General features: G+C 40.9%; 1 protein-coding gene and 1 pseudogene across 1 annotated transcript; both read left to right on the top strand.

Annotated features, from left to right (window-relative positions):
• The first annotated feature begins 43,282 nt into the window (after positions 1–43,282).
• Positions 43,283–142,069, top strand: GAP43 (growth associated protein 43). Its single transcript, XM_057306649.1, has 3 exons — positions 43,283–43,357; positions 96,773–97,379; positions 141,432–142,069. The coding sequence occupies exons 1-3, from the start codon at positions 43,328–43,330 to the stop codon at positions 141,518–141,520; spliced, it is 726 nt and encodes a 241-aa protein (XP_057162632.1). The 5' UTR covers positions 43,283–43,327; the 3' UTR covers positions 141,521–142,069.
• Positions 142,070–143,325: 1,256 nt separating this feature from the next.
• The window catches only part of LOC113241962 (60S ribosomal protein L35a-like), a 1,367-nt pseudogene continuing 513 nt past the window's right edge, over positions 143,326–144,179 (top strand).

Genomic DNA, 144,179 nt, shown 5'->3' with positions numbered 1-144,179 from the left:
TCTTTCCCCTTTAATCAGGATTATCGCAAAAGCACAGCATAAGAGAACTAACATGAAAATCAAAATATTTTGGTCTAAGTCCAAGTTATGCCACTCACCAGCTGTGGAATATAGAGTGTTTCACTTCTTTGAGCCTTATTTTTTTTTTAATCTGCAAAATGAAAAAATAATACTTGCCTCACAGGGTGGTGATAACAACTAATAAAAATGTAGAGAAATTGGGTTGTGAAGCAGCAGATGCGAGAGCTGGCTTGAACAAATGCAGTGCCAGTCTGAGGAGCCATTTAGGCTTAGGGTTTGAAAATGCAAGATCCAGGGTTAGAAGGACAGGTCCAACACTCTGTAATAACCGCATGTCTCTAACTTTGATGCAACCTGGGAAGATACCCACTCAATAATCGTAAGTGGCTTCATGAGCTCCGTGTTACATTCTCATACTTCGTGCACCCATGGTGTGCCCCAGGTGGAAGAGATCTCAAGCATCACATGCTTTTGTTTTTCAGATGAAGAGTCTGAGGCCAGAAAGGTTATAATATGTGCCTGAGGTCACAGAGACCAATAGGAACATGGGTGAAAGCCCATGGTTCTCAACTCCCAGCTCAGGACTTGTCCACTCTGTTATGGGGCCTTTCCATTGCTATTGAAAAAAATACATCTCACTCTGACCAAAGAATCAGCTTTGAGAGTCTATTTCTTTTGTCTTTCTTTTTTTTATAGGATTAAGTTTATTGGTGGGAGAATGATTTACGGCCTAAAATTAATCTTTGTTTACCCAGCCCCCCAAAATAAATTTAAAAAGGTAAACCAATAGACAGAAAACTTCTATAAGTACTTCAACACACACTACATCAAAAACTAATGACGTACTGTATGGTGACTAACATAACATTAAAAAAAAAAAAAAAACTTCAGCACTTCTAAGTCCCGAGGGAAAAAACTCACGGAAGTAGATTTACATCAGCAAGGGGGTGTTGCTAGCCAGCACTTTCCACCATCCTGCAGTAATGGAGAACGTGTATTGTGCATTTCAAATCCAAAGTCACAGGAAATTTACTTTCCCTGCTTCTCATGCCACTCCTCCAACCTGTCATAGCAGATGTAGAAATTGCGTTAAAAATAAAGAAAGAAAGAAATTGCATTTTGATTATCTGATCTTTGGGGCACCTGGCTGGCTTAGTTAGTAGAGCATACAACTCTTGAGCTCGGGGTTGTAACTTCGACCCCCACGTTGGTATAGGGATTCCTGATAAATGAAATGAAATGAAATGAAATAGAAAATTCTGTGATCTTTATCATCCGCATTCATATAATTACCACTTCCCAGCCCCTTATTAAGGAGACTCTTGACAGAGGCCACCCTGACATTGGGCTGGGCAAGGAAAGAATGTGGAATGGGAAAGGATTTGTCCTTTGGCAGCTGGATGGCTATCAGGTGATTCAGAGAGCAGAACCTTGGGTACCATTCCTGACACTGATTCATTCGTGCATGTGCTCCTTTGAGAGCTGAAGTCCGCTCTAGGGATGTGTTAGGCGGTGAGTCAGGACACTGTCAGCTCTGATTGCTCCCATTCACAGTCTAGGGACATTAGTATCCCCTACCTCCCACCCTGCATAGTCAAGAGTGCACAATACAGGTGGTGTGTGTGTGTGTTTAATTTATTGAGATATAATTCACAGAGCATATGCACAATACAGTTTTATTGAATGGATAAATTTATTCAGAAGTCAGTGGTATTCTTTCAGGCAAGAACATTTATTAGCGCCCCCAAAATCCTCATTCATTTGCTTACTGATAAAAGGAGTTTTCTTTCTTTTTCTAAAAGTTCTAATACCTGTGAAAACTCAGATGTTCCCAAGACTAGTAATAATAACAATAAAATGTAACAATAACAATAAAATGTAACCTTTAATGAATGCTTATTGTGGGCCCACGCTGTGCTAAGCATTTTGTGTGCCTTTTCTCACTTACTCATTACAACATCCCACTGAGGGAGGCACTGTTATCAACTCTGTTTTATAGCTGAGGAAGCTGAGGCTCAGAGGTCATACAACTTGTCCAAGTTCAAAGAGCTAATAAGGGGGAAAGCAGGGTTTGAATGAAGGTCTGTAGACCCCAAAACCTCACTTTCTACCGCATCAACAACTTCCCAGTTTTCCTCAAAATGGCTGTTTACACCTTAGGAAAAAACCATGAAAAAAAAAGTAGGTAGGTATTTAAGAAAAAAATACTTACTGCAGAGTTGAGGATACTGGTGTTCAAGTTAGACCACTGTGGGCACAATTAACAAGAAAACATTTGCAGAACTGAAAGAAAGACGAGGAATTGAAGGCCAGTCAAACACTGGTTTTCTTCATGCTTGACTGTGAACCAGTCTTGCCCATTCAGGTTATGTTGACCAGATACTTACAGATTTCCTCTCACTGCCTGTGCCCCAAGTGTTAGGATGCCTGACATGATTTTGACGTGGCTTTCTTCAAGCATTTCTCTGACTGAGAGCCAGCAAGTAAAATCCTTGCAGTTTCCATTAGAAATAGTGTTGTTATAAGCATCATATAATATTGGAAGTTGACGGTGATAGCTGGAGTTGACAACTGATGGCAGGGTACTTTGAAGATTTTTGAAATGTGCATCTACTTTCTGTATCTATTATGTAAATATCTAATATTTTTTATAATTTATATATAATTATATGTAATACCTATTTAATATGTATATATTTATCTTACCTGTAATTTCCTGTACTCCAAGTCGGCCCCTTGACACCAGCATCCTTTGGATACACCAGAGAATCCCCAGGCTTCACTCTGGAGGTAAATGGATTTAGACAAGCGCATATGGAAAGAGAGCAGTTGTTGCCCCAAGCAGGCAGATGGAATTGTGCCCCGAGTATTTTTCCGAAGGGAAATAAGAGCAAGAAAAGAAAAGATAGTGGATTAGCCCCAGCAGAAGTAGTATAGGCAGGAGCACCAAGTTCAATGGACTCAAGTTGAACAGGGGAGTCGGTGGACAGGTGAGGAGATCCACCCCACACTCGTCTGACGTTCTACACATGGTGCCCTCACACCAGTGGTTTCCAGCAGCATCATTATCTGGAGATTTTCTAAAATGTTCAGATTCCTGGGCCCCAGCCATGGTTTGGTGACCCTGAGAAAGTCAGGTCATTTCTCATTTGTGCATTATTAGGTAATCCGAGCACATGGGAGCTTGGGGAAGCTATTGTGTTTGCAGACTGTCTTGTTACGTCCTGGAGGCCGTGAGTTGACTTGCACCTGCTGCCAACTTGCTGTGTGATGTGTGGCAGACTGCGTGATAGTTTTCACTTGCTCCATCTTTAGAATCGAGACACAGAATGCTCCCTCCTATGACAAAGGAAAGGGAGGTAAAAGCATAAAAAGCAGTTTGAGCATCTTGATAGGAATAAAAATTCAGATATAACATGAGTTCCACATTTTATTTAGGTAAACCAAACGTATCAGCATGTTTCGCCTCCTTTCAGTGGCTTCCAGAACTGTGTATCTGGCAGGGGGTCACCTAGACCTGGGGCGTCTCTGTCCTAGAGTAGTGTTCTTAAAATATCCACAGGGGCCTTGCATCGGTTCTCGGGGGGGGGGGGGGCGATGCTTATTAAAAATGCAGATTCTCAAGCCCTACTCTACAGCAGTGGAATTATCATCTCTGACTTATGGCACCTGGGTGTCTGTGTTTTAACAAACTCCCCAGGAGATTCTTATGCACAATGAAGTTTAGGGACTGTTGCTCTGGACCGTAAGCCTTCTGAGACAGGAATGGAAATATATTCCTCATTGTAGCCTTTGCATTGTATTCAGGATAATAGATGGCCAAATAACATCTGTGTAGTAAAAAGGCACGAAGAAAGAAATTATTTCATCCTTGATCCTTCCAGTAGCATGTTTTCATAATCAGAGGCATCAGTAGGCCGTGTATAGGACGGCTAAGGCCAGCTTTCAGCTATACGTCCTGAGGAGGAGGGAGCTTTATATTAAGGAAATGCCCCTTTCACAATGATCCAGAATGACTTTTAAGAAAAGCCTCTGGGGAGCTAATTAAAGAGCCAGAGGCAGACAGGCTGCTGAATTAGGTCTTTGGTAAGCCACTGAACTCAAGAACAAAAATCATAGAGCGGGAATAGCCGTGAAAAGCCTGAGGTGGGGGAAGTGCACGCTCGCAGGGAAAGGCCAGACAGCAGATCCTGGTCAGTAACGTGGTAGCTAGAAGAGACAAGGCAGCCATACATCTGGATTCCAGAAAGCGTTAAGTCTCTCTCCAGAGCAAGACAGAACACTGGGACTACAGACACTTCTGAGTCTACCATTAGTGACCCTTGTGGGTGAGGGGAAGTGTGGTTTGGGTGGAGGTTGTTCACGGGGCAGAAGAGCCGCCCGGGGAGTAAAGTGCAAAACTCAACGTTGTCGGCTCCCTCGTTTTTAACAGGACTTTCACTTTGTCAGTTTGGTCCCTTTGAACAAACACCTGAGGCTTCTTCAGGGCCAGTGGAAATAGACTTCCCTGACGAGGTAATTGTTCCGAATTGCTATTTATGATGATCATATAATTACATTTTGTGTTCTAATGTTATTTGTTTAAGCCACTCTGTAGTGTAACCCCTCGTGGACTCTGTTCTGCTGTTGTCCCACATGTCGCCATATGTTTTGACATTTCCCAAATTAAGAATTCCTTTCTTCCAGCTTTTAGTTAGGAAGGACCTTTAAAGACATATTTATTAGAGAGAGAGCGTGTGTGCACAAGAGAGGGGGGAGCGGAAGAGGGAGAGAGAGTCCCAAGCAGACTTCATGTGAGTGAGCGTGGAGCCTGACACGAGACTCCATCTCATGACCCTGAGATCGTGACCTGAGCCGAAACCAAGAGTCAGACAGACCCTTAACCACTTGTGACACCCAGGCGCCCGGAGATGGAACCTTTAGACAAACCATGTGTAGGAAGAACTTAGGAAGAACTAATTCTCCCAAGAATTAGTAGTGCAGATGCTAAAACTTCACAGTACCAGAGCTGTGCAAATAGCAGAGGACCTGGTGACAGTCTGCAAACACGTATTGCTTCACGCACAGCTAGCTTCACACGACATTGCAGGAGCCGAGCCAGCATGAGTGATGTAATCACTCAGAAATAGGCGGCGGAGTCCCAGCTTCCTTCCTCTGCACGCTAATGGATCATCCTTGACCTCAGTTCTCTAAAACCCTTGAATAGCATTAAAGAAAGCCTAGAAAGGAGTAGGGCTTCCCTAGACTTCCTTTAAGATGCAAACAATCTGGCCCAGGCCTGCAGAAACCACAGAGATCACAGCCAATGACTGCTAAATAAAGCAGCAAATCCCTCTAATTAGAAAGGCCAATTAAAGAATTCAAAGGGAAATGGTGAATCCCTTGTCGTGGAAGAAAGGTGCCTTTTCTTCTTTCTTGAAAATGGTAATCATGTGTGTGGTATTGTCCCAGGGTAAGTACCTTCAGGACCACTTGTGACCAGCATTGTGGCAAGAGCGTGAGTCATCCGGGACTAACAACCTGAGCCGAGGCCGCCAAATCTGCTAAGTGTGTGCTCTTCTCCCTTTTCCCTGCTAATCTCCACTCAAACAGTTTTGCGCAGTTTTCTGAATCTAGCTTGCAGGCACCGTGGTTTTCCTATGAATGGGAGGATAGTAGATGAGAGAAAAGAGGCTGGGTTAGGCAAAGGATTAGCTGCTGGCAGCGGGTCACGTGCAGAGCTAGGTAACTAAACAGCGCTGGGTAAGTGCCCGTGCCCACCTGCGGTGCGGCGTCCTCACTCACATCCCTGACCTAGAGCTTAAGAAGATCCTTCCTGTTAAATCCAGTTAGGCTCTTCAGTAGGGAAAACATAGGAAATTGTCTTCTGAGGGGTGTACAAAGGAACTGTGTCCACTCGAGATTCTAGAAAAACGCTGACCTGTCTTTGATCTACTTTTTTATTCGCTAACATTTATTGAGCGGCTTACTCAGTGCCAAGGAGTGGTCTGTGCACTCTCCCTGAATTCTCTCATTTCGTCCTCACAGTGACTTCTTGAAGCAGGTGCTACTGTTCTCTTGCTTTGACAGATGAGAAAACTGAAGCCTAGACAGGTTCAGTAATTTGCCTAAGGACACAAATCCAGTAAGTAGCAGAGACAGGACTTGTACCCCAGGCAGTCAGATCCCCAGTAGGTTCTCCTAATTAGTTACTACACTCCGCTACCTTTGCTAAGATTGCCTTTGTAAAGTGCTTGTCAACTACAAAGTCATATCCACACATAAAATATTCTTGTTATTATTATTAAAATCCATTTAGTTCTCTGATTCATTAAGATGATATAATAGGCCTATTAAAATTTAGATATATGAGAAAATGTGGAACAAACCAACCTATTTCTAGTGATGATCTATCTTCTTTAAGTTCAGTCATTGAGGAATAGAAGCTCTGGCTGTGATTTCTTTTCATTTTTCATGTATCTGTAAAAAATGAAATAGACTCATTTGACCTAGCCTCTATACTTTTATTAAAGCCTAGTGAAAATAAAAGAAAGTATAGTTAAGGATAACAAGAGAGAGAAGAAATATAAACAAAGAAGTCTGTAACATTATTTAATGCTTTCCCTAAGTCATTTGAATGATTCTGTATGAAGTCATAATGATATGCTCTTCTTTGAGACAAACTGCTTATTTTCTTGATTCTAAGATGCAAATTTTTTCACATCTTGATGTTTTTGAAATTAGTAGATGTCTCATAATCAATGTGAACATTTAATATAGGATTCTTTACCCTCCTTGCACCCGCCAAGAAGCCATTATTAAAACTACTCCTTCACATTCTTGTTAAGATAGATAGCACTGGGTCAGCCAGTACAGATTGCCCACTGTTCTGCTCTATGGACACAGTTAGCTTTAGCCCAAACTGGGACTTCAGACATAACAGAGGAAACACTGAATATCTCTTAAAGCCTATGTTTTAACATTGAATTGTATGCCTGCATTTGCAATTCTAAGTATCATTTCTCCACGAAAAGGGACTACAGTTGATTCCAGGACTGGGGCAGAGAAAATCCAAGATGAGCTCAGAACATATTACTGTGCTGTAAAGTAAAGAAAGAATCGAAAAATGATGAGGACATGTCAAATGGATACAAGAGCCAACTTGAAAGAGCTCCTTCTGATCAAATCTGTCACAATTTGTGCTTTGAAATGGATAATTACAGTCATTTATTATAGCCCACTGAATAAAATAAGAACCCATGGGCCCATATTGATAATAAATAAATATATAAATAAATAATGGGAGAAAGGGAAGCTCTTCTTAGAGTAGAATGTTACATCATAAATGTAGAAGGAACAATACATTGAAAAACCACCATTTTGCAGTTATCCATAGTAATTAAGAATTATCAAGGGATGCTATAATTTTTGGTGAAAAGTTCAGTAAGGAACGGTATATTTCTATAGTCTCCAAATATCTCTCCACAGATTTCTTGTTAATACAAAGGGGAAAATGATAATCTTTCTAATGGAGAAAACTGACACAGAGCACCTCGACCAAGTGATCAAAATGAATGTCACCAACCATGGGACAACCTGACATCATGGGCCTCCTGACTGATACAGCATTTCTTTACATACTGTTCCTACTAGAAAATGCATGACCTGCATGGAAATGTAAGGGACTACCACACAAACTCCCAACGGTTGGGCTGTACTCTTTTAAAAATGTCAGCGTCATAAAAGACAATGAAAGTCTAAGAAATTGTTCCAGATTAAAAGAAACTAAAGAAACATGACAACCAAATGAAATGTGTTATCTTGGATTGGATTCTGAATTGGGCACGGGGGTGGGGAGGATCGCCGTAATGGACATTATTGGGACTGTTGGTTAAATTTTTATTTATTTATTTATTTTTCATCTCAATAAGTATACTCTTTAATCCCCATCACCTATTTTACCCATCCCCCCCCCCCGCCCCACCGCCCGACCCCCCTTACTTCTGGTGACCATCAGTTTGTTCTCGGTAGTTCAGGGTCTGTTTCTTGCTGTGTCTCTCTCTCTCTCTCCTTTTTTTTCCCCTTTGTTCTTTTGTCTCTTAAGTTCCACGTGTGAGTGAAATCATATGGTATTTGGCTTATTTCACTTAGCATTTTACTCATGGTTGTAAATCGCAAGCTTTCATTCTTTTTATGACTGAATAATGTCCCACTGCATATGTACACCACGTCTTCTTGATCATCTACCAGTGGACACTTGGCTGCTTCCATAGTTTGATATTGTACGTAACACTGCAGTAAACGTGAGGGTGCATGTGTCCCTTTGAATCAGTGTTTTGTATTTTTCGGGTAAATCCCCAGTCATGCTATTCCTGGATCGTATGGTGGTTCTATTTTTATTTTTTTGAGGAACCTCCATACTGTTTTCCAGAGTGGCCGCATCAGTTTGTATTCTCACCAACAGGCCAGGGGAGCTCCCTTTTCTCCACATCTTCACCAACATTTGTTATTGCTTGGACAGTTGGTAAAATTTGATAATGAACCTTCTGTTAGGGAATAATACCGTGTGAATATTAAACACCCTCAATTAAGTAATTGTACTATGTTTATGTAAGAGCATGCCCTTCTTAAAAAAAATTGAAGTATTTAGGGGTAAAGAGGCATGATTTCTACAACATACTTTCAAGTGGTTCAGAATAAAACCATTTTGAAGATTTGTGTCAGTGGGTCTTTCATAGAGGCCAAACTGGAAATTTATAGTCAAAAAGTACTAAGTAAGACAAATTAGTATGTAAGGTGATGTTCAGCCCTAAGTTTCAAAAGAGGTTCTTATGTAAAGAAAAGTTGTTAGATGAAAAAAAAAAAAAACCTATTTGGAAAAAGGATTTTACTTAGGACCTTGAAATCTTGTTGTGTGACTATTCTTATTACTGCTGTTAGAATCTGAAAAATAATAATAGCCATTTAGAAATTTAAAGAATTTTTTAAGTAAGAACAACTAAATATTAGATGGGTAATTGCTAAGCAACCTGGAGTAAAGTTGTTTGTGAGGGTATTTGATGATGAGCCAATACACTGAAAAGCAGAATGTGAATCTTAGAATGTATTTGTCTCTAAGAAAATGTTTTGGATGACTTGTTCTACAGTCTTCCCAAGCTAGAACTAGAATTAAATTATGCATGCGTTGATTCAGTTAAGGTTTACATTGGTATCTTATATCATGTATTTATATTTCTTACATGTGCTGATATTCCTCCAAGTAGCCTATCTTTTTTTTTTTTTTACCGTCTTCTGGTTAGTTTTTTTGGTATTCTGTCATTTGTTTTTTTGTTTTGTTTATTATCTTCTGGTTAGTTCACTGTTCAATTCTGATCGCATGATAAAGTTCAATTTTAAAGGAAAAGGAATGTTGGCTGTAGCATGCACTGTGGTCTAGGCCTCAATTATTCATGATCATGGTCCACGGAGCCATATATAAATACCACTGTTAACTAAGAGAACATTACCTGATTTGTATGAAAGCTGCAAAATTGTTTGCTTTGGAATCCAAATGTACAAAACAGGGGACATGCCATGTCTCGTACATGTTTTGCTCTCAGAGTCACACTCATTTTTAACTAAGATCTTGAAAGACCAATGCTGGTATATGTAGGAAGACTTTCTTTTTGGTTCTTCTCCATAACTGATGATTATGATGGATGTTCTTGGGAAATTTGAAGCAGCTAACTTTTTTTTTAGCCATATCAATATGTAGGTTTACAGAAATGTGTCCCCCTCCTACTCTCTTGGTAAAACCTTTGAAAGCTGCAGTTTTTTGTGTTTTTTTTTTTTATTTTGAATGTCTAGACTCATAAAATCAAAATACTTGATAGAAATGAGGCTGATCTTGACACAACCATTAATTAGGCCTGAATTAGGAGCCCCTGGGTGGCTCAGTCAGTTAAGCGTCCGACTCTTGATTTCAGCTCAGGTCATGATTTTAGGATTATGCGATTGAGCCCGACATGGGGCTCTGAGTTCAGCATGGAGTCTGCTGAAGATTTTCTCTCTCTCCCTCTGCCCCTCCCCTTGCTCACTCTCTCTCTCTCTCAAATAAATAAAATCGTTAAAAAAGTTAGGACTTAATTAGAGAACCCAAAAGTACAAAATCATTAGTTCACAAGTAGTTATTGAATACGAAGTGGGAAGCATTATGCTAGCTGTTCTGGGGGAGACACAATTAAAATGGTTCCTCTATGCTCTTGGAGCTTGACTTTCCTTGGAAGAGAGCATATTCACAAAAGTAGCTACAATGCAGGCGATATACTCGTGGGAGTGGTAGAGAGTGGGGACCAGTAAGCAGTGGGCCATTTCTCCTCCCTTCATATCTCTGGCACCAGCCGCATTATTAAAGGAGAACCAAAGACCGCAGATTATCAGTCCTGGAAGGAGCCCTCTAATACCACAAACGCAAAAAACAAACTCAGAGAGGTTGTTATTTGATGAGAAGCACATGTTGCAATTCAAGTCTCCTGTTTTTTCTGATGTGACAGAAGATTTTTCTTAGCCTGGGTTCTTAAAGCAGCTGAGGGCTGGTGGAAAAGGGGGCAAGACACTAGAATCGATTCTCATTAATTACAATTTAGGACACTTCATCATTTACAAACTCAATTTTATAATTGTAAAAATGAGCATAATACTACATGCTTTGCATTTTATACCTGGTGGGTTGGTTAGGAGAATCACGTGAAACTGTGTGAAAATACCTTGAAAGTAATTAAGTGCTGTAAAAATGTAGAGGATTATTAATAGCATCTGACATTTATTAAGTACTTAGTATGTGCCAGGCATTGTGCTGCCACTTTATATTCATTACCTCAGTTAACCCTTCCACAGCCCTCTGAAGTAGATACTATTATTAACATTTCACTGAGAAAGAAACTGAGGTTTAGAGTGATTAATTGCATAAGAGTAAGTGCCCCAGAGAGATTTCAGGCTCAGGCAACCTGATTCAAGAGCCTCCACACACTCACTTCTTACCAGCCCTCAGTTATTACAGGAGAAGCCAAAAAGGACGCAAGACCGTTGCCTACAGCTGGGCAGGAACAAATCCTGCTCACTGTCCTGTTGAAGCCCAGGTTTGGGGTTGGGGGGTCTGCATGGGGGTAAAATCATGCACCTTGCTGGGACAGCCAGGAGCGCGTGCAGCAGTAAGTCTTCGGGAAAAGAGCATTTCTCAAGGGACTCACTAAATCCCTTTGCCTCATGTATGCATCGGCATGCACACTCCAGCGCTGGGTATTTAACCAAGCTAATTTCAAACTAATATTCAAAGCTTGCAAGGAAGGCCCTGATTAATCTATTAGCTGCACTTGGTAACGACCTGAGGCATTACTGCTTCAACTGCTCCGTTCCTGCTCGTCAGCCTCACAGGGCTGCCCCATGTTCTCTACACAGCCACGGGTTTAATGGAAGCCCCCACGCCAGTAAACAAGACCACCCAGGGGCACAGTGTGAGGCCGAAGCAAGAAGCAGCTAGGAAGACGGCTGGTGATTCTGGAGATCGGGGCTTCTGTTTATGAAGGTGAATCCGAATGCCGCATTAGCTCTCCACTACTCCTTGGCAAAAGCCTGAAGCTGAGAGCAAAAGGTGAGATGAGATTTGCAAATAGACCGCCAGAGAAAATGTGCGTGCGCCTGTGTATTGTGCAGAAGCCGGAAGGAGACAAGAGACTGAAGGTCACCTGTGCGGGAGGGGCTTTATATGTGCCGCTAGACTGGTAGCGTTCCCAGCTCTGAGGGAGTTTGGCTGGCACCAAGGAAGCTTCTTCACTCCATCCTCACCTGTAACATCTCCTGTTCCAGGCCCCAACAGGAACTAGCAATCAGGTGGAATTGTGTACCGGCAGGAGCAGCAGCAGCGAGAGAGGACAGTCACTGCATAGCGAGGTCAATGCCTCCGTGCCATGCAGCTTGGAAGAGAAATCTCTGGGCAGATTGTGGCCAGGCTAGCACGAACAGCAGAGCGCATCCCCTGTGCTACCCTGCCCATACCCCTCCTTCCTAACCCCTTCCAGATGAATAAGGCAGCGGCCGTGATAGAAGTGACCTGGGGTCTTCTGACCTACCTCCTACAAGCCCGGAATCCTCCCGAACACAGCCTGAAGCTCACTGCCCTTGGCCACTGCCAGTCAGCCCGTGGATATCATCTTATGTGAGCCTCACAGCACTCCTAAGAAATAGGTGTCATTATCTGCACCCCCTTCATTTTTTTTCAAAGATTTATTTATTTGAGAGATCGTGTGTATGTGTGTGTGAGTGGGGAGGCGGGGTGGGGCAGAGGCAGAGGGAGAGGGAGAGAAATCCTCAAGCAGACTCCCTGCTGAACGCAGAACCCAACACAGGGTTCCAGTCCCAGGACCCTGAGATCAGGACCTGAGCAGAAATCATGAGTCAGACGTTTCACCGACTGAGCCACCCAAGCATCCCTCCACCCCCCTTCATTTTTACGGCTAAAGAAATTAAGGCTCAGAGAGATTCGGTAACACAGATACGCAGACAGGAAGTCAGAGTTAGAACCCATTTTGTCCAGAGCTCGAGGGCTTAGCTCTACAACTTACCGCTGAACTACCACACTTTGGGGTGTCCCAAGCGAGAATACTGAAGGAAGAGTCTGGCTTTGGGAATTTTAGGCAATGCGCGTGTGTCCCCCACCTCTCTACACCCCACATATACTTTTTCTCTGCTTGGCAGCTTTCTTATTCTCAGTTCTCCCGTCAACTGCCTGAGGAATTAATTCATGTGTATGTGTTAGGAACTTACTAATCTAACTCTCCCTTGATTGTTTGCATTTAAGAGGAAATAAAGAGTAAGATATTAATAAAAATGTATTAGTCCTTCAAGAAGGAGTGGATCTAGGGGCTTCTAGCTGGCTCAGTCAGTAGAGCATGAGACTCTTGATCTTGGGGTTGTGAGTTCTAGCTCCACGTTGGGTGTAGAGATTACTTAAAAATAAAATTAAAAAATTTTAAAAAGAAGTGGATCCAGATGTTTTCTGGGAGAAGGGAAAATGATTCTAGGGATTATGCATCCCATCCTTGGCACCGAATGAACAAACACAAAAACTCACACTCAGACTCGCATCAGAGGCACAGGTCCTGGAGGAGGGGGAAGAGAGCAGCCAGATCCTGTTTGAGATTGCCCAAATGAGCACATTTGGGGTCTCCAAAAGGAGAAGCCTCCTAAGCCGTAAGGAACGAGGATCTCCCCGCATCACTGCAGCCCAGGCCAGGCGGGGCTGTGCCGGGAGAGTGAGAGAGGTGAAGTATGTGGTCTTCCCTGGCAATGCTACTTCCTGCTGCCCACCCCCCAGCCTCATTCTCTCTCTTGTCACGTGTTACCTGTTCCTCGTCGGCCGGGATGCGCAAGCTCACGCTGTCTGTGGCACCAGAGCAGCAGAAGCTGTACTACGAGCTTCACTGTGAACAAGAAACAGCCTTTCTACTTTCATAGCCGGTGTAGAAATGCAGGCTCCCAAGGAAGAGGAGGATGGTGGGGTGGATCCTTCCTAGCATCATTGTTTTTCCCAGGCTAAGTCTGTCCCGAATATAGCCACTTTGAGAGTGACAGCCCTGGGCAGAGAAGGCCACGCACAGTGCAGCTTTCTCGGGTGTAATGTTCAGTTGGACTCTCCTACCTCTTCCAATGCATATGCCTTTGATGTTGGTCTGAGTGTTTGCCTGTTCTCTTTAGCAGACCTAGTCATGGTCTCTGTTTCCTTTTTCCCCAACCCCTCCCCCCGCCAAATAAAATATAACAAATTCTATAACAATTGCTTCTCAGTAAAACTGGGGAAAAAATTCAGCTTGTTCATTCATTTATTCGACCAACATTTTAGTGAGTACTGGAGCGCCAACCACTCTTCTAGGGACTGGAGCTCAAACAGTGACCAAAACATGGACATGGAGCGTATACTCCAATGCAGTCATTTATGGAGAAAGGACTCTGCAGTAGGACATCTTTTACTCATCCCCCCCCCCAAGGAGATATTTAGTGAGGTGTGCACGGATCAAAGAGGCTGCATTTTGCCTAACAACAAACATTCCAGAGATGGCTGGATGGCTGAGGTGGAGAGGACACCAGCCATCAGTCTTTCGTTCTTTGGTTCAAAATATTAGAAGAAATATCCACAAAAAGGAAATTGGAGTTGATTAAAAAGGAAAGAGAAAAGTGTTTCTGAGGGGTGCTGGCATTGAAGTTTCTGTAAATAAGCACAGAGATGAACTGTACAGTAGGGGGAATATAGCTAATATTATAATAATGTTGTTTAGTGGTAGATGGTAACTACAATTCCATGGTGAGTGCTGAGTAATGTAGATTGTTGAATCAGTACGTTGTCCACATGAAACTAACATAATATCGTATGTTAATTATACTTCAATTAAAAAAAAATGGAGATGGCCACCAGGCAAATGCAGGGACAGTCCCGCATGTGAAACCTAACACCCGTAACACTGTGATGTGAATGAGTTTCTCAGGCAGGTGACAGAGAATGGATGCGGGCTCAAATCCTAGCTCTACCTTAGCTCCTGGTCTGGACAAATTCCATAACTTCAACGAACCTTAATAGCCTCAGTTGCAACATGGGGAGATGGTACTATTCCTTATTCCAGAGGAGTTTGTGAGGCTCAAGGCCCAGGGCCCAGCTCATGGTGTTAGCTGAACAGATGACAAGGACCGTTGAATTATTGAAGAATGAGAGGGAGCAAAGATGGAAGGGAGATGAAAAGGTCTCCAAGGACACACCTCCGTTCTGAATGTTGCCGGAATCAGATCTTGCCCCTCCTCTCACAAGCTAAACATGAATATTATTTAACTCAGGTTGGGAACCATACCCTATGTTTGTCTTTCCCTTTAGAGCAGTGTTTCTTGAACTTTAGCTTACATGAAGTAAACAAGGAAACTTGTCAAAAAGGATCCAAATTCCTGAATTCAAACCTAAAAACCTCTGATGTTGTAGGTCTGAGGCAAGGCCCAGGGATCTATATTTTAAAATGACACTTCAAGTAATTTTCATGAGTGTTCTAAGTGGATCCTACTTTGAAACCTGCAAGAGAACTGCAAACAGAGGGTGTCTAAATGAACCCATGACACAGAAGCAGCAATATATCAAGAATAGAAGGTGTAAGCAGAGATTAATGTACAGAGCGTAATAGTAATTATATTGGGGAGAGGCCTGACTCAGGATGACATTTGGAATGAGTAATTTGAGGGACTGAGGCCCTGCTATTTTTTAACCTCTCAATAAGACAGCTGTCAGTTTGGCTCTCTTTACGTGACTCAAAAGCCCAAAGATATTCCCAAACATATAAATATTTGGTAGTCAGATGGTAGCCTGGATATCCCCTTTTTATCTCACTGACTCAGACTCCTGTAGATGACCTTAATTGTCTAAGTCTTTACAACAGTTCTAGGCTTCAGTAAGTTATTTCTGCAATCAAGTAACTATTCACAAATAACCCATTTCACAAAATTAGCAAGACAGGAAATAAGCAAGAGCAGACTGCCATAAGTAGCACATGTTTCCATGTGGATAATTGCTGAAGACTAGCTCTTCTCAGAATGTCAATGTAACCAAAGGAATCTATGTAGGAAAAAGGAACAGCAACAATGACAGCAATGAAAACAAAAATTTTAAGTAGAAAGAAAACCTCATAGTCCCAAATAGAGTTAGCCACAGTAGGCCTCTTTAATAGTGATGGAGATATCCATGAAATAAAAGCTTACTGTCAGTATAATGCCATTTAATCCCCGATTAAGATGTGTTCTAGGAAAATGAAAATTTGTGACTTTAGAATGCCAGCATGGCTAATTGAGTTGTGAAAAATCAAATCCTTTTGGATTGTCTTGTCTACATCCATGTCTTGCAGACCTTCTGTCTTTACCACATCATAGCATGCCTGCATTTTCTGCTGTACTCCATCGGCTCTTCCTCAAAGCAAAAAGAAACTTGGAATGGCATTATCATACTAGTATGGTAGACTATTACCTTGATGGCCCCAGAGGACCCATACCTCTTAGTACTTTCAGCCCTTGGGTAGTCCCCTCCCACAGAGTATGAACTAGCTGATGCTTTGGCCGTTGAGATAGTAGCAAGCAGGACTCAAACAGAGGCTTGATAAATATTTGCATACTCGGGATTATCTTTTGGAATGTTCGCTTTTAGAAGCCAGCTGCCATATTATAAAGAAATCCGGTCTTAATTACTGAATGATGAGAGGGTCAGGTAGAGTGAAGCCCTTGAGGATCATCTTGGACATTCTATTCCCAGGTGAGCTTCCAGCTGAGCTCCCAGCTGAATGCAACCACTTGAGTGACCTCATCTCTACCACGTGGAGCAGAAGAATGCTCAGCTGAGCCAGTCAACCCACCCCATTGTGAGAAATAAAAAAATAATGGACATTTTAATTCATTGGGTTTGGGGGTGACTGTTACGTAGCAACAAATAATTAACATAGAAATTGGTACCTAAAAGTAGGGGGCTATTATAACAAAAACCTCAAGTATATGACATTGGATTTCTTTATACCTAGGAATTTGTTTTTCCTGAGGTACAGTGAGGCCAACAGATCAGGAGATGATTGCCATTGAAAAGGCAGTTTGTTCTCTTTCAGTTCTCAAGGTGAAGAGGCATGCTACACTATGTGGGGCCACATGGGGAGGCACCAGGGGCTGTCAGGAAACAGGAGTAAAGGAATAGCATGGATAAGAGCCTTTATCGTGGATTTCATGGGAAAGAACGGGCAAGGCAGGTAATCAGGGTAAGCAGGTTTAGCATTGGTTAGTTTGAATAATTTCAGCAGGCTCTGGGGAGTAGAGATTGGGTTGTGTGATACGTCCGTGGCTCTGCGGTGATTAGGGCAGGGGCTGATGTGTGAGAGCTTGGCAAAGGGGGTAGTTGGTGGTATGGGCTCTGGATTAGTTACTTTGCATATTCGAAGGGTAGTCATCTGGTATCTCTAGGAATTAGTTGACCAGGGGAGGGACAGTCTCTCCTGGGTCAACAAGGCCCCAAGATCCTTCAAAGCATCATGAAATACAAAAAATAAAAAACATGATTAATAGAGAATTTACATGAAAGATGGAAAAATGAGAAGACTGTGAGTGGATCCTGGAAGAACTAAACTTTCTATTAAAGGTTGGAGAAAAATGGACCTATATTATATATTGGTAGAAGAAGGAAGGAAATTTTTACCTGTTGTTGTTACAGGATTTCTTTTCCTTCGGTGTCCACGGTTCTTGGTCATGCCACTTCAAAGAATGAAGAGGTAGAGGGCACCTGGGTGGCTTAGTCTGTTAAACATCTGCCTTCCATGATCCCAGGGTCCTGGAATCGAGTCCTGGGTAGCATCCGGCTCCCTGCTCCCGCTGCTTGTGCACTACTCTCTCTCTTTCTCTCTCTGTCAAGTATGTAGATAAAAATCTTACGCGCACACACACACACACACACACACACACACACAAGAATGGAGAGGTAGACCAGACAAAGAGTGGTGGGCAGCAAAGTTTATTGAGCCACAATACAAAGCTTCCCAAGAGGCAGGGGACCCAAGAGGGCCTTTAGATCTGGGGGGGGGGGGGTTATGGGCTTGTTGGTGGGCTGTTTTAATCTGATTAAATCCTCCATGCCCCTGTCACCCAATCAGGTTTTTGTCATCTACCTATCACATGTTAAAGAGTGGTGGGCTCCTTGCAGAGTGGTATGAAATCCTTGTAAGGGTGGTCTCCTCATAGGGCGGGACCCTTGTCCCTACCTGCCTTCCAACTATCCTTCATTAGTGGTAACTTAGAAGATAGAAAAATTAAATACCTAATGAAGTTGAGAATTTAGCTAAGAATTTGGCTAAATTTAGGTGGAATACTGAATATGCCATTTGGTGCTTTAAGCTACGTACGTTAAGATATTGCAAGAGAAATAGAAGCTAAAGAAAATACTATTCAGTTATCAAGCAGAACATAGAGAAAATATTTCCAACTCAGGACTTTTTGAGTTAGACAAGATAACTGTTTCTCATTTTCCGTCTTTCAAGTGGGTAAAACATCTTAAAGTAAGAATTTTCCTTAGGGAAAAAGATCAACTCCAAGATGCTATCATCCTGGAGGCCTGAGGGCAAATAGAGAATCAAGGTTGCAGCTGTTTGATCCCTTGTTTAGGCCCCTGAAAGATTTAAGGCAATGCTTCATAGATCCTCTCACCTGAACAAAATCACTTCTGAGAATCTTTAGGGTATTTTACCACAAAACACGTATTCTGAGCTCAAATCAGGGAGAGACCTCTGGCACGTTATTTGTGGGTGTGGGGTTTTGCCTAATGGAATGGATTTTAAAACCGGATATCTACAAGTCCACAGCTCTTTTTAAAGAGTTGGATCAATCTTGGGCTCAGAGGAATAGGTCAAAATGAGAAGATGTCTCTGAGCCACCAACTTAGCTGTTGGCAGGAAGCCGTCTGAGAGGACCACTTGATGTAGGCATAGCCATATTTATAGAGAAAGGAAAGCCATCTCCGAAAGTGGAATCAAGAATCCAGAAGATCAAAAAGTGGAGGAGAGCAATGGATTAAAGAACCAGTTCTAGGGATTGCAACAAACATTCTGTTCCCCCAAGTAACATGTGTCCCAGTGGATTACAAAATTGCTATGGAGCAGTAACCGTACACCTTCTGCCTCCTCCCCCTCTGCCGTTTTTGGATAGGGAATATCTATTGAGGCAATTCTTTCCTATTTTCACCATTGAATGTTGGATGTATGGGGACATCCTAGGGACCACATCTTCATGTGAACCTGGTTTATATGACAAAGTGCTGGACCCCAAGTCTGAACCTGATGCTGAAGTGGGATGGTAATATGTGGGTCTGGGAAGGAACTGAATGTACTTTGAATGCAGGAGAGACATGCATCATTAAGGGCTAGAAGGCAGACTGTGGTGTTTCCTCACACTGGTGGCCCCCAGTGATCCTTGCTTCTGGGTATTCATACCCCTGTGTAGCCCTGCCCCACTTCGGCTCTGGGATTGGCCATGTGACTTGTGTTGGCTAATGAGAATTTCACAAAGTGATGCAAGCAGAGGCTTCATAAGCACTTGGCAATCTGGAACTTGACCTCCTGGTCCACTGCTGTAAAACAGCTCAGATCAGACTACTGAGTAACGAGAAGCTGTAGGGGGAGAGGCCCTGGAGGATGAGGAGCCATTTAAGATGTTCCATCTCCAGTTGAACTATCTGTTAAATACAGCCAAATAAGTGACCTCAGTTATACCATGTGGAGTAGAAAAACTGCCCTGCTCAGTCAGTCAACTCACAAAATAATGAGAAATGATACATCATTGTTAAGTCAAGGGATGGCAAACTATAGCCTGAGTGCTAAATTTGGCCCACTACCTGTTTCTAAATAAAGTTTTATTGAGAAACAGTCATACCCATTTGTTTACATATCATCTGTGGCTGCCTTTGCACAACAGTGGCAGAGACCACATGGCCCATAAAGCTGAAATGTTTACTATACAGCCTTTACAGAAAAGTTCGCTGACCCCTGTGTTAAGCCACTAATTTCAGCAGTGGTTTGTTATGTAATAGGATATTAATGAAATAGGGGTTTCATTTAATGGAAGTAGAGAGAAGTCTAAGTTTTTACTGAGAGTAAGTATATATTACAAAGGAGGGAAACAGAGGAAGAAAAGTAAGGAGAGAAGAGAGGACAAAATGGCCTAGAAAGGGAGATCAGATATAAGAAAGAGATTTGATTTAAAAAAAAAAAAATGGGAAGAAAAGAGGAAAGGGAGAAAAAAAAGAAGAGGAATAATTTTCCTGTGGAGTGGATATTAAAGTCAAGAACAATATTTAAAGCTTGGAATTTTTTGGTTATAAGCTATGAAGCCATGTTTTTGTTTTGTAGGTGGTCATTATTTATGACTAGTGAAAGCATCAGTGCTAATGGTTAGCACAATATTCATTATCCTTTAATCTGTACCTCAGAATTATGACTTTTATTAACTATACAATATGCTTAGCGAAACTGCTAAGGACTGACTCCTGACCAACTTAAGCAAGAAATGGTCCTATGTCTTAATCCCTTCAGGGTGCTGCAACAGAATACCGTAAACTGAGTAGCTTATTAACAAGAATTTGCTTCTCACAGTTCTGAAGGCTGGGAAGTCCCAAGATCAAGGCACTAGCAGATGGAGTGTCACGAGAGCCCTCTTTCTGGTTCATAAAAGACACCCTATAGCTGTAACTTCCCATGGCAAAAAGATGAGTTTCTCAGCTTCTTTTAAGAGGACATGAATTCTGTTTATGAGGGCTTTGCCCTCATGACCCAATTACCTCCCAGAGGCTCCCCCTCCTGATACCATCACACTGGCATTAGGTTTTCAATACACAGTAGTCCCCCCTTCCCAAGGGAGTATGTTCCAAGCCCCCTCGTGGATGCCTGAAATTGTGATAGTATCGGACCCCATGTACACAGCTGTTTCCTGACTTAAAATGGTTGAACTTAACAATTTTCCACCTCGCAATGCAAAAGCAATATACATTCAGTAGAAACTGTACTTCACATTTTGAATTTTGATCTTTTCACAGACTAACAATAGTGGTAGGATATTCTCTTGTGATGCTGGACAGTAGGAGCGAGCCACAGCTCCCAGTCAGCCAGGCGATCACGAGGGTAAGCAATGAGTATATGCTTACCGTTTGGACCCATACAACCATTCTGGTTTTCACTTCCAATACAGTAGTCAATAAATTACATTAGAAATTCAACTCTTTAGTAGAAAATAGGCTTTGTGTGAGATGATTTGCCCAACTGTAAGCTAATGGAAGTGTTCTGATCACATATAAGGTAAACTAGACTAAGCTATGATATTGAGTAGCTTAGGTATATTACAAGTATTATCAACTTATGATATTTCCCACTTACAATGGGTTTATTAGGATGTTACCCCATTAGGGGCTCCTGGGTGGCTCAGTCGGTTAAGTGTCTGCCTTAGGTTCAGGTCATGATCTCAGGGTCCCGGGATCAAGTCCCACATCAGGCTCCCTGCTCAGTGGAGAGCCTGCTTCTCTCTCTCCCTCTGCCTGCCGTTCCCCCTGCTTGTGCTCTCTCTCTCTCTCTCTGTCAATAAATAAATAAATAAATAAAATCTTAAAAAAAAAAAAAAAGGGTATTACCCCATCATAAGTCAAGGAAGATCTGTACTATGTTTTTTCCTATACCTACATACCTATGATAAAGCTTAATTAGGCACAGTAAGAGATTAACAACTAATAATAATAAGATGGAACAATTAAAAAAACAATACACCGTAATAAAAGTTATATGAATGTGGTCTCTCTCTCTCTCTCAATATGTTATGATACTATATTTACCTTTCTTTTTCTTGTGATGATGTGAGATGATAAGATGCCTGCATGCTCCGATGAAGTAAGGCGAATGATGTAGGCCTTGTGACAGCTCTAGGCCACTATTGACCTGACTGTACTTGGGAAGTAGGATCATCTGCTTCCCAGCCACGGTTGACCACAGGTAACTGAAACCATGGAAAGGGAAACTGTGAATAATAAGAGACTACTATATGAATTCTGAGGGGGCACATTCAATCAATACCATCATGGAACTCGGTTCTGGCCAATGAGATAGAAGAAGAAATCACTGGTAGGAACTTTATGGAAAGCCTATTAGAAGGACAGACTAGTGGCTTTTTTTTTCCTTTTGCCCTTTGCTTTTGTCATTTCGCTCATTTCTTCCTGGAATATAGATGTGATTTGCGTAATTATAATTATCATCTTGTAACCACTAAGATGAAAGCCCTGAGCCGTGGTTGGTAAGGCAGGAAGATAGAATGAGCCTCAGTCCCAAAGCACACCTCTGAATGGCCAAATCAGCCCGGACTACCTCTCATATCTTTTGTTATGTGAGAACAGTAAATCGCTTCTCTGTTTATGCCATTATTTTCCAGTTTTCTTTTTACTTACAGCACCAATAAATCATAGCTAAATACAGATCACGTTCTTGCCTTTTCTTAGGAATTCCAGCCCCATCTTCAAAAAGTTGGCAGATAGAATAGTGAAGAATCCAGCTACTTTTACTACGTGAGAGAGGCTTTCTTCTTTTCTTGAACTATAATTTAGTGTCGATCAAGCAGCCCCTGTTTTTATCATTCTGTAAATGATGAAGAATAAATGTATTCTTCTGCTGTTTTGGCTTATTCAGAATGATATGTAGAAATTAAACTTAGTTACAGGCAAAATTATATTAGACTGTGTAAACCAGTGCATCGTAAATTTCCCTTAAATTGCACATTCCTTTTAACCCACTAATAAGGTAGATTTTTTTAGTTTTAGTATGGAAACATCTACAGAACCATTAAAACAAAACCCCTGTGCCTGCTTTTTTGTTTTTTGGGTTTTGTCTTTAACTTATGAATTGACTGATTGAGTTCTAGAAAAACCTTCAAACTAATCTTCCCCTCCAGAGTATTTTTCCTGACACTAACCAATTCTCCAATTTTCTGACACCAACTTGGTGTCCAGCAATTCAACTCAATCATGACAACAGCTATCATTTAGCTAGCCCAGGCTCCACAGGTTACGGGCTCACTCCCACAAGACTGCTCCCGCCACACACCAGTCCCGGACCACTAGCACCTCTGACTGACCAGTTGTAAATTGGGACTTCCCATGACTCCCTCTTCTAGTTCAATAATATGTTAGAATGGCTCACAGAACTCGGGAAAACACTTTAAACATGTTTACCAATTTATTACAAAGGACAAAACTCAGAACAGCCAAATGGAAGAGATGCATAACATGGTATGGGGAGCAGGGGCCCAGAGCTTCCCTGCCCTTTCTGGCTACGCCACCCTCCCTGCAAATGGATGTGTTCAGCAACCCAGAAGCTCTGTGAACCTTATTGTTCAAGAGTTTTTATAATCCAATCTCCAGCCTCACCTTCTGTCCCAAAATTTGGGGGATGAGGCTGGAAGTTCCTATCCTCTAATCACAGTTTAGTCTTTCTGATGACCAGCCCCCATCCTAAGCCATTTCATTAGCATAAACTCAGGTGAGCAAAATGAGCTTCTTAGGAATAGTAAAAAACCCTCCTCTATTACTCAGGCCATGCCAAGGGTTTTAGGGGCTCTGTGACAGAAACTGGGGACAAAGACCAACTCTATTTCTTATTATACTACATTCCCCATTCCTTCTTCCTCTACTTACCATAACAATGACATATACACAAATTCTAAATTTTCCCAAGCGGTTAATGAAATGAGTATGAACTTCATAAAATCTTTAACTCTTACACCTTTTAGAGCAAGCAGTGGTAGCCAATTTTTAAATTCTTCAGGTAATCCTTGAGTACTAGTTGATATAAGTGCATCTGCTCTGCTGACCATTTCCACCACAAGCTCTCCAAGTTTTTCCAAGACCAATGGAATCATTCTGTATGGAAGAAAGTGTAAAGGTCCTTAACTTGGGTCAATCTACTCCGACAGATGGATTCCCTGAAAGATGGATCATGTATTTGTAAAGAGTAAAACTTTCTTCCTCTTCAGCTTGTCAAACCTCTCAGAGTCTTTGACATCTCTGAATAGCCCAGTTCAGCACGGTAAAAAACGGTATTTCTGAGAAGGAGCTCGACAGCTCTTTATACTATGGAGATGACTGTGTTCGTGTCGACTAAGGGTAAGAGGAAATCCATGCATGGAACAAAGGTTTGAATTCGCTATTTTAACTGAAGTTCTACTATATAGAAGGGACAACCTTAGAAGTCTGGAACTTTGACAATAAAAGGCCTCCAGGTGATGTGGGAAACAAAGGCAAAAGAAAAATTAAATTTCCTTACAACTAACAGCTCATTGGAAGTCCTTGAAAAAGGCAGAGTGACATTCCTTTAGGAACTTAGCTGCCTCAATGTTAATACTTTGCTAAGGGCAAAAGGCAATATTAGCTGGACCCCCAGAATCCTATGAATCTACTTGAATATATAAAAGTTCCTTTGGAGGGGCGCCTGGGTGGCACAGCGGTTAAGCGTCTGCCTTCGGCTCAGGGCGTGATCCCGGCGATCTGGGATCGAGCCCCACATCAGGCTCCTCCGCTATGAGCCTGCTTCTTCCTCTCCCACTCCCCCTGCTTGTGTTCCCTCTCTCGCTGGCTGTCTCTATCTCTGTCGAATAAATAAATAAAATCTTTAAAAAAAAAAAAAAGTTCCTTTGGAAACTTCCTTTACCTCTATGCCCCAAGATACATGTTGGCAATCATCCCCCAAGTATATGACCCACCGATATACATCTGAAGGGACTCATGACTGAATTTTTACTAAAAAGTAATAAATGACATTTTCCTAACAATAGCTGGTTCCCTGAAGGTCCTGGAAACCTTGTTTCTAAAATACCTTGCAGGCTCATGCTATTCCTAACCCCCTCCCAACTTGAAACTATATAATGGGCCACTCATGACCTCATGCCCCTCTTTCTGCCCACGGGTCCTGTTCCCGTGCTTTAATAAAACCACTTTTCTGCACCAAAGATGTCTCAAGAATTCTTTCTTGGCTGTCGGCTCTAAACGCCAGCATCTTTCCTACTGGAATTTGTTTTAGCTACTTAAGGGAAGCTGCCCAGACCATGGTGAGTTTCTGTCTGAAGTGCTTTTCTAACTCCCACTTCCAGAGCCCACCCATACGCCTGAATGCGTTGCCTAGGAATTTGTTTCTCTGACTTCAAGTACCCCAAATAGCAGCTGCCTCCCCTGACCCTTATCACACCCTCACCTGGCCACCATTCATCCTTATAATCAGTTCCCTGCTCCAATTGGTTAGACCTGACCTCACCTGACCTCAACTACCATCTGTTCCTATAGCAGAGCCCGAGGCACACACATGCTGTATCTGCAATCCAGTTATTGCAGTGAGTCCCCCATCACTCCCGTTCAACTGCAGTAGCTGCCTCCCCCCAAAAATGCATCCACACGCATGCACTTATATGCATGCATGCACACGACACACACACCTAAAACACAAAGAGCTCAACACTCAAAACAATTACCAGATGGTTACAAAGCTAATTCCTGGAAAATAGAGATGATTCTGATCCTTTTCACCTTTTTTTTTTTAAGCTATAGTTTTACTATAAAACTTTCTCTTTAGCCAAAAATTTTTTCAGGAAATAAAGGTTTCACAAAATTATTTTCTGTGCCTACACGTACCAAAGTATTTAGGCAATTCTAATAATGTCATTAAAATAAAGAAATCAGTAAAGAAGTTAGTCTGCCCCCCCAAACACACACCAAAAAAACACCTATTAGGGGCGCCTGGGTAGCGCAGTCGTTAAAGCGTCTGCCTTCGGCTCAGGGCGTGATCCTGGCGATCCGGGATCGAGTCCCACATCAGGCTCCTCCGCTGGGAGCCTGCTTCTTCCTCTCCCACTCCCCCTGCTGTGTTCCCTCTCTCGCTGGCTGTCTCTCTGTCACATAAATAAATAAAATCTTTAAAAAAAAAAAAAAAAAAACACCTATTAGATTACCAAATATTTAGCTTCTGTTCGATGAAGTATTGTGTGGACCAGTCTAGAAGAGAGAAGGAGTACAACACAATGGTAAAACTTAGTAGAATCTGACGACTATAAAAAGATAGGAAAATTAAAGCTGGACATACAATTAATTATAATTCCAGAGGAAAAAAATAGATCAATCCATTTGCAAGATACAAACCTAATATATCTAGAATAAATGGTCTAAGTATTTGGGCATGGATTATAGCTAATCCAAAAACCACGTAGGCAGATATACATGTCAACAAATATATATCCAGGCAAAAGCTTAAAAAACATATGTATCTATTACATTTGGCTTATATGTAAAATATAATTTATACCACTCTTCTGTTTGAGTTAATGCTTTCAAAGAGAAACTAGGCAAATTGAAAAGCTCATACATACATGCAGCACCAAAAAATGGAATGCACACAAAAAGAAATTTTCTAATAAGGCATGATAAATAAGTAGGGATATAAAATGAATGATGACTTTAAAAAATGAAGTACCGATTGCTTTAAAAATCTGTCACAAACAAGATAAATTGAAGAAAGCAAAGTAGGCAGAAACTAATGGCAAAGAGCAAGCTGGAATAAACACACTTGGGAGAGCTGAGCATTCCCACGTAACCAGAATGAAGGAAATGCATCTCGACCACAAAAGGCATAAAAACTAGGAGCCCGCACATGCTTGGCAATCTTGTCTATGTAGCTTTACTAAGCTGACCAAAATACTGCCAATCTGTTTGGTTTTGTTTTCTGCCATCATAATGGATAGTTACTGAGCAGTTGATTGTATCATTGTGCAGTTGGTTGGCTTTGGTCATTAAGATGGATGAAATGATTGGACCAAGTGTTTCATGGTCTGGTGATCTTGGTCACCTTAATGACCCAGTTGTATTGACTGCAGAATCCTGACCGCCATGCGTTCTCTCCATCTCCAATGGATATTTTTTATAATGCATATACTGTCCTAGCTATTTCCATGCTGTCTCAATTTTTTAAAAGTCTCAGAGAACTAAGGTGCTGCTAAAGAGGATCTAAAATTAACACAAACCAACGACGTAACTATATTAAGACATACAAATCTGTAAACACACTGTAGATAATGAAGTCATGAACGCCACCTACTACCGAGATGCTTTTTTAAAAAGCTGCAAGATAAACTTTTCCAGTGGAAATACTAAATTGAGGTTTGTAGATCCTGACATGCCTTCTTCTGTCCCCCACCCCAAAATAATTTTAGGTCAAACCTTAAGTGTAAATTGGACTCTAGCAGCATCAGGGCGTGGTGCTTTGATCTGACCGTGTTCACTAGTGCTGCAAACCTTCAGGCTTGGTCCTGTCTCTCATCCCTAGCCAGTGCTGACTGAGGCTGGTGAGACTTTGAATTAAATCCTGACCCAAGACCTGAGGTCTGAAAATTCAACTGTGGTTGTTGGGTTTTCTTCATGCCTTACCAGCACTTTGTACTGCCCTTCAGATCCACGAGCTGAAGCTCCGGGTGAGCGAGTCCTGGGTGCCCAAATGGCCCGTGTCATAGTACGACCCCTGAGATTGGCCCTGGCCATGTTCTCTTACTTCTGCCTAACTTCCTCTTCCTTGGTTTGCAACCAGTCATCCAGGGACTGTCATCCCCTCCCATGACCAGAGCCGCACTCCAAACTGCAGTACATCTGGCTAGGGCCTGGACCCCACCTGGCACCTGTCAGCTCTCCACTCCAGGAACTGGAGCCTCGCCCAAACACAGCCTTCTGGCGGGGATTCTGCAACATATGGGCACAACTCCCAGAATCATGACTGCCACCTGCCTAGCTCCCAAGGGCTCACCCACTGCTGTGCCCTGTCTTACCAGATTGGACCTTGTGCCCAAGATTGCTTAAACCATTCCTCAGCTTGCTCCATGATTTTCGGCTGGGCTTTGTCCTTGTCCTTTCCAGGACTAATACCATAGCCCATTTCCTTGGCTCCTGTTCCACTGGCCCAGGGTTTCTGTTATCTCAAATGTTTCTCATGCAAAACCCACTCATACCTCAATCAAGTGGAGAAAACATCAAACTGGAGACCAAAATACCAGGGTTTCTAGCATTGTCTCAAACACTAACTACTCATTTTGACTTTCTCGGTCTCAGTTATCTGACCTATAAAATGAAAAATGTTGGAAGCTCTTTTTAGTACTGGTCTTCTTTAACTCTACGAAAAGTCTTAAGATTTGGTTTAGAGATGTGAGGAAATTATAAAATGAGTATGTGTACAGTTGGTGAGAAATGTTTTCATTAGCATGATTCAAAGGTTAATATTATACAGTCTGATTTGTTGGGTTTTTTAACATTTTTATTTGTTTTTATGTTTAATTTGAGAGAGAGTGAGAGCGAGAGAGATCACAGAAGGCGAGGGAGTGGGAGAAGCAGAGTCTCTGCTGAGCAAGGAGCTCTATGCGAGGCTTGACCCCTGGACCCTGATATCATGACCCGAGCCAAAGGCAGACACTAACCAACTGAGCCACCCAGGCACCCCTGATTTGGTTTTATTTAGTATTATATTCATGATCTAGAAAAGGAAGTAAGCAGAACTCTAGTAAAATTGGCAAATTGTATTAAATTTTGAGTTATTTATCAGCACTGGTAAAGACAAAATAATATAAATGGACCTAAAGAAGTTAGAAAGATGAGTAGGAAAAATGAGATTTTTGCCTACTAAAATGCCAATGACCAGGGGCGCCTGGGTGGCTCAGCTGGTTAAGCCTCAAACTCTTGGTTTCAGCTGAGATCCTGATCTCCAGGTCCTGGGATTGAGCCCCATGTTGGGCTCCATGCTCAGTGGGGAGTCTGCTTGGGATTCTCTCTCTCTTTCTCCCTGTGCTTCTCAACCTGCCCTCTCTCTCTCTCTCTCAAACAAATAAATAAAATCTTTAAAAAATGCTAATGAATAGGAGAGAAGTGAGGGGAGAAAAATTGTTCACAACTCATGCTGTGCAAGTGGGAAAGGCAGCAGAAACATTGTCAAACTATCCAGAGACAAGTTCAGTACAATTTTTGAATTAAGAAAACAATGGAGTAATGTAAGGTAAAAGCCAATACACACTGGGAAACAGAACAGCCATCAGACAGTCACACCTGATCATACCTGATCACCTGCCCCCAAGGCAGACAAGAGTTGGTTTTCAACCCCATTCTCCCTTACTTTTCTTCCACTGTGGAAGCTTAAAAAAAAAGTAAAATAGTTACTTTTCCAATCTCCCTGATGTCCAGGTATGGTCATTCAACTCAGATCTGTCTAATACAACATAGGGCAAAATCTGCCTGAAGGATCCTGCAAAAGTTGTTACTTTGTTATAAAAGGGTCAGATATTGGTGCTGTTTCCTCCCTTTTCCTGTCTGGAAAATATCCATAATACCAGGAGCTGCAGCAGCCATTTTACTATCAGAGGCAACAAACATGGAATTGAAAACAAACGAACAAAATAGTTCAAGATATAAGAATAAAGATTTTCTTTAAATCAAAGAACCTGGGTCGCTAATGATTCCATCCATGAGATGAAAGAATGCAGTCATCTACCACCATATTTCTTGTTATGAAATACAGAAATGACATTCTGAAGTCATCTTTAATTGGGTTTAGTTAATTACTTACAGAGCTAAAATAGCTCTTTTGTCCCTGGATTTGTATGCGTGCGTGCGCACACACGCGCACAGACACACACACACACACACTCCAAAAGCTTTTACCCATGACTTTTATGTAAATGGCAGAGTTTTATCCATAGTACCATTTCTGGAGCAGAAGAGTTGAACTTGGAAAAATTTTAGATCTGTTTTCAAAAATTAAAATGAGGAGAAAAAGAGTTTAATATTGGGACATTTATCTAGAATTGAATATTGAAATTTTGTTTTGAGAACATAAATGAAAAAGTACTGATCCCAAAGAGCCCACATCTATTCACCAAAATAAATCATGCTAGTTTCCACGTATCTTTCTTTGAGTATAAAATATTAAGTAAGGAAAAGTTACTCATTCAATGAAAATATACTGAGTTACCCAAGATGTGCTGGGTGTGTGCTAAGAACTGGAGATGCAAAGATAAATAGAATTCAATTTCTTCCTGTAAGAAATTTGTTAGTTTCCTAACTTCTGTATAACAATGGAGATAGCCAGGTAAGTAGATACTATCAATAACAGTACAGGAAGAATAGTAACATAAGAAATGGTGGCATGAGGAATTTCATCACTAAACATGGGGGAAATTATTCTTTGAATCAAAGTCAGTATGTGTAAAGGCACAGAGATAATTAAGGCATAGACCTCTTTCGAAAATGCAGTGAATTTGGTGTTCAGGGGTTGTCACTGGAGAGGTAGATAGACAGAGCCTGGACTTTTTCGTGCAGTTAACTGGAAGTTAAAGCAGGATATTACATAAAGGAGGTCCATGATCTGGTATGGTTGTCTTAGAACGATGTTTCTGGCTGCAGATAGAGGATAGATTAAAGAAGTTGAGAGATTACAGGCAGGGAAGTAATTAGAAACCTATCACAAAGAAATCAGACAAGAAATGAGAACCTAAAGAATTGATACCTCGAGGGTTTCCTGACCTACTGACTGACTGTTGTGAGGAGGAAGAGAGCACACTGTTGGCCTGGGCAAGTGAGTGAGCGGCAGTCCTATAGACCAGAATAGAGATTCCAGGAGGAGGTGCATATTTTGGTGAGAGGACGCGGGAGGAAGATAAGATGTTCATTTTGGGAGAGTGAATCATGCATATGGGGATCTGTATTTGAAGCAGGATTCCAACAAGGTCTGGGCTGAAAATACAGAACTGGGAGTCACACAGAAAGAGGTGGTGGTGGAGGAAGCTGTGGGCAGTGCTGAGAAGGCCCAGGCAAGTGGTGATTGAGGAAGAGAGATCTGACAAGAAGAAAGAGGAGGCATCTAGAGCTGGAGGAGGAAAATTAAGAGAATAAGTGTCAGTGAAACAAAGATAAAAGGAGATTAAAGGGAAAAAAAACCCTCAAGGAGTGGTTAGTCTTGAAGCTGCAGAGAAGCCTTGTAAGGTAAGGAATGAAAAGGTATGTGTGTGTGTGTGTGTGTGTGTGTGTGTGTGTGTGTGTGTGTGTGGCAGAGAGAGGGAGAGAGAGAGTGATGGCAACTGTGGGGACCTAATTAGAGCCAATGGATTGGTGAACACAGAGGCAAATCACCAATAAATGGGAATGGCAATGAAGAGGTAAAAATGGTGGGCAGAATATGATGCAGGGCTAGAGTTGAAGGAGAACATTTTATTTATGAAGAAATGGAAGAAGCTAGAGTCTTTCAAAAGATGAGGCTTAGAGATTCAGTTGAGGGGAAGAGGGGGATGCTATAAGAGAGGGAATAGGAGAGCCAAGATCTTGAGGAATTTTGAGAAGATACTATGCCAGATATGCAGGGGAAACTTCCACCTCCACTTTGCCAGGTTCAGATTAAGTCTGAAGGTGGCAACGCAGCAAATGAGTGAAGTCTCACCTGAATGCATTCACTTTCCAAGTGGAACAAGGTCACGGTATCGGTCATGCTGAGAATAGAGGGGCGAGATGGAATAGTAAGCCCAAGAAAAGTGGAAAAAGTGGAAATCTGCAATATTCCAAATGGGAAACAAAAGCAGAGGAGAGAAACAAAGATTTTTCCGGCACTGTTTATATGCTATGTTCACATGCTAGGAGGGTGGAGGTGGAAGAAGAGGCAGATTAAATAGACAAAAGAGAGGAGGCATAATTGATGAATCCTGGAGAAAGTGCTCAGCTTTGCAAAGGGGGAGGGTAATCTTTTCCTCTGACATGAGAAGGAAGAAAGTGAGGGTTTCTGGACTTGAGTCATGCACTTTGTGAATAATCTCTTGAGAGTCTTACGAACAAGGTGGAGAAATTTGGACTGGATGCAAAGGCTATTAAGTAGACAAATCTCTCATTGAATCAATGTTGATTAATGGTTTGATGCCTGTGTGGAGGGAGAATTCTATTTGCATGGCCAGGGATTCTGTCCTTGGCCCTGTCCTGTCAAACATCTTTTTTTTTTTTTTTAATTCAGTGTCTTGGATGAGACACATAAGGCTTGCTCATCAAATATGTGAGTGACATGAAGCCAGAAGGGATAAAGATGACAGAAATATGGGGTGACAGAATTAGGATCTAAAGAGTTATTGACAGGGTGAAATAATTGGTTGAATCTAACAAGACAAAAATAAATAAAAATACATATGCAGTATTTTATCCAGATGAAAAAATAAAACAAAAATCGACAATGGCACTAGACAGTTTCAGGAAGGTGTAGGAGGAACTTAGTTTAGCTGGGTCACACATAAACAAATGTTTCAAAATGTCAGTTGGAGTAAATAAGTGGTATGATGTATGGCCATATGAGCTTTTGCAAACTAATTGTTGAATTTTCAGGAATTTTGCAAGCCAGTTGTTAAACACAGCCATTTTTAAAACTTAAACTACGTGAATTTGAAATTAAGTAAATTATATTAAAAACAAAGGTAATAAATACTCAAAATGTGTCACTTCCTTTTTTGGTTTGGTTTTGTTTTGTTTTGACTATTGTCTGCATTCTGCAGATTATTTATTCCTGTCGTATCTGTTTGGTGGAAATACTATGCTTTTTTGCTGTGCGTCGCGGGCCAGCTCTGCGTTCAGTGATGCCACATTTGTAGCTTGAAGTGGGAGATGGTGAGAGTATTTACACCATGGAAATGGGCAAAAGCTGCAAATCATGTCTCTCTCACCCCTAGCCCCTTGAGAGCCGGTTGTTAAACATTTACCAGCACACCCCTGAGTAGGTTCACAGTTTAATGGCATGGTGGGACACGCACACAGAGCTCTCACAGTTCTGTGATGTATTGATTGATATTGAACATCTAAAATTATGGCACTGATTTATTCCTTTCTCACTTCAAGTGTACTTATTAGGTAGGGATGCTACATTATAAGGACTACTGATACATTGTAGTATGTTAAAAGGAGATAGGAGAGTAACCAGAATGGAAGGACTCAAAATCTTGTTAAATGAAAAATAGCTCAAGAGATGCTTAATGTGCAAAGAAAGCGAACATGGATGAGCTATATTTAAGCAGGGGTATTATCCTAAGTGGCCCAAGGTTTACAAAGAGGACTAACAGGTGGGAGACAAATATCCATTTCTATAGGAAAGAATAAGGACAACGAATAGGGACAACAAATATCCCAAGCGTTGTCACAAGTTCAAAAATGGAAAGCTTTGGAAGAAACATGTTTTCCTTCAAGCACAGGATGTTTTAACATTTGGTAACATCAAATGAGGACCTGGGCCAGATGACTTTACAGGGATCATCCAACCTTCTGGAATCTATGAAGTTCGGGAGCATTCAATGCAAATGACTGAAGGCATGCAGAGTCTAGTTTCTGTGAAACTGATTATTTGAAGCCTTGTTAAGAGGGGCCCCATATCCTCATTATCCTTCAGACCATTAAACACATCCACTCTGATGAAGGCCCCCAGAAGACAACAATATGCTAAAATGAGGGGAAAAGACTCCTCTAATGTATTAGATATTAGGAATGAGGATGACAAAACCTAAATGAGACTTCCTTATCTTAAAAAAACTAAATAAAACTTTAATCATTAGGTCATGGCAGGGAGATAGACAAGATGACATTGTTTGAGCTCCAATTTCAGTAACTCAAACCTTTCAGTGCCTAAATCAATGAATTAAAATATATATAAACTAATATGAATATAATATCACTTTCTAGTGATATTAACATTTTTGAGTGGGTCAAAGAGACTATGGTGTGGACTGAAGTACAGTGCAGTTGTAGATGGTCTGGGAGAATTATTACGTGCTAATTCAGAGAGGTGCATTTCAAACAACAAAGAGTCTTAAAACTTGAATGGTGGAATTTTGTTTTGTTGAGTTTTAGAGAAGTTCGGGGCTTTGAGATGAAGGAAAGAATAGAGACTTAGAAATAGAAAGCCAAGTAATCAGTAGAGGAATTTTGGAGGATCTAACAGGTACTAGAAGGGATTTAAAGGAATACCAGATGAAAATTGTTGGAAATAAATATCCCAGAGCCTTAAGGACAGAGAATGGTGAAGTCTGTTTAAGAAAATGCTGTGGATATTAATGGGAATGTAAATTGGCGGAGCCACTGTGGAAGGTCTAAAAAAAAATTTTTTAAGATTTTATTTATTTATCTGTCAGAGAGAGAGAGAGCACAAACAGAGAGAGCAGAGGCAGAGAGAGAAGCAGGCTCCCTGGTGAGCAAGGAGCCCAATGAGGGACTCAATACCAGGACCCTGGGATCATGACCTGAGCAGAAGGCAGACACTTAAATGACTGAGCCACCCGGGCGGTACCTAAACATTTTTTAAAATAGAATTACCATATGACCCAGTAATTCCACTACTGGGTATTTACCCAAAGAAAATTAAAACACTATTTCAAAAAGATGTATGCACCCTATGTTTATTGCAGCATTATTTACAATAGCCAAAATATGGAAGAAACCCAAGTGCCCATCAATAGATGAACAGATATATACACATATCTTCTTTATCCATTTTTTGGACAAAAAAGGCAAACAAAAATATAGGGTCTTCAATACAGAGAGGAAACTGGTGGTTGCCGGAAGGGAGGTGAGTAGAGGAATGAGTGAAATAGATAAAAGGGATTAAGGGTACACCTATCTTGATGGACACAGAGAAATATAAAGAATTATTGAATCATTGTATTGTACACCTGAAACTAATTTAGTATGTATATCAATTATACTTGAATAAAAAAGAATATTATGAACAAAAAAAAAAAAAAAAAAAAAAGAAAATGCTGTGGACAGAGTATATTAGCCACTCTAAGTATGTTTTGGATGGCTTCACTATGAAGAATTTTAATGTAAAGGAGAGTAGACTTGGATTTCAGGCAGAAAAAGATCAAAGTTGTTTAAGCAAAAAAAGCTCAGTCCTAGACTTGACAGATCGTGGTGGACTGGGGAAAGTGAACGAGAAGATAAATAAGCCAAGGGATTGTGTTATAGGATGAGCTGCCCTGTTTGAATGAAGATTGAAATTAATAATGTTTAAGTGAAATCTATCAGTGCTTCAAGCCAGGTTGAGCAAATTAAATAACATAAAGCTATATATCTGAAATTTCTCTTACTATCCAACTATACATTGTATAGTATACAACACCTCCCAAAGCCTGTAGTCATCAAAAATAGTAAAAGAGGTATCACAAGACATGGGAGAGGATAAAAGGTGACGGGTTTAGGGATATAGTCTTTGGAGGACACCTCTCTGATTCCCCATATAGTGGCAGTTAACGTTTAATGGAAGACAAATGTGGAGCCTCATGTTCGGACCCCACCAGGAAGGCTGCATTTTGTCATTTCTCCAAGCCATGTACACTCCAGAAGGAAGTTTAGAATGGGACAAATTCAGGATATGTGTGGAGCTGGTGAGAAACAAAGCCATGTCTGCGTAGAACAAAAATCACAATTACAGATGAAAACAGTGGGGATCCTGAAAGTTAATGTTTGGAAATTTAGTTCAAACAGCCTCTTCCCTCCTTTTTTCCCTTCTTCTCTCCCTTTCTCCCACCCTCCTGTTCTTTAACAACTGTTTTTTGAAGACTTAATGGCTCTGTGTCAATACTAGAAACCAGAAGCTAATGCAGCTTAAGCATTAGGGTTCCCCACTCACGTGGGCCATAAGCCACAGGTCTGTACATTTGTATAAAATTTAAAATAGGGGCGCCTGGGTGGCTCAGTCGTTAAGCATCTGCCTTTGGCTCAGGGTGTGATCCCAGAGTCCTGGGATCGAGCCCCACATCAGGCTCCTCCACTGGGAGCCTGCTTCTTCCTCTCCCACTCCCCCTGCTTGTGTTCCCTTTCTCGCTGGCTGTCTCTATCTCTGTCAAATAAATAAATAAAATCTTTAAAAAAATTTCTTTTGAAATAGTAAGATATTTTAGTAACAACCCATTCAGCTTCTGTCTCTTTCCACTCAGACTTCCTTCGGCAACATTTTCCCTCATGTCAGGTTGTGTTGAGTGGCTGTGGGCAGTTCTGGGAACTGGGTAAGATGGGTTGTATTGGTGTTACATTTAGATTGGATTTAATGGGATGTATTTATGTTTCTTTTCAGGGCTTTTATGTACTGTTAAGTTACTGCTAGCCATTTATGGCTCCAAGGAATACAGTGAGCCAACTCACTGGGCATGGTAACCTGAAGTGCAGAACCAGAGGTTGAATTCAAATACAAACATCACTTGGCTTATGTCACATAGCGCCTGAGTCATGTGGTAAAGATGAAAAACAAGATTTGAAATGTAGTCTGTGGGAAATTTTTCCAATCATCAGCTATATAAAATTTAATGTGAGAGATTCAGTTTTCACCAAAGCGTAACCAAAACTGAAGTTCTTTTCTGTTAGGAATAAATTTGATAATGCCACATAATTAATAATTCATAATTTATAAATGTACTATGCATATTTTTTCTCTTTCCAGAGCAATTATTTGGAATTTCTCAGAATTCCTGTGTTTTTGTATTACTGCTTGTGCGCTTTACCAAAAACACATCTGTATGTGCCGTCTAATGGTTTAAGGCCCCCACCTATCAAGAATAAAAACAAACCCAATCAACTATGTTAGAGGAAAGATTACATTATCTTTCCATTTTCCTTTAGAATATTACATGACAAAGTCATTGTTATACAAAGAGATGATGAGAGAACATGTAGCCAAAAATGTAGGAATTACAGAGATGTGTCAGGCAGTTATTTTAAAATATTACATTTATTTTTCTGAATTTTGTGACATTTATGGGAAAAATCATATATAACTTGTGGTTTCTTATTCCAAATAAATACCCACTTTCATACTTAACTTATATTCATTTTCTTAAGGAAGTCTCCCCTAAATCATAAGGTTTAGGTCCCATAAAACCCACCTATACCCCTGCTGAAGACACTAGAAACAAATTAAAAAAACAAAACAAAACTAAGACATGCAGTGAGAGAAAGACAAATACCATATGATTTCACTCATATGTGGAATTTAAGAAACAAAACAGATGAACAAAGGGGAAGGGAAGGAAGAATAAAATAAGATAAAAACAGAGAGGGAGGCAAACCATAAGAGACTCTTGACTATAGGAAACAAATTGAGGGTTGCTGGAGGGGAGGTGGGTGATGGGCATTAAGGAGGGCACTTGATGTAATGAGCACTGGGTGTTATATGCAACTGATGAATCACTAAGTTCAATCCCTGAGACTAAAAAAAAAAAAAAAAAAAAGGTCAGTCACGGTGCTTGCCATCCAGGAATGTGCATTACAGGGAGGAGACAGGTTGGCAAATAAGCTATCACAAAACTTCAGGGGGAATAGAGAAGTATGCGAAACATTCTGTGGTTCTTTTCATGACCAAATCAAATGAAACTCTCATTTCAGCCCCTGATCCTGTGTAGGTGGGAGGTTTGTGCAACCTGATGGAATTTTTCACATCAGCTGCTATTAATACACTCTGTAAGCCACCGAGTTAGACTTGTTCACTCAAGCAATCACAAACTTGCTCACGTGCTGCGTGGCTACTGAGTCTTAGCTTACGGGCCACATGTCTTTCCTCTCCTCCCGTGCCACCAGCACATGGTTCCCTCACTGAGATTTCTGTGTTCTAGGATATTGGCTACTCACAGATTCAAATGGCCTCCAGTGCACTGGAAGGAGAAACTCTGAGAGGATTTGAGGCAAGTTTGGAATGATGGATAGAGATTTAGAGGGCCCTAGAAATCATCCAGGTCCTTGTCTGTCTGCAGGAAGCAGGATGAATTCTGGCAGTGAGGCCATACTGAAATGCTATCAGCCTAATTAATGTGGTGACATCATTTCATAGCGGCTTGCCTCTCCCTGGATCCCGATGTAGCCATATCTGCCTGAAAACCTTTGGCAGGCTCAGACAACTTCTGAGTCTTCCTTCTTACAATCTGATCCTGCGACACTCTTGAAACTTTCAATGCTTCCTGAAAATGAATGCTTTCAGAACTGACTCATCACCTCCCTCACAGTATCAGCCCTTTTTCTGGATCCCCTCACATCTGGGTTTGGTATTTTCATTCTCCAGGCTGCCCAGACCCAATCTCCAAACCACTTTCAGTTCTCCCATCTTTCTCTTCCCCCAGGAGATTGTTTTGTGAGGTGAATGAGGCAAAATATGGAGAGTACGATATATGTGATACCTGGAACATACTAGGCACTCAGTGAGTGACAGTTCACTTTTTCTCCACCTTTCCTCCCTGAACTAGGCATTAGAAAGAGCAATGCCATGATTCTCTCACCACGTCTCAGTGTTCCCTTCTCTATTCCATGCTACACAACATTACCACAGGTATTGTCTAAACTAGTCCTGTAACAAACCTTATGTCTAATCCCCTGTAGTAGGTTGACTTGTGTTCCTCAAAAAACTATCTAAATCCTAACCCCCACTTCTGTGAATGGGACCTTACTTGGATAAAGGATCTTTGCAGATATAATTATTTGAAGGATCCTGAAATGAGATCATCCTGGATTTAGAGTGGACCCTAGATTCAATGACAGGTGGCCTTATAAAAATAGGGAAAGAGGGGTGCCTGGGTGGCATAGCGGTAAGCGTCTGCGTTTGGCTCAGGGCGTGATCCCGGCGTTCTGGGATCGAGCCCCACATCAGGCTCCTCCGCTATGAGCCTGCTTCTTCCTCTCCCACTCTCTCTACTTGTGTTCCCTCTCTCGCTGGCTGTCTCTATCTCTGTCAAATAAATAAATAAATAAATAAATAAAATCTTAAAAAAAAAATAGGGAAAGAGAGAGGAAGGGAAATCCCATGTGGAGATGGAGGTAGAGATTGGAGTGATGGATCTGCAGACCAGGGAATGCCAAGGACTGCCCACAGCCACTGGAGGCTAGGAGAAAGGTATGGAATGTATTCTTCTCCAGAGACTCCAGAAGGAACTAATTCCTGCTAACTTTAAATTTGCACTCCCAGAAATGTGAAAGAATGTTTTTTTAAAAGATTTAATTTATTTACTGGAGAGAGAGAAAGTGCACAAGTGGGGGGGGAGGGACTTTTTGGAGATGGAGCAGCAGGCTCCACTCCGAGCAGAGAGCCTGATGCGGGGCTTGATCCCAGGACCCTGAGATCATGCCCTGAGCTGAAGGCAGATGCTTAACTGACTGAGCCACCCAGGTGCCCCTGAAGGAATAAATTTATGTTATGTTAAGCCCCCAAGTTTGTGGAAATTTGTATGGCAGCCTTAGTACACTAACACACCCCCTTTGCCTGACCCTTGAGGTTCTTCCCATCTGGGTGTGGCCGGCCCTTCTAAGGTTCTGTCTTACAACCCTCCTTTACAACTGCCCCTCTCCTGCATATTCAATCCCTTAATCATGCAGTGATCGGTTGTACATTTTACCTTTTCCAGTGTGACCCCTTCCTCTTCTCTAAAACTCATCATGTCGTCTGTACTTGTCCAAATCCTAATCACGAAATAGAAGGTCTACCCTACTCCATGGAGATTTCTCTTATGTTCTAAATTCTTGTAACACACATTTGACATTGAACCATGTTTTGTCCAAACAGCATTTGTTTTGCTTTTCACATATGTGTGTATCTCCTTGAGGGCAGGATGTTTTTGTAACACAGAAAATGTTGAACAAGTAAGTGATACCCAAAAGTACTGACGGAGAATGCAGGTGTTATGGGTGGAATTGGGTCCTTCAAAAGCGGTATGTTGAAGCCCTAACAGTACCTCAGATGGGACTGTATTTGGAGATAGGAGTTTTGAAGAGGTAATTGAGGTTAAATGAGGTCATATGAGTGGGCTCTAACCCAACATGACTGATGTCCTTTGAGAAGAAGATATTTGGACATACAGAGACACAGGGAAGATTCAAGTGCATAGGACAACCATGTGAAGAGGCAATAAGAGGGTGGCCATCTACAAAGCCACCGAGAGAAGCCTGGAATAGATACTTCTATAGAGCCCTCAGAGGAAACCAATCCTGCTGTTGGACTTCCAGCCTCCAGAGCTGTGAGAAAATCGATGTCTATTGTTTAAGCCCCACAGTTTGTGGTACTTTGTTATGGCAGAGCCATACCACAAGAATACAGCAGGTAAAAAGCTAAGACTGAAAGTCAAAAAAAAAAAAAGGCTCCTGAAAGGGGGAGTAAAAAGATGAACATATTTTCTACCTGCACTGCCAACACTCTTCTCTCAAGTGCCAGTCCTTTTCCTAAAATGACACACTCTGATGGAGCCCTTCGTAAAGCCCGGAGACTTCCAGGTTTATTATGAAAACAATATAACTTTAGTATGAAGTTCTGAGGGTAGAACTGGCACCTGGCCTCCACCACTCTTCACCCTCTTCTAGAATGATGTTACTGCCTAACCTGACAGTCTCATGAGTTAACCTGCCAATTAAAATTACATAAGCTTCAACCATGGGGCTTAAGCTTAGGCGTTTTCTGGGACTGGTTGTAAGACGATAAGGATCAGTGACTCCACTGAATAGTTGGTTGGTGGAGATCAGGACAATACTGGTTTTATTTTATTTTATTTTATTTTATTTTATTTTATTTTATTTTATTTTACTTGCCAAGATCAGATCAGTGTGTGCTTTTCTCCTTCTCACTCTCTTACCATTCCATAACCTCCATTGCTCAGGGGGAAAAATGTATTGGAATTGATTCCAGAATATTTAAACTGAATTTGGAATTCTGAGCTCCCTTCTGGAAAGTAATTTTAGAGGTTCCTTGACTGAATGTAGTATGTTCAGAGGGTGACTTCCAGAATGGCGAGGACCCTAAATACTGAGGCTCCTGAGGGTGGTTGAAATATGTGATGTTTGGTCAGAAGTAAACAGAGCGCTTGCTGTTGGACGAGGGTATCAGTTTGTTCTCCATGGCTCTTGAGGTAATGGTTGGGTCTGTCAGGTGGACCTTGCAGAATGCTGGTGTCTTTTCAACACAAAACTTCCACTGCATCTTCTAATCCCCTGAGGACCAGAGGTAATGATGTGTAGAGGCCCATTGAATGCCATGTAGCTTAGTGGTTAAGAGGGTTTTGGAGTCCTAGCTTTACCTCTTATTAGCTGTGGGACCGAGGCTAAGCACTTAATTCACTTAGTTTTAGTATCCCTATCAATATGGGATTAACAATCACACCTCCCTCATTCTGGGTATTGTGTGAAACAGCACGTCAACCACCAGGGAAACTGGTGCCAAGAGGGTGGTGTAACGCATTTAGTCACAGTGCTCGTCCGTGCCTATGCCTGGTTTTGAGCTCTAGGCTCTGTCTGACTTCATTATGTCATGTTGTTTCCAAGGTCCCTTCCAAAAAATAAAAGGGAAAACGAGATATAATTGGGAGGGCAGAGGGGAGTGCATTCAAAAGGAAAGGAGTTGGCCCTTGTCTGTGGCCAACTAGGTTGCCATAGTTGACAAAATGATCTTATCAGTGAAGTGATGTGTCTGTTTAAACACCAAAAGAAGCAATTGCTTCTCCTTTGCCCCCAGTCCTCACCTCCTCGGTTTCCTTTCTTCTCCACTCTTCAGCCCCAGGCAGGCAGGTAAGGCCATCGTCATCCACAACTGGAATGTCTCTGATGGAGCCATTTCTTACCCATTCTTTGTCCTCTTCTAACACTTACATCCATAGAAGGTTGTTTTTGAAAGCGACCATAAGTAGACTCATTATAACATTAAAAAATATTAAACTCGGAGTTTAACTCGTTTATCATAAAATATGAAAATTAAGAGGCAAATGGGAGTAAAAGAGCACGTAAGGAAGGATTTGAAGCAGGTCATGCTCAGAAAGACCTCTGGGGATAATTTATAACCATCACCCCTTGGGTGTCTCTCTGAGATAGTCCATTCTGAGATGGATGTACCTTGAATTTTGTTAAAATATATTAAGCACCTATTAAGCGCAGTGATCCTGATAATATATATGATAATAAGCTGACTGGTTGACACCTATTAACTAGACTTGTGTCTAGGAGAGACTAGAAAGAGTATGAGGCATTTAATTGGGGATGCTTGTCGTCACTAATGAACAACAAGAAACAGTTTAATAAGTTCTTTGGCATTAAAAATGCCACCAAAATTTCAGAAAAGTACAGTCTCTGAGATAAAGCTACTATGTAGTAAGAATGGCTCCATTCTAATGTATGCTTTACATACATTATATTATTTGGTCCTCACAACTTGTTGGCATTATAATCCCTATTTGACAGATTAGAAAATTAGGTCAGAGAAGGTCAGTAACATTCTCAAGATCACACAGTACCATATGTCTAAAAATTGTGTTATATACACTTTTTCTTAAAGTCATATTTTCCTCTGTTCAAATTATGAAACAGCATAGAAGGAATTGAAGACATAGACATCATGATATATATTTTCTTCTTACAACAATTAAGTTTACTTTTATTCTTCTTTTTAAAGATTTTATTTATTTATCTGAGAGTGAGAGAAAGCAAGAGACAGACCACAAGGGGAAGGGGAATAGGAGAGGGAGAGGGTGAAGCAGACTCCCCGGTGAGCAGGGAGCCTGATGTGGGGCTGGATCCCAGGACCCCAGGATAATGTCCTGAGCTGAAGGCAGACACTGAACCCACTAAGCCATCCAGGTGCCCCTACTTTTATTCTTCTTGACCAAACTGTAAAATATCATTTTGGGCACCATTAGTATTACAGACTTATTTTCCAAATGTGCTCTGCTTTTTAAGTAAAATTAGAAGAAACCCCAATTTTCAAACAGGTGTGAGTACGTTAAGAACCACCGTGTGATTTTAGATACGAATGCTAATTCCTAAACATTAGTTATCATTTCTTAACTAAAGTGCTTAGAATGTTTAAAATGCTACATATTCATGTGGATTTCTCAAGGATATTAGAGCATATATGAGATATGTTCTTTGTACATATTTAAGCTTGTATGTATGTATTTTAGATTATATGAATACTAAGAACAGTATACATAGTGTATGATATTTACATATTATTTCCTTTTTTTGAGGGAACTTAACCCTCACAATTACTAAATGTACATAAAATCTAAATAGCAAATATAACTTATATCAGTACAGGTTTGACTAAGCTGTTCTTTGCTCTTATGATATGGGAAAAGAGAAGAGTTAGTAAAGAAATACAAGCGTTCCTCAAGCCCCTCTTCCCTAAAACACATTCCATCCAATCTCCTGAACCGGCTGAAATATCCATCTCTACCCCCACCCCACCATCCTCTCAATGCAGTGGGAAAGTCGGTGGGTAATTGGGTCCAGATTGGAGATGTTTAAATATTCATGAGGCTGGCAGGGGACTGGGCGGGGGTGACTGTCTAGAATAGGGGTGGGGGCTGGGGAAATGATTAGTCATTGAAAGCTACTGAACAATTCTGAGAAAGAGAAGAAAAAGACAGACGGGGGGGAAAGGGGGAGAAAAGAGGGGAAGAGAAGCAAGAGGAGAGAGGAGAGAGCCAGAGAGAGAGAGGGAGAGGGAGAGAGAGCGAGCGAGCATGTGCGATGAGCAGTAGCTGTGGACCTTACAGTTGCTGCTAACTGCCCTGGTGTGTGTGAGGGAGAGAGAGAGAGGGAGGGAGGGAGAGGGAGAGCGCGCTAGCGCGAGAGAGCGAGTGAGCAAGCGAGCAGAAAAGAGGTGGAGAGGGGGGGAATAAGAAAGAGAGAGGAGGAAGGAGAGAAGGCAGGAAGAAGGCAAGGGACGATACAACCATGCTGTGCTGTATGAGAAGAACCAAACAGGTAGAGCTAAAGATTTTTACTTCTTGCTGTTGTGAAATTACCAGACTACAATATTTCCCTGTAAAGGCAGGAAAAAAAAATATTTTAACTGCTTCTGCTCTGGCCATGGTGCGCGCGTTTCCTTAGCATATGGTAACTGATGGTTGCAGCCCAGCTTTTATTCCATTCTGTCTTTCATGCTCTGGTTTGGGAACGCTGCTACTAATTAGGATGAGGTTAGAAAAAAATATGCCTGTTTGGCTAGAAATAAGATTTGGGGGGCTCTTGGCGAATGCTCAGCGTTTTAGGTCTCTGGTTTTGCGGGTGTGGGTACAGAAAGGGGTGTGGGGAAAAGATGTGGACTCTACCTACAAGATGGGGAGGCAATCCTTTACATTATTTGCAAAAAGCGGGGTCGAAGGAAACATGTTCAGTAATGAGTGTTGCTTGTTCTGTCGTACAATTTTCTCACATGTGCTGCGGAAGAAGCCTTATTTCGTACATGCATGAGCTTCAAATGGGCGCAGGTATTCATGGAAAAACATGTGAAGGATTTATTTATTTATTTTTCAATGAATGAATGAAACTGCGATTTGGAAGATGTTTTTTAAAAAAGAGATTCTAAAGACAACTGGGGCTGGGGGAGAAATTGGCCGTGTGGAGGGGGAAAATCCCCTTCCAAAGATCCGTAGCCGATTGTGCACCAGCTGGTCGGAGGAGAGAGTGGACCACGCCCCTAGGAGCTTTGGGCTCCGATGGGATGGGAAAGACGAGCCGGGTATTACCTGTTGGAAATCAGGTCTTTTCCCTTCTCCCTACCCTTGCATCTTTCCGGGGATTGTCAGTGACCGGAGACGGACTAACATTTTGGATAATAAGCATGGTGACTCATTTTCATCAGAAGAGGGACACATACAAGCTTAGTGAGAATCCGCGTCCCTTCCTCCCTCCCTCCCCCACTACCCAGGTTTCTCTTCTATTTCAAATTGCTCACTTATTTCTTGAAAGACATTTTAGAAACTTGATTGGGCTGAGGGTGGGCAGGAATGACGAGTTCAGTATTCTGCAGCAACCGACATTCTCCACATGAAGCTTTCAAACATTTATTGGAACATGTTTGAGTGATTTTGGCGAAGGTTAAAGAGAAAAATGGGTGTGAGATGGGGGTGAGTGTGCGTGTGTGTGCGCGTGTGTGTGCATACTCGTGGGAGGGGAGGCAGGTCTTGGTCAAAAAAGCCCTTTGCAGATTGATTGCCTTCGGGGTGGGGTGCAAGAGATAGGATTCGGGCATTATTCCTGTGCAGGTATTGGATATTGGGCAATTTGTAATACACTCGCTGAATCCGAAGGGGGTGGAGGGGAGTGGAGAAGAAACAGCCTGCCAGCTTTGCACATTTAGCCATCGCCCTGGAAGGAGGGGTGGGTGGCGATGAGGATGAAGGAGGAGAGGAAGGGGAAGGGAAGCAGAAGCAGAATATCAGATCAGTGGGTGCAGGGGGTGGAGAGGCATGGGAAAAAATAAATAAGGTAAAGCAAACAAACAAAATTTTAAAAGTAGCAGACACCCCGGGGGTTTGTGTGTGGTTTGTGTAGGGGTGTTTGAAAAAGGGCATGGGGGTCTTACATGCACTACTTCCCTAAACTGCTATATGGTTCCAGAGATTGATGCTTCCATTGGCTCGTTTTTCAAACCAGGACATTTCCTTTCCTTGTCTTCCTTCATTCTAATACATAAATGCAATGGATACAGGTGGCTGGGTTAAGTATACTGTCAAGGAAACGTTCTGAGGTTACCCCACTGGTGAGTTGAGGAAATAAAATTTAGGAAGGCGGAGCCCTAAGGAAGCCAATGCTATTCATTAAAAAAGGTTTAATTTTGGATAGAAAAATATGCCGGTTTACAACTTTTTGCCACCCCATGTAGACACATACAAGTACACACACACCCCCTACGACAAAAGAAACCAAGCATAATTTTAGGAAGGGAATCGAAGCTAAAAGAATTCCCTTCCCCAAAAGGGGGACAGCTGCCTTCGCTTGGGTTCTATCTCACTACCAGCCTCAAGCATTCCCTGTGATGTGCAAAGTGATAAAGCTGAAATCGTGTGTTTAGGGAGTTGCAGAAATTCGCATGTAAATGTGTGGAGCATCCGCATACTTCATGTACAGCAGTCACGCATGTACTCTGCACAGATCCCACATGCCCGCGTGTGTTTTCGCATAAATCATATTCAAGAGAGAAAATGAAAGCTATAGAAATTGTCATATTTGCCCATGCATTTTATACATGTGTGTGAAATGGCCATGTGCCCTGTTGAGTACTGTTGTGTATCATTCACGTAAGTCAGTATTTAGGATACCATTAAATCAGACAGAAGGAAATGGTGTATTCAGGGCGTGGGCTCCACACTACACTGACTGGCATTTATATAGCATGAGTACTTAAGTCTCACACAGGTTTCCTGCTTGTGGGTGAAATGATCTTCTATCATTCAGGGCAGAACCCGATTGTGTTTATCCTTCTGCCATCTATTCATCATCCTAGTCCTTAACAGGGAATAAAACAAGGGCAAAAACCTGCAAAGGTCTAAACTCTGCCACACCCATGAAATCCAGCAGAAACGTGGGAGGGGGCTGGAGGGACTGCACTTCCTTCCTCTTCCACTTGAGCCGCATAAAGAAGCAATCTTAGATTTCTGAGTTGTAATACATGGCCAGTGGGTGAGAAGAAAGCGTAAATGATCTTTATTAGCCATTAATTACCACTATGGATTATTATAGCAGGAAGAAGAGAATGGGAGTGGGGTGGTGATGAGAACATGGTAAAGGAGTGGGCAAAGGAGGAATAAAATAAAAGAATCCCTGAGATTTTATTGGTTTCTGATTTTCAAATGTCTTGGGGCTAACTTTAAATAGCTTAATTACCATGCGTATTGCAGATGATGAAAAACTTGCAAGATGTGATCTGTGTCCACAAAGCCAGAAAGCTGAGGTGCTTCCTTTGTTTAAAAATAAGGATTTTAAATTGTAATTGAAGTGTAAAGAATACCAGTGCAAGCAAGTAGCCCCTCTGTCCCCCACCTCTCAACCCCACCAACATCTGCTCTTTTCCTCGTGAAACAAATAATTCTTATCTGAGAGAGTGTGATCTGTGGTTTGGAATTCCAGCCTCACTGCGCCTTTCCCTTGCAGTGTTGGAAAGGTGTGGAAGGATGCCGCCTTGCTGCTTGGTGCAGACGATTCCGCCTAGTGATAAATTGGATTCCTCCTAAATCTCCCTGAGCCACACCCAGTGTCACCCAGGGACTAAGTAAATTAATTAAATGGAGGCATTCTACTTAATATAATTGAAACTGGTTTTTTTTTTTCCTAATGGTGATTTCTATCACATATTTCCAAATTTAAACAGACGAAGAAATCATTTAAGGGCTTTTTTTTTTTTCTGCCAAATTATCTGGACTTGCAGAGAACCTTAGAAAATTCGTGGTAAATCTAGAAATGAGTTCATATCTAGTGACTGTAATTTCTTCTGAGCCATGCCAGGGTGCATACACAATGAGCCCAGCTCCTTCATGCTGTCAGTCTGCAACTCAGTTCCCCCCTCCACACCCAGGCTGAGGCAACAGGGATAAGAAGATGTAGGGTTAATTTTCTCTCTTGCTGAGTTGGCAAAACTACAGAAACCTCCTTTCATGTTTTATGCGAAAGGGCAGAGCTCCTGTTCACTGAGAGGGAGAGTAGCTTGGGTCTCCTTTGCCTCCGTCGTGGTGAAATTGTCAGTGCAGTGCCTGGGGCTGATTAATCCGCGTACTTCAGTTTTACCTGACCCCAGAAAGAAGGGGAGGTGTCTTTCGGTCAACAGGAGCGCATATATATTAACCAAATGTTCCCCTTGTTCTCAATGATAGAGTGAGACAAGTCTAAAATCTTCCTCTAATATGAAAGGAACATTTCAAAGGATGCATGTACGCAGGTCGTCTCAAGAGAAGATACAGCATTTAATTATTCACTTCCCTATTAGCTCTCATAGAGGCATTCAGGCAACCAAGCGTGTCTGTTATCAATCAAGAAAGTGATTGTGGGCAATTCTCCCTTTTGAATTTCTGAAGTGTGGTCGGTTGCCTCTGCACCATTGTATTGAAGTCCGCTTAACATTCTCTGAGGTGTTGGAAAGAGCACTGTGCTGGGAGTCCTCCGTTTATGCCACGTACTCATTCTGCGATCTTGAATGAATCACATAATACTGGGCTTCAGTTTCCTCCTATAAGATGGAGACTAAAAAACAAAACAAAAAAATAAATAAAAACCAACCAAACAAAAACCCCACTTTGCTGACCCTACAGGGCTTTTGGAGGGATTAAACAAAATTCATGTGAAGACAAAATCAATACAAATGTAAGAAAATTTTCTCTCCAAGTTGTGTGATGCGAGTCTTGGCTTTGGATTGCCCATTCGTCAGGATTGTTGTGTGCCTACTGTCAGTGAGCAGTTCTTCGGTGTCAGGGTGATTCCTTCTCTAGCATTCCTCCTCATTCACTATTCCATTTACTTTAATAAAGCTTCTGTTCTCGTATTCTAAAAAAGACACCACCTCCAGGGACTCTTTGGTTTCCATCATACTTGATACCGCTTTGGCGTTTTACATTGTTGTCCATTTCTCTTCCTGAATTTCCTCACTTGGCCCCCATGAGAGCAGCCCTGGCTCTCCTCCCTTTCAGATATGCTTTTCTCAGTCTTCCTGGCTGACCTTTTTACTCTCTTCCCCTCAAATATCAATTATCTTCTTGTTAATGACCTTGATCCACTTCTCTTCTCATTCGACACACTAATTCTAGGTGGTCTCATCCATGTTGGAAGTTTTAACCACCATGGTGATTTCCCAACCTGTAGACCAGATATCTTTCCTCAGTGCCCTCTCTGGGTATCACTAGGTCTAGGTATTTCAGAGACACCCACACTCATGATGTACAAAACCAGACTCTGTGTCTTCTGTGTGGTACCGCTTAGTCTTCCTCCAGATTCCAACCCTTATGCTCTAATACCATCTACCCAGCTTCCGAGCTCTAGGAACCTGGGAGTAATCTGAAGGCAGTCCTTGCTTTCAATCCTCATGTCCAGATACTACATTTTTTGATTCTCTCTAAAAAGCTTTTGGATCCATCCTTTGCTTTTCAACTCCATCACAAATAACCTGGTTCTGACTTTCATTACCTCTCATCTGTACCAAGGCAATAGCTTCTTGCTTGGACTTCCTATCTCCATCTTGCTCTCTTCCAATTCTCCTTACGTAGAACATCATGCTTATCTTTACCTAATGCAAATCTGGTCATATTATTTCCTTTGTTCAGATCCACCAGTGGTCCCCTGTTAACTGTAAGCTAACAAAGTTCTCGGCATGGATGACATGATCTAGTCTTGCCTATCTTTCTAGTCCCATCATCAAATACCCGCTCATCCAACCTGATGATACCACATCTAGATTTCAGGCCTTGGTGCTTTTGCTCATACTGTATATTCTGCCCGCATGACACTTCCCTCTCTGCCTGGAAAATTCCCATTTCCTCTGTCAGAGTTAGCTCTTTGGAGCCATTCTTGACCTCTCTACGTTCCACTTTCTTCGCAACCATACTATGTTTCGTAGCATCACTATTAAATCGCTTGTTACATTATATAGCTTTTTTTTTCATAAACTAGTGTTTCTACTGTGAGCTGCTTGGGTGGAATCTTAATTCTTTCTCTACTTCAAGCCTATCACGACGTTTGACACGTACAGTAACTGGTTTTATCTGTGGATAATATGTTTCCTAAATGAATATAAAACCAGGCTTACGAACTTTCCATAAATTGTGGCATATCTAAATGGATGGAACCACTAGTAGATTTTGGTTTAATCTGTCGGCATCAAATTTTGAGATGAAGCTAATCATCATTGATTCTTATTATTGACGTATAAATATGACAACCGTCAGTGTTTAATGAAAGCAGGCACAAAATGAGCCCATTTATATTGCAGTTCTCCAAACTACCGCAACTGGTGCTATCTGGAAACCTCCGTTCAGTGTCCTCCCCCACCAACCCAGCAAACTAGTCCACCCTCTGAGGTTAGCAGAGTGCCAGGTTAGACACACGGTTACCAGTCTTGGATCTTCCATTGCCCTTCCTTTAAGACCCCACAATGCTTACACATGGTGCTTTGCTCCACAACCATTCCAAGTAGAACTTGACTCAGTCTCTCGCTACTTAGTTGATTTACTTCATTGATACACAAATTTCCAAAAATATGCATAGTGTTGGCCTGTGCCCCATGGTCTGTACTCAAGAATCAATATTACCTTCACTTGGGTTTCTTTCCTTCCCACTGAAGTATGCAATTACTATTCCACAAAGGAAAATCTCTCATGGAGTTAAAAGGAGGTTGAATGGTAAGTAGCCCCTCAAATGTCTGTTACAGGACTGAGAATCAGATCAACTTTATCTTTCTTACATTTGAATGGACTGAAGGGATTTGGATTCTGAAGTAGGCCTATTGTAGTTAATATAGGGCAAATTGCAACCATAGTTCTCCATGAAATTGCTCTTTGTCAGACTCTACGTAGTTTATTTTCTCTGACTGAATTGCCAGGGCCTTGAGAAGAGCAGTAAGACAAAATAATTTATAGGTGAAGTTTGTCTTCAACTGCTAAAGCTGGGTAATGTTTTCTAATCTCCACAGCCTTATTCCATATCTTGCTCATTGCTGTCAATCTCTTTCAATCTCTTTCTTGGAGTTTTTCATTTTTTCTCCCTCCTCAGGTCCAGGGGGAGTTTTCTGATTAAGTAATACCGACCCATGCATCAGGCTATGAAAAGAGAACTTCAAAAAAAAGAGTGTTCCTTTCAACTTTCCAAAGAGGTGTTTTAGACAGAATAGATATTTTAAGCTATGTCTAGCACATAGTAGCTTCCCAGTAAAAAATATTAATTGAAGGAATAAAAGTAGGAAGAGAGAGGGGGCACCTGTGTGGCTCAGTTGGTTGGGCTTCTGACTCTTGGTTTCAGCTCAGGTCACTATTTCAGGGCCTTGAGATGGAGCCCTGGGTAGGGAGGGCCTCCCTGTTCATCAGGGAGTCTGCTTCTCTCCTTCTCCCTCTGCCCCTCCCCCTATTCGCTTGTGCTGTCTCTTTCTCTCTCTCTCTCTAAAATAAACAAATAAAATCTTAAAAAAAAAAAAAGTAGGAAGGGAGAGATCATCATAATGGATAGTGGGCCATTAGGAGAGATGTTTTGGAGCAGACTATTCCTGTGAGCTTACTTAGAGCTGGCTTTGTGTAAATGCGAACTCAATTCCATTGGTCCTCCTCACAAGAGGGTTGTGGTCAAAGTTACAATTCCCTTTCCTGTTGGCTTAAATCAGAGTGGCACACTTGCAGAGAGTTTGGGTTGTAGTATGAGAGTGTGACCCTCCAGATTCCCTATCCTTAATTATTTGCAGATCTTATTCTTTTAGATGTTCTTTGTTTAATGTCCTGTTTCATGTCTTTGTAGTGAAATAAACCCTTCCCCTGAGTTCTAGACCTGGCTCCGACAATTGCTTGTCGTGTGACCCTGGGTAAGTAACTTATTCTTTCTGAGCCTCAGTTTATCCATCAATATAGTGGGCACATAAAAAGAACACTCCAAATCCTGACTTGCCTTTTCTACTAGATTGGTGCGAGGCTCAAATAAAGTGATAAAAATAAAAGTGTTTTGCAAACAACGTGTTTTTCAAGTGTAAGGTATTATTAACTGAGGAATTCCACATACTGATACCCAAAGTGTTCATGGTTCTATGCAAAGAAGTACCCTTGCTTTCTGTATAAACTATGTATATATAATATATATATATATACATATTCCATTCCCACCTCTCCTCTCTTATTCTCTACAGAGTAAGTAGTAACCATGCTAATGGATGGGAGCATAGTATATCTTTATCATTTCCTTCAAAAACTTTAGTGACAGAATTTAAATAAGCCAATGTTCAAATTGTCATGCAACCCCAAGCGTCAGTTCAAATGCATTTAGGAATTTCCACTATTTTTCTTCCTATTTTTGTCTGTTTTAGCCTTTCCTTCACATTTAGATTTCTTCTCTTCTCCATTTGCTAAACTGGCTGCCTTTCCCCCATCCGCATCCCCACCCCCACCTCACTTCTAAACCGGGTCCGCAGCACTCAGATTACCAGGCATGCTGTGCTCACATTCATCACATGAGGGCTCAGTCAGGCAGAAGAATAGGCATGTGGAGCTGGTTGGGAGCTACTGACAATGGGGATGAAGCCTGATTGGGGGAAAGCACAGTTCAAAGATTATCACCTGAGCACCATTTTCATACCACTTCAAGGTTCCTTGATGCATCAGGAATTAACCTTGATCAGAAGAAGTGATACGCAGTCCTGAACCTTTTCCAACCCAATGCCGTATATAATCTTAGAAACTCTCAGGATCTCTACAAAGGGCATTTCAGTTCTCCTGTGTCCCTGATTCATGACATAAGTTACAATTTAATAAAATAAATTTATCAAATTGTCATATAGGCAATGGAATTTTGTAACCCAAAGAATTTGATTTCTTAATATATGGGTAATATTTGAAAATATTTTAAAATGTAATAATTGAATCAAGTTTGTCCAGGAGATTCTGTTTCTCCTAGAAGTAAAAGTCTAATATAGAAAAATTAATTTGCATATTTTGGAAAATCTTCCGTATGTCGGGCTTATGTAGAGTTTAATAGAAAGGGATATTAACTAGAAATTTCAAAATAAGCTGGTGTCCAGAGGGAAACAATAATGTCTTTGATTTTGTTTATAGTTTAATAAGGGTCAGTATCACCCTCTAATCCCTCACTCCAGCTACCTCTCTCTCTGTCTCTTTCTGTCTCTCAGTCTCTCTTTCTATATCTCTCTCTTCACACACACACACACACACACACACACACACACACACACTTCTATCATTTATGTGTACTTTGATGGGGTATAAGTAACAGAAACCAACTTTAAGTTTATGAAAAGGATCTATCAAAGGGAAACTAGATATCACACAAAATTAAGAAGTTGAACAGCCAAGCTTATAGAAACCAGAGTAGATCTAGGAACCAAAAGAGCAGGAGTTCATAGACTTTATTTCTGGAGCACTGAATTCAAAGCACTCGGTTACTAATCACCTTAGCTTCTCTATCTCACAATTCAAAATTCTAAATGAGAGATAAATATATATATATGTATATATGTGTGTGTGTATATATCATCTGTTCATATTCAAAGGGAGAGAGGATACAGAGAAAGAATGAGAATGATGGATCCAGTTGGTCCTTCTTGGATCCCCTAGTTACCAACAGACCAATTACCTGTCATTGGAGGAAGGGCCAAGTCACACTCCAGATGATTTCTGGAGGTCCACACCTGTGAATCTAGTAAGAGAGTAAATTGGCTGAGAAAGAGTCTCTGGTATATACATGTATATGTGTATAATAGGGTGGCTACCCAGATCAGGGGGGACTTACCTCGGATGTGGTGGGTCACTAATTTTTCCCATTGGTTGCTTTCTGTTTGTCCTGTATTGCATATTCCTCTTACTGGTAGGGTCGTCATCCCTGATGATTCACAAAGGAAGCAGTAACCACACAGATAACTGGTCCCATAAAAAAGAAAGGTTAGGGCAAATCACCACACCTGGAACTGGTAAGTGCTGGATTTTCAAGCCAGGAGCTGAACTCTGGCAAGTACTACCTGTCTAAGAAGAATAGTAGCTACCATATATTCTTGCTAATCTCACGTAGGGTAGCTTTGCTCTAGTTTTTCTTTTTTAGTTTTTGGGGTCCATTTCTGCAAAAGGATTGGGCAGTAATAGGTCTAAAACATCTCCCTTGGATGCGTAGCAGAGAAATGCTACCCCTTGATATTAGTCATCTCATTTTGAATGTCCTTGAATTAATTCCAGCAATAATCATCATATTTATCTATTTTTAGCAAATTGGCACTTTCTAAAATATTGAGTTGTTGTCTCCATATGCACTAGTTTGCTCTAAATGTAGAATTTTGGTAATTAGCCTTACATCCATTATTTATAATCCCAGTTCCAATAACTATTCAGAAAGTGTTATTTTTGTTTTGTTTTGTTTTTCAGAAAGTGTTATTTTTAAATGAAAATTTGAAAGACCCTAATATCTTCCCATTAATGGCTATATAAAAGAACTAGTTGAGGAAAGTAAAAAATAAATTAATTAAATGATCTCCAAAGGTTAAGCAATAATTGGCTGCTTCAGAATCTAAATATAAATGGCTTCAGAATCCCTTAGCACAACTAGCCTAGAAACTGGCCTAGAGTAGGAGCTATTAGAATGCAAATCCTCTTTCCACTCTTTGTTTTGGTTCAGAAACCAATTTACCTGGTTGGGGTATAAGACGAGAAGTAAAATCTCCTAATCACCAAACTAGATCCTTAACAGCTATTCCAAAGATGCCTTCCACAGTTCCATCTAAACTCCAGTAGGGGCAATTGTCTCCATTATTTACCTCCCCACCCCACCAATCAAAACAGAATTACTTTAAAAAGAAAATTCTCAATTTCTGATAATTAAATTGCAGTTAAATTTCTGCGTGTCGTATTGAAGGCAGCTCGATTTAGCTCTTCAGACTCTTACATGTAAGGCTGGGGGTGGGGTAGCAATAGGCGTTGGGTATGATTTGGTGGACATTGCATTTGAAAGTCCTTTCTCTTTAAATCACTTTTAAAAAGGTGTTATTTTATTTGAGGGATATAAAGTAATAGTGAGACTTTATAAGTGACCCATCAACAACTTAACCCCATTTCATCTTTACCTAGGCATTTGGAGAATTTTTCTTCGTTTTATTAGATTAATATTTCTCAAAACTTCTGAGATTTTCAAAAGGAAGGAGAGCATGATATCATCTCATTTAAAACAACATTCGCTTTTTGTTTAGTCAGATCTGACGTGGGGGTTTGGTGTATTCAAAGGTGTTTTGTTCTGAAGAGTACCTTTTGCAATCTTCCCTCAACCTTACATCTCAAGGACTTGTTTACTCAGATCACCTGGGAAGGCTACTCTGGAGAAATCAGGTTGGTATTTAGTATTCATTTGAATAAGTCTTTCATGCTAATATAAATTCAATGTTCCTCATGGCTTTGATTGCCTTTGATTGAAAGACACTGGGGTGATAGCTTTTGATAACTCAGCCAGATTTGTGCTCCATACTGAGAGCTGTATAGAAAACGTGAAGACCTAGTTTCTTGCATATTCTTTCTTCCATCTTGAACTTCATACCTTACACCTCTGGGGTGAAACCAGTATAGAGGAGGAAATGAAGATTACTGTAATTGAAAAGGGAGGAGGAGCTGTAAAACAGAATTACTCAGTTTGGAATTGGGCCATAACCCTCTAGTAAAAACTGTCATGGGAACTTTAATGACCACAGATGGCTCCGACTTCACTTCTGAACGTCAGCTGGAAGATGCAATAAGCCCACAGTAAGCCCAAGAACATGCGTATTCAGGAAAGAATCCAAGAAGTTTGGGCATTAGTATACTTAAGTATATTCAAGCACACTCAGGACCAAATTCAGGTTTATCCTCATTTAAGCAGGAAGAAACTATTGATTCTTTTATTTTTTCTTTTTTTAAGATGTTATTTACTTATTTGAGAGAGAGAGAGCAAGAGTGAGCCAGAGCATGGCACAAGGGGAGGAGCAGAGGGAGAGGGAGAAGCAGGCTCTCCGCTGAGCAGGGAGCCCGATGTGGGGCTCCATCCCAGGACCCTGGGATCATGACCTGAACCTGAGGCAGATGGTTAACCGCCTGAGCCAACTAGGCACCCAAAACTATTGATTCTTGACTTAAAAAAGAAATGCAGATTTGGTCATCACAGGTATTGCCCTATTTTACACAAGACTGTATCTTTCAGTACTTAAGGGTTTTTCTGCAGGGCTCTCCAGTTCTATGTTATCATTCTAGTGACATTGGAAACTGATTGGCTTGTGAACAAACTGAAATTTATTTTAGTAAATATATTTTATCAATATTGTTACTTTGACTGAACTTGGGTATATTGTAAAAATTCATCCATAAAGAACCAAACTATAAGAACCATAGGAAAACCAACAGAAAATTTGACTTTCCCATAATCCAAGATTTTCAGATACTAGAAATATTTTTTTTTCCTTTTATTCTTTGTTGGTGCCTCAGAAAGTCTCATGTTAAACTAATTATCTTCTCCCTAGATTAGAACTCTGACTCCTCTACTGTTGATAATATCTTTGAGAGATACCAGCACATTCCCACTTTCCCAGCTCATAACCTGGGAATAACTGATTATTCTTCCTTCCCTCGCAAAAGCCATAGTGTTGGCTACCAAATTCTACCTGCGGTATCTTTCACATCTGTCCTTTCCTTCTTCTGCCAGCCTTTTTCAACCAGCAATCTAAAAGACAACCAAGCCCTAAGGCCCATGATTGTACATAATGAACTACCCTCTTTCCTGTGCATCTAGACTGGTACTGGGAATACATCATCCTTGTGGACTAGAGAAGATCGTCACTCAACTCAGGCATTTGTTTTCTGTGGTTCAGATGAGAAGCTCCGGGTGAGAAAGCCTGGATAGCCACTGAAATTCCTTGCTTTTGGCATTGGCTTTGCCCACTGCCTGTTGGTAAATCTTATATGTGACTCCCCTTTTTCTCAAAAGGTCAACGGCATTTCTTTGTTTACAGAGTTAATTCCAATCTATTTATTTATGATTGTTTCTAAGGGCTCCTCAGAATCTGGAACCAGTCTTTTATTCTTGCCTTGCCTTCTACGGCTTTTGCCATTGACTAGGCTTGTGAATTTAAACAAATTTAATCTCCCTGAGTTGTCTTCTTTAATACAAAACAAGAATATTAGACTAAGTTGTGTCTAAGGCCTTCGAACTTACAAAATAACATGTTCTGTAGCTAAGCTTCCTCTCCACTGTGGCATCCTGTCCCAGCCAGACCTAATATGAATTTAAGTATTAATTCCCTTGCACTTTTCTTCACTGTCATTCCCACTACTTCCTAAGTCCCCTTTCTGCCTGCTTCAGTCGCACCCAACCTAAGTCCTGAACCAAGCGTTCTGTCCTTTCGAAGGCCCTTCTGACGCCCACAGCTCTCTGGGACTTCTTCCCGTTAGATCTACAGGAGCATACACTGTATACTACCTGTGCCATTTCTTCAGCCTACATTAAACAGAGCCTTACTTAACTGGCCATGTGTGTTTATACGCACCTGATTTCTCCCAGCTAGTTACAAACTCTTTGAAGGTAAGTTATCAAGTTCAGGGTCTGGTTCAAGAAACACATATTGATTGAAATCTTGATATCTGCTCTTCAGTAGCTCTGCATTAGCCTGCAGTATACAACACAAGTAGTAGTCCCAGTAAGCTCTGGGAAAAACAAGCGGAGCTGTCGTTTAGATGTCTCACTGGGACATCTGAAACCATGAAACCTGTCTTCTCTCTTGAATATCGTTACTTTCTTGGCTTCTATAATGCCTGTTTTAGCTGCTTTTTCTCTCTTGCATCTTTGGTTGTATATTCCTTATTTCCCCCCACCCTTGGCTCCTCTTTCTCTACTAACTGAAAAGGTGCTGTTACCCAGCCTACTGTCCTTATTCTTGTATGTTCTTCCTCAGCAGAAGCTCCATGAGTAATCTAATTGATGCCCACAACTCCTACGTGGGCTAGTGGGTCTCAAATTCTCTAGGTTCTCCAGTCAGACCTACCTCGTGGGGTCCAGACCTTTATATCTAACTCTCCCCTGGAAATCTTCTTCTGATGGCCAACAGGATCCCCAATCTCAACATACCTTAAAGATGACTCATCATTTCTTGTCCCCAAATCTCTTTTCCTTTCTCATCCATTTAAAGGGAAACAGAATCCTGATTCATTTCTCCCCTCTCTTTTATCATTAGATGCTACTATTTTTTTCCAGTTTCTATAAGTAAAAAGCCCCTTTCATTCTTCCTTTACCTCACTTTCTTTTTTTTTTTTTTTTAAGATTTTATTTATTTATTCGACAGAGATAGAGACAGCCAGCGAGAGAGGGAACACAAGCAGGGGGAGTGGGAGAGGAAGAAGCAGGCTCATAGCGGAGGAGCCCGATGTGGGGCTCGATCCCATAACGCCGGGATCACGCCCTGAGCCGAAGGCAGACGCTTAACTGCTGTGCCACCCAGGTGCCCCCCTTTACCTCACTTTCTACCTCAAAAACATGTCTTGGCTCTGTCCACTTTTCTCCATCTCCTCTGTCATTGCTAACCCACTCATCTCTCACGGAGACAAATGCAATAGCTTTGGGCTCCTGGGTGGCTTAGTTGGTTGGGCATCTGCGTTCGGCTTGGGTCATGATCCTGGGGTCCTGGGATTGAGTCCTGCGTCTGGCTCCCTGCTCAGCAAATAGTCTCCTTCTCCCTCTGCCCTTCCCCCCACTCAGGCGCTGTCTTTCTCTCTCTCTCTCTTGCAAAACTAAATACATAAAATCTTTAAAACAAACAAACAAAAAACTCAAATGCAATAGCTTTCCCTTCTAATCCCTTTCCTTAAACCTCAGTCTCTTACAATTGTTCTCTCCTCAGTAGCCAGAGTGGTCCTTTATAAAGGGTCTATCAGATCATGTGACTCTCCCACTTAAAACTTTTGATAGCTTTTGGAGTGCCTGTGTGGCTCAGTCAGTTAAGTGTCTGACTCTTGATTTCTGCTCAGGTCATGATTTCAGGGTCTTGAGATCAAGCCCACATCAGGCTCCGTGCTGGGTATGGAGCCTATTTAAGATTCTCTCTCTTTGGAGCACCTGGGTGGCTCAGTCAGTTAAGTGGCTGCCTTCCGCTGGGGTCCTGATCCCAGGGTCCTGGGATCGAGCCCCACATCAGGCTCTTTGCTCAGTGGGGAGCCTGCTTCTCCCTTTGCCTGCCACTCCCCCTGCTTGTGCTTGCTCTCTCCGCGCTCTCTCTCTCTCTGTCAAATAAATAAATAAAATAAAATAAAAAAAGATTCTCTCTCTTCCTCTCCCTCTGCCCCGCCCCCCAATCACACTCTCTCTTTCCAAAAAAACAAAAACCAAAAAAAACCCCACTTTTGATAGCTTTCCATTCCACTTAGAATCAAAACCAAACTCATTATCACCAAGGCTTATAAAATATACTCTTGGTCACCAAGTGTACTGGACTTTTATTTTTAAAACTCATCACACAACATTCCTTCTTCAAGGCCTTTGCGTATATTACTCCCTCTACCAGGAATGCTCTTTGGCCTTTACTTGAGAGGTCGGTCGTCTGTGGCAAATACCTCTGAGTGGTGTGCAGGAAGTCACTTTCTAACACATCACCCAACTTCTTTTATTTTCTTTTTAGGATTGCCCTCAATCTGATTTTTTAAAAAATATTTGCTCGTTAAATTTCTGGTCCCTGCTTATCTCTTTGACCTTCAAAATCTCCCCCTCTTCATATCCTACACTCCATTGCAATTGTATAATTTCATGGAATAACCCATATTATTTCATCTTTTCCTTTTCCTGAACACTGTTCCTTTTGCCTGGAATGTCTTCCTTTCTCTTCTTTTTATATAACACATTTCTTTTTTTTTTTTTTAAGATTTTATTTATTTATTTGACAGAGAGAGACAGCCAGCGAGAGAGGGAACACAGACAGAGGGAGTGGGAGAGGAAGAAGCAGGCTCTCAGAGGAGGAGCCTGACGTGGGGCTGGATCCCAGAACGCCGGGATCACACCCTGAGCCGAAGGCAGACGCTCAACGACTGAGCCACCCAGGCGCCCCTATATAACACATTTCTAATTTATTTCCATAATGTGGCTGGAGTGGTTTTCTTGTGGAGACTCCTCATCCTCCAGGCAGATGTGATGATCCTCTCCTTTCTGCCATTGTTGTGTTAGTATATATTTGTGCTACAACTTTCAACAGACTTTATTTTAAATACTTATTTACATGAATGTCTGTCTCTTTCACCAGGAGCTCCTTTAAGGTAGTAATCACGTTTTGTTTATTGCCTCTATATAGCCTAGTTCAAAGCTTTGCACATACTAGGCTCCCATTAAATAAAAGTTGAGTAAATAGAGCCTATGCAAATGGACAAATATCAGTGTCTAGTGAGTAGTATGTGATGGCTCTATGGCAAAAGTCTTCTAGTTCCCACCGATCAATCATGGAATCTGCTCACTCTGACACAGTTTCTAATTGGGCACCTAGTAGATATCTCACAGAGCTAATACCACACAGACTTGGATTTCACCCAAGTGGTGCCAGCTAGTTGCTTCGGGAAATAACAGGCACCATTTTGTAGAGAGATACTTCCACATTGACAGGAAGACAGCCATACTTGACACTATGAACTTCTTATGATCTGGGCTAAGGATGATAGCCATTTAAAATATATTGCTATAGTCTTTTTAACCCATTAATCTTCCTCTTAAGCCTAGTGCTAAATATCAGCCCTTTACTAATACCTAGAGCTGGTGTCTTCTGGTACTGCTCCCACAGGAATCTTGGTGAGGTTTCATATCCTTCCTCTTTGTTAATGATCTGACCTATATATCTGTATGTACGTGTACACACACTCCTTCTCCTTTCACTCTATTAAATTTCTAGTTGCAAAAAAAAAAAAAATCATGTTTAATTGTTTTTCCTGGTCCCTGTATATGTGCTTCCGTAAACATCCATCTGTCTGATATTGTTGTATTTATCCCCAAACTGGTAAACAAATGGGAAGATACTAGTCCATTTACCTACAGGGGAATGAAGAAACAAATGGCCAGGTAATCATTGAGTTAGCAACATCTACCTTATGTCTCTTACACACAAAAATATGATTCCTTCTGGGGAATGGAGACGCAAAGAAACAGGATCTCCTTTGGAATTCTGGAGAGGGAGATTTTTCAGTTTAGTCTGTCTCCCTTTTAAGAATGCTTATGAGAATCAAGAAAGGAGAAGAATGATCCATACACGGATCCATGGTCACTAGGGAAGGGGGTCTCTTTAAACCAAAGGTCACTTTAAAGGGGGGCGTCCCTTTAAACCAAAGCTAAGTAACATAAAGATTAAATATACATTTTTGGTCTGGAAAACCTAAACACTCTTTCAAATTTATTTCTTTAGGAAATGATATTCTAGGTCTCAAGCTGCTAACTTGCAAAACAAACTTTGGAAACACATCTCATTTATAGGTTGGGGTAATGCTCACTATAAAGTCATATTTGGGAAGGACCAAAAGAAAATAATTTGCCTGCTTAGGGATGGATGAACATACGGAAGGCAAGATGAAGCAGACTTCAGCTGAAAAAAAATGAGTCACTTTTCTCAGTTGTACATTTTTTATTTTGGTGATTATGTGGGAGGTGGAGAAGATGCTTGAGTAGTTTGGGTTGCTGAGAGAGTAGATGAGAGAAGCAAGTATTCAACATTGGAAAGGTGGGTTTGGTGGGATATGGTAGAACTTTGAGAGACCCACCACACATAGGTGGAGCCACTTGGAACCATTTCTAGAAGAGGATTCATTTTCCATCCCACTGACCTAGCGATATATTTTTTGCTTCCACTTTCCACAGACTTTTCCATAGACTGTTCTCTCAACAGAACCCTTAATAGGGTGGGAAACCATTTTCACATCAAGGCTCTGGGCTTCTCAATTGATTTATACCCAGAGACACTGCTGTGTCAGGCCACTATAAATTTTAAGTTGCCAGTAATTTTATCATACTCCAGGAATAGCCAAAAATTTGGGTGGTTCTGATTAAACCAAATTTCAGCCACATTGGAGATAAGGGAGTTTCTCTCTGGATTCCAGTGGAAGGTCTATAAGTCAGCCTTATGTTGGTACAAGAAGACTAGAGGATAGAATAACAAAACCTTCGAAGCATTCTGTACATACAAGTTTTTATTATCTCCTAACATTAAGTGGGCTATTTTCTCCACCTGAAATACTTTCTTTTCCTCCATTCTGCCAAACCATGTTCTGCCTCCAAAAATTCTGTTGAAATATCACCTCCTTTATAAAATCATTTCAGACATTTCTTCATTCCCCATCTGGTTCCATACTGCAATCACTATAGTAACCTCCCTAGTAATTCCTCCTCCCCCATATTGTTTGTGTATATGGGTGTATGTTGCATAAATATACATATAAACATATGCATACGCAGAGAAAGAGAGAGCATTTATATACATTTTATATGTGTATTTGTGTGTTGTCCTTTCCTGTTTCCCTAGACACTGCTTCAGTGTCATTCCTGAGTTCTCTTTTTAGATTTCACAAGGCACTGTACAACATTTGCACATCCTGGGTCTGCAGTTTACCCTACTACCTTTTATTTAATCTCCCAGGAAAAATTTTCATCCTTTTCCACTATATGTCTGATGGTGACAATTATCATTGACTAGTAGAGCTAAAGGGATTTTACAGTTTATGTAGCTTGTTTGTTTATTTAATTTCTCTTTAGGCACAGAAACTTTTTGTCCCAGATATTTATCAGAATCCCAAATATGTGAAACAGATAAAGGTGTTGTCGTGGCCAAACAGAGTTTGGTGGCTCAGAGATCTGTCTGGTCAGCATCCCCCTCCTTTCTCTGAGGCCCCTCTGAGGAGCAGAGTTTTGGAAACACTCATCTATGTCCGGTCCTTCAGGGAGCAGATGTTGGGAGTTGTGTGATCAAGGTCATTCAGCACAGGAAGAATGAGCAGAAGTTCCTTCCTATATCAGTACGACTTCTTTCAGAGGATGAAAGAGGATCACAAATTCCTAAATATGCTAAATTTGTGATGTCAGCGTTTATGTGGTTCATCAGTAGACAGGATTCTTCTACAAATGAAGACTAAAAGTTATTTTTCTCTTTTCCACCTTTTGACTCATTCATCTTATTTTTCAGTTAGTCTTCTTTATCAGGATGAATCTTGGGGGATAATATTTTCCTCAAATAATATATGGGTGTCATTCACTCATTCAACAGACAGTTATGAATCATGTACTAAGCCAGAAACTATGTGAAATCCTGGAAATATAGAAGTAATTTTTTAAAAAGAAACACTCTTTACTCTCAAGAATAGTGTGGTAGACCTATGTGTGTCTATTTTAAAGTCTGTGTTCTAGAGAGTGCTCCTAAATAATTTTATTAATTTCAGTTGTATTTTCCTATTGCTCAGAGAAGCTTCCCATCATAGGAATAAACTAGTGTTTCTTATTAGATATGAGTACCCAACTTGCCTTGGAGGCCTAGAGGGTCAGTTTTGTGAATAAGAGAAGATTCACAAGTATTAAGGCTGAAATGTCAGAACTCTAAAGGATTTTTAAGGATTACATGTGTTAATTCATGTAAAATACTTAGAACTATACCTGGCATATATAGGCACTTAATGTTAGCTATTGCTCATTAGAGTTGATGTTGTTGATGATGCTATTGTATCTATAGTAAATGAATCCTATGTCTCAGTATCTTTTGGTAGGAATTCTTCAAGGACTAGTTTCTGGACTTTGGGGTGTATGTGCGTGCATGAGTGTGTACATGTATGCATGTCTGAGGTTTAATAAACATTCAATTGGTTAACTGAAAAGTGAGTTACTAATGTCACTGATTAGATTTTGTACACTCTGCACTCTCAGTGCTCTTTAGGGCTAATATATATTGGTTCTTAGAGTCTAGAACTCATAGATATAATTAGCCGGTCTTACAGATGTGGCCAATAAAATAGGAATAGAACTTGGAGCCTGCCTCACACTTAGAAGCTAAAGCAGCCCATCATTTCCAGGTAACTGGAATGGGAGCATCTCAAGATCTAGACTCAGACATTTTGAATCTTCAAGGAACAACGCGAACATACAGTGACAATTCTAGATTATCCTCAGTGGTGCGGGCATCCAGGGTCTGTTGTGCTGTGGTGCCCATACACTGATGTCCTAAGCAGTCGGTGGTCTTGGCTTATCTGTATTTCCTGGGTTCAGCTTGCTTCCTGCCTGTTTTTCAAGTCGCATTCTCTGTCTTTCCCATTAATAATGTCAGCTCCAATATTGTCCTAATGCAGTCTAGTTTCTACTCCTTGCACCCCAGAATTTGACTGATGCAACCCAATACTCAAGAAATCAGGCCCGAGCTACTATTTTTCTCCTGTATTACTCCAAGAGCCTCGGGATTTCTCACTCACTGTTCCTTCTGCCTGAAATGCTTTGTTCACACCTATTCTCTTGATTCTCTTCCTGACTTCCTTAGGGCTCTGCTAGAATCTCACCTCTGTAGATCTCATCATGGATTTTTTTCTCTCCTCACTCCATGTGAAGCTGCATCCACTCTGACACTCCCTTTCTGGCCCCTTTGATACTTTTCATTTTTCTCGCTAGCCCTGGTATCCGCCCAAGGTATTCATTTATTATTATCGGCTTATCCCCGGGGGCATGTAAACTCCCTGACTCTTCGTTGCTCCTATCTTCTGACACCTAGTACAGTGCCTGGCGCTTACTAGATGCTCAATAAATATTTCTTGAATGAATGAATGTAAATTCTGCTCAGATGCAATAACAATGAGCTAAAAATGTGCTATAGCTAATATGTCCATTCCACCTTCCTCCATGTCTTTCTGGATTTCTGTCTTTTAATCGTGACCAGCAGCATCCCGTATAGGTCTTTCTGCCTGTCAGTCTCAGACACGTGATACGGTAGATTTGCTAAGAATAATGGAAGAGAAATTTGGTCCTGCCTACTACTACAAAATGCTTATTTATTTCTTCTTTTACATTTTAATTGTTTAAATATTTGGGGAGGATTTTCCTGCTGTGGTAAATTTATACTCATTAAATTGTCAAACGTGATGGTATTAGTTATTTATGTGTTGTGGGTGCTGTAAGGGAAATGCTTGCTTTTGCCACTGGCACCATCTGGCTTTGACTGATTATTGTATTTTACCTGATAGTCTTTGGACAGGACTATCAGGGTGATGAATGGGTGAGAGTGGGAAGGGTTCAAACATTGGTTGAGAAAGGATAACAAACCTGTAGCAGTAAGTCAGACACCATGAGGCATTCTAAACACTGAATAAGATAGAACATCTATTGCATGTCTTATTTGCATTCCAGGTTAATCTTCAAAGAGCCAACATGGCAAAAACATTCCAAGATAAAAATAGCAAGATCTTCTAGAAAAGATTCAAGTTGCAAAGAAAAAAGAAAAATCCTTTACAGTTACTGAGTATGCCATGACTCCACATGATAATGGTTGTAGCTAGAATTCTGTGTATATCTTTTAATAGCATTGGTGACTTATAAATGGGTATATTTTTTTTAAATGAACCTTTTAAAGACATCCCAAGACATTCTAAGAAGAAATTTGATTTGTAGGAATTGAAGATTAAAATGTGTAATGGCAAATGGCACCATGTCAGTCACTGAGTTCTGTGGTTATAAGCTGATCTTGAATTAAAATCTAGTCCCCCACTGGCATTCTCAAAATCCAGTTTTCATCAGAGGCTTTATTCCAGACAGAAGTATGGTGATAACTCTGCTAATGTAGGGTGTCTTCAGCCTACCTGGATCCATCTGACAGTCTTATCGAAGCAGGAAGCCTAAAGAAGCTATTATTTAATCTTTCATCTTTCCCCAGAGAAAGATATCTTTAAGACACATGTGTGGCTGGTCCCGATATTATTTTGGTTTATCAGTTGATCACTTAACTTCTTTCATAGTATCTCAATGCTAGAAGATATTTTAGAAGTAAACTCATCCATAAATCCTTCATTTATTCATCAGGAAATATTTATTGAGTGCCTACTACAAATTAAAAGATGTAGACGGAATATATGAATCAGATATGGCTCTCCCCTCTATGGAATTCATTAATTCCTCTTCATGATATCCTTGTTAGGTTGGAGTTCAGCCTTTGCTGGAGTATCTCTAACATTTCATGTGTTGCTGTTCATTTCCAACACTCTTCAAATGAAAGAAATTAGGTTAACCTCACTTACAAGGGTAGAGGGGCCCAACTAAAAATGTTCTTACCCCTCGTCATTCAAAAAGTCAGATGCAGAAATCAAGGGAGAGTCTTCAAAGCTCTAAACAGTTAATTTAGTGACCTCTTTTACCTTTTTATTCTTGTCTTGGTCCTGTACCTAACCATTCTCCATACTCACCCAGAGATGGGAGCCAAATACTACATTTGGATATTTGTAATCCAATGAGTATTAGTCTCCTGTTACCACAAAGAATATCCCCAGCCCTCTTAATGTATTGCAGAACACTTTCCCTTCTTACTGAATGAAGCCTCATTAACTCAGATTAGTTTTATTTGCATAGATAAATTAAGTTTTGGAATAAATCTACAGTATTAAAATGAAATTCCTACATTTGTAAAATGGTTAGAGACATCTCAAGAAAAACATTTCTTAAGGCTTTTCAGCATTGGCCTTGGCAAGAATTAAGCCATTAAGAGTTCCCACAAAATGAAAAGTAAAACGGCATGCAAACACATACATATACACACAAAGCTCAAAGTATGGAATTTTAGGGATTTTTGAGATTTCTAGTTTGGGTCTAAGGTTATGGTCAGTCGTCACTTATCAGAACGTTGGTTCAATAATAATTTAGAAAAATTAAACACAGGACTAACTCTTAAAATTTAAAATATGATTCTAAAACCAAAGCATATTAAATTATGCCTCTTGGTAAGATTAAACCATGATTTCAGATTCTCCTAATATTTCCTCACTGTCAGGGTCCAGAAACTCAGGGCCAAGGGTAAGTCAGCCTTAGATAAACAGATTGTCTGGCCTAGGCCACCAATCTGTCCAACATTTGTGACCTATAAAGATTTTTCCTGCAAGCAGCTCTGCTTATGCCAACTGTTTATATGCACAGTGGAAACTTCCAATGCTGTCATTCCCAGGTTTGCTTAGCTTATACAACTAATTACTACTGTACTGGATCATTCTGTCTTTCTTTAACCTTTTTTTTTTTTTCCTATGTATTGAAGCCAAGAAGGGCTCAATTAACCTATGCCTTTTGGTCAAAGATGGAAGTCAAAGAAGAAGACCTCAAGATTATAGTGTTCAAGGTTGTATAGTACGCCTTGGTCATGTAGCAAGGACTTAGGGATGGTTGCCATAGGTGGAGATTCAGAAAGGGTATAACGAGAGAGAGGGAAAGAGAGAGAGACTGAGTACATGCTTCAAATCATTCTGAAGAAATGGAAAACTAGAAATAATTCAAGACAAAGGAGGGAAAGCTCAACAGGTATCTTGGATTAAACATAAGCCCTCAGAAATATCTGTGGTGCCCTAAGTAGATTGTCGTTTCTTATTGTGAAGATATAATCAGGAAAAACCCTAATCACAAGAGACCTTACCGTTGAGACTCATTTGCAATTTGACACCATATTTCTGTTAGAAATCCCTTCTCATGTTGTTTTATATATTAAGTATCTTTTTTCCAGAAAAGTAACAACTAGCTTGTATTTACTGAACCCCTGCTGTGGGCCTAACTCTATGAGGACATATTGTGATGGCCAAGAGAATGTAAACCTCACCATTAAGGAGAGGAAAGAGGACTGATGTTCAAGAAATATGTACAAACTGAGGAATGACAAGGAATGACACTCATGAAAATAATGAAATAAGGCAGTCTGTAATTAAAGGATACAGGTGTTATGGCAGATCCTTGTTGGAAGAGGCGGGGGAACATGAAGTCTTCAAGGACGGGAAAAGTAGAGAGTGGTCGAGATGAGAGAGGAGAAATAGTGTTCCAGCTACATGGGATGACAGAGCAAATGGTGGAGCTTTGAGGGGACCATCCTGAGAAAAGTGAAGAGTGTTTGATGGTAAGAGGTAGGCGGGGGGAGGGGGACGGGGGGGAATAGGTGTGTAGATGAAGCCTAGCCAAAAAGAAAAATTGGCCTGTTCTGGTAAGAAATTTGTGTCATCAGCAGCTTTTGGCTAAAAGAGTAACATGATGGAAGAGGTATTTAGGGCACACATGCGCGCAGTGTTGCCTGGGGAGATTGGAGGCAGGAAGGTGAGTGCAGAGCTCAGTACTCTTTTCATATATGAGTAGGGAAAAGAAACATTCGACTGGGGTGTTCTAGGTGGAATTGAAATATAAAGCTGATTGTGCCCTTTTGAGGAAAATGGACCAATTTCAGAGGCTAGGGGGCACGAAGCAAAGTCTGTGTCAATGCATGTGGTCTGTGACTCTTCCTACTCATCGGACCAGGTGACAGGTGGCATAGATAGTGTGACAAAGCAAGTCATTAGAACAGCCATTATTTTAGGCAATTACTCTGGGTCCTCCTACGGATCTACTTGCTCCTCATTTTCAATTTCCTAGTTCTTGGATTGCTAGCTCTATTTCCCACCCTTAATTTCTGTTTCTGACCCCTTGCTCTATTAGGCATTCCTTCTTGGCCTGAGATTGGGGTTTTCCTTTACTGGCTTCTCAGTCCTGCTTTCTTCTCTGGCCTTGGAGACCATTTCTAACATTGAACTTCATCACCCACTTCAAATCCACTGAACCCTATAACCCATGCCAATGTCCCTAACTCTCTCTGTGATGGGTAGAGAAATAAAATATGACTGTAAGATTTCCAGCTTATATAAGTAGAGTGGAAATACTACTGGCAGATTGATAAACTTGAAAGTTAAGAGCTGGTTTGTTAAGGAAGACTGTGGTTTTGAGTTCCAGCATGGGTTGTATGAGTAAGGTATCCAGAAATAAATGCTTAATTGGAGATTCAGAAGTGGTGGGAGAGGAGACAGGGGCAATGACTCAAAGGTTGATTGAAAGCTTATTCAACTCCATGGGCTTCAGTTTAGAGAGAGTTAGAAAAAGAAGAGCTGAGGGAAAGACTTAATCTCCCTTCAGTGGCAGAAGATACTTCATTAAAGGAAAAGAACAGGGGCACCTGAGTGGCTCAGTTGGTTAAGCTCAGTTGGTCTTTGGCTCAGGTCATGATCCTGGAATCCGGGATGGAGACCCGTGTTGGACTCCCCGTTCAGCTGGGAGTCTGCTTCTCTCTCTCCCTCTGCCTCTCCCCCCACTCGTGCTTCTCTCTCTCTCAAATAAATAAATAAAATTTTAAAAAAGACACAGATGAGTTAGTAAAAAACTAGCATACAGAATCAAAGAAGCTAGTAAGGAGAAAGCTCCAAAATAGAATGGTCAACATGGCTAAATCAGAGCGATAAAGAAGGATGAGAATGGAGAATAGACCACTGCATGTGGGAGGACCGTTGATAGCCTCCAAGTGGGCAATTTAGTAGAATGGTGAAGATGAGAGCCAGATTGTAGGGGCGTAGGAGGGGATTGAGGTGGAAGAAATACAGTCAATTGGCAGAGACCACACACAAGAAATTTGGCACTGAACTGAGGGAGAGAGATGAGATTGTAGTAAAAGCGTGCTATTTTTTGAGTTAGGGAGAGACCTATGTTAAAGCAGAGAGAGCAGGAGAGAAGGGAAGACTGAAAAGCTAATGTCCAGAAGGGTGCAAATTCCTAAATTTCAAGAGGGTTCCTTGTGGAGAAATATCCTTTGGAATAAAAAAGAAAAAGAAGAGGATGAGAGATTTGTTTGGATGGGGATGGTGTATATTCAGGGGATCCTCTCAAAATTCTAACACCCCTTCCTTTTTTTCTCGGTGAAGAACTTCAGTCAGTTGCTCGGAGTAAAAATCAGAAACAAATACGGTCAGGAGAGCTTTCTAAGCAACAAGAGTGAGTTAAGCAGCATGTTCCCCAGTGGTTTATGAGTTTGCATCACCTAGAGATTTTTAAAATGCAGTTTTCTGGAGGAGAGACTTCTTTTACAAGCTCCTCAGATGACTCTGAAGCATGTGAGGTCAGGAGCTGGTGCCTTACAGAGGGGTGGAGCCATCTTGAAAATACTGTGAATTTAGGAAGCTAACAAGAAGCTACAATGTCTCTCACCCTGTGGCCATTTTAATCTTCACAATCCTCAGAGTGCTTCCTTCACTAGGTGTATTTATATGGGAAAGAGTGGAACTCATCCCAGCATACACTGGCAAGAGCTCTTGGTTAGATCCACAGCATCTGGGAAAGCGCTAAGGTGTATCTACAACCAAGAGGAAAACCTCAGTACTAATTATGTACACACCTGAAGTTTAGAGGATGACGTAAACCACGTATTTTTTCCACTGAATTTCCTTTTAGTTCATTAGGCGTTTCCTTCAGGTAGGCATCTGGGAGTCCCTGTCTCTCTCTGGGCTCCCTTATTTTTCTCTTTTCACTCATCCCCATTTTCTCTCCCTTTGTCCCTCCTCCTCCCCCACCCCAGTTCCATGCAGACTTGAGGTAGGATATCAGATCTTTATAGTTCTGTGCCTGTTCTGTTCTAGAGGGTCAGCATGACAAGCTTCAGACATTCGGTCCCTAGAGTTTTCAAAGCTGCACATATACCAACTGACATTAGCTTGGTAACCTTGCCCCCTTCTCTGTAGCATAACTGTGATATTTTATATTTAAGAAGTCAGTGTTTCTTAATCTTGTCTTACTCCTCATAAAGAGTAAAGGGGAAAGAAAAAGTGTGTGGAAGAAAGTAAAATTCAATTCTGCCACATGGGGATACCTTTAATTATTTGGAGCTCATATACCAGGAGGCCCATAATAGGAGGAGCATAGGACTCGTGGTGCAGTTCTGGGAGTTGTAGCATTATTAGTTTCCTGCTGAGTGAAGCCTTAGTCTCTCTCTCTCCCCACCCTGCCCCCCGCCACACACACACATACAGGAGCTGTTATTTTACTTTGTTTGAAATGTTAGGCTTACTGTTTGAAGATTATCTCATTAGTTTTTAGTTTGGCTGGTTGATTGGGTTTTTGTTTGTTTGGTAGAAAAAAATTTTACTACCACCTATGGTGAGAAAGCAGCAGCATTGAATGCTGGAACACTGAATTGGACCCTATCATCAGGAGTCAAACATATCTTAAACTCATTTCATATGTAAATTCTATATTTTTCTTTCCTTACACTTCATTCCATTTTCTTTACCAATGCAGAAATGGGAGGTTTTAGTTTCTCTATTTCCTTCAACCCATATACCAATATACTTAAAAGAGTGTAGTAATTTCCTTCACTTTTATCTGTCCCATGCTTCTCTTAAACACATGTAATTGGTCCTCCCCACTCTCCTCCCCTGTCTAAAATTGCTGTCTGAGGTCCTTAGTGACCTCTGCATTTCCATTTCCGAAGACCTTTTCTCAGTTTTCACTCAACATTTTCACTGCATTGGACTCTGCTGGACACACCTTGGGATTTTCTCTTCTCTTGGCTCCTACTGTGGTTCTTCTCAATGCTTATAGAGGCTGGTTTTCACTGGATCAGCTTTCTCCTCCTGTCTCCTATATACAGATATCCCCCAGAACAAGGTCGTAGTCTTTCTGACCTTTTATTTCTAATTTCTTTGTCAGAAATCTCATTCACCTTCCTGGCTCCAGCGATCACCTTTTCATAAAGGACTCTCAAGTTTATAGTTCTTGTATTAAAAAGCTTCTTACTGGATATATCTGGTTGAGTTCCCCTTCCAGACCTTTATGATCAAAACTGAATCCATCATCTTTCTCCAAAACCCATCTTCCCCTTTGAATTCCCCCCTTTCTATTTCGTTCAGTCTCAGTGATTTTCTCATCTGAATTTCCAAAGCACATACTAACTGTACCACCCATTTAATTCTGAATGTATGCTACATTGTGCTATTTATTTAGTTCTTTCATTTTGTTTCTTGTTACCATTTTATTGCTTGTTTACCTAAACAGTAAATAGTTTGAATGCAGGAATTGCATTTTCTATATCTCTATATTCCTGATTCTGATCTAGTGTTAAGTAAATTATTTTTATTGTCAAGATGTTTCAACTAAGTTGCTAATATTTTGTATATAACTCTTTTATTGTTGTCGCTTTTGAAAGGTTGACAGATTTTGATAAAAATTAGTAGATATGAAGATTTAATTGTGGTTCAGACCACCATCTTGAGATGAAATGGCAGCTAGTAAATTTACTTGTAGGAGAATTTCTGTAACATTATTAAGAGTGGATTCTTTTTTTTTTTTTTTTTTGAAGATTTTATGTATTTATTTTAGAGAGACCTTGTGTGCATGCACTTGTGGGGGGAGTGGAGAGGGGCTGAGGGGGAGGGAGAGAGAATCTCAAGCAGACTCTGCTGAGTGTGGAGCCCCACATGGGGCTTGACCTCACTACTCTGAGATCACGATCTAAGCTGAAAAAAAGTCAGTTGCTTAATTAACTAAGCCACCCAGGCACCCCAAAGAGCGGATTCTGTACAATTGTATACATGTTTACAGTGAATGTGTCTGCTATTCATAACATTTGGTAGAGGGAAGCTACAAGTAAAAAAATTTATGAGGTAAGCTGAAGGGTCTAGAGTTAGGTTAGGTTAAGCAGACAGCTAAATGAGAGGTAAGGCTGAACTAAGCATTGGAGACTGGACTTGTACACCTCATTTGGAAAAATACTGACATCAGGGGATCTGCATTTTCATTTCTTTTTTTCTTGACCAAATTATGGGATAGTTTTTCCAGTGTCAAGGAGGCTAAGGAAGTTCTGAGAAATGGTTTCTGCTCTTACTTTGTGTTTTGTGCCATGAGTTTACCAAGAGTAATCTCTACCTTAAGTTCCTATTTCTCTTAGGAGTAGGTTTATAGATTCCTAGATTTAATGAGCTGGAAAAAGACTTGACCATCTAGTTCCCTTGTTTACAGATATGCAACCTCTGGGCCTTATCTCAGAAGCCTCAACTTAGTACTAATCCTAGAGTTTGGGTAATTCCATCCAAATGAAAATATTGCTGTTATATTAAAAACCACATTTTAAATTTTAAAAGCTTTGTTTGTGTTAAACAAACTAACTTTCATGGGTTTTTCCATGAAAAAGTAGATTCACTTCTCACTTTTCAGATACTTAACATTTGAAATTTAAAAATTACTCCTAAAGAATATTTCACAAAATATATGGAACAATAGTGGAAAGGAAACATTATTGTCTTTCTCCTGTCCACTTTTCCTTCTACTCCAAATCTACTGTATGTAAGCATTTATGCGTTGCCTTTGCAATAAGATAATTCTGCCATTCTTAAGGCTGGAAAACTCAGCTCTGTTGGCTCTTACTGGTTTTAAGTTTTCTGCCCTGTTGTAAAATAGCCTATATTTCAAGTTTCCATTGTTTTCACCTTAATTTTTCAGTTGGCCACTATCTGAATAAAACAGAATTGGAACTCAGAGGAAAGTACCAAGTGATTCAAATATTGACTATTATAGTCATTTTTTAGTATGACTTTAAGCAAATCACCTACTTGCCCACTTAGCCACCTACAGTGGATGAAATAGCAAATTACACAAGTTTATCTGAAACGTTCTTCTCTGGAGAAAGAGACTTAGGAAATACAAACTCTCTTTAGTGAAGAGCTCAGCTCTGCCCAGGAAGATCTGAGGAAATGGTGAGCAAACCCAATACTACTTCAGCACACCTCTCTCACAGTCTTTTTTTAAAAGCCCTATTTTATTTGAACACTGTGTTCCTGAGTCAAAAGAGTACTTCAGCAAAATCTGCCTTCCTGGGGGCAAAGCAATCTCACACAGTCACACTCTCAGAAAGGCAGATACTGCTGAACACTGACTGGACAAAAGATGTTGTGTGTGTGGGTTTTTTTCTCCCGCAAAAATTACTCAAATTGCTTGAGAAAAAGACACAATATGATGTTTATCCCTGTTTACAGATGTTTAACCAGTGCCCCTTCAGAGGGTCGTGTGCCTACAAACAGCATCGTAGTAATTATATCCATTGCTGCAAAGAACAGATGTGTAAATTGGTGGTTTCTTGGGGGAAAATAATACCAAGTCCACTTTCCAGAAATGTACACAGTGCAGTGCAGCTGTAACATTCTGTATGGAGGTCTCTTTAGTGTCTGTAACTGAATGTGCCTACATTTAAAGAGTATGAAAAGTTCAGTGGGGCATCTAGCAGGGAAGTCCAGGGGCACCCAGAAAATAATTCAGATTGTTTGGTGTGTTTAAAAAATTCCTACTGATATTGGGCAAATTTCCATATCCAGAGAAGGTAATAACAAATCTTTGATTCTAAAGTTTTCAGGCAAGAAATATGTATTGAGTAGAAAGTGATGAATTAGGAAACCTCTGTGCATTTAAGATATAAAAACCAGACTTCAGTGAGACCAGATTGCATCAAGGTGATCACACTTTTGACCTGTGAACACCAGAATATTCCTAAACTCACCACTGCGGGGGCTGGCAAGGTTTGGAGGTCCCTAGATCCTCCCCTGACAACTAGAATTCAATGATTCCTTATTTTAAAAGCCTGTGTTACCTTGGATATAAGAAGAATTAGATGAAATTATTTCTACTATTGAACTTATTGTATTGAAAATACTTGCTTTCCCTGAGGATATATTTATGTGAATATATGGAAATCAGTGTGACCCCTAAAAATTAAAACAAAACTCAAACTGAACAAGGTAAGCTTATTGTTTTGGGATAGCTTATTGAACAGGTCTGTTATCACAGATATGGATATCAGTATAAGCTTTACTACCTTCTTTCTGTATAAATTCTTTTCCTCTTAAACTGTGTCAAATTTCACGTGTACAGTGTTATACAGTGATTCGGTGTGTGCCTAAAGGATGAGATTTCTCCTGCACGCAGGCTGTCTGTACCTTCACATGTTCCAAAACTTTGCAGATCAGTATGTATCCTATAACTTAGTAAATGTGCTAAAACATTGTTAGTTAATTTGCATTTACATTACAAACTATAATAAGCAATGACGTTATGCCTGACTTGGGAATTTTGCTTCTGGGGCAGAAGCATAATCTTCTTTTTTCAGCCTATGCTTTTCTGCATTCATGATTCCAGACAAACTACCCAGCAGCACGAAACCATGGTTCTATGATTGAAATGTAACACAGGAACAATCTAGTCTGCTAATCTGGGTCATTCAGGCCCAGAATGGAAGGATTATAAAGAGACTTGCTGATTGCCTTAGACCAAAGCATGCCTTTTGACGCTAATGATCTAATTCAGTTATCTACTTTGTTCCAAATTCAGCCTTCTCATTCTCTGTGGCCTTGGGGGCTCAAACAAAAAACACAGGAGATGATGAAGGCTAGCCCCAGCTCTGCCACTGACACCTCACCTCTAGGCCTCAGTTCCCCTGGCTGTGAAATGACATGGTTTGATGACCTCTTCTAGACTTCATGTCTGTGTTCAGTGTGTCTGCGCATACTGGAATTTAGAATAGGAATTCTTGGTCATATGTGTGGGTTAGTGCCAATTGTCTCTAAAATCAGGAGGCAATGGGGTAGGAATAGGAAATTCTCACTGTTGCTTAATACAGACATTTTCAATAAAATCAAGGAAGCTACTCCCAAACCGGAGTTTGGGTCAGATTATAGCCCTTATTGTGGTCTAAGCCCAGGAGGGTACTTATTAAAATGCATTTCAGGTGCTCTGCAGCTAGCTCTACACCAAACTCCCTCAGTGAGCATCATGAGAGGTGGGGCCGTGAATGACTTACACAAGCACTCCTGGTGGTAAATATGTATGCTGAGGTTTGGAAACCCCTAGTCCTGATGAAAGAGCACTTTTTCTGCTGATTTGAAATTTTGGGGGGAGCAAAATCATTTAATTTGCCCTAAACCTCAATTTTGCAATAATGGAAACATTATCAGGGCACGTGGGTGGCTCAGTTCGTTGAGTGTCCGACTGTTGGTTTCCACTCAGGTCATGATCTCACGGTTGCAGGACAGAGCCCAGTATTGGTATCTGCTCCCCGCTCAGCAGGGAGTCTGCTTCGGATTCTTTCTCCCTCTCCCTCCCCTTCTGCACCTCCCCTCCAAGCTCCTGACTCACCTGCATGCTGACTCCCTTCTTTCTCTCAAATAAACAAAATCTTTTAAAAAAATGGAAACATCAGTCTTTCCCGATTTCCTAGAAAGTAAAAGTGTTAGTGTCTTAGTGGAATAGCCTTTTAGAAGACAGCTTCTTAGAAAAACAAGCCATTCCCTAGTTACAAATGGATTGTATTTCAAAAATACAATGTTAAACTTGAAACGTACAGTGCTTTCCCCACAGAAATAACAAAATAGTCTTAAGATTTCTAGACCTGTCTATAAAATTCAAGTTAAGCCAAATGTAGCTCAAATTCGGTACATTTGTAATGGAAGCACAGGAGAAAACAATGATGTTACTGGGCTTTAGAGGGTAATAGAACCAGTTTTTGTATCTAATTTCATTTGAAAAAGAAAATACACAAACTTCCCTTTTTTGGTAAGGTGTTTTGCTACCCCGTTCAGCAGTAGTGGGAATGAAAACTACAGCAAAATTCTTGTTTATTAGGCAACTTTGGTTCATAATGGGATTCTCTCTCTCTCTTTCTCTCTTTTCTTTCTTTCTTTTTGTTTTTTTTTTTTAGAGAGGAGGGGCAGAGGAAGAGGGAGAGAGAGATTCCTAAACAGGCTCCAAGCCCAGTGCCAAGCCTACACCTGGGGTTTTATCCCACAAACCCTAGGAACATGACCTCAGCTGAGTCAGAAGCTTAACCAACTGAGCCACCCAGCGCCCCCATAATGGGATTCTCTTGAGGAATAAAAAGAGGAGTGGTTAAAAGGAAATTTCCAAAGCTGACTGGGTAAAAGTTAGGAGAAATACCATTGGGTATGCGGTAAGGTCAGGGCAGAGAGAAAACAGGGAAAAAGAGGATTAAAGAGGTAATGAGTGGTTTGTGTGAGCATGTGATGACCTGAAATGGAAGTATAGGAGAGGTGAGTTGCTTAGATCTAAGGAGAAAAACTTACTGGGTGTCTGTTTACCAACCCAGAGCGAAGAAAGGAACACTGGTAAGAGATTTTGTCAATTACCTATATTTACCACCAGATGGCAAAATTGATCCAAGGCCTCTTGGGTACTGGTCAGTTTATAGAGAAGAGGGGAGATTATGTGGTATTATTGTGGCCATTCAATTATTTACTCCACAGATACTTACTGAGCGCTATGTCCTATCAACTATGCTAGAAACTGGTGTTGAAATGGCCAGCCAAAGTCCTTGCCCTCCATGAACTTACAGTTGGGTGGGGGTTAACCAAGCACAAGAGTGGCCCTAGAATATTAGTTAACATTCTTCTGCAGTGAGATACAGGCTTGCTCCTTTGGCGACTTGCCTCAGTGTCAGCCCAGACAAAACCAAAGATAGGCCAGGAATTCTTTTTCTCCACTCACTTCCATGCCCACACGTGGGTGGCAGTGCCCCCTAACTTCCACTCCAACCCCATTTCTTGGTCTTTCAGAATCAAGTCTTCAGTTTTCCTTCAAACAAAACTTACTAGCCTTTGGCCTTTTCCTTCAAAATATCCTGGTTAGGGTGACAGGTATTAACCTATTAACCAAAATGAAGAGGTGTTACAGAATTCCTCAACCCTGGTATCATTTGCATGTTAGGTGTTTTTTTGTTTGTTTGTTCTCTTTTTCCCTTTCTTTCCTACAATGCCGCAGTCTAGTAATATTTACTCTAGGTGGGGGGGGGGGTAATGGCCATCTCTTATTTGTTAGTAAAGCTATGGACATTCAACAGAAAAATAATCATATAAACATAATTATATGAACAAACTACATCACATACTACTTCAGATTCAGGAACCCATGCTTAGAGCACCCCCGACTTTTTTTTTTTTAAATCATGCAATTCAAAGAACTGACAGAAACCGTGGGAGTTTGTGGAACAGCATGACGGGGAGCAGCGGAGTTTAAGCGAACTTTTTAAATTTTTCCTCAGGAAAGCTGGCTCTGCCTGGTTTCTCGCGGCACAGACAACTGTGCGCCTGGTCTCCCCTTCCCAAGTCGGGCGTCGTTGCTCAGCCTTTGTCCCCCGGCCCCCTCCCTCTGCACTTGGACTCGGGTTTCCGTCCCACTGCCCCGCTTCGCCTCTCCTTCTCTGGCCCCTTTAGGCGTTCCCTCCCGCCTCTCTTCAGGGTGACCTCATCCCTTTGTTTCGCCCGGGCTGCCGCCGCCGGCCCCGCCCCGCCCCGCGCTCCGGCCCCGCCCTCCGGCCCCGCCCCGCGTCACCGCCCCGGCTCCGGGCGGAGCTGCGGGTCGGTGGGCGGGGCCTGGCTGCGGGGCGTTGCTCGGACCGCACCGCCCCTCTTTTAAAGCCTCGCTTTAGGGCAAGGCTTCCTATTCCCCGCAACACCGCGAAGAGCTATTCTAACGAGGCTCCGCAAACTCCTGTTTGGGCGGTAATTGCTGCTTTTGGTGGCCCGGAGAAAAGCCCCGGGCCTGTCCACGAGAGAGGAGTACCAGGGGCGCCGCGCGGGCTCCCTCCCTCGCCCTTCATTAGTCTGTTGGCCTTCACCCGCTGCTCACAGGGACTGGGCCTCAGTCACGTCAAGGTTACTCTGCGGGTGGGGAAGGAAGAGAGTGAAAGCTGGGTCAACTGGAAGTCCCCTTCTTGTCCCTCCCAGTTTTCCTTGCCTGGAGGCTGCAAAGAGCACATTAGCATTCCTCCGGCTGTGTGCGCCTGTTTCTCCAGCCCCAGAAGGGGAGGAAGGTTTCTGTTGATCGGCAGGAAAAGACCTTTGGAAACTAAGCAGCAATGCCTTGTCATTAGAGTATAACAGAAGTCAGAAAACAAGCTAGGTCAGAGCCAAAGACAATGATCCTTCATTATTTAAAAAAAAAAAAAAAGAGAGAAAAGTATCCTAGGCTTCTTCATTTGCGCTTACCATTTCCCACGACGAAATGTGGGCTCCGTAGACTACTGGGGGAAGGAGGGTCACTGAAGCAGGTGGAGAGAAGTGAGATGACTTCTGCTGGAGACGTGGCCGAATTTAGACTTGGTGTGAGATTTTGTCTTAACCTGGAAACACATGGTACCAACATGTATTCGTTCATTCATCCAATAATATTGTTAAAAGATGGTTAAGAAGTCAATTTAGGTGTTAATAAACAGACTTTAACACTTCATGAAGCCAGCAGTCTCTGGTCTCAAGGGTCCCAGAGAACTGCAATGTGGGGTGAAAGGAAGCTTTTATAGGATAAAGAATGAGGAACAGGAAATAAATACAGAGCCCAGGGTTGGCTTGACATTTAGGGATGGGCTGACTGCGTATACTGTGTTTCTGGTCAAGTGGAGCATTTACAGGGACATGAAAACTAACTTTCAGTTTACTGACATGGTGCCAGGGGCAGGAGCACCTCCATCTTGGGCCTAGAAATTTACTTCAAAAATATGTATTGAACATTGAGCGCTTAATCTGTGATGGGCTTTGTCTCTGGCTGTAAGTGACTTCAGGTCCACTTGAGAAGATAGTTCTGAGGAAGAGGAGGGGAGTGCTAGGGTGTGGGGTTAGCTCCTCTAAGGCCTGGTTGGGCCCCTGCTCTAGAGTCAGAGCCTGTGAAGGGACCTGGAGAGTAGAGGAGCTGGAGAGGAAGACCAGCCACACTTGTAAGTAATGAGGGTAGGAAGCCGATGGGACTTAGAGCTTTCTCTCTCTTTTTCTGACCTCTTTTTCTTGCTTAAATAGGTTAAAACCAACTGTGGCAGAGAATGAGTGATTTGCATCTTCTATTTGTTTATTTTTAGCAGTCTTGGTTTTTCCCCCCAACTAGGACAGTAAATTTCATTCAGATTTTCCAGAGACTGACAATGAGGCCTTAAAAATTGTGAAGTAGGGTGCTCATTTAGAATAGCCTCACTCTTGAGATCACGTCAAGGCTTTGGGGAAGGTGGGGAAGAGGCGCTTTTGGCTGATTAAGGAATGATGTGCTCCTGCATTCTGAAAGGGTTGAAATTAGGCACCAAAAGGAAGGTGGTGTCTGCTTTCCTGATGAAGTGGGTCATTACTGGTTCATAGAAGCACATGAGCAAAGTTGTCCTGAACTGTGCAGGCTCAAGAGTCTGGTCAGTGGACGAATCTTGTGCTCCCTCAGTTCGGTGGCCGCCTTTGGAGATTGGCACATTTTGAGAATGATCTTCGTCTCATGAATGTTTAATGTATATAACTGATTTTAGAAGTTAAGTGACAGTGTGTGGGGAAGACCCTCTCCATTCCAAGTGGCAGGATTGGATGACAGTCAACTTTTCTGAAGCTTTCTTTTCTAGGGAAATAGGAAAATGGAACATAGAGACATTTGCATACAACTAGGACTCTGATACTTAGAATGTTTGAGTCTTAGATCTCCTAGTGAACTCCCTTCGTGTACAGACAGAGAAACTGAGGCCCAGGGAAATGGAGGGACTTCCATGAGGTTGCAAGTTTGGGATGTATCATGTTTATAGCCCTGGTCTCCTGGTCCATGGTTTGTGCTACTTACCTGTGGCTTATTTCTCTGTGCTTTGTAAGAGAAGAGAAGCACCTCTGAAATTACACTTTTGTGTAAAGAAATATTCAAAAGGAACGGTGCATTTCCTGGGACGGGTCTGTTTGGGCTGGTGTTATAGGCCGGTGCTTTCCACATTATGATGTGCGGAAGATCTGTGAAAATGCAGATCCTGATTAGGAGAGCTGGGGCGAGGGAGTGCGTTGGCACCCAGCTCTTGGTGGTGCAGATGCTGCTGATCTGAGTGCTGAGCCGCAGAACTCCCAGCAGCTTTCTCGTCTCTTCTTGCTCACTGATAGAACAGCCCTGGGGATTTAAGAAACCCCCTTTTCCCCCCTGTTACCAGGTTACTGTGTTCCCTTCAGCTAATCTAGATGCCTTTCACTCCCTTGTCCTCACTCAGACCTGAGACTGTTAGAAACGGTCCCCGGAGACAGGTCTCTGGAGCTGGAGGGTGTGATCTTTTGTCTAGTGACTTAGCACCATCTAACTTGGTTCCACAAAAGCTTTCGCACATAAGCAACTTACTCAGCTCTGATGGTTAAAAAAAAGTCTTTTTTTCTCTCCCACAAGTGTCCTCCCAGCTGCAGCTCGTTTCTCTCCTTCTGGGAGTGCAGCTGTTCCGATGCTCGCTCACAGGCACAGCCCTTCCCCTGGGGCTCGGCAATTCTCCGTGCATTTTTCCCACCACTCACTTCTGCCCTGCATTTCTTCTCAAGCTGCGTGTGATACCTGGATGCAGGTCTCAGTGTCTTTGTGCCCTCTCTGAATTGAGCAGACAACGAAGGGGTAACAGGACAGAAATCCTTCTAAGGTAGGCAGGCTTCAGGGCCACTCAGTTCTCAGTTCTCTGAAGCTTGCCTGCCCTGGAAGGGCCTCTGCGTTTGCTTTCTAAGTTACTCTGTGAACTCACTTTCTATCTTCCTTATTATTTCCTCACCTATAAAAATAATAATAGCGTTTCCTCACTAAAAATAATAGTACCTCCCTCACACAGTTGTTACAGTATTTTCCTCGTAAAACACTTAGCTCAGTGCCTGGCACAAAGTGATGAACCCAATTCCAGCGTGGGTGTGGGGCTTCCCTTTACGAACAACAATGCTCCGGACACCCCCTGAGCGTCCTGCAATTCAACTCAATTCTGACACTATTTATTTGGAGATAGCACCAGTTCCAAAAAATTGCCTTCCTCCTCAGACACCAATGGCAAGCTCAGGCTGTTACCTGTACTACTGAACGGCTACCTGTAAGTCAGAGGTTCCTGGGACCCCCACTTTGGGTTCAATTAATTTGCTAGAGTGGCTCGCAGAGCTCGGGAAAACTGTTTATTAGATCCCTAGTTTATTATAAAAGGGTCTAACTCAGGAACAGTCAAGTGGAAGAGACAAGGCAAGGTTTGGAGAAAGGGTGCGGCGGGGGGGGGGGGGGATTTCCCTGCCCCCTCCCAGGGTGCCTGTCTCCCCAAACCTCCATACATTCAGCAACCGGGATGCTCTTGAAACTCTGATCTTTTGTGTTTTCATGGAGGCTTCATTACTTAAGCCGAATTGATTAAATCATTGGTCACTGGTGATGGATACAACCTCCCATTCCCACTTCTTCCCAGAGGTCAGGGGGCTGGAACGGAAGTTCCAACCCTCCAATCACTTGGTGGTTCTCCAGGCCACCAGCCCCATCTCTAGGTGCTCTCCCCAAGTCGCCTCATTAACCTGACAGAAGCCGCCTTTATTGCAGTCTTCACAGGCAGTTCAAAGGGTTTTAGGAACTCTGTGCCAGAAATGGGGACAAAGACCTAATATATATCTCTTAATAAAAGTCACAATATCGTAGCCTCTACTAATAAGACAATATTCCTGCCCTCAAAGATCTTATAATGGAGTTTGGCATAAGTACACCAATAATTGCAATACAAAATAAAGGAAAATAAAACGAAGGGTGCTGTGGGAGCTTAATGTAAAGGATTGGTAAACTACAGTCTATGGGCTAAGAATGTTTTTATTTTAATTTTTAAGGGGTCAACAGGAAATCAAAAGAGTAATGATATTTTGTGACGCTTTAAAATTGCAAGCAATACAAATTTCAGTGTTCATAAGTAGAGTATTATTGGAACATAGCCATGCTGATTCATTTACACAGCATCTATAGTTTTTTTTACAGTACCATGACAGAATTGAGGAGTTGTGACAGACACCATATAGCTCAGAAAACAAAACAAAATTACTTTCTGGCCCTTTGCAGAAAAAATTTGGTGACCCCTGGACTGTTCATTTAGGGTGATGCAAGAAAACTCTCCTCCTGTCAAGGAGGTAAAGATTGGGATGAGCCATGAAGGGCAGGGGGGCTTAGCAGACACAGGACAGAGAAATGTTTGAGGGGGGCCACATCATAGGTGAAGTCAGAGAACTTGGGGAGTGAGTGCGTGTTCAGTGAGCTGCATGTCTTTACTTGGCTAAAGTAAGGGGTTTGCTGACCCAAGAAGTTGGAATGGCAGACTGGGTCCGCTCCATGAATTTCTCAAATGCTAAAAAAATGAATTTATTTCTAGTGTGATAAGCAATGGGAATATTTTAAGTGTTTTGGGAGGGGCAGAGGGTGGTTTGGCGTTGCGGAAGTGGACAAATTATAAAACCATAATTCTGTTTTCGCTTAATCTGATAAAATGTGTAACAGAATGGAAGGCAGACCAATTAAGAGAGTGTCTATAGTTTTAGCTTTCAGGGAATAACAGTAATAAGGGAATAAGGGAGTCATGCTCCAAGGTGGAATCTTTGTCCAAGTTCTCCCTGCACACCCCCCGCTACCGCTGCCAGCCACCCCCGTTAGTCCCTTAACTCTCCACAGTGATTTAAACCTTCTGTTGTTCCTTCCTGGGTTGCTTGCACACCATGGCACAGCCAAGACTGTACACGCAGCGAGGCTGCAGACGTACCAGGCGGTTTTACTTTTTTAAGCTCACTGGGCTTTGTTTTTCCCCTTAAGATTTTATTTTTAAGTAATCTCTACACCCAACCTGGGGCTCGAATTTACAACCCCGAGATCAAGAGTCACTTGTTCAACTGACGGCGCAGCCAGGTGTCCCAGGCTCACTGGGCTTTTCTACGTGACTTTAAACTGCGAATTCAGCTTTGGTAGAAAGTAGGGAGTTCTAGCTTGGAGCTGTCGAGTTGCCCCAACTTGAGTTGCCCCAACCACAAGGGACAATGCTTATCAGATTGCCCTGGAATTTTTTTTTTTTTAAGATATTATTTATTTATTTGTCGGACAGAGAAAGCATGCGAGTGCGGAAGCAGGGGGAGCAGCAGGCAGAGGGAGAAGCAGGCTCCCCGCTGAGCAAGGAGCTTTATGGGGGCTGATCCCAGGACCCTGGAATCATGACCTGAGCAGAAGGCAGACACTTAACTGACTGAGCCACCCAGGCGTCCCAACCCTGGACTCTTTTATTCCTAGTTTTGGCTCTAGTCCTGAGCATACATAGGCATATGGGGAATCACTGATTTCTGAGGAGTAAATCAGAACTGAGGGAAGCATGGGGGCATCACCCTACCTTCATGGGACTTGAAGCTCGGGACAGTTTCCGAGGCCTCTCCCTGTTGCGACACATCTGTAAAGCCCGCCATTTTTTGTAGTTTCACAGTGCCCGGATGACTTGGTGCTCTGTGTGGCTCTTTGGGTCGTGCAATATCACTTAGGAGAGGGTTATGTCACATCTCTTAGTTGTCTATGCCTCAAAAAGAAAGGAAAGTCATTTTCATTCACCTCTAGACCTCAGAATCAGACTTAATATTTCCTTATTTTTATCCAGTTTGGCCTAATTATTCTGGCTCAAAGATCAGATTATCCTAAATCACTGTACAGCTCATACAGACTAATTCAGAAGTCGTAGAATTTTCCTGTCTAGTTTCAAAAAGAGAGAAGAGGGAAATTTCTCTTATCGGTGGCACCGAACAGTACGGTGTTTCTCCCTACAGAACCACAAAATGGGACGTATGCTGGTTCTTTGTGCCGTGATGAATCCTGTCACTAAATTCCTCCAATGAACTATGTGGCATAACTAGTATGACACTTTCTGAGGATATAATCAGAGCAACTAGTATGACATACATGGAATGTTCTAGATGGATTTCCCTGTTTGCTTCACTACAGTTGTGAGAAAAAGAACGGGAGTAGTTGGTTCGAGGAAAAGGCAATGTCTAATTCAGGAACTCTGGCTGAATTAAATCCTCAGATTTGGGAATAAATCATAGAACCTGCTTTTACCACCCACTCAACCCCTTCCTTCTGTTAAGAATGCATATAGGTGACTCTAGTTCATTCATGTGCTTTTCTCATATAATTAAATAGCCCTAATTCCTGACCTGGAGTCCTCTCCCTGCCACTTGCCTCAGTATTGCTTTCTCTGATCTCTGATATTTTCTCGCTCCTGCTTTCAGAATTAATAGGGAACCTGGTCTCTGGGCTGTTCTCAACATCTCAAGTGTGAATCTTTCCTGTCAACATCTTCACAAGGAAAATGAGTCATGGCATCACCTGAGTGATGAGGTCATGATACCACAGCCCCTGCTTTGAAAATGTATTTGTACTTTTCTATTGTAAAGAGATTTTTGAAAGGGGAAGATGAAATTGTGGTGATAGCTCTGAAGCCCGGTCCTTTAGACACTCGGAGCTAGCCCAGCCCTAGCAGGCACTGGCCATGGAAAGTCCTGCTCTGAATTCCCCCATCCTCCTCTCCACATTTCACCTTACCTGGGAGCCTGCAGGGAAAACCTGACAGAAATTAGATCAGCCCTGTCTTCTTAGGATGATTTTATCTCACATGCAACCCATACAAGTCTTTTGAGTTCAAATCCTGGCTCTGCCACTTACTAGTTATGTGATTTTGAGCAGTTACTTAATGTCTTGTGCCTCAGTTCCTTTATCTGTAAAATAATAGTACCCACTGTATAGCCTTGTTAGAATTAAGCTAGTCAATATATATATTTAATAAATATATTTGTGTGTGTATATATAAAATATGTAACAAAATACTTGGAAGAAGAGTACTGGGCACATAATACTATATAATTTTTTCAATTTATTATTACGATTATTTCCTCCAAGGATCTGATGATATTTTATAGTCTTTACCTTTAAAAGGTTTTGTTGTTGTTGTTGTTTTTGGAGGGGGGCATTTATTGTTTTTATGAAATGTGCATAGCCCTGAAAAAAATTTCTTCATGAGCTATCAAAGAAAGAAAATCGTAAAACATTTATCAAATAATGCACTCAGTCCCTGGTCTCCAGAAAGTAGTGATTTTCACTTCATTCATAATATCTTCTTCCAAACAATTATTTATGGAGTTCTCAAGTATTAGGCACTTTACAAATACTGTTTTCTTCCATCTGACAGAAAATTTTGCACAGTAGGTATTAATATCCTAATCTGAAGGTGAAGATATTACATTCTAAAGAAATTAGGTAGTTTAATTTGGTTCATACATTTGAGTAGTGGCCAAGCTGGGATTTGACCTCAAATCATTTGACCCCAAAACCATGCCAGGGAACATGTAATCAGTGGGCGTCAGTGACTGATGATCAAGAGAGAAGTGATGCCAAAAACAAAGGGAGGGATAAGGAAGAACGACAAAGACAAACACATCATGATCAAATTTAGACTAAGTTATGATTTACTGTTGAGGAGCTTGGGAATAGAAACCCCGTTAAATGGAAGTCTTGTCCTCAGACTCTATGTCCTTTACCTGACATCCCTGCTCCACCCCCAACAAAAACACTCCATTTTTTTTACCACACGTGGAAGAATACCACAACATATCTTCTAGAATCAGAGAGAAGACATACTTGCCCCCTTTTTTAAAGATTTTATTTATTTATTTATTTATTTATTTATTTATTTATTTGACAGAGAGAGAGATCACAAGTAGGCAGAGAGTCAGGCAGAAGGAGAGGGAGAAGCAGGCTCCTGGGCTGAGCAGAGAGCCCGATGAGGAATTTGATCCCAGGACCCTGGGATCATGACCTGAGCCAAAGGCAGATGCTTAACCGACTGAGCCACCCAAGCATCCCCATACTTGCACTTTTTGAAAGATTTCTAAAGTACTGCTGTAAATGGGCAGTCGCTTACCTGGTGACTGATCTAATACATTAAGGCATGTGGGAACTATTGCTGATCGATAGCAGCAGTCCTGTAGAATCATCCCACCAGCTGCCTCGCATAAATAAGCCTACAGTAAGAATCTTGCCCTCCAAGTGCAGTTTCAGGCAGAATCACCTAACTCCACCTTCCAAAGGGGTCTCTGCCCCTAACCCTCCTACACAGAGATTCTGGAGCCACCTCTGTCCTGAGATCTACACCCTAATTCTATTAAGTAAAAAGTGCTTCAAGAAGTCTACATGCTGATGTGAGGGTTGCTACTTCTTTGATGATACCTTCTGAATGTTCAGTGTTGAATTCTTAGATTGAATTCTCTGTCAAGTTCCTTAAAATGTAGATTAGAGGCTGGGGGTTAAGACCATTCTACCATTTATGGGGCTTTCCATTCTGTTCAGTTTCTTCGTTTTGCAAAAGGGATAGCACACTTGCTCAGCCTAGAGGGACAGTTTTATGAAGTTGAAAGTACTTCGTAACTGGTAATACAAAAATTCAAGCTATTCTCTCTCTCTCTCTCTCTCTCTCTCTCTCTTTTTTTTCCTTAGCAAATGGAGTCCCAGTTCTTATCCATCTCCCATCAGCTAGGTTTTATAATGACACGTGCTCTGATGACACGTTATGTACCCTCACTAGATGTTAGGTACAATGACATTCGGAGGAGTTCTACTAACTCTCCAGTGGGATTATGTTGGATAGAGTTGGAAATCCCAAATCATGAATCCTCTCTGCTCAGGACCAGGTGTTCCTAAGCTAAGCCCCCACAAAATGTTGGGCAGCTGCATCCACAACTTTTCCCAGGTATGAGTATGACCAGACATGAGGAAACAGAGTAGCTCTCAGAACCGACACAGGCAATCGTTTTATTAATGTGTAAGGTCTAGAGCTCGATCCATGGGATAGATACATGAAATAGTAGCTGAATGAGATTTTGTGTGTGTATGTGTGTGGGGGTGGGGTTGTCAAGTGAAGGGTATTTATTTTGAAAATGAAGAGACCTGCAGTTTAAGTGAATTTTCGTCATCAGGTGCTGGACCATGTGGAGGTTTAGGGATGGATATAGTTAGGGAGCATTGGTGTGTGTTCAGTGGCAGAGGAGAGGGATTATGGTTTATGCTTGACACTGTGAACAGATCCTTGCCCTTCCCTAGGATAAAAAGAAGTGGATTGAGTATTGTGGCACATTTTAGACAGATTTCTGCTTATCTCTTTGAGGATAGATAGCTCTGGAGCACTGTAGAGTTAAGGAAATGGACTCTCCCCTTTCTTGGGTAGGGATACCAGTAATCATGGAGATGAATAAGGTCTTAGGGCCAAACCTCATCAGTATGGTAGGGAGGGAAAATTTTTTCCTGTACCTTTCAAGGTCTTCCAGCTTGGCTAAGAATTAAATTAACATGAGACAGGAGAAAAACCCAAAGTTTTATTACATGTGCATGGAGGCCCAATAATGAAACTGAGATCCAAAGAAATGACCAGGGTGGGCAGTTTTCATACATTTTAGACAAAGGAACGATAAATGTCTGAGTAATTGACAGGATAAAGTAAACAGGTGTTTGGGAACTTTAATAAGGACTCTTAAAAAGAATTTAGGCTGAGGTAGTAGATTAGAGAAAAAATAACAAGGTTTGTTTCTACAGCTTTCTCAATTTTAAAGTTCCTATCTCTGGTGATAAGGATATCATTTTACTTCTTAGTACAAGGAAGGTATTTCTCATATGGGAAATTTGTTTCCTGCTTTTAGGGGGACAGAAGAGGGCTTGAGTGTCCTTGAACTGGTTGTTTCCCAAGTAGTTTCAATTCAAAATAATTAATATGCCAGTGTGGTATATTTTGGGGTAGCCTGTCCTCCTGGGCCTCTTCACTACTTATCTTATTAATATGTCTTAACTTAGTTTAATGATAATGTAGAAATTACTGTGAGGGCACCTGGATGGCTCAGTCAGTTAAGTGTCTGCCTTCAGCTTGGGTCATGATCTTGGAGTCCTGGGATTGAGGCCTGCATCAGACTCCCTCCTCAGCAGGGAGTCTGCTTCTCCCTCTACCCCTTTCCCCTGCTTGTGATCTCTCTCTCTCTCTCTCTCTCTCTCAGTCTCTCTCTCTCAGATAAATAAAATCTTAAAAAAAAAAAGAAATTACTGTGAGATGATAGTAATGAGGACAATGATCAAGATGAGAAAAAGTAGCAGCTAGCCCTTTCTGAACATGACAGGGACTGTGCTAAGAACTTTATCTGTCATACTCTTGTGATCCTCACAGCAATCCAGTGTGAGACACTTGTTCTGCCCTCTGTCCTACAGGTAAGGTCACTGAAGCTAACCAACCAAGCTCAAGAGTTGGTGATTAAGTGACAGTTGAGATCCAGCCCAACACACATTGAACTCTACAGCCCGTGCTCTTAAACACCAGGGAATCCTGGCTTGCTACATTCTTTAAAATGAATTGGATGAGGAGTAGGATCGAGGGAGGGTCCTGTCACTTCAAGGCTGGATAACACGGGCCCCTTTGCTTCCTCAGTTACTGTAACTATAAAACAGACACAGTGATGTGACCCTCACATGGTTATGATGAGGACTGGATTGAAATGCTACCTAAATATGCTGTGTACTCATTATATGCGTAAGAGGAGAGAGAGACCCCAAGCAGTAGTGTCCCAGAGTGAAGGAAGGACACCTGGCCAGTCGGCAGCCTGCTGCTCATAGATATGCCCTCTGGTCACTGGCGCAGGGTGGCACAGAGTCACTTGACAATAATTACAAATAAGTGTTTTTGGAGCACCAACCACGAGCTGGCACTATTTTAGCTACCGAGGTTTTGAGGGTTGTAGAAAACTGACAAGGTCCTGCTCTCCAAAAATTTACAGTCCAGGGAAGGGTCAGTTAGTAATGAAATAAAAACATGTCAGGTAATCATAAGCACAGAGAAGGAAAAGTAAGTTAAGTAGACCATGAAGAAAGGTGTGTATTAGAGTGGTTGAGGGGGGTCTCTCTCATTCATGTATTCATTGAACAAAATACATCAAATAGGACTGACTTAGAAGATAATTTATGAAAGAGGCTTAATTAAGAAGTAACAAATCAGTAATCACTATTCGGTATAAGAGAAAGAATAAAGTAATTTATTCAAATACTCATTGTGTCTTGTATTCCTGAGTGTCCAACACGAGACATTTGGAGCATCTTGTCTGGAAGGAGGATAGTTTTCTATCAGGTTCCCTGGGCTCTAGGGCTTCTCTCCCCGCTGCTTGGCTCTGAGCACCTTCTCTGGCAGCTTGGGGTGTGGTTTACTCTTGGGAACTCACACCTGGGAGCAAATCACCTGTGATGGTGGTGCAAAGGGCGGTCTTTTGGTCGGCTGCTTTTCTGTCTTTTCCCAGATCTATTGGCTGCCTGTTCTCCCTCTTTGTCCACGTGTTAGCAGAAGAAGCCTCCCAGTCTCTCTCACAGTCTCCTGTGTGAGCCCAGCCTTTTCAGCCCTTGATGGGGAGTGCCTTCCTTTTGTTTCCTGCTCAGTGGCCTCTCTAGGCATAGAGACCTCTCCAAGAGCAGGATTTAGTGTCTCCCTCACCTTGCCTGCCCTTTCCTCCTTTCCACGTGCCACTTGTAGAGGCAGTGAACAGCTGTAGAGGTAGTGAGTACTTAGAGAGGTAGTGAACTACAATGGACAACGCTTGTCGGAGGGGCTGGTCCCACTGCTCAAGAATGGAGCGCCTTCCTCCCAAATACTCTTAGTATTTGTTTGGGCACCATGTTTGCCGTACTCAAAGGTTTTCTGAATGAATTTTGTCAAATTCTGTGCACCACATGCCCTGATAGAGGGACCAGTATTAAGTGTGTGCCTCATCTCAACTTGGGGCTCTCCACAGCTCCAGTTTGTGGAGGGAGAGCTTTCTTCTTTGAATAACTAAGAGATTAGTCGTTATCCCCAGCTCACAATCATAGGCCCTGGAGCTCATTATACAGATTAAATAAAAAGAGAAGGAAGGGGGAGGAGTCTCCAACAATCCCCAGTGCATATTTTCACCTGTTTTACAAATGGAGAATCAGAGATATATATTTGAAAAATAATTTGATGGCTATGACTCTAGCCAATTCATAGATAAGATCAATATAAGTCAGTTGTCTTTATCTTAGATTTATTGCCATTTTAAAGTGCCGTTTGAAATTATTATCAGTGCCATTCGATAGGTTTACAATCTCTCTTCTTGTCTAATTTCTACTCATTTCTGTAATTGGTTTTTGTGTTCCACCTCACCATATGAGGTCAGTCCTCAGGTGTTGGGGGACACATATCTGTCTTAGTCAGATGCTCTTGAATTCCATCCCTTTGAAATGAAGGATTGTAAGGAAAGTTGACAAAATGGAGCCTCAGACTTCCTTGTCTGTCATCATCTTTCTGAAATGACATTGATAAATATTAATCAAACACGTACGGTGTGCCAAACACCATTCTAGAAACTGGAAATCCTGCTGTGAGCAAAATGGGCAAGGTCTTTCATATGCTGACTTTTGTCTTTTAGAAGCCACCAATTATCATGTGCCCTTTACCTTTTCTCTCTGTCTCTGTGGGACAGAAAGAGTTACAAATACACAATACAAAATAAAAGATGACTCTTTCGAAAGGAAACTGAGTTCTCTTCCAGTAGCGCCTTACCCTGTGCTTCACGTGCCACCTCGTATTCTGTAGCAGGTGGGCTGTGCGTGTCCGATAAGTAATATAGGAGAGTGAGCTAAAGACCCATGTCTTGATCACTAGCCCTTATCTGAAAAGTTAACATGACTATTCCAGTTTCCAAAATGGGGTATTTAGTTCTCATATATAGTCAAACAAGGAGCATTTCTTCCTCATTTATTGTAACTCTGGAACTGCAGCAATGCGTGCACCTTTTACTTGAAGGGAAAAAGAGAGTTCCCACTCTGCCAGGATTTGCAAAATCACTCTTGATGTCTTACATGCTCTTAGTCCTTACATATTTGCTGAGCTCCTACCTGACCAGAAACTTAAAAAAAAGGACTTTGCCCTGGACTGAAAATCAGAGTTATTGTCATTGTTGTTTTTTTAAGATTTATTTATTTATTTCGGGGAGGGGCAGAGGGAGAGGGGAAGCAGACTCCCCGCGGAGTGAGGGGCCTGATGTGGAGCTCGATCACCCTACTGGGAGATCATGACCTGAGCTGAAACCAAGAGTGCGATGTTTAACCCTCTGAACCACACAGGTGCCCCTGAAAATCGGAGTTTAAAAATGTGATGACAGTTGTTGGCAAAAAAATACAATTTCGTTGCTCTCACCTGCATTCTGCTCCTCCCACCCACTGCCTCACACCCTTAGTGAGATCTTCAAACCAGACTGAGTGTTGAGGGAACCTTCTGTATCCCAGCTGTGTCGATTCATCTTTTTAAACAACACTTTCTTCCTTACAACTGCCCAGAAACCTGAAGGCATTTTATCTTCACAACTGGGGGAGGTTGGTCCATCTTCCTTTTTCTCCTCCATAAGGGGTATTTCACTGGATCTTTGATCTTTGACTAGGTTTGAAGAAATACAGAAACTTCAGCATGAACTTTAATACTTGGGCATTTTTTTCTAAAGTATATGCCAACTATATTTAAAATAAACTCTGCTTAAAAATAGAGTGAAATTTTCTATATGAATTTTATCTCAATAAATTATTAATAAAACTAAAGTGAGCCACAGTAGATGTCTGCCAGATTTTATATATATCATCAGTACTTTATTCTGGTTCCTTTATAGATTGCATAAGATCCTGATAGGCATGAAAACTATAGTACGATAAAGAAAATGTTGCTTAAGATGTCTCTGACCCTTCAATATTGCTTCTCAGAAATATTTCTTGCTCAGATAGAAAATATTTTGATTTCCTAAAGATGTTCTTAGAAGAATTGGTATACACAAATGACTTTTTAAAAGCATTTACAATTCAATCTTATTTAAGAGAAAATTTGAAGTGTTTTAATAGTAGTATTTATGGCTGGCAGAAGTTTTTCTGTGCTCAGAAGGTTGAGGTAGTCCTATGACAGTTGGAAAATTGAGAGGCAGTCCTATGATAATTGAATGAATTGAGATGTCCCAGTTGAACAAATGATGCTATTTTAGTTATGAAAGTCAGGCATTCATAGATTTTTGCCTAAAGTTCTTTTGCAACTTAATAAATGCAAATGTTTGTATATCTTAGAATGAATCCTAAGTTGTGCCTTCCCCCTTGCCCAGAGGGAAAGGAAACTATTAACCAGAGCAACAATGTTAGATATTAAATAACTACATCTTATATTTGGCTTTCTTACCTGTGATTCTTTTTTTTTTTTAAAAGATTTGTTTATTTATTTATTTATTTTTTTATTTGACAGAGAGAGACAGCCAGCGAGAGAGGGAACACAAGCAGGGGGAGTGGGAGAGGAAGAAGCAGGCTCCTAGCGGAGAAGCCTGATGTGGGGCTCGATCCCAGAACGCCGGGAACACGCCCTGAGCCGAAGGCAGACGCTTAACGACTGCACCACCCAGGCGCCCCCTTACCTGTGATTCTTAAATACTGTTGAAAATTATTGCCCTTTCACCTAATGGATTGAGAAATTGTACTGGGTTCCAATGAGTTAGTATGGTGGTATCCATCTTCAGGCCAATATTATCCAAGATTTTAGCATTGGATGAAAGATAAAGATTTCACATACTTTGAATTCCTTTAAGACCTTCTAGGTTACAGAGCTCCCAAACAAATTGGTCAATAAAAACAATAAGCTATAGAAGTAAAGATTCCTGAAAAAGTTACTACAACTTATAATGAGACTCTTCCTACATATAATGCACAGCATTGGAACATCTTCCTCAGTTAATTCACAGATAGCAACAACCCCATGCAAAAATGAAAGAATTTTGAAGTTCCCTCAGAAAACATCAGAGCTCAGTATAAAGCTTATTTGTCACAGGACTGAGTTGAAAAAGTAGAATTTTTTTTTTTTTAAGTAATCTCTGCCCCCAGTGTGGGGCTCAAACTCACGACCCCAGAACAAGAATCACATGCTCTTCCAACTGAGCCAGGCAGGAACCCCAAAAGTAAATCTATCTTGATGAGACTTATGAACTCACTCTTTAGCTATTGAATACCAGGATCCTCTTTTTTTCCAGATCTCCTCCATCGATAACGCACTGTGTAGACTATTGTTGGCATTACTTTACAAAATGGGCATAAGATCAGGTGTCTAATGTGAATTTAGAAATTACTGATTGTTAGAGCAGCATGAGGTTATTCCCCCTCAAAAAAGCGTATTTATTTTTTTTTTAAAGATTTTTTTATTTATTTATGTGACAGACAGCCAGCGAGAGAGGGAACACAGCAGAGGAGTAGGAGAGGAAGAAGCAGGCTCATAGCGGAGGAGCCTGATGTGGGACTCGATCCCGGAACTCCGGGATCACGCCCTGAGCCGAAGGCAGACGCTTAACGACTGCGCTACCCAGGTGCCCCAAAAAGGCGTATTTAAAAAGAATCTTATGTGGGTAGATACAGTACCATCTATCTGTTCACTAGTGTGTCCATAGTCCTAGCATAGGTACTCAGTATTGTTAACTGAGTAAATGAATGGTGGTGTTGACATGATGCTTTATGGATTATCTGTCACAAGAAAGCCTAAGCTATTCTAGGTTACTAATGCAATAAAATCAGACTTGGGTTTGGGTGGGAGGGAAGAGGACCCGAGTTCAAGTAGAAGATGGGCCACTGACTCACTCACTCACTCATGCTATAAACTTAGGCAAGTCACTTAACTTCTTGGGACCATTTTTAGAAACTGAGAGAGTTGTGCTTAATTTGCTGAGTGACCTCTGGTTTCTCTAGGCTCAAATGACCTTTGTCTTGGGTTAGTTCTTCTACTTCCAATTGGAAAAACTCTATGTGGCCTGACACGTTAGGGTTACCCTGCAGCCACTCTTGGGAAACGTTCTCTTGCTTCTTGCTCCTCTCTCAAGAAAATTTGCTCTTAGTCCAATTACCTTTAATACTGTGAAAGGAATTTTATAAGAAAATAACCTATAGTTTAAGTCATATTAATAGAATCAATTACAGGTACAAAAGAAAGGCAATGCACACTCACAATGTAGCACTGTCTAGCTTAAGACCCAGTTTTCACTTAAAATATTTTTGTCTTTGGATGTTTTTATTCAATCACTAAGTCTGAACTTACCTTAGGCTGGTTTCTTCCCTTTCCTCCCTTCCTCCCTCCCCTCTTCTTTCCTCTGTCCTCTCCTCTCCATTTCTCTCTTCCCCTCCCTTTCCGTCTCTGTCTCTGTCTCTTTCCCTCTGACTATCTGAAACATTTTTGAGTTCTTTTTTTCAACAAATCTCTAAAATTCAGTTTCTCTAAATTTCTAATGATGTTCAGTGGTCCAGCAGTTTCTCCAGAATGAGCTGCAAGCCCATGGAATATTTTCAACTCCTCTTTGGTTCTATCTGCCTATTTGGGTGCCTAGCTCTTACAAGATTGCCTTCACTTCTCCCCTAACTTTGGTCTTCCTTGATTCTCTCCCTTCCTACCTACCTCTTCTTCTCTTGTGTTCCTTATACTCTTGGATTGTTCAAATGACGCTTGTCCCAAAATCTTGGCACCCAAGCCTACTCCGAGCCCTTCTAAATAGATATTTTAACATAAATACTATGTACAAATCTCAAGCCCTGATCATTTGGAAAGTTAAGGTGGCAGATAATTGAAAAATTAAAAGAGAGAGAGAGGGAGAGAGCGAAAGGGAGATGGGTGGGTTGGGGGGAAGAATCCACGTAAAGTTTCTTTCATTATAGCATGCAGACTCTCAGCTTCCTTCTTTTTATGTTTCTAGCTTTTTAAAAGTTTCATCCCCTTTGCTTTGTGTTCTTAAAGAGAAAAAGAGACTGTAAAATTGTAGTTTTTTTTCCTGCACACCTGCCTACTCTGAAATAATTAGTTTGTCTACTTTCACAAGCAGTAGTATTTGTATTAAAGAGCCACTTGGCATCAATGCCCAAGTACAGATGTCCTATCATATAAGACTGTGCCTCATTCAGAAAACTCAAGATAGAGTAAAATAAATTAACAACATCTTGGCTCTGTGCTCCATTCACAACTGTTAATTTAACAGGGTTATGCTTCCATCTCCAAGCAGAGAGTTCCTGGCAGGGACAGCTGCTCCCGTGCCCCAGATTGTGCTGTGTGCATCCCAGTAGGAGTTATCAAGAGCAGCAGGATGGAGGGAGGGTGGTGGTGCATCAGAGAGCTGAACAGTGTCGCAGCGTGGCACTGGGAGGAGGAAGAGGAATGGGCCTCTCCGAAACGCTTTTCATCCACTCCTTCATTCTTTGTATGGATACGTGCATAGTTAACTGAGGAAGAAGAAAAACTTGTCTTAAATTTTACTGGAAAATTGTCGATCCTGCTTTTACTCTCATATCTGGCTAATTTTCAGAAATACCTCTGTGTACTCACTAGCATGTTGAGAAACCCACATAGCAGCACACCCATAGGCCTGTCCAAAGAATGTCCAACAGACCCACATCATGATTCACAGGATCTGGGTCACTGGGGCAGAGCTGGTATGACAGAAAATATATCCTTGTGTTGGCCTGCTGTGGCTTAGCTCCTAAACCAGAGTAAAGATCAGGCCCAAGTCAAGATTGGGGCCAAACACAATGATACCTGATAAGCACTCCTCTATTATTAGTCTTTTGAAGGAAATTTGCTACGTTGTTCACCACTGTATTTCCCCATTGCCTAGAACATTGCTCACAAAAGTGAACAAAAGTTAAATGTTCCAAAGTTAAAGGAAGAAGTGAATGGAGACGGTAGGTAACCACATTAGGGTACCATGGCGAGCAATGGAGCTATATAGAATTCTGTGTACTTCCTTATGCATTTCTTTCCATGACTATACCTTTTCTGCCTATCTTCTGATTTAATTTCCTTATGGAAAAAAAGTTATTTGCAGCATATGTTATTCTATAAATGTTACAACCAAATGGTAAAAAAAAAAAAAAAAGTGTGTTCTAATCTCCTGCCTTCAGTACCAGGATGACTCCATTAATGATAACATAAAACTAATTTTAGGCTTAAATTGCTTTGGGAATAAGAAATTATGATTCAGAGAATATATGCTACTCTTTCAAAAGTGAAAACAGTGTTTTCCATTCTTTTGTTTTTTAACTGAAAAATAATGGCCATTTTCTGCATTCAGATTTTGAAGGTCTCTATGTTGATTACCGATGTTAGACCACATACAGGTGAAAGTAGGCATCATTTTGGGACCAGCCTGCTGAGTTGTCACATTCTGAACAAATCCCTCCCAGGCCTGAAACCCGTTTGCATTTTGCACTAAACCCTGATGGATTTATCGTCTAAACCTTTATTTGTCATGCTCTTTGCCTCTGTCTCTTGGTTTCCTGACCAGGTTTGAAATCTTGGGGAAACAAATAGACTTCTCCATCATAATTTCTAAGCCATCACATTTTTCACAGAGTTCTCTTTCAGAAACTCTGCAAAACGGTTTCTTACGGAGCTCTTTGATTAAAACCTAGGATGAATGTAATTTGAATTATCAAGGTACGGCCAACAAAAGGCTGGTTTAAGTTTTGTAATGGAGAAACATTGATCTGGGGAAAGAAGTAAGTATATAATAATGCCAGTGATTCTGGAAGTCCAGAAGGACATTACATTTCCCGTAAGATAAGGTGTGCTCTACTTAATTCCCCACCAAGGAGAGAGGAAAGGCTTGATTTGAATCCAGGGTATTGTTGATTTCTTAACTTCAAATATGGAGCCTGACACGGAAGAAATCATTTAATGAATATTAGTTGAATGCTGTGATCTGAAGGAAAAGCACATCACTTCACCTCTTCTGTTGTTGTTTTTTTTTTTAACCCCCCCTTTTCTGCACCAAGGTTGAAAAAAATGATGAGGACCAAAAGATCGAACAAGATGGCATCAAACCAGAAGATAAAGCTCATAAGGCCGCGACCAAAATTCAGGCTAGCTTCCGTGGACACATAACAAGGAAAAAGCTCAAAGGAGAGAAGAAGGGTGATGCCCAAGCCGCTGAGGCAGAAGCGAATGAGAAGGATGAAGCCCCCGCGGCCAATGGCGTGGAGAAGAAGGAGGGAGAAGGTCCCACTCCCACTGACGCGGCCCCTGCCTCGGGCCCCAAGCCTGAGGAAAACGGCAAGGCAGGCGAAACTCCTTCCGAGGAGAAGAAGGGGGAGGGCGCCCCTGATGCTGCCGCAGAGCAGGCAGCCCCCCAGGCTCCTGCCCCCTCAGAGGAGAAGGCCGGCTCTGCTGAGACAGAAAGTGCCACTAAAGCTTCCACTGACAACTCGCCGTCCTCCAAGGCAGAAGACGCCCCAGCCAAGGAGGAGCCTAAACCAGCCGATGTGCCTGCTGCTGTCACTGCTGCTGCCGCCACCCCCCCTGCTGCAGAGGACGCTGCTGCCAAGGCAACAGCCCAGCCTCCAACGGATGCTGCGGAGAGCAGCCAAGCCGAGGAAAAGATAGGTGAGCCACCGCAAGGGTCCCGCGCCACGGGCCATCGAGGGGAGAGGGAAAGAGTCTAGAAGGCCTTTCAGGAATCCTGGGAAGCTGCGCTTAATTCCCCAGAGTGGCGGGGCGGAGAGCTGACTCTGGCCACTTAGATTCCCCAATCTCCAAGCCTGAGAGAGAACTCGGGCAGGTCTGTGTGGCCGCAGTACTGGAGAGCTCTGGCAATCATCTTGTTAATTGAATTGGCATAAATAGTAAAACTAGGTAATCCTTGGTTCAAAAAAAAGTAATCCGTGTGCTGGATACACTTAGTTTAATAAGTAATTACGGAGCTACGTATATTTTATAGATGGGAATTAGCTAATATGATTATTTGGCTCTAGGAAGTGCCTGGTTATAAGTACAGCCAACTCCCTATTGATCCAGATGATCTATTTGTGAATTGCTGGCAGCAAAAACATAATCTCAGACCACCTTTGCCTATCCCTCAGTATGTTTCTGGGCATATTCCCCACCATCAATTGGTGAGTAGCATGCGTATGTGTGTGTATGCTCAGAGAATGTTAATTGTAACATTGAATCAGGGTCAAACTAATTAGGAAAATAAGTCTGTTGATGTTGCCAAAAACAAAAGAAAAACCCCAAATATAGAACATGCTGTGAAGTCAAACATAAATTATCATTTTACTATTGAAGATACTACTTTCTACCATATGCATAAATAATTGGGGGTTGACTGTGATTATAAAAAGGAACTGGATTCTCTTCTGTTTGGGGCTTTAACTTGAAAGCTGGAGTGTTTTCACTATTATGGCCCAAAGAGCCTGTGCAGGATTGGGACAGAGCATTCCCAGAGCAAGCTCAGTTTAACAGAACGTCACCTCTGGAGACTGGACCCATCCCTCACCCTCACCATCCATGGGATGAAGGAGGCCAACAGTCTCCAAGACTTTTCTCTAGCCTAATGTGACCCATGAATGCCTTTCAGCCTCAAAGACTTTGAAGATAAAATTGCTTCTGTGCCTATGTACTAGTTTGGGTTTACTCCTTTCGAACTTTGTGAATTTAACCCATGACATGTCCAAGGACCCACATTTGGACTGGACCACATTGTGCCCTTGAGAAAGGACCTACCACATGGGGAAATGTTTGGCATCTGACTATTGTATTGAGAAAGTAATCATTAAACATTTGCCTTGATATTCATTTTAGATACTAAATTAGATATTATAATTGGCAGATGATTATTTTAGGTATAGTCAAGTCTACTTCTTTCATCTTACCCCCAAAATTCTGTAAGTAAGAAGCCAGACTATATTAATTATTACCGTTATTAGCATTCTCTAGCTCCAGACAAATCACACGCCTCTTTCTACCAGTGACTCATTCTAAATTTTTATGCTAACTACATACCTGCCCCAGGGGCTGGACCTTGTGGTTAAGAAGATGGGAATATTTCCCTAGAAAAGGTAAGGCATGTGATAAAGAATGGGGTGTTGGTTTTAATCTTCTCAGCAAAACCAACCTTGTTAACTACTTTTTGTTGTTGTTTTTTTTTTTTAAGTTTTTATTTTAATTCCAGTTAACATATAGTGTTATATTAGTTTCAGGTATACAATATAGTGATTCAACAATTCCATACATCACCTGGTGCTCATCACAACAAATGTGCTCCTTAATCCCCATCACCTATCTAACCCATCCCTCCACCCACCTCCCCTCTGGTAACCATCAGTTTGTTCTCTATAATTAAGAGAGTTAACTGCTTTTCTTTATGCTTAAGGTTATAGTCTCAGATATGATGGCTGGAAATCACATTCTCATAAATTTAGAAATTAATCATGATTTTAAAATCAAAATATTTGAGTGGCCGAAGTCATATTTTTTAATTGGAATTTCTAAAGTTGTGAGAATAAACAAAGACATGCTGTGATCTCAGGTATGTACTCATGATTTGGATTAATAGAAAGAAGGAGACCTTGAATCAATAAGAAGTCTAAAATATATTTTTAAGGAGATTCAGTTTTATTATTTTGCAAGGTATGATAATTCCAAATGAATTAATATTTTATGTAGTACATGTTCAATAAATATCAAGTGGTGAATGAATGAATGAAATTGACTAGATTTAATTTATAGATAATGATTTGTTCACTCATTCTTATTCCTCCTGCAACCTCGCATACTCCATTCACTTATTTGATTAAACATGGGTTTGGTTTTCAAAAGCAAATAGAGATTGTGCTCTGTCCTAAGTTTTACAGATTCCAACTGAAAAATGTCTCAATTAGTCTAATTTTTAATATATACATCGAAAGGTAATCGAAAGTGTAGGTGAAGTTCAACTTAAAGGTAATCACAAAGGACAATTTATTGTACATTGTTTCTGAGTTTGGGGTGGGTATTGTCTTCTTGGTTGGATTCTGAAATGCTGCCTGTAGCTTCTTTCTGGACTGATGTGTCTATTAGCCTTGCCTGCTGTATGCGACAAGCACAAATTACCGCGATGTGGTGAGTCTCAGGAATCACAAGAACTAGAGGTGACAGGGAGATCTATCACAGCGGAGCAGGCCCAAATTCCCAGGAGCCCTGTACCACATTTTCTTCTCTCTCCCATTGGATTTCATTCTAATCCAAGTTAAAATAACAGTATTTCCAATTGAGCCCCACTGTCTGGAAATGGATGGCTACCCTGGGTTGCTGTAGGATTCTATGGCTGCCTGGATGGGTATAGAGAGACAAGCAGAGAATGTGCAACAGGGTTCAGGGCAAAACAAGTCACTAGAGAGAATTCAGGACAATAATTTCTGTCAGCAGGAGGGTAAAAAAAATTGGACCAAATCTGATTACTGCTTTAATACAAATGGCAATGCTTTGTAAATTATAAATATGTTATTTTACTTCCTTTACCATTTACGGGTTTATTACATGTAGATGCCATTTACATTAACCTTTGGAGTTGGTTAGTTTCTTTTTCTTTCCTTTTGTTTTCTAAAAGCCTCCAACTATATCTCCCTCTCTCCGCTTTGCCACTCTACCTGCCTATCTCTTGATATGCCTGTGGCCAAAAGATTTCAGTGCATTTCTGATGACAATTCCTTTACAGCAGGAGGAGTGTTTAGGCATATCTGGGACACTTGCTCCCCTTTAGCCATGAGGTCAAGCCAACTCCAGTGATAGTGTCCTTGGTGTCTCTTGCTGAGAAGTGTCACTCTCCTCTTTGGGCTCTCAGTGAAGAAATTCTGCTGTGTCTCTTCTCCGTGTTACTATATTGACTTTCCCCAATAGAGGACTCCAAAATTTCTGCTGTGGCCATATTCAGTGATGTAGTGCTACCAAAGTAATACATCCAGGTGGCTAGAAATCAGAGAGGTTGAAGAGGTGGTTGCCATGGTTGCCACTTGACTGATACTAGTGACAGGTGTAACTCTGCATTACCCTAGGTTTTTTGTATGTTGAACTTGGCTGCATTTTCATGGTCTCATTACTTCTTTCTAACCGGAGTCACCAATAAGGATCTTCAAAACAAGGGAGTTTTTTTTTTTTTTTCCTTCAAATTTTTATTTAAATTCTAGTTAGTTAACATCCAGTGTAATATTGGTTTCAGGAGTAGAATTTCGTGATTCATTACTTACATATGACACCCAGTGCTCATCACAACAAGTGCCCTCCTTAATACCCATCACCCATTTAACCCGTCCCCCACCCAGCTCCCTTTATCAACTCTCAGTTTGTTCTCTATGGTTAAGAGTCTCTTATGTTTTATTCCCCCCCCCTTTCTTTTTCCCTTCCCATATGTTCATCTGTTTTGTTTCTAAAATTCCACATATGAGTGAAATCATATGGTATTTGTCTTTCTCTGACTTATTTCACTTAGCATAATATACTCTAGCTCCATCCATGTCATTGCAAATGGCAAGATTTCATTCTTCTTGATGGCTGAGTAATACTCTATTGTTTATACATACCACCTCTTCTTTATCCATTCTTCAGTCATTGGACATCTGGACTCTTTCCATAGTTTGGCTATTGTTGATAATGCTGCTATATTCATTGAGGTGCACATATCCCTTTGAATTGGTATTTTTGTATCCTTTGGGTAAATACCTAGTAGTACAATTGCTGGATCATAGGGTAGTTCTATTTTTAACTTTTCCAGGAACCTCCATACTGTTTTCCAGAGTGGCGGCACCAGTTTGCATTCCCACTAACAGTGTAAGAGGGTTCCCCTTTCTCTGCATCCTTGCTAACATCTGTTGTTTCCTTTGTTAATTTTAGCCATTCTAACAGGTGTAAGGTGGTATTCATCATGGTGTTGATTTGTATTTCCCTGATGATGAGTGATGTTGAGCATCTTTTCATGTGGTAAAACGGGAGTTTTGTCATTGTCATACCTCTTTTCCTTTTCCCTCTTCTGCTTCCTTCCTCCTTCCCTCTCTCCCTTCCTTCCTCCTTTTTTCCCCCTTCCATTTATATTAAATTTCTACTGTGCTAGGCATTAGAACCACAAAGATGAGTAAGAAATGGCCACTGATCTTAAGGAGTCCCGATCCAGTAGTGGGTGTGGGGTGAAATTCAGGGAGTGGTGTTGAAAACAATCATAGTAATAATCTCAACTAAATTAAATTCTGCAAGAAGGTATGGACTACTTCTGTATGCCAAGGCACCATGGGACAAAATATGAATGAGACAGTGCTTCATGCAATTTGAAGCATGCTAAAAACAAGTTTTTTTTATATGTGTGTCTCTTGCCAAATTGTTAGTCAAAAGAATGGATGCAAAATTTATAGTTTCTGGAATCATAATTAAGTGTCCAGCCCATGTTTCTGGATTTGGGGCAATTCTTTATGTTCCTCCAAACAAAGTTTTCCTGAGGCCCAGGGTAACCCTCCATAACATTTTCAGCTCTCCAAAGGACAGACCGTCTTCTGCCAAGCTCTGTGTTAGATGTGAGATTTCCCAAGGATATTTACACTTATTTGGCAGGGTGCTTCATAAGCAGTTTTGATTTGAAATGTGGTTTCAACCGCTTCCCAAATTTATACACAACTCATAAAGAGTGAAAATTTGGGTTGTGCAAGTCCATAAATGATGTCTATAAAATATGGGCACCCCGTCAGATACTAAGTGGCATGCTGCTTAAAACTGTTGATTATTAAGTTTTTATGGGGCATTTTTATATTGCTAGAGTAATCATTTTTATCGGCTTTTCTTGACAACAATCCAGTGGCACTTGAAAATGTTTTCTTTTCTGCTTTTATATTCTGAGAATAGGGGCAAAGTAAATGCATAGTCTGCTCACAGACACACAGTCAGTGACGAATCAGGGGTCAAACTGATAGGGCTCTAAATCCTCACCTTAATTTTAGCCCTGCAGTTCTTTACGTCTTTTTTAAGGTGCTGTTTTATCTCAATTCCTGTATTTTTTCTTTTCTTAGCCATTGAGACATTTTCTGATTATTGTCGGACAATACCAACCAGGACTTTCCTGGGGTGTTCTGTGTCCTGTGTGCCCAGTAAGATAATGCAGAGGAAACAACACTGGACGAGAATAAGGAGACTAGGGTTCTATCTCAATATTTCTGTTAACCAGCTGTGAGATTTTAGGCAAGTCATTGCTTCTCTCTAGATTTCAGTTTTAAGAGGAGGGGCTAGGAGAATTGGCTTTTAAGGTTCTTTTCAAGGTTTAAAATGCATAGTTTTTATAATGGAGAGCACTTAAGGAGCATTTATCAAGTGTCTGACCCTGTGCTGACTGCTAAATGGGGATTACCCCATGTAGTCATCACAAACACTCTGTGGTGTAAGTACTTCGACAGACGAGGAGTCTGAGGTTCAGAGAGGTTGTAGCACCCAAGTATTGTCGACAGCTAGCAAGAAGCCGCACCAGGTGCAGAGCCTTACATTGAACCCTGACACCCCTACGAGTACTATTCCAAAAGAAACAAAGACAAGGGGGAGATCTAAGAACCCCAACATTGTATCTTAACCTAAGAACATCCCTCTCATTTGTATAATTGGGTCCTCTAGGCTCTTGTCCAGGAATCATGAGTGATCACTTTTACAGATGAGTAACTAGTTATGCATACTCCTGGCCATAATTCCCTCACAGCTCCAGCACCCCAAAATTATTGGAAATATTAAACTACTTCTGAATCTTGGGTTCCTAGTTTGAAAATCCTTCAAGTACTGTTTTATTAAGCCTAGGAGAACAATAAAGATCAGTTGAAATTGGTTGTTCTTAATAGAAGTACTACTGAATCCACTGAATATGCTGGGAGAGCTGAACATTAGAAAGTGAAATTTTCAGATCTCAATCAGATGACAGTAATTTTATGTGTTCTAAGTGATCCCTACCCTGAATTTGGCTTATCAAAATTAGTATCTTTTAAAATTCTTGTTTATATCTTTTTCCTCCCTTTTGGCAAATACATTTCTAAAGGACCCCGATACCTTTATATTTGTAACTAAAATAATATGAAGGACTTAATAGAGAGGGCAGGTTGGAGAGCAATCACTCTCTCTTCAATTTAAAAAATGTAAGCAAGAAAAGAAGAGATGTTTTAGAGTCAAGAAATTCATATTGTGAAGCCTTTTATGTATTCTTTCATAGCTCATATTACATAATTACTGTTGCCTCATAAAAAAAGTTAATAATCAGAAAGGCATGTAAGTAACTGCTAGTTTTAAAGTGCAGAACTATATTTGGAACTGAAAATGAAAGAGTATTTCTTAAAATAAAGAATACTTTCAGATGCTAATATATATTCATCCAATATATTTACTCGTTTTCTCTACACACATACACATGCACACAGCATCCCAGAAGGATTAAAAGGAAGAGGAGGAGACAGAACTAAGAGCAGCAATGGTTACACAGTCCATTTGGCTAAACATGGAGAGAGAGCAGAGCACTCAATTTAATGGACTAGAAAGCACTGAGTGGTCATTACTCGTATTTTCTTTTCACAATCATAGCTTCATTAAATAAAGAATGGAAAGCTTGCTATAACCAGACATAAAAGGAGGGGAAGAAGGAAACCAATGGTGCTGCTTCAAGCTACAGAACCTGATCCCTTGAAGATCTCCCAAGATGATATGGTTTACAGACTGCATAAAGAGGAGGGGGGGTTTGAGAGGATGTGTAAGTTTTGCCAACCCTCTTAGTCATGTGTGAATTTTGTGTCATGAGAAAATGACTGAACCAGGTGCTGAACCTCAGACCAATTCTTACAATCAAGAAAATCTGAGTCTCTGCCTTCTTCAAAACAGCTTTTGCCTGTTATTGATCTCACAGCAATAAAGCTTGGTGCTCCAAGCAAATAATTTATTTCTGGGCTTATTTCAAAGAATTGCCCATAAGTTGTTTTCATGAGCGTGACGAATAGAATCCATGTTTTTAATTGATCCAATATCCTAGAGACCGTATTTGGTGCAAGGGCTCTGTATTTTCAGCATACAGTCACCTATAGTCAAGAGAGTTGGGTCCTCATTCAGGTCCTGCTGTGATTCTAGGCCAGCCCTTCTACCCTCTGGGCTTAGGTCCAACACCTGCAAAGTAAATGTGTTCAACTAGGTCTGCTGTGCCTTCTAGCTTCCAAAGGCAAGTATGCAATGACAGACTGAAGAGGAATCTTTCAGGTGTGGCCGCATGGTCTCTTATTCAACCATCCTTGCTTTCCTGCAGTCCCTTACTTTTCTAAACTATTAGAAAATGGGTTTAGGGGACAGGACAGATAATAAGTATGTTGAAATAAAGGGGCAAAGAATCCAGGAAGAGTCAGCTTTAAGAAAGTTTATGGTTACACTGGAGGCTCAGGAGACTGCGAAAAAACAAAACAAAAAAACCCAACTCAATGAAATTTTCTAACCTACCTTATATTTGAGACTGAAAATGAGGAGTTGACAATGATGTTTTCTGATATGGTTAGACTCTTGCTTATATCTCTCCTGACCCTGTCTCTGAGATGAAAAGCTATAGCTCCAGTGGCCATAATCTGCTGTTAATAGTTTCATTTTCATCTTAGACTTAATTTACTTTTTATTTTTATACCCATCTAATTTATTAAAATAATTAAAGCAGCTCCAAGAGTACATGGAAGCTTGGATTCCTGTGTAGAACAATGGCTGCATCTGACAGACAATTGTGGTTGATAAACACTTTAAAATTTTTGTCAGTAGAGTGTCACTAAAACGTAAAAATTGTATGGACAGGCCCAGTATAGTGTTCCTCCAATTCTTTTATTCATTCTGCGGTCATAGGAACTGGATCTTAGACATGAGTGAAGTTAGCTAACAGGCCTAGGTGGTTGGAATGGGGCTAACAAACATTCCCAGAAGAGATGGTGTAAGCAAGGCCCAGGTAAGTTGTGACTACTTAGCAATTTTCACCAGATTTTCAATCTTCAAATCACAAATTAGGGGACTGTAGAAGATAAAATATTTCATTTGATCACCTCATACTATTCTGTTTGGAATAGAATACCATTCTTAAGATGTCTTCAAGGGAAAAAAGTACCCTAGGAAGGCTAGTTGCTTTTTCTTATAAATCATGTTCAGTATTAATGTTCTTTCCTGGAGGCATATATTTATATATATATATAGCCAAGTAAGTTCTGAGGCTAGTTTTTTGTTTTTACTTTTTTCCAGTATTAGTTAGTAGAAACTTTTGGATTTTGTAATAGAAATCAGAAACCATTCCCCTAAAATAGTCCCTTCTCGCTGGTACATGGTGAGTGTGTGTATTTTTCAGAGAGAGTAGAGATGAACATTTTTATAGCCTTGCAAGAATCTTCTCTTTGGGATATGAGAAGGTAAAAAATATAATTTAGATATGCTTAAGCATATCTGTGTACAGGGTGTATCTATGCCTGTAGCACACTCTTCTGCCAACTCACTAGCACATATGTACACAACACACACACACACACACACACATACACACATACACACACACACACACACACACACACACACACACAGATCCTGACATATAGGGAAAGGCCTGCCCGTGGGTTCAGGCTGTCAGAGAAAATCTGGAAGAATGATGAACTACATGTTTTTTCACTCTTAAGGCCATCAAGAAAACAGGAGTGGGGGGAGGGGCGGATGGCTCCAGGACACCTGCGGGTCTCTCAGAGGATCTGTGTGGAGGGCACCCCTCCTTCTTCTGCTGGATGTGTCACTGGAATGTGTCTGTGAGTGTATGGTGAAATGGGGGGGGGGGTCTAGGAGTCAGAACTGTACTTGTTTGTGATGAAATTTATAGTGTGTGAAAATGAGACTTCTGTGTAAGCTAAATAGGGGAAAAGAGTCCAGGCAGACTTCTTGGTGTAGAGGTTACCTCTGCTGAGTCTTTGTGTCTTTCTTCCTTTCTTCCTTTCTTCCTTTCTTTCTTTCTTTCTTCCTTTCTTTCTTTTTCTTTCTTTCTTTCTTTCTTTCTTTCTTTCTTTCTTTCTTTCTTTCTTCTTTCTTTCTTTCTTTCTTTCTTTCTTTCTTTCTTTCTTTCTTTCTTTCTTTCTTTCTTTCTTTTCTTATGATATGTTAGTCACCATACAATACATCATTAGTTCTTGATGTCGTGTTCCATGATTCATTGTTTGTGTATAACACCCAGCTCTCCATGTAGTATGTGCCCTCCTTAATACCCATCACCGGGCTAGCCCCCCCCCCCCCGGCCCTCCCCTCTAGAACCCTCAGTTTGTTACCTCTGCTGAGTCTTGAAGGACAAGATGTATCTACTAAAAAAGGGGTATCTTTATTAAAAAAAAAAAACAACAAAAAACAAACCTCGAGAAACTACCTTCCATTTGAACTAACACAAAAATAAAAAATAACTTAATTCAAGTCATAATTTAGCAGCAGCTTTTGAAGATGAATCCATAGTGGAAAAAGTAGCTCCATGACATGTCCTGTTTGTTGTTGAGTCCCCGGCACCTGTAACAATGACTGGGAAATGGAAGGCGGCCAGTAAGTATTTGATTAATGAATTAAGGATGAGCGAACAATGGTATTATGATAGGGAAAGTCCTAAACTGACCTAAGAGACTGGATTCTAACCTGAACACTTGGGGCAGGCAAATTCCTTGCATTCTCTGGGAGTGAGTTTACCCTTTCGTGGAATAAAAATGTCGGACAGAGGATCTCAGGATCACCACTGTTTCTAAAATAGTGCGACAGTGCCCATTTATGACCCACGCCAACCTCTATGCAGATTCTAAGTGCTTAACCAGAAAGCTGTGCTGCTGTCAACCTCTCTGCTATTTTGGAGGCTGAATACAGAGCTTGCTGGAAATTTTGCTGTTACTCAGAAGCATACGTCATCCCTGAGGTAGCTATATTTCCAGCCATTCGGAAACCAAAGTGAGCATTTTGCATCATGTTCAGAAACATATTGAAAACTAGAGGAAACCAAAGCTGCTCCCTCTGAAAGCAGGTGATTAATTTCATTCCAGCCCCATGAGTGACCTGTGTGAGGCTTGTGCCAGTGTGTGACAGGTACACCCGGAGAAGGGATGATCTGCCAGGTTCCTTGGCTCCTTTTCCTCATCTGACATGTTTAAGTAATCTTCACAGGGTGTTAAGAGTCTCCTGAACCCGCTGTGCCCCACTATAGGATGAATTGTTAATATGTTCCCAAGCCCACAGTGTTGGGACAGAGACCAGAAAACAGGCTTTCCCACTCCTGTTGCCTATTCTCCTTCCCCACAGTGGTATAAACATAATTTGTCTACAGCTTGTGAGCCGTTAAGGCTACAGACCATAAGGAACGTTGGAGTGGAAGGTTGAATAGATTTCTTCCCACATATAAATCTAACTTGAAGCCACTCTCATGGATTCGATAAAAAGAAAGACAGGGCCCCACTCTGTGAAACTGTCTTGTCCAGTCGAAAAGGCTGAGCAAACCCAGAGTTTAGCCATGTGTTTGCAGCATTTTCCCACCGGTGTAATCAGATCATTTTAGAAGGAAAAGCAGCCGTTGGAAGATATTTGTTTCCCTTCTTCCTTCTCCTTGAACCTGGAGGGTTTAACTATATTAGGTGGAGAGAACGTGGCTTCTCTTGGAAAATACAGGTCATTTTCCTCTTTCTTGCCAGTTTTTAAAAAAGGAAAGGCAGACGGTAAAAATGAAGCAAAACCTTGTCACTCTCTGATTAGCTATTTATGCATGTTTCTCACCCCAGCAGAAAGGTAGACCTTTAAGATGTAACACTGTCTTTGTGCTACATTGAGTGTGGTCTGGATACAAGGTGGGTGCAGTTGTCAAATTACATATTGCTCTTGAACATCTATAAGCGGAAACCCTTCTCTACTTTCCTAACATCCTGATAAAGCAGGCTTTTGCAAGAGTATCACACAATAAATGAATAGTTTTTCGCGTTCCAATTAATCTGAAAACTCTGGCTGCATCACATCAAAAGTGTCCAGCAGAGGATTAATTTGAAAGATGATTAGAAGGAGCATTTATCACATTTTCAGGTATTGTAGAATAATGTTTCTCTTTCCCACTCTCTCCCTATCTTCATTGTAGTCATTGTCTGGCCATTTGCCCTGAGTTTCCTGATGATTGCACATGGATATAGTTACAGTGTAACAAACAAACAAGCAAACAAACCCAAAACATAAATCGTTCATGATTGATGGTTTATCAGATATCTGCAGTGATGGACTAGTAAACTGGCTCTCCAAAACAAAACAAAACAAAACAAAACAAAAACCCAAATTGAAAAAGCCCCGATTTGTAGTATTTGCCAGTTTCTGTGGTATAAATACTCCCATCGTAGCTGATTTCAGGCTACCAATGTGTTGTCAGAGAACACACAGATGGGAAGTGATGCTAACAACTTACTTTCAGTAGCCAGTGTGAGCCAGCTCCATCATATCCCAAATGCATATATTCTAGAAGTTAATGAACTTTACTTTTGGTGACTAAAATACTGGAATAGTAGTTATCAGCTCCCAGTAGTTATCAGCTCCCAGTATGGAAGCACATAAATAACTATCTACAACACTCACAAACTTACATATATACGTGTAACATATGCCTTGAGAACTAGTTTTAACCTGTGCAGTGATTTCTGTTATGCATTATACACTTATCAAAGGTTAAGGAAACGGGTGAAGTTCAGAATCGTACCTGCTGTACAACTAGGGAAATAGTTGCTGCGGAAGGAATGGATACATTTGTTGCCCTATTTATCGCCCTCAAAAGTGTGATCTCAGCTGCATCTTTTTAATTAGTTGAAAGGCTTTTTATCTTTTCAGAGGCGAATTCAAGGTTCAGATTGAATCATGGCCATGCTGACTTTTCCAACCTTTAATGGAAAGGGAGGGTTGCCTCTTTCCTTTCTTCATACTAATTTTTAGTGAGCATGGTGCTTTTAATCCTAGGCAAAGCATTGTGACACCATGAAGCCACAGAAGGTAGGATCAGATTAGTGAGTCATTATTGAGGACATAAGTTTTAAAAAATTTTTAGCCAGGGTACCATTTGTTCAAATGAGTTTCAAATATATGTACACAAAACCCCCAAACCGAGCTGATCTGATTGGGAATGGTAGGGGGAAATGAGGCCCAAGGCTCCTTTTACTCTGGGGCTATCCTTCCCCTCTAAATGGGAAATACATTAAGAAGTCTCTTTCTTACTGACTTTCTACACATGGCCAGTAAGATGGTCAACGTCAGGTCCAAACCTGTCGATCTCACTCACTGCAGCTGGTCTTCACCATGCGTATGGATACCTGGAGCCATGTTGAGTTAGTAGTAGATTCTGTGTATTATTTAGAAGGTCAACATAACACTCTTCCTCCTCATTACAGTCCAGTTGTTTAGACACAGATAGAATTGGTCTGAGTAACCTCTCAGCATGGTGTTGGGTACGGTACACAATGTTCTATTTTATTTTGATTCTAAACAGTATGGAAGTGATGCAAAATTTATTTTATAAATCACAAACACAAGGTTTTATTTTCTAAAACCTTGTTTTAAAATATTAGTGAATTTTGAACTGTGTTCCTTGGAGCCCTGAAATTCCAGGGGGTAGCACCTCAGAAGTGGTTTCTGGAAAGTGGGTTGTCTTGCAGAGGCAGGTTGGCAAAGATCCGGGTCCTCCACTATCCCGTAATCCCCTTTTCCTCCATTAACTGTTGCTGGATCGTGATAAAATTTTGACATTCTGACTAATAATAACTGAAAATTGCTGTTCTAAACTTAAGGGCAATTTCAAGTCATTGAATGTTGGCATGATTCAGACTCAACTGAGCATAATTCAGAGCTCCTCTTTTCATTCAGGCATCCGCTCTATACATAGCCTGAATTGTTTATTTTACCAACAGATGATCTTCCCAGATATATTATAGGAATTGTTAAAATTCTAATTGTTCACATTTGAAGAGGAGTTGTTCAAATTGTTGAAATCTATAAGAATTTGCTCATATTGCAAACTGTAAACAAATGAAAGTTAGGGACTCATCCAGGGTTACTAACCAAGGCTAAATAAAATTACTGCATCTGTAGCTCCTGGGTCTTTGAGAAAAAGAAACAGATAAATAATGCAATAGTATTTTTTAGTTCTACAATTTTCAACATAATTGCATAAACAAAACATCCTCTGTGATGCGGTACCATTTAAGGAATTCATCCATGTGGTTTCGAAATATCTACCAAAAAAAAAAAAAAGAAAGAAAGAAAGAAAAAAGATTTCTAGAAAACTAAGTCCAAAATCTGTCTCAAAAATTTCAAAAAAAGTCTGCCACTTTCTTTCTTCTACTCCTCAGCCATGGTGTATAATAACTGCTTGTACCTCTGTCTAAAAGGATGCCTGAAAGGGAAATACCCATGGGCAATGGGGCCAAATCTTATTTTACTCCAAAGATTAACATCCTAAATGTCACTTGAATGATGAAAATCACAATGTGAAACAACTCAGTTGGGTAAAAGGAGTAGATTCAATCATGCCATGATAACCTTAGGCTTAGGGTTTGAGAGGCTTTGATTTCTTCTTACAATTTCTAATAGATTATCCTTTTTTTTTTTTTAAGATTTACTTATTTATTTGGTGGGGGGAGGGGCAGAAGGAGAGGGAGAGAATCTCACTCAGCACTGAGTGTGGGGCAGACATAAGGCTTGATCCCATGATCCATAAGATTGTGACGTGAGCTGAAACCAAGAGCCTGATGCTTAATGGACTAAGCCACCCAGGTGTCCCAGTCTAATAGGTTATTCTGCAGACCACTCAAACAAAGCTACAAATGTATACCTATCCATATGAATGCCCTGTATAAAGCCTTCCAGTACTTACCTTTAGAATGAAATCTGAAGGGTTACCATGGCCTATAAGGCCCCGTGTGATCTGACTTCTGCTTACCTCTCTGATCTAATGTCTTTCTACTCTGCCCTTCTTCACTCTTCTTGAGCCACACTACATTTTTAATGTCTCTAGAACACACTCCGATTGTTCCTATGTCAGGGACTTTGCACTTGCTTTCTCCTTTGATCTTCCCTAGCTGGCTCTTAGCACTTAGATCTCCATTTGCAGTCTCTTGCTCAGAGAAGACTTTCCTGACCATTTGACCAGAACGTTACCATCCTGGTCAGCCCCCTTAATTCTACCACATACCCAATTTGTTTTCTCCATATCACTTTCAGTGTCTAAAAAGACTATATTTACCTATCTAAAATGACTTATTTCAGGTGCCTGGGTGGCTCAGTTGGTTAAGCACCTGCCTTTGGCTCAGGTCATGATCCCAGGGTCCTGGGATGGAGCCCCGCATCAGGCTCCCTATTCAGCAGGGGAGTCTGCTTCTCTCTCAGCCTGCTGCTCCCCCTGCTTGTGCTCTCTCTCCCTCCCTCTCTCTCTCACAAAAATAAATAAAATCTTTAAAATAAAGTAAAATGACTTATTTCTCTATCTCTCGCTAGACTTCCCATTCCTCAAAGGCAGGGACTTGGCGTTTTTCAACCCTGTAGCCCCAGTCCTCAGGATGTCCCAACCCCTGGCACATAGATAACCCTTGATGGACATCACTGATGGACTAATAACATGAATTTCACCTATGGAGAGATTTCGCTTCATAAGCAGCTTGAGAAAGGGACAGAATTATTTCAGTTTTCAAATTTGAAGACCCACAATAAAAATTAAGAGTTTTTAAGGCAAGAAACCAATTTTATTGCTTACAGCCCAACTTGTTTAGACTTTATAAATCAGAAAAATCCTTTTGATGGCCTAGGCACCCTGACACTTTGCATCTGGATGTTTGGTTCAGAAGGGAAATTGGTTGAAGTTTGAAAAGAAGTTGGGGCCCCTAGAAAAACCAGGTAGGGTGTAGGTGGGGACCCTTCAGTGAACAAAGAGGAGAGAGGAAGTAGAAGGGAAGAAGAATAAGAGAGGCTGGAAAAAAGGGGTAGAAAAGTAGATGAGGACCAGAAATAAAAAGTATCAGGGGACCAGAAAGAATAATAAAGGAAATAGAGAAAGAAGAGAAGGTAGAAAAGAGGAAGAGAGGAAAGCATGAAGCATGGGAGGGGCAGGGAAGAGCAGAAGAAAGGCAGGAGCTAGGCACCAGGAGATGGGGTTCCTGTAGCTTTAGATGAAACATGCTCTCTGGAGTGGGCAGGACACATTTACCTTTCTCTCGGATAAAAGGATATGGTTTTGGAAGTGTCTTCCACCTCTAGCACTCTCTGTTCTTGACTTCACAAATAGCAGGCCTGAAGATCTCCCTAGCAAATGGATTTTCTATCTCTGAGCAGCTCTAAGTGGCAGATGGGGCCACTCCCCAAGGAGAGCCCCCCCACCAAATCCCCCGGCCTGGGATCACTGTCGTTAGAGCCCTCTCCAGCATCAGTCCTCTGCCAGGCTTCCAGGCAGCAGAGCAAAAAAGAGTTGAGCTTCATTCCCCACAAGTTTTAATGGATGGCTCCTTTCATACAAATTCGTTATGGATTCCAAGGCATGTTTCAGATTTTTTTTTTTTTTTTTTTTTTTTTTTTTTTACATAAAACACCCCATAGTCAGACAGTACTGGGTCCTGGGATCATCTCTAGGTTTCTTACTGTGTGGCTATCATGATTGTTTTAACCCCCAATCTCTTCATTCCTAAGAGGGAGGTAATAATGTGACACTCAAACAGTTGTTGTGAGGATTTAGTAATGTAACATATTTAGAGAACCTGGTACAGGTAGGTCCTTAGTGAACATCATTTTGCCTTCCCTCTCTTCTGATAATCTGAAATAAATAGTTCTCAGTGCTCCTCTCTCCCCATATGGCAATCCCCTGGGCAGATCTTCAGATTGGAGGTGAGAGAAGCAAGGATTGTCTGTCATCTATCCATAGGTAAAAGAGTGGAAGAGATTCTTTCATCCAGTAAATAAAGAGAATTTTTTTTGGGGGGGGGTGGACAATTCAAAGTAAAGTATCTCAAAGACCATGTAAGTACTACAAAAGAAAAATGTGTTGCTTAGTGGATACTGCAACAGTAGGCAGAGAATTGCAGCAGCCGTGGATTTAGCCAACTTTCTTCCTTAGAGACTTGCAGTGCAAGGGGAAGGTCACAGGTGTTAGAATTGGACCTGTGTTCGAATGAAAGGCCTTGTCTCTAACCAGCTTTATGCCCCTAGCTCAACATGAGTTTTGTCTCTGAAATAACGTATGTCCTCATTGCGGAACTCGGTGGTCGTTAGCATCCCGTAGATGACATGTAAAGTGCCTACTGTGGTATTTTATTGAACACATAGTAAGTGCCCAATGGAAAGTACCATTGCTTCTGGTTCCTTTCAGCTAAAGCTATCAGGAAACTTCTTTTCCCATGGCATTACACCTCTGATTTTATAAAGGAAATTAATGGGCAAATAGGACATCTTTTATGGCCAGCAAGAGAGACACATAATGATTTGCAGTCTCTTTTGGGAGTCGGAGACTCTTCTATTTGGCCTACCTTGTAGCTCAGCAAGATTACCAAGTCCTTACATTATCAGTAATGATTGAGCCTGGAAGTCAGCCAAGGCCACAGGTAGTGATGTTAGGATTAATTTAGGCCCCATATAATTGGTCCCTCGGAAACTGTGATCTAGGGATTCAACAGAAACTGTTGAGGTCCCTTAAGGGAAATTGCTAATATACTCTTTCTAGGTAGATGCCGGCTTATAAACTATAACATCTTGGATTTCAGTCTTACACTCTTAGACCTAAAAGGAAACTTAAATATCACCTAGACCTGCAAAATGGGTGGGCCTCAAGAGGGTCCTTTAATCCCCGAAAATCATTTGCAATGTGTTATATTATGAGTGTATATGGATGACATTCTTGTGTCCTTGTCTTTCATCAGATACTCAGCTGGGACCATGACACACAAAGATTAAGATCCATTGTACTCAAACAACCTTCAGGAGATGTAGGTTTTAATGAAAGATGAAACATGCTCAGGGATTCAAGTTGCACGGTCTGCCCATGGTCACACAATGTGTGTCAGAATAGAGGCAGTAAATCCAGATGTCCCAATAACTGAATTTTCCTATCATTCAATTGACTTTTATTTTTTACTATGCATAATTTCCATACTGCACTAGGTGATGGGGGATATAGATGTATAAAAGTAAATATCTGCTGTCAAGAAAGTTGCAGTCTGGTTGAGAGAGAAAAAAACAAAATAAGGGTCTTTAAAGAAAAAAGAAACCCAGAACCAGTAAAAAACAGTGTGCCTACTTGCCAGCTGCAGTCTGTAATTGCAGAGAAGGAATTCAGAGGTCAGGATGGTGGGTAGTGTCCAAAGGAAAGAAATGAGCGTCACTATAGAGTATGGGTAAGCATACTGGCCCTGGTAGTTTGTGTCCACGTGGGGAAGGTGGATCTGGTCGACCTGCTTATTAAAAAGCCTTAAAGTCGTCAAAGGACTTGACAGCGCAAATGAATCGAGGGTGCGCAGAGGGTGGTTGAAGGTTTTGTCTCATTATATTATTTTTCTCCAACAAGGACTCTGATGTGTCTATAAGATCTATACAAAGCACAATCTACACTTACTAATTCACTTCAAAGACTAATAATTTCAGTTTATTCCTTAAAGCAGTTTAAATGAACAGTAGTTAGACTATTTAATCATTTCCGAAGGACTGAAAAATAAAAATTAATTTCAGGATGGCATAAAAGTAGGACCCACTCACAATAGGTTGTGCCAACCCTACTGATCGCATCTGCTCTGTCACTTTGCCTGGAGTCATTTCTTCCTGGAGAGTAATTCCTGACTTAGCGGTCCACCCAAGCTCCGCGGCTGGGAACGGAATTACGCTGGTGCCCTCTGCTGGTCAGAGATGGGACGTTCAGCAGGAAACAATGGTGTCCTGGTCTCTGGTTTAAGGGCTGATTCCCTGATTCTGAGGCCTCAGCAGCCTCCGGGGTGGATCCATTTAGTACTCTTTACAGCCGGTCCAGTCAGGTATGCTCAGGCATCATGCCTGAATTCATTAACCAAAAGCAATAATCGGATTTTTATTGTAAGGAGGTTGTCAGCTAATTTTTAAAAGTAGTGCAAGAAAACTGTCCCCTTTTACCCGACGGTTTGAGAGCTGGACTCTCCTTTCATTGAACACAATACCATGACTCATTGTGGGAGGTGGCCATCTTGCTACAGAACAATACCTCTTGAGAGGCCACTGAGAAACTCTAAGGCCATGTTTTTTTATTGGTTTGTTTTTTTTTTAACGGTGGGTAAAGCACATTGATATTCATCACTGATTTCTTGGCTCAGATAATCAGAATTAATGCCATGGTGTTAAATTAAATTTAGAGCGTCTACTCTGGTGTTCCTGTGGTACCCTGCTCAGCTGATTTTTTGCTAGAGGTGAAAAACACATTCAGTTGTAATTAGGAAAGGGGTGGGGGAGTGCTGGGAAGGAAAGCTGAAGAGAGAAGAGTTGTGAATTCTCCTGTGTGCAAACTGGAGGTGAACTTCTGAAATAAACGATGGGGGGAGTGGATGAAATGATCATTTCCAACACTCCACTTTTATTTTATTTTTTTTAGGATCAATAGCATGGACATGGAGGTCTGCCTCTGGTTTCCATAACAACCTGGCTTATTGAAAGACTGCGGGCTCCACAAATCCCCAATTATCAGCCTTGCAGGGCTTATTAATGGAGCTGAGGATCCCAGTGAGGCAGGCAGCTCATTGCTGGCACGTGCCTGGTGGGCTAGCGGGAGGGTGGAGGAGATGGGAAGGGGAGATGTGTGGTGAGACAGCAGCCATTTGTCCCCCTGTCACTTAGGGGAGTGCAGTCATTCAGGAGCCTGTGTGAGCATCCCTGACGCCTTGAGTGGCTGTGGCTGCCTTTGCAGGCAGCCCAGAAATCAGAGTGGAGACAGTCCAGCCCCACCCTAAAAGCCATCCATCTGGAGTAAATCCATACGAATATATCACATACCCCGTATGTTTATTGAGCTCCTATAATTAATTGGGGCTTCCTCACAAAGACAATGGTGACTCTATAGTTCTAATATTAACTCAAGCCTTAATTAACATGTGAAGCCAATGCATATTTGCATCTAATGCATATTTGATAGCTCTGAATTGCTCAGTCTTTGGTCTGGTGCTCGCTTATTAGGTCCTCACCCTAGAACAACTGCAGCAGCAACAATAAAAGTGCTGTTGGTAACAACATAGGGAACATTTACTTGTCTTGTACCAGGCTCTCTGCTCTGACCCTTGATGAGCGGCATCATTGTTCCTTTTACGGAAGTAAGAGAACCGAAACAACTTCTCTTAGGCCACAAGGCTAGCGAGTGTCGGTACATCAGGGTCTCATTTCTGCTCCCTCTCTTATTACTTTTACTTTTATTCTTCCCATTTTACTTAACTCGGGAATCCTCAAGATAGAAAAGGAACAACACATTTACAGTAAATTCTATGTTCCTCAATGTGATTGGGGAATGGAACGTTCTGATTAATCAAATGTTTTGATTAATAATTGCCATCTGAGTTATAATTGGATTTCCATTTGGGAAAGGTTTGGGACATCATAAAATATACACAACATTAGAAGTATAGTAGTCATAGTCATAAAATACTTCAGGATCATTATACAAATGTCAATTTTTATTGTAATGCAGAAGTGCTAGTTGATACAGATGACTGTTTGACAGAATGCCAGATGAACTGTTTTTGTAGCAGAGACGTATCAATGCCATAACACTTTTGAGTGTTATATATTTCAAAGTACTTTATGTGAACCACCACGGAAGCTTAATGTGATCGGGGAAAAAATCTTTGGGATCTTTCAGAGTTAAAGAATATTAGTGCTTGGAAAAGCTCACACTCATTAAATATTCTGGATCACTGTGTATTTTATTAAACTGTTTTTACTAAACCACAATGTTACACTATGTGGAAAATGAAATATGACATTCCCTTGAGGCAGTTCCATCCAAATCTGTCATAAAGCACTATGAGTGATCAAGATTAGCAGAATTTTCATCACAGTTGCTCAAACAATAATTTTTATGATTTTAATCTCCAGAACTGGTAATAGAACTCGTTCACAAGGACCTTATCTTATTGAGGATTGAGAAAAGCCATGATAAGGACTGTTTTAGTTAATACTTAGCATTATCATCTGTGCATTTTATGTCCAATACAACAACCCTGTGAGGTAGGTACTGTATCCTCATTGCATAGATAGAGAAATCAAGGTACAGAAAGGTTAAATAACTTGTTGGGAGGGGCACCTGGGTGGCTCAGTTGGTTAAGTGTGGGACTCTTGATTTCGGTTCAGGTCATGATCTCAGGGTCATGAGATAGAGCCCTGCACTGGGCTCTGTGCCGCTGAACATGGAGACTGCATGGGATTCTCTCTCCCTCTGCGCCTCCCCCCCTCAAAACAAAACAACAAAACAAAACAAAACAAAACAAAACAAAACAAAGCAAAACCAACCAAAAAACAAAAAACAAACGTGTTGGGAAGTGGTAGTTTCCAGATTCAGACTCAGGCTGTCTAGCCCTTAAGTTTATGTTCCTAACCAGAGTTGTCTATACTCACTGTCTACAATTTTCTTCTTAATCTCTCTCGAATGCACAACAATCACACCTACCCTCCCACCCTGCACTGAAACAACTTTTGCCGAAGTCACAAATGACCTCTACTTTGCTAAAATCCAGTGGTCAATTCTAAGACCTCATCTTTGGCCTACCAACAGCATTTGATAGTTGATCACTTTCTACTCTTTGAAATGCTTTCGTTACTCCTCTTCCAGCATATTACCTCTTCCTGATTTTTCTCACATGTTGTCTACTCCTTTCCAGTTTCCTTTGCCCTTCCTTCTTCACCCCCTGGCTTCTAAATGTTGGGTACCCCACAGCTCAGTCTTGGACCTCCTTTTCTCCATTCACGTCTAGTCCTTCGGTGATCTCTCCCGGTTCATGGCTGTAATTATTGTTTACAATCTGATAAATCCCAGTGTTCCATCTGCAGCCCAGACCTCTGTCCCCACTCCAGACAACTGCTTACTCTACATCTCAACTTGTATATCTAATAAATATCTAACACTAAATATTTTTAAAACCAAACTCCTGCCTTTTCTCCCTGAACCTGTGCCTTCTCAAGTCTTTCCCATCTCAGGAAATAGCAAGCCCATCTCTTCCTGACGCTCAGGCCATATATCTTTGAATTATCCCTTTTTTTTTTTATGACTTTAAATCTGTCAGCAAATCTTGTTGGCTCCACCTTCAAAATACATCTAGAACCTGAGCCCATCTCAATTTCTCTAACATCAATTTGGCTTCAACAAAAGCCACAGTCTTACAATGGCCTGAAAGCCTTCCACAGTTAACATCCCCCTAGGTCCCTGCTGGGATTTCATCTTCTTTTACTTTCCCTTTCTTGCTCTATTCCAGCAATACTAATGCCCTTGCTACATCTCCAGCAGCCAGGGTGTGTGCACTTTCTGTGCCCTCTGCCCGGAAATCTTCCTCCTCTGGAGGCTCATATCATCCAGTCCCTAACTCTCCTCAGCTTCTCTTCACACGCCACCTCCTCAGAGAGACTTTCCTAGTTCGATCTTGTCACCCCACCCTCATCCCAGCATTCTCTATTCTCCTTCCCCCCATTATTATCTCTCTGTTGCACCATCTGACATGCTATACGTTCCACTTATCTATTTATAGTATAATATAGGCTCCACGAGGAGAGGGATTGTTTGTTTCATTATTGTTTTGTATACTGCTGTATCCCCAGCAACTGGAACAGGTAGTGAGTGCTCAGTAAGCATGCGTGATTCAACAGGTGAGGAAGAAGATACCTACTTAGTCAAACAGAGTAACTGAGTCATCCCGATGGTCAATGCTTAGGTGGCAAAGGTGACCCCAAATCGCTCTCACATTCAGTTGGTTCACTCCTTATTGCCACTAAAGAAACTTCTCCTGTGCCACCTGGACAGATGTTCCCCGATCTTCCTTTGACCCTGCAAATTCCTTGGTGGCTCATATGGTTCTCACGGGTGATGCTGTCCCTCCTATTGACCAGAGATGTTGGCAGCTGGACAATGACTATACCTGGGCTGTGTTGGTGGCACCAGGGGACCAGCTCTGTGTCCTAGTCCCACCGCTTCACAGTCATTCCCTACATGGAGCACAGGTCAGAGGGTTGAAATCGGTTTCATCTCCCCATACAAAGACACATCTCTAAAAGCAGAGAATCATTTTAGCAATTCAGAATTTAGCAATTCTGCCCTGACTGGAAATAGCTGACAAAAACACACCTTCGCTTAGGAGTGAGCTGCCTTTCTCTCATGTGAAATCATCCAGTCAAAGTCATGGAAGCTTTTATGTCTAATAAAGAGTCCCTGGTGGATTGAAATGTTCTATTTATCATAAATTACAGTGAAGTCAGCATTTACCTGTTAGTAGCCCTTTTTCAAGTATGTTGAATTTGCCTAATGTTGATTATAGCTCGATATGATAATGATTGGGGCATTTTTTTCCCCACTCAGGAGCATTTCAGGAGGAAACCGCTGCATACAGATCTGCAGACTATATGTGTATATGTATATATTCAGGCATCTCTGTTGGTTTTGATTAGTCAGAGTGGCAAGGATTAACTTTCACGCCATCTATAAGCTTTGCACAACTGGAAAGCAGTTTTGTGACCCAGATACCTCTAATGAAGCCCGCAGGTCTTCTATTAGAGTCTATTATATGGGCAAGGTTGCCTGAGTAAAGGCAAAACACTGGGAGACAAGAAAATCGAGTCTGTATAGTTGTGGTGAACTTTGGTGAGAAAGGACTGTTCTGCAGGAGCAAAGAACCTGAAGGTCCCTGGGGTATGTTTGTTTGTGGTGAGGTGGAATGGAGACATGTAGGTAGGAAGTGGGGCTGGGGACAAAATTAGGTGATAAGAGGGTGAGGGTAGTGCTGCCTGAAAATCCCAATCCAGAAGGAATGGGTGGTGGAAGGAACCAAGAGTATAGCACACAACTGGAAAGCTTTAAAATCTATGGATTGGAAACCTCTGATGATAGGAACCTGTTTATGAATAATTAGTATGATTGATGATTTTGTTCGAGATTGGTAACTCTTCATTTCTTACTCATCCCCTCAAGATTCCCACCACCATCCTTTATCTGAACAGCAGCCCAAACCTTGCATATAACAAGGGAAAATGGGAGCAGAAGGCAGGGAAGACACTTCAGGTCTAAAGGGCTGTGATTAATCTTCATTGCTGAGGGCTTGTAAAAATGGCAGCCAGTCTTGGGGATTGGAATTTCCTACTCCTGAGACTTCCAGAGACAATTGTTGATCATGTCTGTTTGCTGTGGAAAGGTTTAGTTTACTGAGGAAGTACTTTGGCGCTGGCAGGAGGTTGATGGGAATATAATCATTCCAGCTCAGCTTTTCATCTTTAGCAACCTGTGTCCTGACACCTGCTGGGTATGGCAGATTTGTACCTTGTCACCATGTGTCTAATGTGCATGAGAAAACCAGTAACAAAGTTAATGCCACCCTTTCACAAAGAGAGTTTTGTTTGCTCTCTCTTTCTCTGATACTACTCTAACACTCTCTGCCATTACTCCCACCTTCCTTCCTCCACCCCCAGCACCATGTTCCCACCGAATCTCCTGAGAGTCGTTACTCCTCAGCCCATCAGCCAAAGTTAGTGGGTTTCCATGGTTACCAGGCAGCTGGTGTCTAGACACCGAGAGATGCCTTGCAATTGAGCTGCAAATCTAGCTTCTATCACACACACCCCTCTCTCTCCTCCTCCTCTTTCCTCCCATTTCCTCTTTATTTACAGCAGGCATTAATGCCAACACAGGATGGAAGTTCCTTTTGACAGGCCATTAAAGGAAGGAGGGGAAGAGAGAGAGGGTAGAAAAGCCAACCTTGCTGTCTTGTCATATCGGTGAAGTGCGAAAACAACTGAGGTGACAGACCCCGATCTGGCTTCTCTTTCTTCTTCACAAAGGATTTTATTTAATTAAAATATTTTAAATTAGAAAACAGCGCCACTAGTCCATTGGGAGCCATAAACATCTTTAAGAGCCAGTAAAAGCATTTCAGGATAGGCTTCAACTGATGGCACTGAATTGAGGTAGAACCTTTCACCGTCTCTGGACAATCAATGTAATTTCTCTTTCTCCAATGCTCGGGGGAATCATACATCCCTAAGTATTACCAGATGGAAAACTCTGGAGTGGGATACAGGCACATACAAGGAAGGGCTTTAACAGCGACACATCAGATCTGGAAGAGTCAAGTTTAATCTCCCCTATTTCTTCTGAGAAAGAGAAAAGCAGCTCCTGATAACTAGGAGCTGGCCTGGCACTCACCGATCGGCCTTGGTATTCTCCTGTTGACATAACCAATTTTATAGAATGCCAGTATCTGACTTCGTGTGATGGCTCAAGACCACCATAATCATATCTGAACACAGACTAATTATGGGCATTGTCTAAACCAGAAAATAGCCAGATATTTCCCTAGCTGGCTAATGTGAGTGCTCACACTCACCTCATTCCTCCTTCCTTCTAGATAATGTTTGTTGGGATGCCCAATCATAAAATGACCCCTGTTTCATGGTAGCATCCAATTCAGACCAAAGCTCTGCTTCCTTGAATCCAACTCCAAATCCCCTAGCACAAGTCCAGCTAAGTCCTTTCTAACCCTATCTTACTGTGATGCCTCATGATTTCCCACTGTCTATGTTCTCTAGGAGCATAATGTCAGTAAACCCGACTTTGTTCAACTGCAGGTCTTCTTGGTAGTCCTTGGCTGGAAGGATTGATAATCCATAGACTTTCTTTCTGTATTATAATTTATAGTTAAATTACTTCAGTCAAAAATCTTTTTCTCATTTTCTCCCACATCTTCTATTTTCAATGCTATCTTTATCCCCAAATTTATTACTACATCTCCCTGATTTTACCAATTCTCCTTCTAAGATCTCATAAAAATCTAACTTAGAAAACAAAATTAACTCCTAATTTATCTTTCCTATCCCTAGTATTTTCTTGCTTTTGGTCTCAACATGAGACAAGATGACCCAGGCCCCTGGATAAGTTTAAAAGCCTCTCTACTCACATGAAAAAATGCTCCACATCACTCAGCATCAGGGAAATACAAATCAAAACCATGATGAGTACCGCCTCACACCTGTCAGAATGGCTAAAATTAACAACTCGGGAAACAACAGATGTTGGTGAGAATGCAGAGGAAGGGGAACCCTCTCACACTGTTGGTGGGAATGCAAACTGGTGCAGCCATTCTGGAAAACAGTATGGAGTTTCCTCAAAAAGTTAAAAATAGAATTACCCTACGACCCAGCAATTGCACTACTAGGTATTTATCTAAAAGACACAAAAATAGTGATTTGAAGGGGCATGTGTCCCCCATTGTTTATAGCAGCAATGTCCACAATAGCCAAACTATGGAAAGAGCCCAGATGTCCATCGACAGATGAATGGATAAAGATGTGGTGTATATATAGAATAGGATATTTCTCAGCCATCAAAAAGAATGAAACCTTGCCATTTGCAATGACATGGATGGAATTAGAGGGTTTATGCTAAGTGAAATAAGTCATTCAAAGAAAGACAAATACCATACGATTTCACTCATATGTGGAATTTAAGAAACAAAACAGATGAACTTAGGGGAAGGGAAGGAAAAATAAAAGATAAAAACAGAGAGGGAGACAAACCATAAGAGACTGTTAACTATAAGAAACAAACTGAGGGTTGCTGGAGGGGAAGTCAGTGGAGGGATGGGGTAATTGGGTGATGGACATTAAGGAGGGCACTTGTTATAATGAGCACTGGGTGTTATATGCAACTAATGAATCACTAAATTCTATCCCCAAAACTAATAGTACACTATATGTTAACTAAATGGAATTTAAATTTTAAAAAGTTTAAAAAGCTTCTCTACTACTCTTTGGAAATTTTGTAACCCAAATCAGCAGTGATGGCAAAGACGCGGGTCAGAGTGCAAACATCAAACATGTCTAAGCAAAATTATAGTGAGACTATGACCAAAAAATTTTTGATTTAGTACATTCTCATTTAAAACAAGAGGAAAGACATTTCCCCTGTTTCAAACTGTTATGATGTCAGAGAATTTGTTCAGGCAGGAACCATCTCTTCTCCCTTTCACATTATCATTTGCTGGCTTTAATTAACTATTTTAGCTACCACCGTCAGTGGTAGGGAAAACACTTTCAAGAGGGCCACCCTGGAAACAGAAAGACACATTAAGAGATGACTGCTTTGGTTCAGACTTTAATGTCTCCACTGCCCCCTTCCTAGACAGAATTAAAGGGCAGTATACACAAGCAGTAGTAATATGGCTAGTCTCTGTTCCCTTTGAGTTTGGCACAGTTTTCCAACAAAAGTATCAATACAGTTCTTATTCTTATTTTTTCTTTCCATTTCATGGTCTCAAGTAGAGAGATAGGTTGCTGAGAAAGAAGAATCAACAGATACAAATATGTGCATATAAAGAGAAGATTTTAAGGAATGATAAGGCTAAACTGGTTATATCTGTAATAATAGTGATTGTGTGATGTCCAGTATAGATTGAGATATAGGGTTGGAACCAGGAGTAGATCCAAGGATATGGAGAAATATTTGGCAGTAGAAATTGGAACTTAATGTATATGAGGCCAGGAGTCATTAAAATTTTGTGATAAAGAAAGTAATATGTTTTCAATGATGTATAAGGATTAATAATATGATGGTGATGATATAAATTGGGCAGTTACTTGGTTATGAGGTCAGGGTTGAAGTCATTAGAATGTTTTCTGTTGCAGAGACTACAAAAAAATGTAGAATTGATTCTTGAATTGCTGTCATGTTAGAGGACAGGGAATAGAAACTAGACCCATAATGGCAAGAGCAAACCTAGGAAACAGCAGAAATAAATCTAGAACACAGTCTTCATCAAAGTTAAGAAAAAAGGAATGTTTTAAGAAACAAAAATGTACCAATTAAAGAGATTATTTTATTTAAGCTATTGCAATAGAGACTCCAACTCCCAAGATCATAGTGGCTTGGTAGGGGCTGGCTTTCCCTTAGACTTATAGGGAGGAGTAGTCTAGTCAAGTTACAGGTGGGGTGATTTACAACTGAGGTTGTTGTACAGTCAGAGGAAGTATAGTCGGTTAGCTGAACAGGATTTGTTTATCTCTGTGTCTAGCTTGTTTCAAAGGGACAAACAGTTCTAATCTCAGCTACTCATAAGACAAAGAAGGAGCAGTTGGAGGGTCTGTGTCTTGCTTTGTCAGCAGATGCGGGAAGAAGGGGGGAAGAGCCATGTTTGGCCTTGGGTGACAAGGGAGTTACCCACAAGTCTTCTGGGAATCATGAGAAAGTGTGTACAGCCATATTTGGGGAGAAGGGTGTTTTGCAATAAGCCATTTTCTGGAGCACAAAAGGGTGGGGAGACTTCAGAAAACAAAAAGTTGGGAAATCCTTAACTGTCACTGTATTCTGGAGCATGGACCTCAATTAAAGGTCAACGCTGTCAGAGGAGTAGTTGTCAAAAAAAGATCTAGAAGAACAGTAAATGACAAAACACCTTATGACTTGGAATATATATGTGTGAATTTGAGGAGAGTACTGTCAGAAAAATGGTAAAGTTCAAGTCAGCTTATAGAGTAATAAAAGATGATGTGAAGAAATGAAAGTATAACTACAACTGGCTTTTCATGCAGTGTGATCAAAGGGGGAAAGAACAGGTTTGTAAGCTTCTCAATCAAGGAGGCTGTTATCTTTGTGTTTTTGGACTGTCTTGTACAAGATATATATATATATATACATATATGTACTATATATATATATATATATATGCTATATTTTTTCACATGTTATTCTAGAAAGAAGAGCTCCATGAAGGTTTAAGGAAGGTAGATTTTAGCTGGGTATCAGGAATAAGTTACTGTTAAAGTTGGAATGGCCTGTTGAAGCAGAGGCTGTCCATCTGCTAGGAGTGTTCTAGGGGATTCCTGTATTTAAGGTGAGGCATTGCTGGCGGGTCTCCAACGCCTCTTTCTACTCTACAGTTTCTATATGTACATAGTCTGATTACTTTCAAATAAATAGGGTTTTGAAAGAAGGAAGAGAGTAGAAGGTAGATTTTAGACATAAGATGTGCCTTGGAAAATGGCTTTCTTAGAGAAAAACACTGGGTGGAGAAAAGAGTGAAAGCCTTCAGTGGGATGAGCTTTCAAATGGGAGTATTATATGATGGGCAGAACACGTATGATTTTATATCCCAGGCAAGCCCAGGCTCATTGTGAATCTTTATTCTTTAACTGCTTATTGTCCCAATGTCCTCAAATAGCCAAAGCTATTATGTTCTTTGCCACTAAGTAAAGAACTTTCAGCTCTTTGACTCTTAAAGAGAGAAAAATCAGTACAAATACAAATATTACTTTTTCGATATGGTTCTGGTTGTGTTCCAGTGAGTGCTATTGATTTTTAAAGCAATTTTTCAATCAAAGGCAGTGCCATAATTTGACAGGCCCCAGGAAGCCAAAACACACAATGAGTGCAACATAAATTGTCCCAGTAAGATGGGACTGCATTTATTTATCCACATGGAAGCATATCACACAAACACCTTTTATAGGGCTTTCTTGTTACAGTAATACTTTTAAAATTACTTTCAAAATTGAGTTAAACCTTCTCAGTTGGTTTTTAACACTCAGCTTCCATTGGGAAGTGAAGGGGGTGGTAGGTGAGGGGATGACATGCATTTTTATTTCCTCTACTTCAGGACATAGTAATAGTCTTTTACAGATTCCTAGATATGACAGCATTTATAGTAATTTTAGCAATTCTGGACTTTTATTATCTGGTAACTCTTTAGTCATTTAGTTTTTGAAACCTACCGTAGTTGATGATAACTTTTGAGCCCAAGTTACTAATTTTAAAGGTCCCCGTGTTTTTCCTCACTGCATAGAATATCTGCTTCATTCCTCACAATCTGTACACAATATATCGAAGTTTGATACGACAGTGATCCTTAGTCCTGGTTCTGAAAACATCCAGAGTATCTAAAAGTACTTCTGGTAACCCTCAAAGCAAAATTGTATTGAGTTTACCTTTCATTTCACAAAGGAGAAAAGGAATGGAGGGAGGGAGTGGAGAAGGGAGGTGAGAGAGAAAGGGGAAGGGGGGGAGGAACGGAGTTGGTGAAAGGGGGTAAGGAATGGAGTTGGGAAAATGTATGGAGTGCATTTAGGACCACTGGGGAGAGATGCAAGTTAAAATCAAGCAGTGGAATCCACTCATCCCCAAAGGCTGTGAGAGGTATTATGGTATTATGGCAGGATCTGAATTCTAATTAGCTATGTGACTTTGGGCAAGTCACAGAGACTCTCCATCATCAGTATTTTTCCAGAGGGAGTGAGGGGTTGAGATCAGGTAATCTCTAAGACCTCCTTCAGCTTCCACTATTCTGTAATTTTATGAACAGTTACAAGCCAACTCTATGACAATATATATAGATTTTGTATTTTTGTACTGAAGTATGTGGTTTATCCACTTGCATTGATAAAATTAGCAACTGCCACGTCTTTAGTTTTCTTTTGTACTATATAGATACAGCCATAAGGGAAAATTAAGCAACAAAGTTAAATAATGGTCTGGCTAATCTCAAGTACCACCCAAACACATCATAGCAAGTCACAGCAAGACACAAGCCGAATATGACTCATAGATGTAGTGCTTTTATTTAAAAATCTAAATGTTCCCTAAGCAACAGATATTCACAAGTAGGAAAAATTTTTAGGCAGCTACTAGTCATTGCTGGAGTGACTCTGACAGAGTTACAATTATGTCTAGTTTTGGTTTCTGTATTTTAACCCTGGAGTCAGATAATCAAATCATTTAATCAAATATCAGATCTTGGGATTTGGCAACCTAGGATCTGTTTTTGTTTTTAAAAACTAATGTTGCAAACATAATCTTTGTAATAGGCATATTAACTTAGTCTATGTTAGAACATTACAAATGATTAGTTGAATTTTTATTTTTTTAAAGTTTTATTTATTTAAGAATTCTCTACACCCAACATGGGGCTCGAACTCACAATCCCAAGATCAAGAGTTGCATGCTCTTCTAACTGAGCTAGCCAAGCGCCCCTGATTAGTTCAACTTTTAAATGAAAACCAGTATAGCCCAGAAGATTGCTCATTAAATTTCTTTAGGTCCGACAGACACAAATGACTACACTTGCATAACTGATCACTACATGAGATCTATGGTGACTATAATAGAAATACCTAAGGAGAAACAAACTTGAAAAGGCTGGTATAATATTGAAGCAGCTTGTTTGAATGAAAATGAAAAACTGTGAGAAAGAAAAGCTGAGAATAGACTCAATGAAAATGACCAACAAATAATAAGCCTGTTTAATTTTTCCCATCTCCTAAGTAAGGACCTAAATAATTAATATCAAATACCTGAACGTCTGATTTTTTGAAAATCATTAACTTTCTCCAGAATGCAGCAGAAGAAATTATAGATAAGCCTTGGTGGGAGGAATGCTAAGTTAACCATATTTTAACAAGATTCCGAAAAGTATGGTATTTCCTTGCCTAGAATTTTAAAAAGAGAACAGTCTTTCCTACTCCATCTTTATTCTATCCTTCAAAGTCTGCTATAATTCCTTGCTTTAGAAGTTCCAGAAATGAGAGAGTGTTGTGCATAAGTAGGAAGAAAAACCCATCAGAGCAGTCTCAACACAGCCCCTAAGGACCTATCCCCCAACATAGGCCCTGTCCCCAGATGACTACAAGCCTTCTTAGAAATGAAAAGATCTTTCTCATAATCGAGTTGAAAAATTTCACTGTATCTAATCATTTTCCTTAAGGTTAAAGGACAAGAAGTCTTAGGTCTCTTTCAAGTCTTAGATTCGGTGATTATTATCAAATAAGGAAATTTTTCTTAAAACTGGAATGATGTCTTGTGCCTGGAGAATTGCCATCCTCTCTGTAAGTTGCTTACTGGGTGCAAGATGTGCTACACATCTGGGGATGGGGGTGACTTAGTTCTTGCTCATTCAGTGTGGTAAACTTTTGCTACAAAACTTATGGAATCAAACGGAGCTAAAGCCAAAGATAAGGTTATTTCCTTTTGAAATCAATTAGCTGCTGTTCTTTGGGTATGACGTAGAAGAGATTATTCTGTTCTTAAGCAGAGGCAATAGCAGAGAAGTTCCTGCCTTTTGAAACATAACTGTTCAGCAGCCTTGATTCTTGCATCATACATCATAGAATCATGCCCTTCTAGTTTGGTCAGTTGTCATCTTTGCTGTTGTAATCATTTCTGGACTTTGGCCCTTGACTTCAAAGCCTTTTTTCAAAGAATGATTTTTTTTTTTCACTCTACAAGCAAAAAACTTCTTAAGTCACAGACTTTTCCCTCCCTTCCTTGGGCTATTTGGAAAAAAAAAAAAAAACTGGGGCTGTGCACTAAGATTGGATAAGCATGAATTAGTGGAGAGAGGGAGATGATAACTCATTTCTTAGGCACATAGGTAAGCAAGGTAGTGGCAGTCTCGTTTGCTCTCACTTAATGCTCGGCACAAGTCTATGAGATATGTATTACTATTATTCCCACCGAAGAGGAAATAGAAAAGCCAGGGATTTGCATATTGAATACTTATATGTGAAACCCCTTAATGCACTGCTTGACACATAGTAAACATTAAGCCAACATTAGTTCTTGTTCAGTCACTAGTAATAATAGCCAACACTTATTGAGCACTTACTGAAATATGCCATTTGTTTTTAAATACCTTAAATAATTAACATACTTAAATCTTACAGCAACCCGTGGGTAACAATACTAGCACCAACTACAGATAAGGAAAATGAGCGTTAAGAAGTTAAGTAAACTCACTCAAAGTCATGGTAAGTGTCAGAGATAGAATTTAAATGCAAATAGTCTGACTCTAGAACCAGCTTTCTTATTCACTACTATATGCCATCATCTAAAAATAGTTATGCTTTTAGTACATATCTATTTTTTACATTTGGATTTTTTTTATCTGAGTAATTTGTCATAAAATTAGAAGATAGACATAAAATTAAAGTTAACCAAAAAAAAAAAAAAAAGGAGGAGGAGCTGAAGGATGAGATAATGCTTTCCATGGCTATGAACCAGGATAATGTTGAGATTCCTTTTTATAATCCAACATTTTGAAATTCAGACAGACCCCTGCTATTCAAACATTACAGATCCACAGTTTTTCTGCTTGAGGCAATACAGGTTTTATCTACATGTCACAAAGCATTCTTGGGATTTTCCTTTTCCATATTTTCTTTCCCCTATAAGTATGATACTGAGAGTTGGGGTTAATGTAAATGAATTGATTCACTAAAACATATATATGTGTCAGGCACTTTTCTAGGCATTTGGGATTTATTAGTGAACAAAATTAATTAAAAAAAAAAGAAATCTCTGCCTGAGGATCGTAACAGAGGAACTGGTCTAAAGGATCATGGATGGGGGCGCCTGGGTAGCGCAGTCGTTAAGCGTCTGCCTTTGGCTCAGGGCGTGATCCTGCCATTCCGGGATAGAGCCCCACATCGGGCTCCTCTGATGGGAGCTTGCTTCTTCCTCTCCCACTCCCCCTGCTTGTGTTCCCTCTCTCGCTGGCTGTCTCTCTCTGTCAAAAAAAAAAAAAAAAAAAAAAAAAAAGGATTATGGATGGCTTTCTTGAGAAGTTAGCCTGAATGCTAAAACCTAAAAGCAGTGTCATACCAAGAGTGGTGTGGGTTGGTGGGAGTGGTCTTCCCTGCTGAAGGGAAGTGCTTTATTATTTACTTTGTTTATAATTGTCAGAACATGGTTTTAATAAAAGGTAGACCGACTTAAAAAAAAAAACCTCTGCCTTTATGAAGTTTAAATTCTAGCAAATGTATCCTTTTCCTTTGAAAAGTTAGTTCACGTTCAGTCAAGAAGGCTCAAAAGGATACCACAAACTGATGTATAATGCAAGGGATAAAATTTCCATATAAATAAAGAGAAGGAACTGACTAATTATGCCTAGGATGGTTTTGAAGGTGAGGAAACAACATTTGAGCTGTGTTATGAGGGACCATTATGCCACAAACCCAAATGATTCAAACCTTGAGGACTGGCTACACACATTCACTAAAGTAATTGACTGGCCTGCCTCCCAACTCCAGTCCTTAATTTTTAGTTGAAGGAATAACATTGGTCCCATTCTCTAAAATCTGAGCCTGAGACGGGACTCTTGTGTGAATACTTTATTGGTGGAAATCTGGAAGGGGAGCAAGAAAGAGGACAGACCAGGGGAAGAAGACAGTCAACAATGTGGGTTCAGGAAAAGTGAAGTCTCAGCCTGATCCCACAGAGAGCCTGGAAGTACAAACTGTACCACAGCAGACTGTTTTGCCCAAAAACAAGGCCACTAGAGTCACAGGGGACAAACGAGGCATCAACTTTCTGGCACTCCCAAGTTGAGGTGATTCACTCAAGGGGCAAGAGTGGGCCATTGGCAGCCAACACCTGCAGCAGCTGGGAGATGACAAAGGGAGGGCCTCTGAGAGGGTACCAACAGCATCTGTGACAAAGAACATAGGACATCTGAAAGGCCTAAGTAGGGATGTAGAGATGTAGCAAAAACTTGAATGGCAAGCAAAGGGAGAGATAATATTGTGAATTAATTTTCTGCTACCTCTTTTTGCTTTGGTAGGCCACTTAGAAAATCTGAAATAGGCATTGCTTATTTTTTACTTCATTCACTAAAAAAATCTTGAAATATGAATACAGATGGTCCCCGACTTACGATGATTTGGCTTACGATTTTTGACTTTATAATGGTGTGAAAGTGATACGCATTCGGTAGAAAACGTACTTTGAAGTTTGATCTTTCCTCAGGCTGGCAGTATGTGGTATGATCCTCTCTCGTGACGCTGGGCAGTGGCAGTGATCTGAAGCTCCCAGTCAGTCAGGCAATCACAAGGGTTAACAACAGATACACCTACCACCATTCTGCACCCACACAGCCATTCTGTTTTTCACTTTCAGCACAGCATTCAATAAATTACTTGAGATATCTAACACTCTATTATAAAGTAGGCTTTTCGTGAGATGATTTTACCCAACTGTAGGCTAATGTAAATGTTCTGAGCCTGTTTTAGATAGGCAAGGCTAATTAATGATGTTCAATAGGTTAGGTGTATTAAATGCATTTTTGACTTATGATTCTTTCTTTTTTTTTAGATTTATTTATTTATTTTAGAGAGAGAGAGAGAGAGAGCAAGCATGTGTGTGAGTGAGCAGGAGGAAGGGCAGAGGGAGAGGGAGAGAATCCTCAAGCAGATCCCTAGTGAGCAGACTCCCCTGATCCCAGAACCCTGATCATGACCTGAGCCGAAATCAAGAGCTGGCTGCCTAACTGACTGAGCCACCCAAGCACCCCTGACTTATGATACTTTCAAATTACAATCGGGTTTTGGGGCACATAACCCCACTGTAAGTCGAAGATCTGTAATTTAAAATTAGCAAAATGGAAGAGGCATTATTCTTCAGGTCTCCTGATTTAAAGTTGGTTCTTGAAGACAAATATGAGTTTTATTCTGATTAAAGGGAACCTCTTTCATTTTGAAATCAGAGTCCACAAATGTATCTTCTTGGTACAATTAAAAAGTCTTACGCCAGACACCCTGGCTCCTTTTATTTTTCTAGTAGAGTGTTTTGAAATTTTTGAATTCCTTTTGACCCTACCGCTGGTTTTACCAGTGGCCAGATTTTTCATAATGTTGTCTGCCTGGCCTCTAAGACGATTGAGTTTGTAAAGGCTAGAGACACGCAACTAAGCCTTTCTCCAGCTAGGATTCTCCTCACCTGGGTACCGTGAAGTGAAAAGGGGCAATGGAGAGTTGAACTCCTATCAGGTGGAGTTTTGAACTATTTAAAAAATATACAATTCTACAGAAAAGAGGAAAACAAACTCAATTTCTAGGCTAAACTGTTTCTGATCATCAGTACTAGCAACACTCAATGTCACAACATCACTTTTCCATCCCTAACATGGCCCTTCTCCAAATTTCTCAGTGTCCTAGGAACCATTATTATTTCTGCTGACTCCCATCTTCCACTCCTCCCACAGACTAACGGGTCTAACAGAAAGCAGTGTCTCACTAGATCTCCAGATTCAACTGCCAGCTCAGCACATCGTTGAGCTAAGGGGAAGTATGAAGGGGTGAATCTACTTGACTGAAAATCCCCCCAATTTTTGTGTTTATTTTTAACCTTTAAAAGTTGACTCATTCATTGTGAGAACGGTAAGAAATAATTTTAACAGTTTAATTTTATATATTTATTCCATCTTGTCTCAGAAATTATTTAGGGCAACAATGCGAGCCACATAAATTGCAATTTTTTAAAAAATCTTTCTGCATGTTTCTAATGGGGGAAGAAGACAGAACACTAATTTTGATGGTTTGGCAGACATTTTATATAGAGAATCTTTAAGAAGTTTTCAAGGCCAGTCAACTTGTATGTTCTTTGACTTTTGTTTTAATTTTTTTCAAAACAAAAATCTCTGGGTCATTTTTCTTTCAGGAAAGAAGGAAGGAAGGGAGGAAGAGAAGGAAGGAAGGGAGGAAGGAAGGAAGGAAGGAAGGAAGGAAGGAAGGAAGGAAGGAAGGAAAGGGAGGGAAAGGAAAGGAGAAAGGGCGGGAAGGCAGGACCAAAAAAAACACCAACTTTTGCTCCAAATGTTAGAGATCTTAGATTCTTTCCCAAGCTCTGTAACTGAATAGTTATTTAATTAATAAATCACTTGTATCCTAATTTGTTAATCAGAGTCAGACTACAGGAACATTCTAGGGGAGAAGTCCTCTTAATCATTTATCTGGGAAAGAAGTTTTTTATCCCCCTGGGAATCCCCACCCACCCACCCCGGGATGAGAATGTTAAACTTGATGGGTGTTTTTCACCTGAATCTCACAGCTTGGATGAAAGTCTCAACATACTACATTCTACACTTTAAACTTTATGAAGTCCTCTCAAATACTTTCTTTCAACTTCTAAACAACCTGCAATAAGGTGGGGCAGTCAATATTATTTATATTTTTTATAGATTAGGAAACAAAGAAAGGAAAAGTAACTTCTCTGAGATCATTTGACTGATTGGTGGTGAGGTCAGGGTTGGAATACAAATCAGCTTGGTCCAGGCCTAAACTTTTGAGAGAAGTAAACATTTGTATGTATGTGTCAGATATCACTGGGACCCTGCCACCATGCTGCCTTTGAGTTTTCTCCTTGGTGATTTTTGTTTGTTACTCTTTGAAATCCTCAAGTAAATAGTGTTGTAAGCAATAGAATTATCCTCTCTTCCAAAGGCTCAGCCAGAGGTGGGGGCATAGGTAATATTTGCACCATTCTGCTGACATCAAAATGGTGTAACTGGCTCAGTGCTTTCAAAGGAATTTAAAATGTAAAACATAGTTTTAAAAAGGGCGTTCAAAATGTGGATCCCGGTGACCATCAAAAGCCACCATCCAGGCTCCAGATTGACATCTAGTCCACAGCTCCAGAGGAAGACCACGTAAGCGACAAAGGGATGTATGTGTGTTAGCTACAGAATGTTTTTTTAATTACTTTCCTTTGAGCCTTTGAGGTGATAATGTTTAATATTCAAGAAAAGTGAAAATAAAAAGGGAAAGCAAACACCGCGGCCCAGTGTGATTGGTAGAGTAATTGTGGGCATGGCCCCAGGATGATAGCAGCTTCTATTTAATCAATGTTGACAAGGCTGGGGAGAGCTGGGCAGGTCCCAAGAGATAATGTTTTACTCGGAAATCCACTCAACCTAATTTCAGTAATGTAGGGCTGTGGAGGGGCCTGGAGCGGAGCCAGTAAACAGGGCCATTAGAGCTGAGGGTAGGCGATGGCAGCTGGGAACACCGCCATCCCTCCAGCCGCACTGCAGCCTGCAGCCGGCCGCCGACTGAGCGCGCGAGCAGCCGCTGCTGCATATGCTCCTGCTATTTGCTCACCAACAGGATGCGCAGACGTGCTGTTCTCACCCTTTCGAGGAAATGAATGGGATGCGTAAAGTCAAGAGCTGCTTCCAGACTCGATTTCGATAAAGATCAGAAAGCCAGTTTGGCATGCGTCTTTCAAGGACCACTGTGACATCATCCGCCTGGGTCCCCTTACTCTTTTAAGGCCACCACCACGCTGTTTCAAGTGCATACAGAAATGACTTCCATCTTTCTTGCTGTTTTAATGCGGGCTTACTCTTTCCTAGGAATGGTGGTTGTGGATCAAGAATGTGAAAACTACCCGGGTTTTCCATATTTTGAAACTTATGTGGCTTATTAAAGATACTCGACTTTGCAGATCCAGGAGAAATGATGCCCTTTGGGCCGCGTTCTTCCTGTCGGGCTATGACTTTTTCCTTTACCGCTCCTTCTCCCACAAACAAAACACATGACAGTAATTACCGTCATGTAAATATGCTAGTGATTACTGGCATATAAATTTCAGGAAAGTAGAGATTCTTACTTGGTCTTTGCATTGCTGTAGCGCCACTGCTGTGTTTGCAATGTGTGGAATGGTGTGTGGCTCACAGTGAGGCTCGGGACCTTTCACTGAATGAATGAATGAATGAATGAACACATTTTTTCTTCCTTTTTTTAGTGTCTTCAGCTCTAGAACATTAAGAATATATGACTTTACTGTCTGTGATGTTAATTTTCTTCTTAACACAGACATGGTAAAATTCATGGGGACCCCCAATGAACATGATCATTTCTAAGAAGGCTTTGGGTCTGAAAAAATAATGGTTTTGTCAAGGCTAAAACGCCAATGCCAGAGAAGTTTACAGTTCTTTACCAGATGCGAACATCATCCGTCATCTGTTCAAATTGACTACATATAATTTTTGAGAATTTAAATATTTAATGTATTTAATATCAATGATTATAAACAATTGCCCAATTTCATTTTTTTTTTTCCAAACAACAACTTTTTCCCCCTTTAGACCAGACTGCTAAAATGCATTTTCAGTTTTTGGTTTGGTGTTTTGTTTGTTTGTTTTGGGGGAATACATTCTGCCTCATAATAAAACTGAGTTTATGAAGTTGATTTCCCTTGGTGAAGACTGATTTGGGGGAGACCCATTGCTAGGTAGCGAATAGTAATGTCTATTAATGAGAATAAGTTCACTGGTCACCTGAAATACCTGTGATTCCTGTGAATAACCTGTGATTCTTTTAATCTTGCTTTTACTATAATGTCTTAACCATAATACGAGGTTCCCATGTTTAATATGAGCAAAATGCTCTTCAGAGCTAACCCAAAGAAGAGAAAGCATTTTCTGCCCTTGAACTTGCTGGATTTCAACAATCCCATGAGCAACTCCAGGCTTTCCTTGTTTGCTAGCTCTGGGCCCATTGACTTCCACTTGCCGTTCTGTGGCACTGGGTACTAAAAATCCCGTTCAATCTTTAGCTTCCACAGCCTCTTCTTAAGCAGTAACTGTCTCAGAGGGAGGTTGATCCTCTAGATGGGGAATGTGACTATTAACCCTAATTGGATCATGATAATTGGAGTGACCAGCTGGCCTCAGCCATTCATCTATCTCTGACACTCACCATGGTGATCAAAGTTCTTGCACAAACTACTAAAGATTACATATTAACTCATCTCTAGCATTTGCAATTATGTAATTAGTGCCAGAGAGTGCCAAGACCAGATTTCATATTATTCAAGACTAATCAAGATTCTTCCTTCCATTCTGAGCTGCGTTTATTAAGGCCACTTTTGGGGCTTTGTAGGCTGCAGGCATAGGTGCCCATGGACCCCCCCACTCTAGTTCCCACTCTGGGCCTTCCCATCCTGCTTGGGCAAAGATAATGGCGGCAGGGCCGTGGCGGGGGGAGGGGGGCAATCTAAAATAGAAGCTGCCTAGATGTCTCTGTCCTAGGATGCAATTGACTGCTGCTATTGACAAACAGTTCAGCCTTAGGGGAGCTGCTTCATCTCGCTGTACCTCAGCTTCCCTAGCTATAAGATGGGATGATTAAAGAGCTGCAGTGATTCAATGACGTGGCCCAAGTACGTGTAGAACTGCTCTGAGTGAGCATGGAGTAAGTGCCCAGCTATGTTAGCTACAGCTGAACACTTTCTACAGTGGGTCAGGAAAGTCATAATTCGTGGTTCTTTCCAGGCAGTGAGGCTGCTGAATGGAACACGTAAGAAACTATAGATACACAAGTATCTGGTCAACGTGACTTATCAATTACAATGATTTGTCTAGAGTTGACATCAGAAGGAGAAGGAACAAGTTCGCAATATCCAGAAGTTCTCTCTGGCATTCAGGCTCAAATGGACCCATGTACACATAGCTCGGGTTCTGTTTCCAATAACTTCCCCTTTGTTGAAGGTTAGAACCTTGCCGAAACGCCTGCACAGTCTCCCCTCAAAGTGAATCTAGCCAGAGCAGGTGTGTGCTCCACATCCGATTACTGTTTCCTTCATTTGCATGTAAGTTTATTTTGGTTTGTTTGTTTCTGTTTTTGTGTAGGTCCTAAAAAATATTATTATGAGTTCTTAGCTTGCTTTACTTTGGTGGCTGTAGAAGATTCTCACTTTAGATTGGTTCCTTCCTTCATATTTTTTCTCCCCATAATTTCCTGGTGGCCTATAAAAATTTTGCTGAATCCACTGACTTGGCACATTTTATTTCTACCAGCTAATCATCCGTTCTTCTAACACAAATATGACCCCTTTTTTCATTATTCAGTAATAGAATGTAAATAAAATTTTTAAAAAACTCCTCTCATCTCATATAAAATATAATGTATATATAATTGTATGTATTCAGTTAAATTGAGTTCCAGCAAACTGACCTGTTCCCTTTTGTAGTCAACTAATTGAACTTAATCAGTTTTAATTTTATGGTTTTTATTTTAAATTTTGGAGCCAACGATTTGTTTTTAATCGTAGAAGTTTTGTAGGTCACTAAAAACCTGTGGACCCTAGCTACTTGCTTCTAATGCTGAATTGATAAAACTGATTTGATCTTGACCTCCTCTGGTTAAGTTTGGCCACCTGATATAATGGGGAAACCAAGATTAGTAGAGCTTCTAGGTTTTAGTCCTGGCTAGGTCATGAGAAAAGCATATGATTTAGGGAAATACCTGGACTTCTGTTTCCTCACCTATAAAGTGAGGATATCCATTCATTCTTCCATTCAGCAAATGTTTACTGAGGGCCCTTTCTGCACTAGGTTCTGTGCTAGACACAGGGGAGTTCAAAGTTGTGCAAAATGATATTGTTGTTACCCTTGAAGAGTTATGTCTAGTGACTAGATGTTCTTTGAGGCCCTCTCCCTGCCAACATTCTAATGATTATGGATTTCATTGTCTGTTAAAGGTATATTGTTGAAAGGCTTAAGTGAGAGCAAGAATATTTACTGTTTTTTTCACCTCTTCTTCTTAATATCTAGAATGTCTGACACATTGCAGGTGTTCAATAACAACTTATTGAACAAGTAAATGAGTAAATAATTATATTTCAAATACTCTGAAGCTCTTAAAGGAAAGAATGTGTAGATATTGAAGCTCTTTTAATAGGGAGTGGATAGCAGCACTTCCTGTCACAATAAACAGATGTATGCCAGTATTACCCTTTCTCCCGGGGCGCAGGTGAAGGGTAACAAAAGCAAGTATGGGAATTTGGGAGAATTTAACCTGATTCCACTTCAAAGGGAGGACAGAAAGTGTGGCTGCTTCTCAGGATTCCTTGAATCTTTGTTCTTTTGTTTTCCCTTTTGGAATGTTGTTCTCTTATTCCACAAACAGACAGTTCTTCTCACCTTCCCTATCCTGCTTCTACCTTTTCTCTCAAGTTCCCTAATCTCCCTCAAAAACTACCTCATAGCTCCCAAGTTTTTATTTTAGAAAGAAAGGCTTGAAGTCTTGTCTTATTCCTACAACTGAAACTTCTATATGCTTCTGGCCTCTTTAAATCAATGTTCTGTTTCTTTTGTGGTTCGAAGAGGGCACTAAATACATTGTTCTCTGGGTGGTAAGGATAGTAAACCTTGGGCATACCTGTGGTATCCAAAGCTTTGGGCAGGGCTGGGGAACAAAGTAAATTCTCTAAAAGAATTCCAAATCACTATAAATGAACCTCACTGAAATAAATCTGAGAACTTTCTTCTGGCAGAAAATCAGCTGATTCATTAATGCACCAAAGTTCTATAATCCATGAGGAACAATGCTGGTACATTGAGTATTACAGTGATCAGAACTGAGTCTTTTCATACAAGAATTTTTCCCGGAAAATATGATTGGTATGCCGATAATGGTCAACTTAGAAGGTTATAGCCTTAAAATATCTTTATGAGTAATGGTAGGTAGCCTTACGGCTATAATTACATTTTGGAAATAACTTACGGTCAATGACAAATCCCCAAAATAAATCAGACTTAAAACCTTTGGTCAAAAATGAGTCATTTTAGGGGTACCTGGGTGACTCAGTCTGTTGAGCATCCAACTCTTGATTTCGGCTCAGGTATGATCTCAGGGTCCTGGGATAGAGCCCCACATTGGGCTCCCCACTCAGTGGGGAGTTTGCTTGTCTCTCTCTCCCTCCGCCCCTCCCCCAGTTGCATTCTCTCTGTCTCTCAAATAAATAAATAAATCTTTAAAAAATGAGTCATCATAGTATTAAAATTATCCATCATAGCTGCTACCTTATTTACCAGGCCAGCCTCATTTGATTCTAAAAATCAAATCTATTTTCAAGGAGATAAGCATTTTCTGCTACTAAAAGATTTAAAAGAATATTATTAGACGCTTGTTCCAAAGAAAGAATTCCAAAAATGTATTTCCAGTTGTGGTCTTATTTGGATGTGCACATTGGGCTTTATCTGAATATAAATATATAGCTGAATGATTTAAAAGAGACATACGTTTATATGAACTCTTCTAATGGTCTCCTATAAGGCCCCGATTTCTCTAGTCTCAACATTTCTCAATTCTTAGAAAGGCTACTTGTGAAGTTGATCCTTGGCTGGCATCTAGCAACTTGGATTTTGAGAGGGTTCTCACCATTCCCTAAGAGTCTTTAGTGTGCCCAAACTCTTTTTGCAAACAATGTGGTTTATGCTGGACATCTGTTTTCCTTCTGGGAGTCTGGATTTGGTACATGCTACGTGGAGGGTGCCCATATGACCAGCCTCCAGTAAGAACTCGGTATTTGTAAGCTCAGGTGAGCTTCCCTAGTGGACAACATCTCATACATGTCACAGTTCATTGCTGGAGGAATTAAGCACATCCTGTATGACTCTATAGGGAAAAGACTCTTGGAAGCTTGAGCATAGTTTCCTCCAAACTTCACCCCATGCAACTTTTCCCTTTGCTGATTTTGTTTTATATCCTTTCACTGTAGTAAAGCATAGCCATGAATAGGACTATATTCAGAGTCTTGTGAGTCCCCCTAGCAAATTATTGAGCCTGGGGGTAGTCTGAGGGACACCCAACACAGGGAGATTAGGTTACCAACACAGGTGTTATAGGGCAAAGGAATTCTCTTTCCACTATCTGGCATATTAGTAAACTGCCTGTAACATGAAATCAGTTGACTGAGTCTATCAGGAAACCAGGCAGAAGACTTAGAAAATTTGCCAACTTCCTCAGGAAAAATTGTCCTTTAAAAAGATGCAGTCTTCCTTGCTAAGCAAAGCACATTGCCTTATGGATAAGTATATTCAGTTGGAATGTTCCTTGACTGCAAGAAACTAAGAACTACTATAGTTTAGTTTAGAGGTTAGCTATTTGTATCATTAAAAAAAAAAAAACATTCTGAGGAAAAGATGTGTAGGAGTGGTAGGTCACTCAATGATAGTTTTTCCCCTATCTTCCTGCCCCACCATCCTTGGTGTATAGTTTTTGTCTGCATGGTCACGAGATGGCTGCTACACTAACAACTGCTGATCCATGTCTCAGGGATCAGGAATAGCAGAAAGTCAAGGGCAACCACCTCCTCTGGGATCCTCCTCAGGGAATTCTGTCTCTATCTAATTGGCCGTCACTGTGTTACATGGACACCCCTAGCTTCAAGGGGATCTGGAAATTCAAGTATTTTACTTTCAGCCTTTATAACACCACAAATAAAAGGTGAGAGAGTTGGAATGGCTATTCAATGATCCACGAAAACTATGTCACAATTAGCCTGACATTGATGGAAAAGAGATACAAGATTGTTGTTGATTCTTTATTTGAAGAGCCTAAGAATGGATATCTTAATTGCAAGGCTGAGAGATTAAAGACCATGGTAATTTCTGTTTAGTGGCTCCTTCCCCCAATATATAGCTTTGTTCCTGTGCTCGTCCATACCTGTCACTGAACAGCCTCCTGGAGGTAACATCTTCTGAACTTGGAAATTATATTACTGGGGTAGCAAAATCTCTTTTTATCTTAAATCTTTTATGAAATGGTATGAAAAGTAGAAATGCATTGCATTATCATATGAACAGATGAGATAAAATACTAACCCCCTCTCCCCCCTCCCCACCTTGTTTTCTTCCTCAGAAGCTGTAGATGAAACCAAACCTAAGGAAAGTGCCCGGCAGGATGAGGGTAAAGGAGAAGAACGTGAGGCGGACCAAGAACATGCCTGAACTTTAAGAAATGGCTTTCCACGTCCCCACCCTCCCCTCTCCTGAACCCTGTCTCTCCCCACCCTCTTCTCAACTCCACTCTGAAGTTTCCCTTCCTGTCCTGCTCACGTCCGTGAGTCTGTCCTCTCCTACCCACTAGCCCTCTTTCTCTCTGTGTGGCAAACATTTAAAAAAAAAAAAAAAGCAGGAAAGATCCCAAGTCAAACAGTGTGGCTTAAACATTTTTTGTTTCTTGGTGTTGTTATGGCGAGTTTTTGGTAATGATGATCCAATCATTTTGGGAAATTCTTGCACTGTATCCAAGTTTTTTGATCTGGTGCGTGTGGCCCTGTGGGAGTCCACTTTCCTCTCTATCTCTCTCTGTTCCAAGTGTGTGTGCAATGTTCCGTTCATCTGAGGAGTCCAAAATATCGAGTGAATTCAAAACCATTTTTCTTTTCCTCCTTTTAATGTGATGGAATGAACAAAAAGGAAAAAAATCAAAAACCCAGTTTGTTTTGAAAATAAGTAAATAAACAAATAAATAAATAAAGCAAATGTGCCAATTAGCGTAACTTGCGGCTCTAAGGCTCCTTTTTCAATCTGAATATTAATAAATCATGAGAGTAATCAAATTCCAGTGGCTTTGTGTTTCTGTTCCACCTTCTCATTAGTTGATTTGACATATCGGGGTCTCACATTTCATCTTCTTTCTGGCCTCCCAGTCTGATATCAATGACCCTGATAAGGAAAAGATGGATGAAGCCTAAGACTCTGGTCAGGACCCATCGCTTTGGTCTTTGATGGGATTGTTGGGGACTGTATTTGTTTGCTGGGGCACTGTAGCAAAGTACCCCAGCCTGGGTAGCTTAACCAACATGGATTTATTTTCTCACAGTTTTGGAGACTCGAAGTCCAAAATCAAGGTGTTTGTAGGATGGATTCCTCTGAGGGCCAAGAGGGAAGGATGTGTTTCAGGCCTCTCTCCTCAAAGTATACATGGCCATCTTCTTCCTGTGTCTCTTCACATAACTAGTGGGTATCTGTATGTCCACATTCACCCTTTATGCAAGGACACCAGCCTTATTGGATTAGACCCCACCTTAATGACTTCATCTTAACTTTATTACCTCTGTCAAGACCCTATCTCCAAATAAGGTCGCATATGGATTTCGGGACAAGGGGCACAATTCAGCTCATGACAGACACTAAGACTTGCTTTTACTCAAATCACCTTATTTTCATGACTCTGGAGAATTATGCAGTGGAAAGTTATTCAAGGTTTTGCTAAATGGAATATTATAGAGACATACCCCTTAGACATACCTTAGAAAACCCCTGGCTTTTGTTTAGATGCTTTATTTTAATCCAAATATTGACATAATACATTGTATCTCTTTCAGCTTCAATAAGTTAATACTCCTATTGGACTTATCCCCACACAAGGCAGCTGCCATATTCTCGATTGTTTATAATCATTGTTCCTGCAGTGGTGATACTATATAAAGAAAAGGTGTACATTGAGCACATCCATCCTTTTCAAGCTTCCTCCTAGTTCCCATTTTCTGAGCACTCTCTGTCAGAAGGTAAATAGTTCCCATGAGAAACAGTAATGTTCCTAAATCTTGACGTGTCTGTTGCTGTTCTTTTCCCTCTAAATTTCCTAAATCAATCCCTAGCAAATTCCTAACAAGTCCTACTCTGCCTTGACCCTGAGTCCTCTCATAGACAGGCATGGCCAGTGGACTCCCTTCAGCTTCTTACACTCATCTTCACATAAAATTCCCTGGTAAGGAAAAGAAAATTGTGTCAAAGCCTTCACAATAATGAAGAGCATGGAAGTAAGTGTTTTTAGGAGGACCAACCTACGCCCTGGTAACTCTACTCAGCTCTGTGTGGAGCTAATGCCTACTTAATAATTTGAAGAAAGCTGATGTCACATAAGGGTTGAGTCCTCACTGGATCAAGGGGTCTTTCCTCATCACTGATAGTGAAATTTTCATTGGAAGAAACAGCCACACAGAAAAAGGTCAGAAAGTATCAGTGACACCCGGACAATTTAAGAGCTTTTTTTTTTTTTTTTTTTACTTCATTCTGAGTTGATGTGATTTCCACAGAAGACTTTGGAGCAAGGATCTGGGACTCAATCATAATCCGATGAAGGTCTCAACAGGTGTGAGATAAGGTGTTGCAGGTCTTCCATGGGTTGGAGTCATACTGGCAGTATACTGTTTAGGCATTCTCTTTTATCCTGAAGTTTTTTTGGTAGGATAAATGCTTTCATTTCTCTCCCAAATCTATACTAAAAAGTAACATTCTTGTGACTTAGCATGGTTCAACTTCTTTTTCAAAGTATAATTCTAAACTTCTTCCAATGGATCCATGGTCACACTGAAAACAATAGCATTTTAAGTCTATGCTAATAGACACCATTTAGTGGTCTTACCGGTTGTGTCAAAGTTGGGATTTTGTTTTTTTACGTGTGAATATTTATTTTTTGTTTTATGAACTCTTGGTTCCTTAATAGAATTTTCAAGATGGGGGAGGACACATCAGAGAAGCTTGTAATAATCCTAAAAGATATACCAAGGATAATTGCAGTCCTCTGACTGACACTGACACAAAACAATGTGATTCAAACTTATACATAACACACACAAATTCAGGGTGATACTGGCTC

This window comes from Ursus arctos, unplaced genomic scaffold (genome assembly GCF_023065955.2).
Source record: "Ursus arctos isolate Adak ecotype North America unplaced genomic scaffold, UrsArc2.0 scaffold_4, whole genome shotgun sequence".
Lineage (NCBI taxonomy): Eukaryota > Metazoa > Chordata > Mammalia > Carnivora > Ursidae > Ursus > Ursus arctos.
The sequence above is the reverse complement of the archived record's forward strand: the minus strand, read 5'-3'. Positions and strand labels throughout refer to the sequence as shown.

Excerpts from the sequence above, each read along its gene's own strand:
- GAP43 (XM_057306649.1), top strand. The coding sequence starts at position 43,328 with ATGCTGTGCTGTATGAGAAGAACCAAACAG. Across the intron at positions 43,358-96,772 it reads GTATGAGAAGAACCAAACAG|GTTGAAAAAAATGATGAGGA; the intron begins GTAGAGCTAAAG and ends TTCTGCACCAAG. Across the intron at positions 97,380-141,431 it reads CCAAGCCGAGGAAAAGATAG|AAGCTGTAGATGAAACCAAA; the intron begins GTGAGCCACCGC and ends TTTCTTCCTCAG.